General features: G+C 40.3%; 9 protein-coding genes across 9 annotated transcripts in view; 3 read left to right on the top strand and 6 right to left on the bottom strand.

The window, feature by feature from the left end:
* nhsl1b (NHS-like 1b) overlaps positions 1 to 31491 on the bottom strand; it is a 103361-nt gene extending 71870 nt beyond the window's left edge. Inside the window, exon 1 of the mRNA XM_053336829.1 lies at positions 31014 to 31491. Coding sequence (XP_053192804.1) covers positions 31014 to 31320 — 307 coding nt within the window. The 5' untranslated portion in view covers positions 31321 to 31491. The remainder of the gene's footprint in view (positions 1 to 31013) is intronic.
* Positions 31492 to 34623: 3132 nt separating this feature from the next.
* Positions 34624 to 42827, bottom strand: acbd3 (acyl-Coenzyme A binding domain containing 3). The gene is made up of 8 exons (XM_053336836.1): positions 42539 to 42827; positions 40852 to 40993; positions 40391 to 40531; positions 39930 to 40088; positions 39445 to 39619; positions 38786 to 39035; positions 37847 to 38134; positions 34624 to 37097 (listed from the first exon to the last, which is right to left on the bottom strand). Exons 1-8 carry the CDS (start codon positions 42813 to 42815, stop codon positions 36883 to 36885), a joined length of 1647 nt encoding a protein of 548 aa, XP_053192811.1. The 5' UTR covers positions 42816 to 42827; the 3' UTR covers positions 34624 to 36882.
* Positions 42828 to 46631: 3804 nt separating this feature from the next.
* On the top strand, positions 46632 to 48151 carry mixl1 (Mix paired-like homeobox). Its single transcript, XM_053336688.1, has 4 exons — positions 46632 to 46677; positions 46856 to 47076; positions 47214 to 47334; positions 47574 to 48151. The coding sequence occupies exons 1-4, from the start codon at positions 46632 to 46634 to the stop codon at positions 48149 to 48151; spliced, it is 966 nt and encodes a 321-aa protein (XP_053192663.1).
* A 165-nt stretch (positions 48152 to 48316) lies between these two features.
* Positions 48317 to 57371, bottom strand: lin9 (lin-9 DREAM MuvB core complex component). The gene is made up of 15 exons (XM_053336839.1): positions 57320 to 57371; positions 56403 to 56435; positions 55880 to 55971; positions 54879 to 54992; positions 53569 to 53699; positions 53100 to 53225; positions 52829 to 52986; positions 51496 to 51629; positions 51164 to 51292; positions 50589 to 50690; positions 50410 to 50490; positions 50188 to 50313; positions 49828 to 50010; positions 49516 to 49613; positions 48317 to 49341 (listed from the first exon to the last, which is right to left on the bottom strand). Exons 1-15 carry the CDS (start codon positions 57348 to 57350, stop codon positions 49236 to 49238), a joined length of 1644 nt encoding a protein of 547 aa, XP_053192814.1. The 5' UTR covers positions 57351 to 57371; the 3' UTR covers positions 48317 to 49235.
* Positions 57372 to 59001: 1630 nt separating this feature from the next.
* On the bottom strand, positions 59002 to 71432 carry parp1 (poly (ADP-ribose) polymerase 1). Its single transcript, XM_053336831.1, has 23 exons — positions 71232 to 71432; positions 69417 to 69579; positions 68933 to 69048; positions 68539 to 68753; positions 66504 to 66594; positions 66304 to 66420; positions 65817 to 65993; positions 64436 to 64598; positions 64000 to 64140; positions 63632 to 63871; positions 63476 to 63541; positions 63250 to 63382; positions 62928 to 63123; positions 62701 to 62829; positions 62294 to 62377; positions 62054 to 62176; positions 61807 to 61935; positions 61593 to 61691; positions 61340 to 61492; positions 61085 to 61212; positions 60925 to 60986; positions 60566 to 60680; positions 59002 to 59769 (listed from the first exon to the last, which is right to left on the bottom strand). The coding sequence occupies exons 1-23, from the start codon at positions 71352 to 71354 to the stop codon at positions 59688 to 59690; spliced, it is 3045 nt and encodes a 1014-aa protein (XP_053192806.1). The 5' UTR covers positions 71355 to 71432; the 3' UTR covers positions 59002 to 59687.
* LOC128377435 (adenosine receptor A1-like) lies at positions 67257 to 68384 on the top strand. Its single transcript, XM_053337386.1, has one exon. The coding sequence runs from the start codon at positions 67257 to 67259 to the stop codon at positions 68382 to 68384; it is 1128 nt and encodes a 375-aa protein (XP_053193361.1).
* A 3604-nt stretch (positions 71433 to 75036) lies between the features above and the next one.
* Positions 75037 to 87503, bottom strand: si:dkey-206f10.1 (adenylate cyclase type 8). The gene is made up of 21 exons (XM_053336687.1): positions 87495 to 87503; positions 86031 to 86195; positions 85010 to 85750; positions 84417 to 84566; positions 84040 to 84170; positions 83741 to 83852; positions 83530 to 83657; positions 82990 to 83148; positions 82402 to 82636; positions 82064 to 82234; positions 81825 to 81925; positions 81393 to 81594; positions 80777 to 80869; positions 80380 to 80540; positions 80150 to 80231; positions 79824 to 79982; positions 77636 to 77782; positions 77146 to 77238; positions 76920 to 77034; positions 76583 to 76785; positions 75037 to 75252 (listed from the first exon to the last, which is right to left on the bottom strand). The coding sequence occupies exons 1-21, from the start codon at positions 87501 to 87503 to the stop codon at positions 75037 to 75039; spliced, it is 3573 nt and encodes a 1190-aa protein (XP_053192662.1).
* Positions 87504 to 93467: 5964 nt separating this feature from the next.
* LOC128376968 (protein EFR3 homolog B) lies at positions 93468 to 126871 on the top strand. The gene is made up of 24 exons (XM_053336834.1): positions 93468 to 93599; positions 94067 to 94205; positions 105564 to 105640; positions 107285 to 107412; positions 108133 to 108283; positions 110617 to 110738; positions 111092 to 111241; positions 115562 to 115696; positions 119124 to 119202; positions 119587 to 119722; positions 119832 to 119993; positions 120263 to 120374; positions 120533 to 120584; positions 121142 to 121314; positions 121423 to 121498; positions 121814 to 121975; positions 122351 to 122482; positions 122591 to 122658; positions 122754 to 122881; positions 123379 to 123470; positions 123636 to 123684; positions 123882 to 123988; positions 124095 to 124144; positions 124308 to 126871. Exons 2-24 carry the CDS (start codon positions 94199 to 94201, stop codon positions 124411 to 124413), a joined length of 2454 nt encoding a protein of 817 aa, XP_053192809.1. The 5' UTR covers positions 93468 to 93599; positions 94067 to 94198; the 3' UTR covers positions 124414 to 126871.
* A 2697-nt stretch (positions 126872 to 129568) lies between these two features.
* Positions 129569 to 131086, bottom strand: LOC128376972 (pro-opiomelanocortin B-like). The gene is made up of 2 exons (XM_053336840.1): positions 130982 to 131086; positions 129569 to 130132 (listed from the first exon to the last, which is right to left on the bottom strand). Exons 1-2 carry the CDS (start codon positions 131084 to 131086, stop codon positions 129569 to 129571), a joined length of 669 nt encoding a protein of 222 aa, XP_053192815.1.
* Positions 131087 to 138473: the final 7387 nt, after the last annotated feature.

The following is a 138473-nucleotide window of genomic DNA, read 5'->3' as shown; positions in this document are numbered from 1 at the left end:
GTGCACACTTTTAGCCCAGTCAAGTGACCACCTCCTGCAGCAAACATGAGGGACTACAAGTCATAAGACACAGATTCCCAGTCTGTGAGCTCACCCTATGGTGCTCAAAGTTCACACCTTAAACCCATCATATAAGATGCACAAAGGTATTCAGTTGCTAGCAAAAGAAGAATATTGTATTTCCAACCAAAAAATGAAGTGTGAAACACAGTCCCAGCCTACTGCAGGCATTGTGTGTTTTTCATTGTATCTCAGGTTCCACTGGTCCTCTCCTCCTGCAGGGCCTCTAACTGTGATCAGATCGGCTTATGTTTCCAAGGTGATGGGAGGGGAAACCTCTATTAGAGCTGGACTGTGATTTCATTTTGTTCACGTGTAACTGTAATGTAATGTTCAATGCTTTTATTATAGTTCACTAAATTTCAGTGTGCAACAGATTTACAATTTAAAAACTGAAGATTTGTGTGCTGATCATTCAAGCTTTATTTATAGAAGGTGGATTCACTATTATAGTAAAATCTTTATTACAGGTGTAATATAAAAATACAGTTGTGCTACAAAACAGTTTGGAGCTGCAATGATTTGTCAATGAACTGATTAGGCAATGCAACAATTACCAGCTTCTCAAATGTGAAGATTTGCTGCTCTTCTCTTTTATATCATTGTAAGCTAAATGTCTTTGGGATTTGATGTGTTGGTCAAACAAAACTGACCAACACACCACTTTATCTTGAACTCTGGAAAACACTTCTGCATTTTCAGACACTTTATGGACTAAAGTATTAATAGATTGATAGAGAGGCTGATCAGCAAATTCACTGACTCAAAGCAGTCCTTGATTTGCAACATCTTCAAAGATGCCCAAAGATACCAAAGGAACACGTGCCACATTGTAAATGCTAATCCAAAGTGTCAGGCTGTAAAAATGTATGGCGTTTAATACACTACAATCCACTAGTCTAATCCCATGAAAAATCCACCACCCTGAGGTTACAGTCCAGGCTCTCTGAGAGCCAGGGAAAACCCTTCAGTATTAAATCCTGACTACATGTGACACACTGGCCCGCCAAAAACAGTTTGGCGTGCAAAATGAACCACGGGTCCAGCATAGGAAGCACAGAGAGATGAATGTGTCTACTGGCAGCACATGGTCATTACAGCATATAAACCCAAGCTCCTCAAAACCGTTGATAGAAAAGGTTAGGACAAGAAATAGCTGAGAAGAAAGCAGCGTTTAAATTCTTCAGGTAACTGTGGGGATATTGGGAGAGTATCTATTCCAACTACACTCCTTTATTAGTGGAGTGAGACAACTGATGTTTTTCAGCTCCTGTGTATTACAGCACCCAGTAGCCTCCACAGTCTCCAGACCCTTAATAAAAGTCCTGTCATAAACTCAGCACCAAATACTCTGAGTTTGACTCATACTGCTAAGTGAAGGGTACTGCCTCATTTTAGCCAATAGTGCAAACATAGTTATCTGTGGGTGACAGGCTCTCTGTCGCAGTGTTTCTAGGAGCGATCCCTACACCTCCCACTCGTCTAGACAACACAGTCACTCCTTCATTAAAGTATCAAGCCACAGTTGCAGATTTCCTCAGATGAAAGTCTGTTTCCTCACAACATGGATTAATTACTTTTTTTCAGCACCATACTTCACTGAACTTGTGATGAAACTGAGACCACAATGTGAAAACTACAGTTTACGTACATTTTATTCTGAAAATCTTTTTTATCCATCAACAACAATGAGCATACAGTGCATGTGTAAAAAATGTTGTGCCCAAGATAAAACAGTTTATTTCATGCAAGGTATTTCTGTATTTATGTTTTCCAACTATGCTATCCTCACTGCTTTGAAGTGGGCGGGGCTTCCAATGTGACATACTTTCCTGGACCAATGAGGATTTAGCACTATTGGAAATAAAATCTGATGACGGTAACAGGGTTCTTTACTCACTTTTCTCAGATACTCATTAAAATCTTAAGGTGACAACTTATTTAATCATAAACATTTAAATTACAGAAAAACATTTAAGATTTGAGACCAAGTTTTAGGGGTGTTAAGAATTATTGGCTTGGATTTTGCTGGAAGCTACATTTTCTGGAGTCCAGAGTGAAGCACTTAATACTCCTACAAGAGAACAGAGAGATCATTGACTCATATAATGAAGTGAAAATAGGAGAGTTAATAACCTGTAGAGACACAGATGAGTCTGAATGTAGCCTACAGCACTACAGTACACACACACACACACACACACACACACACACTTAACCTAATTTCAAAGGGAGCAAGCCCATGAGAGCCCGCATCGTCCAAATCTACACCTGAGTTAACACGTACACGTCAATACACACACACACACACACACACACACACACATAGAAATCTTTAACAGAATCTCAGCTTTCTCAACTGAGAAAAAAAAAAGAAATATTTGTCATCCAGGTTGCTTCATATCAGATAACAAATATTGTCATCCAGTTTAGCTGCTTCATTTTTTCATTGCTTCATTAAAATTGCTCATTGATTTCATTCACAGGCAGCTTCCCATTTCTCAACCAAGCCACAATGAGCTCAAATGTAGTGAGAAACTTCACATATCGATTTTGAAAATGATAACTGCAGGGCAACTAATATAGTTGTTGTACAAAATAAATAAAATAAAATATGCACTTTGTCTTTTATGACAACAAAGACGTATGAATAACATTCCTCTGAAATTTTGTACACTTCCAAAATCCTTAAAAGACCCAGGACAGGAGTGAGGGTTCTCCATCATTAGAAAAATATTGTTTTGCTCTTAAATCATGTAAATGGCTGTAAATCTTAAAGTCTAAGTGGCCGGTTGGACTGGTTGGATGAGTCAGCTGTAGCAACAAGCTGCTGGCAAGACAGAAAGAGGACCAGTGTGAGGAGAAGTGATATGGGTCATAGGGGTGTGAGAGCAGGTCAGCGCACTACAGTGAGAAAACACTTCATGGCTGAGCTGAAGGAACTGAACCTCTGTGGGTGGTTACGAAGACGCTCCGAGAGTGTGTGTGTGTGTGTGTGTGTGTGTGTGTGTAACTAGATTCGTTTGTGTGTGACTTATACAGGGACAGAGAGAGTAAAACAGAACGGCGCCTGTGGGCTCTGCATGGTATAGTATTGACACAACACTGAGGTTATTGATCTCTCTCACACACACACCCACACACACACACACACACACACACAGGGCACTATTTCACTTGCTGTTCCCACGTTATGAGGAGGACACCCCTGGAGTCATTTCCACTACCTGACAAACATACTCTGACACACACACACACACACACACACACACACACACACACACACACACACACACACACACACACACACACACTAACAGCTACTACAACTATGCAAACACATACAACAACACTGTTAAACACACTTTTGTCAGCTCCACAGGTATGACCATAAAACAAATCTAATAAATTACAGCTTCCATCAGTATATCATTCTGAAATGTGCCTAAAATGAGATTTACATCCTGGTCCAACAGCCACTATGACAGTATCTGGGGAGTGTAAATGGCAGCATAAATACTGAGACGAGGACAGAGGTGGAAAAATGAGCGAGAGCAGCTGAAGTGATTTGTATTCCGAAAACATCTGGACTCTTGAGTGATAACCGTGTTGTGTTGTAAATCAGTGAGAAATAGTCACACAGGGATAAAGAATTTCAATTATATAAACTTACCTGTTGAGATGTGCAAGGCAGGGTTGTACAGGGATTAGATAGGAGTCAGGTGGAGGTCACATCCCAGAAAAAAGGCAACATGTAGAGAGAAGAGGAGAGCAAGAGTTAAAGCAATGAAATGTCAACTCCAAATAGCTTCAGTTCAGTTTATTTCATTTTTACAAATTAGTCATATGCTGCACTACCATACCTCTAAAAGTGTTGCAATCAATTCATAGTAACTAACAGAACCAGTCTGGAAAGATTTGAGTTTCTTATGAATTTTGTAGTTTGATACCTCAAAGCTTGGATAAGGAACTAAACGGTTCAATCTTTTGTTTGAGAGACCAACCAAAATCATCAAATGCCAAACAAATACCACCAGCACAGCTCTGTTTGTGTGCTTTTCAATGCTAATGCAGCACACAATTGATTTGACAATTCTGAAGTCATGTTACAACACGTCGAACAACAGAAGCTTATCAAGAGCTGTCAACACACTGCTAAATAAAAAAAGTGACGCAACAGACAAGCACTTAAATAACCTGTGATTAATATCCTTGGAGAAAGAGGAAATGTTCACTTACTGCTGGTGAATGAATGAGATGTTAATGGTAGTGTGCCGGTCACATTCGATTCTGTGTATATGTGAGTGTGTGAGTAGCTGGGCTTGTGAGTGTTTTCATGAGGTCCTTGCAAATCTCTAGTTGTTTCTGGCACTATTCAAGAAGCAACATACAAATAAATTAAATACTAAAGCTCTGACTGAACTAATGGTTAAAAATAAGTATACAGAAGCTAATATGGAAATCTAGTCTCTTAGTTTGTTTGAATTTTTGCTCATTTGCGTCTTAGGGATACAAAAAAGTATTTAAACTCTAACTACAATTAGATTACACACTACATTTCAAACCATTGCCGTTAATTACAAACTGTTCCTGGCAAACGGCATTTTATATACATTGTTAAACACATCATGTTTTGAATCCAGCTGTTTTATGAGCTTGGCAAAATTAAAATGTCTGTAGTTCCAGCACAATCCCCGCTGACCATCTCTCCACAAGGGAGACAAAGAGAAACAACAGAGAGAAACAACAGAGCAAACTTAACATGAAATGAGATAATGGAGCTAAATAAAAAAGAGACTGCAGAGATTAATTTTAGGATATAGTGATATAAAACTGGCCCTCATCTATGAGATAAAAATAAAACCATACTAGAGAAGAAGAAGGTAATAAATGCATGACAGCTAATAATGTAGATTTTTAAATATGGGGAATGTGTGATGTGTGTGGGAAGATGAGAGGGAAATGTGTTGATACTATTACAGCACTGCTAAGAAGCAATGTCACAACTTGGATGTGTGGTTAGAGGGGTGTTGAAGTATTGTGTGTAAGTGTGTGTGTGTGTGTGTGTGTGTGTGAGTGTGTGTGTGTGTGTATATGAGTGTGAGTGGGTGTGTGCTTGTTTGTGTTTATATGAGTGTGTATGTGTGTGTGTGTGTGTGTGTGCATGAGTGTGTGTGTGTCTGTTTGTGTATGTGAGTGTGTGTGTGTGTGTATATACGAGTGTGTGTGTGTGTGTGTGTGTCTGTGTATATATGAGTGTGTGTGTATGTGTGTGTGTGTGCGTGTGTGTGTGTGTGTTAGTGTGTGTGTGTGTGTGCGTGTGTGTGTGTGTGCGTGTGTGTGTGTGTGTGTTAGTGTGTGTGTGTGCGTGTGCGTGTGTGTGTCTCATCATCATTTTTTCTACCTTATCATGTGTGCTACAGATAGTACTATAGTACTAAAGTTAGACTTGCTGGTAGTGTTGTAGTTAAAAAGCACAGTTCTAACTACAACACACACTAATCAAATCCAACACAGCTGACTTAACTGATGATTTAAAAATAACAATGATAAGATTCAAAAAGCAGTATATATTACTGACTGAGAAAACATTAGACATAGACTTTCTCTATGTGCTACAAACATTTAAATTCAGTACAGTGACTCATGCATAAAAATCATTTTCCATCCTTTAAAATTCTGTTTTACAAAATGTATCATGTTCTGCATAAGTGTTTCAGCTAAAGGCAGGTGTAGTATGTCATGTGTTTCCAAAGATGAAACCGGTGATACGGTAAATAAATAATTCAATAATACAGCTTGAATTATTCAAATGATGGAAGGTAAATTGTTACAGTGTGTTACTGTAATAATATTTTCTTTTGGCTAAACCTGCTGACCTACGAGAGACAGTAAGAAAAAAGAAAAAGCCACCTGGTTGCCATGCATGTCAATAATCAGCATCTTTCTGTATATTCATGCTCTAGACTATCATACCACTTATTAAACACTAGATACTCATCTGCAAATACATATTCATGAGAAAAGGCCAGCTAGACCAGTTTTCATAACGCAGTCAACAGCAATACAAGAAATACAAAAAACAACCAATTGACCATCGACACAAATGCCAAATATGACATAAATTAAAGAGCTATAAACAGTTCACCTGCAATGACAAGACTGTCTATCTCTCCATAAACTTCCATCCACTTGTCTGCCCATCAATCAACTCATATTCCAGTCTTCTGCTGCTCTTCACCTTCATGTCATCACTGCAAACCAGCAGCTTTGACAAAGAAAGCACCCTCATTGCCGAAACTGCACTATTTGCTCATTAGCACAAGCTTTGTATCTACCCCTCTATCTCTCCCTCCTCCTTTCTTTCTAATTCATACTGTTCACACATGGATCTTTCTATTTTAGCTGAGCTGATTTATTCTTCCAACACGTTCACACCATCTTCTTGCTTTCCTCGAAGATGTGTTATTTTTTAACCGGCAAACTCTGCCAGGAATGGTTTCTCTGTTGGAGCTGTGAAGTTGTGAACATGCATGTGTGTATGTATGGGGGTGTGCACAAATAATTAACACACATAATAAACACAGACACACAAGCACACACTTTCAGAAACACGCCTACCTGCATATGGGTTCCTCCTTTGCTTCCTAATCCAAATCCTTATCCCTTTAACAGGCATGATGTTATCTGATCACTGCACTACTGTTACAAACACCGTACACAGTTTGGCCCCAACATACCTCTTAGATCCATACACACACTGACACACACACCGACTCACAATCACACTTGGCAACCCCTGTACCGCCTCGCTGCACGCGTGCGGAGCCCACACACACGTTGGCCAATCAAAAACCTGTCACAAAGAAAGAGGGGTGTGTGTGTGTTGAAAAGGGAGTGGTGTGTTCAAGGGGGCCCCTAACTGGTGACCCCCCAACCCCAAGGTTGCTACGGTGATGCAGTTGCTATCTGCTAGAGGTTACCGTTGCCGGGGTGATGCGGCATGGCCTGTACACTCTTCTAATGGGTCCTCGAGCCCTTTTCAGTTATCAAGTTGGGGGTCATCAGCACCTACACAGGGAAGCACACACACTCTCACACACACTCTCACACACTTCTGAAATAGGTTCTTTGTAGTGCTGAGCTGCTGAGCAATCAAGCCTAAAGAAGGGTCAGGTTTAATTTAATGTGGGTGGACCTGGCTGACTGGAATTAAAAAAAGGTGCAAATGCAAGAAAAAAATGTTGTGTGTAAATCAAACACTGATCCAACTTTGATTCCTGAGTTTTATGTGCACCTTTTTTCACATCTTTAGACAGGTATGTTTAGGAGCATTTGCAGTATTAACAGGGCCTGTGCTGGGATTCTGATTCTGTCCCTAAACTCCATCTTAACAAAACTCAACATTAACTAACTGCAAACACACACCCAAAACACAAGAGAATCTTAATGTTATAGGGATAAAAATGTATCTAATTTAAGGGAGTCCACATGTGAGGAGAATAGTAGGTGAATGCTAAACATTGTTTTTCCCTTCAAGTGTTAAGTGATGTCTGCTCTGCCTTCTATAGAGGATACAATGATGGGTTTTATAACTGTCACCTGTAATAAATCTAAGAGAAGTGTGATACACAGCATTAAGGGGTTTGAGGGTATGGCCAATCTGCAATCTACTGCTAAAAGAGATACACTGCTTATTTCTAAAGAACAAACCTGATTGTCAGCTCCTCAACATGAGTTTTAAAAGATCATTTTTCATCTAACCAGACACACCAAAATGCGGTTGTTTCTTTCAACCACAAATATTTTGTGCATGTAATTTCAAGTTTGTCTCTTTAAAAGAAACCCTAATCTATGTTTAGAGCCAGTGAAAAAAAAAGGTAATTATGTGTGTGAATAAGTCTCAGCACCGGTGCTTACATTGTTTGCTTTAATCATAACTTGCAAAGCATCCGGAAACCTTTTGACGATCCCTTTCCGCAAAGAAATTCATCACTATAGTTCTACTTTTCCAAACCAGCAGGAAACAGTGGCGAGAGACGTGTCACGTCCTGTGGCTGGTGACGCTAAACTGGACGGGGGAACAATCAGAGGTAGGTGATTGGATGAGGAGGCGACATGAGCATTTTCCTCTGAGGTCTGAGGGTACGGTCAAGGGTCCAGGGTGCAGGGAGGATGGCGACCGGGACAGGAAATAGAACAGGATGTAGTTGACAGCGCCATCACCCACAGGATGCTGACAAATGCATCTCTGACAAAAACGATGTTTATGGTTACTATCTAAACTAAAGTGTGGACAGTGAGTGGAGTTTAACTTAAATATAAAAACAAGGTACCAGTAGGGTGAACTGGTTGAACTCGTTCCTTGCCAAGAGAAGATTAACATCGCTCTCATGCCTCAATATGTAACTGGAGCCAGGAGTCAGTTAGCTGAGATGATCAGGGGAGATGCAGCAGTAACTTCCTGAAGTCTCCTAAAGTTGTCTGTCAACAAAATAGTTGGGCACAACATCCTGCAAGAGCTGCTTTTTAACCGTTTGGTTTCTATAAAGATTGTTTTCATCTTCCCCCAATTCATACCTGGGCTGCTAATATCGATTATTTTAGTTAACAATTAATCTGTGTATGATGTTCCCAATTAATCCAGTGTTTCCCCTATAATTCTACAGACCTGATGGGTTGCCAACATCTGAAAATTGTGAAAAATGGTGATCGCTGTTTGCCAATCATGCAACCCAAAATGACCCAAAAAACCCAGAAAATATTCACACTGAGAATGTGGGTTTTTTAAATGAAAAATAGTTAGCTAATTAATTTTCTATAGATAAATTAATCAGTTAATCAACTTATCATTGCAGCTTTAATTCATAAACAAAGTGGTCATTAATGTCACTATCACATTTTTCCTTCTTTTGTCTCGCCTCATCCATCTTTGAATGCCTTCTACTCCTCCCTTCTCCCACATCATCACAATTGTTGTCTGTCTGCCGGAGTGTACATATCAACAAGACACAACTGTGTCACCAGCATTCACACACACACACACACACACACACACACACATGCACATACATACAGTACAGCTACACTAAGTTTCCACAGAATAAGGATTTCCTCCTTCTTTTCATTCTTCATGTACCCTAACCCTAACCCTCTCTTCCCTCCTCTACACACTTCCAATGTTCATGACTAAAACATTCTTGGCGGCACAGATAGACCAACATAAAAAGATGAAAATAAACACAAAAGAGACTAAAAAGACACAACAATTAAATAAAAAAAAATAGCCAAAGAGTACACAACACAAGAACCTCAAGAGCTCTAAAAATGCCAATTAGCCCAGGATGTGTTTTGAATATGAACAAGTACACGCTTACATGCCCATGCCCACACACACACATACACACACACACACACACACACAGAGTGAAGCTGTGCTGTCGCTGTGGTTGAATGGGTTTGGTCTGAACTGACACGCAGGAGTGAAAACACTGCCACATGGGCTGCCTTGCATTTTAACTGCGTGCGTGTGTATGTGTGTGTGTGTGTGTGTGTGTGTGTGTGTGTGTGTGTATGTGTGTCTTTGTGTGTGTGAGACCAGAGCTTTTCTCACACTCTTCTGCATTTGATGCCAAATTCACACTCATTAACAGCATGAGAAAAGTCGAAAAGGCCTTTGGTCAGACACACAAAAACACAATTTGGGATACAGGCGCACACATCAGCATACAGAGGGAAACACACGCACACACACACACACAGGCCTACAGAGGGAAACATGCACGCACATCTACAGACATGAATGGAAGAAAAGTCTTGCTGTCTGGCACCAGTGAGGCCACAGAATGAAGCAATCAAGATGTTTGATTGAGCTTAAAAACATTTGATCAGGCGTATCCCATATTTCCTGAGTCATATTCAAACAAACGGATAGCCGAAGGAATGAACAGACAAAAAAAGTTGCCTCACCCTGAGGCGGTATGTGCCTGTCAATTTGTGTTTATGTGTGTGCCTGGACAGCATCAGGAGGGCTGTGACAGGGGCAAGACAACAAGAGAGTTGCTATCAGTAAATGTCACCACCGCACAGTAGCAGGGCACACTGACCACACATTTAACTGAGTGTGTGTGTCCTCTCTCTCCCCCAGGGTTCAACTCTTGTGAAATACCAAATCTTGGAAAGAGAGAGCAGTAGTGGTGTTTGTCTTCATTTCTTCATTCCCTCTCTCCTCTCATGGTCTCCTTGTGTGTCTCTATGCATCCTCAGCGGGAGGGATTAAGACACAAGAGAGGAGAAACGTGCTTATTTTGCCTCTTGCTTTTCTTCACGATGACAGAAAACGACCTCGCAACTCCAATATTTCAATTTCAATCAGATTTTCCGAAAGCTAAAAAGTGTGTGTCCTGGTATTTAGTGCTGTTATTAAATCCAGACCCATCCTGCTGTCAGTGCTGTCAGCCCAAAGAGCCCATCAGCCAGCTTCACTCACATTCTATTCTGGAGCAGGAAACAAAGTCGCTCTACATTGCACTGTCCTCTGTTTCCACCATAGTTATGTGTTTGAATCATTTGGAGCCAAGTCACCCTCCATTACTCAGGATGGAGCAACACAATAACACAGCTTTGGGTTTCTCAACTGAAGCATCGAATCATCAATGACACAATACACATCATCACCAAAAGTAATGTAATGTAAACCTGCCTCTTCTCTCCTCATTGATCAGTACTTCTACAATCATACCAGCTCAGTAAAGTCACTAAATGAGCTAGACTGTTTATCAATGGTGGCTACAATATTGAGCTCCTCTATCAATATCATTTACATGTTGGCTGTGACTATGAAAAATAAGCCAGACTAATTACAGAAGGAGGCAGAAGCAAGTAAACAAACCCATAAACAGAAATGAAAAGAGGAGCTAGATTTGCCGGAAGCTGGCACAAGATACAAAGTGCTGCAAAAATACACACACACCTTTCCCTCAGGCGTGCAGGCACACCTGAGGGAAAGGTGTGTGTGTGTGTATTACGTATGATGAAATGATACGATGCTTGTGCAGAAAGCAGATAGGTGAGTGGTATCTAGGAAATCAAGTGTATGAGTATGTGGAATGTAAACTTTGGGAATCGCACACTACATCTGCTACAATCTACATTCACGGGTTTATGGAAATGTGACCTGATTCCATTTACAGTGCCCCAGTGACCCACAAGGAAAAACAAACCACAGAGGGCAAACTGGAATGTGTTTGTGTGAGCGGATATGGGTGTTCGTGTGACTTATGGTGTTACTACGTTTCAAGCTGTCTGGGCCATACTGTGAGTGGCTTTTTAGATGTGAGCTCATACAATGGGCTTCTGTGTGAAGAGGGTGATGGGGAGCAGAGATTAAACAAGAACACAGAAGGAGGCAGAACACGGTCTATCCAGACTTTGTAGTTCAGAATACAATAAGAGAGTCTGACAGTGGGAAAAATTCAAATCCATTCTTTGGAAAGTCAAGAAAGTCTATAAAGTCATTTCTTTATAGATGTATTTGTAGTGCATTTAGAAGAATTCCAGTCCGAGCTGAAGTCTATGTGATTGTATTACATCAGTGTTTTGTGAGGCTGCCAACTGCCGAGTCAATGAGTCAGATCATGAGTCAAACCTGTGGGAGAAACTTCAGTTGACTGGGGTTTTGGTTGTTGTTGTTTTTTTGTTTTGTTTTTTGGACAGTCAGTGTGAATTAATAACAGATCAAAACAGAAGCTGAAGCTGAATATTTATGATTTCAAAGTGGACAATGCTGTGAATTTATTAAAATGTTCAGGCCGACTGTTTCCATTTTTCAATAATAAGCTATAAGAGCTTCATTTAAACTGAAATACACGTGTGGTGCTTGTCTCAATTATTCCAACAAATCCATATCATAGCCTGACATTATTCAAGTAGGCCGAGAGTCAGATACAGCCCTGGTGACTTGAGTGAGTGGGCTAAAAGACATCTCAGAAAGTATTGGGGTGCAATCCTTTAATTGCTTAACCACACATGTGGCAAAACTTAGTCAACTACACCCAAAGCACTCCGCCCATACTTTGGCAGGGAACGTAGAGCTATTGGGGTTGCACCACCCAAACCACAAACCAAAGTGTTGCTTCAAATCTCTGGGGGGAAAAAAAGCACCCCAACTTATTTAAGCCTTGGAGGAGTTGCACAAGAAACAAAGGGATGAGACGAGGAGGAGTGGAAGAGGAGAACTGCTCAGAGGAACCTCGTGTGTCACCTCCCTGCTCCTGAAATTGCCTCCCCTCCCCTCCCCTCCCCTCCCCTCCCCTCCCATCTCGTCTCCAGCCCGCAACCACATGAAAGGCCTTCTGGGTTGGGTTCCCATATGGTGAAGGAGATGGAGAGGGTGTGTGCGTGTGTGTGTGTGTGTGTGTGTGTGTGTGAGTCTGTTTGGACGGCTTAGCTGGTTATGGGGGCTCTCTCTCCGACCTAGTGCCCCCCTGCCTTAAGAAGCCATGCAGACAGCTGTTTTCCTGGAAAGCCTCTCACTCACTCTCTCTCTCTTTCACACAATCCTCCCCGGCCAATTAAGACACCCAGTTATGTTGTTAGCGGCTGTTTACCATAAACTCCCCTCTGCTTTCCTCTCTTTCTGCTTTCACCCTGCCCCCCCCCCCCTCCTTCCCATCCTGACCTCTCCACTCCTCTCTCTTTTCCCCCCTTCTTCACCCTCTTCACCCACTGACTCATTTTCTATGTCACATCCCTGAACGCATCAAGATGATTTTATACCACAAAAAGCATAAAGCGGGACAGCGAGGTGTGTGTGTGGGGGGGGTGGGGGGGGGGTGCTGGGAGGCTGAAACACTGCAGTATTGGGACTTATTTACTTTCTAGAGCTGTGTAGGAACCCAGTCACATCTGGGGCAACTTTACTTTTTCCTTTCAACTCTACACATAAAGTGGAGATACAGGAGTGGAGTATGCATGGTTTGTTTCTCAATGTCTGACATCATTATTCATCCTCGTACAATGCTCTAAAACTGACCATGAATTCAATAAAAATGACAACAAACAACAATGAATAACAAACAATGACAAACATCAGCAATGCTAACAGGTAATGTCAATGATAATCAATCATAAAAGGTCTAAAGTTTTGGATCTTTTCCCCAGCAGTCTCCAACACTTCTATTCTTACTTTTTATCCTCCTCTCACCTTCTCAGCTCTTCCACCTTATCCTTTCATTTCCGTTCCCTCCCTCCCTACCTCCCTACCTCCCTCCCTCTCTTTTTTGGCTCCCGATCTTTCTATGGAGCCACTGAGATGTGACTGTTGCAGAATGGTCAGCTTACTGGGAGGGCTCAAGACTGGCCAAGAATCTGTGTATGTGTATGTGTATGTGTGTGTGTGTGTGTGTGTGTGTGTGTGTGTGTGTGTGTGTGTGTGTGTGTGTGTGTGTGTGTGTGTGTGTGTGTGTGTGTGTGTCTACTTGTGATTTTAAGCGTGTAACTGTGCTGGTTTTCTAGAGGGAATTAGCTTCTATTTTCCTCTCTCTGTTGTGTATAGTCTTGTCTGACCTGTCAGCCTCAACACCACACACACACACACACACACACACATACATACACACACACACACACACACACACACACACACACACACACACACACACTGGTCCTACAAACACTTTCAGGAAGGATTCATGAAGAGAGAAAAAGTGAGAGGAGGAGTGAAAAAAGGGAAAGTTGAAAAGAAGAGAAGGAGGGGGGGAGAGGGGATGCAATGAGCTAAATACAACAGCGGGTTTAAACTGAGGTTTGGAAGAGGAGTGAAAGAATAAACGTGAACAAAAGGCTCAGAGGAGGACATTATACTAGCTGCGCCTCTATGCACTGTAACTTATGGCCTAAACATGTTTGGGAAATATTTGAAATGAATTGACTAATACCATAATTTCTAAAAAATATGTGTAAAACCTGTGGTAATCAGTGGTTTCCAAATTTAACATTTTCATTGACCTGATCTTTAGATGCAACAATAAACTGTATACTTTTTCTGCTTTCAACTTTCTATATACATTCTTTTCCTGTTGAATTTAATACGTTATAACTAGTGCATGAGTCAGGTTTGTCTCCACAGCTGTGTGTAGGAGTCAAAATGATTCATGAGAGAGGAGGAAGGAGGTTCCAGACAGGTTTGTTCTGCTGCATTACTGTGGATTCACTGTGCTGTCTTTCTTTGTTTTTCATTTACTTATATGAGGAGAAACAGAACAAAAGGGGGGGAAAATAAACAGAAAAAAAGTAAGAGAGGAGATAAAAACAGAAGACAAAATGAAAAAAATGGGTGATAAGATAAGCAGGGCTGCAGTACAAAGACCAGACTTATTCATAAAAGATTGATAAAAGAGAAAGATTGATGGATTTCTCTTTTCCTGCCAGCCCTGGGGGATCTGACATTTCCATCTAGACCACTCATCACTGCCTCAGTCTTCCTACAACAAAGACCCTCAGTCTCATCGCGAGACCGCTAGGGTCTCAAGTACCCAGAGGATCTCTGCTCCCCCAAGGCCAATAGCCTTTACTGGAATTATTAACCTGCTTCACTCCCCCATCTTCATCAAGGACCTTTGGGCCTCTAGACCAAGTTTTTCCAAGTGTCCCAGGAGGTTGGGGGTAGGTTGGGGGTGAGGGCCTTGACAGTAGGATTCGGGGTGAATTCAGCATGATTCTAGCAGACAGTAGGGCACATTGTTGAGACTGAGGGTGCTTAATTGAAAGAAGGGGGGCTTTTTCTTTTTCTTTTATGTGGCGCTGCCCTGTTAGCTGCTGTGGGCCTCATTGAGATTAATGGATCAAACGAAGGAAGGAGACTGTGTGTGTGTGTGTGTGTGTGTGTGTGTGTGTGTGTGTGTGTGTGTGTGTGTGTGTGTGTGTGTGTGTGTGTGTGTGTGTATGCGCGAGTTAGAGACAGTTTAGGATGTTTTTCTGTATTTGGGAAGAGGAAGACAAGGGCAGAAACAGTGTATATAAAGGTTATAGGACTCAGAGGTGGTAACACAGTTTAGATGATCTGACAGATGTAACAAATATATGAGTTCATCTGCATATACACACAAACAATAACATTTCCCACTTTTCTGGAGGAAACAAAGCACTGCAATCTGCACTGGAGCCACAACTTGGATCAAGTAAAGCAAAACAGTGAGGATTTGAAGTGAGATCACACACTAAACAGCCTGACTCCACACAGCTACAGATGAAACAGTGCAACCTGAAACACACACAAATCCTGAATATAGACAAAATGCCTCTGAGGTAGAAACCAGATCCTTCACGTACATCAATGAATCCAGGCGAAGTGAAACTGCCCTGCAACTACTTTCACCCAGATTAATAGCCCACAATAGTCACCTGATATGTAAGTATCATTGCTTGATACTGAATCACATCCTACAGCTGGGATGAATGCATTCAGATCATTTCAGAATGATAATAATTGACCCTGACAACAACTGTAAAGCACATGTAAAGGGTTTTACTCTCTCTTGTGGAATAAAAATGATCCTCAAAGCCCAAATATGAAACAAACAGCATATCATATTAATAAGGAGTCTTTGTCATGAATGAATGGACCACTGACATCAATATATGTCTTTCACAGCTCAATGTTGCCGCTTCTGACTCATTCTTTTGCTTTCATGCAATTTCACTAATTAAATTAGTGTCAATGCTGACATTTTGTACAGACTCTCCATTAGCAGACTAGAAAGTTAATGGGAGGATTTGTGCTCTGGTTAAAGTCCAATCTACTGTTTACAGATCCGGGCAAGGATTGAGTGATCTTTTCCCAAAAGGATTTCCTATTATTATTGAGAAAATAAACACACATCTAGACGTGTTTTGCCCAAACTTTAAAAGCTTTGTTGAACCAACATTGGTGAGAACCTAAAACCTTTTGTTAAAAAATACCTGCGACCAGGGAACACATCTAATTGAACAGCTGTAATGCTAATGGTTTTGTTACACACACACACACACACACACACACACACACACACACACACACACACACACACACACACACACACACACACACACACACACACACACACACACACACACACACACACACACACACACACACACACACACACACCTTCGCCTCCCTCTCCCTCTCCCTCCACACATGAAGCGACAAAGAAAAGGTCAAAAACACAGCTGATTCAATATGCCAGGACACGAGCTGGCAGCAGCCTCCAAAGCAGACGTTCAGATTTGTGACGAGTCAAATCTCCATAAACAACAGTTGCTGGAACACCCTTTAGCAAGGCACCTTCTTTTGGAAAGTCTAATCTGTATTGGAAAAGAGTTTTAAGGCAGGAAAAAGGCATGTTTACGTTTAAAATCGGACCCCATCTGAATCTGCAGACCAGCACAAACCACGGTGTCTGGGACAGAGAGAGAAACACCGGCCAATAACAGCAGCAGCTAAATGGCGATGTGGCCGTAGTACATGAGCAGCACTCACTCACTGTACTTCACTGCAACGTGGATTAAAAGGGCTTTATATTATAAAACAGGTTCAAATGCCAACATTCAAACACAGTTCAAAGTAACCTGTAATTTCATATACCCATAATTACATGTCTCCACAGCCATCTTATTAAACTATATAAACCATCAGGTGAGACACATGCACATGCACACACACACACACACACACCAATCGTTGTCTGTTTGGGCTGCATGCTCTTTGCTGGGCAGTAATGGGAATGGGTGTGCAGACTCCAGCAGGGCTTAAGGAGATAAACCATTCTATAGCCGTATGAAATTATATTCCCCATAATCCCCATCACTGACTCTGAGAATCCCCTCTCACTGTGTGGCATGGGAGGGCCTCACTAAATGTGCTCTCTTGTTCTTTTGTGCATGCAGCCAAACGTACACACACATTTACATAAGCGCACACACTCGCACACGCACGCACATCCGGACAAAACAGCTGGATGTTCAGAAGATTACTGTAACATACAGACGTGTAGGATTACACAGTGAGCGTGTACATGTGCGTACATTTGACCCATGCAAATAAGGCTGGGACAATAGATTAATACCTTAGTACACTGTGATACAGTCTCTTGCATTATCTAATGATAGCAATACACCGATAATGATGTAAAGTATCCTTTAACTTCATCCAAATGTGCATGTTTAGTGCACATTACTTTAACACTTTAGTGCTTTATAATTAAGTAAGTAAATATACTGCAGTACACAGCTGATGTTTGTCACTGCAGTCACATTGATATTAAGCAGTGTGTGCAGACCAGGAAGGATACAGAATTGCTTCAATCATGGTATAAAATACTGAAACTGAAATTCCAGCTCAATGAATAACTCTTATCTGTCATTTGAAAATAATTCCTATAACTGTCTTTTATAAAACATCTAATTCATTTTCATATACAATAACCAACATTAGAAATTGAGTTCAGTGTCAGTGTGTTCATGTGTCCTGTGTGTTTAATGGCTGCCTGCTAATTACATTTCCTTCTGGTTTGTTGAATAGCTTCCATAAGACAAAATATTGTAATTATTTATGAAGAAACTAAAATCTGAATGTAGTTTAAAAGCCCATGAGACAGTCATCATTTTCACTGGGAAAAGAAAATACTGGTGTAGTCATAAAACTGTCATCACTAACCTCTAGTGTTGTTATCTTTTAATGAGTTATGATGCAGCTGGCTTCATCTACTAATGACATGAACTGAAAAGCATAATTATGCTTTCAAAGTTGTGCTATCGGGCTATTGACATGGGAGTGTGTGTGTGTGTGTGTTTATACATATTATTGTTCTCTGTATGTAGTGTGTGGATCTGTGTGTGTTCCCTTGAACCTCTTTTTTCCCCTTCAGGCAACTTTCATGTTTAATAGACCGCATCACAACCATAAAAGTACCTTCAAACACTGTATGTGGGTGTGTGTGTGTGTGTGTGTGTGTATGTGAGAAAGAGTTAATGTGTCTCCAACATGGTGTAGACACAGTTCTCATAGATTATGAGAGTTTTGAAATGTTCTGCTTTTCATTACTGTTTCTGAGATAATCTAAACTGCTGAAAGGAGAGGAGAAAAGTGACAGAGATAGTCTTAGACTTTACCTAAAGTATTAGCAACTGTTTTTTTTTGTGTGTGAGTGATTCATAAGTTTGTAGAATTTAAAAAATGACACTGTGCAGCACATGGAGATGAGAAAAAGATGCAAGATGGACAGAAAGTGAGAAAGAAAGCATAATATTAGATGACATGCTGGAGAGAAAGAGAAAAATGGAAGGAAAGGAAAGGGAGGAGGGCAGAGAAATATTATATGGTTGTTATGAGAGGGGACACACACACCTGTTTTTCACATATACAACCCCAGAGGTTTTAAGGGAAATTTCAGTATTTTTCAACCTGGACTATATTTTCCCGTATTTTTGTGTCTAAGTGACTAATGGAGACAACAATATTTGAACCTGGTCCAGTCTTGAGGGGGAGTTCTGCAGCCGGTAGACGAGAAACAGGTTGCAATATAATCCTTTGGGACAATTGCGTCAAATATTCAGCCATGACAGAGTTGGAGAGAGGAGCGCCCCGGGAGGAGTTTGTTGTGTTGTAGCTTAGTGTGGTCCAAAAGACTTTTAAAGTCATAGCTGAATATTTATCCAATTTCAACAATTCAACTGAGTCAGCTGAAAACACTGTAAAATGTATCCTCACCCTTAACATCCTCTGCACTCATATCTTAGGATGTTGTTGGAAAATAGCTAGTTTGCAATACAATGAAGTTTTGTTTTTGAGTGGCATCTAGAGCATGCTTCCTGGCTACCCAGAGGCGGAAACTAGAAATTCAAACTGAAATAGCTTGCAGTTCTTCCTCCCTCCCAACTATGTCACTGTATATTTCAAATGATGATGCTGGTGCCAGAAAAACTACTAATGTTACAGCTGTGGGCCCTTTCACACTATATTCCTAATGCAGATAGCTGGAGATAAGGTTGAAAATGGGCAAAATGGTCCTTTAAGTGCACACACATACAGCACATACACACACACACAAAACACACACAATAAGGTCTCTGTGGATGAGGCAGATTGGGAGAAACAGACAGTAAGAGCCGCTACATAAGAAGATTCAGTAGTCAATGGGGATTCCTGTGTGGAGTATGTCATATTTCACAGTGACAGTCATTTTCTCTCACTTTCTCACACACACACACACACAGTGTTATGGGGTGAGATGGATAATGAGCCAAGAGTCTGCTTCAGGCTAGAAAAGTAATGTAAGAAGCATCACATTAAGGCCAATTTGTTTTGAGTAATTAATAGACAAATTAGTGCACTAAATAAATTGATTCAAACTCTCAGCGTCTGTGTGTGTGTGTGTGTGTGTGTGTGTGTGTGTGTGTGTATATGTGTGTGTGTGTGTGTGTGTGTGTGTGTGTGTGTGTGTGTGTGTGTGTGTGTCATCCAGCTGCAGGCTGATATATCCAAACCAAACAAAGTCAGGATGAACGTTAGATTTAGCTCTTATATCTATGTGATGCCAAGTCTTCTCACGAAAATTAAGAAACTAAACTGAATTGAAGAAAAAAGGAAAAGGGGGGGAGGAAACACTCCACTACAACAACACAGCTGACAGAGAAAGGGAAAGAGGACAATCAGTCATTTATTTTTAGTCTCTCCACAACGATGTTAGAAACCTATCAGGAAGAAGCCAATGTCTTAAACTTTCAACCAGACAAAATTTCAGGATTTCCCCCTTTTTTTTTCTATGAGACATTAGAGGCCCTCATGTCCAACAGCATGCAGTTGCTATAAAATGCACAGACCAATTACAGTCACCAAAACATGGGAGAAGGGAGAGAAGCATTCACATCTGCATTCTACCATTTTATTTAATCATTTTTTACTTCTTCACTTTAGTTTGGAGGGCAAAGGCATCAAAAAAGATTATGCAACTGAATCAATACTAGCAACACAGCCTAAGAAGAAGATACCAGGAAGGACTAAAGGCCAATTCATGCTTTCCCATCCACACACAGACTGAACACGCCAACTGTACATGTGCTAGAAAAGCAAACAGGAACACCTGTCTCATCTATTGTATGTATGAACTGTGTGTCTGTTTTCTTTCTTTCTCTTTTTTTTGTTGTTCAGCTACATACAGGAACTCCTCTGCTGCATTTAGACTGAAAACAGTCTTGTTTAAAACAACACAAGGGGTTGTGTTGGTGTGTGGGCGTGTTGTTGGAAGTACTGGTGAGACATTGAAATATGATCCAGCAAGTCTGCTTAAAATAACAGATTATTTCAAGTAAAGACTGATCAGAAAAATCCTGCACAGCATTAAGCAGACTACCGATTGTAGCATGTATGGAACCGCATGCACTTCAACAGTCCACGTGCAAGTCCACAGCTGTCCGCAGACGCAGAACACATAAAGCATGAATTGGCATTAACAGAGGGGGGATTCCCTGAATAGGGGCCAACTCAAAGACTACAAGTCAGTTTCTGTCGGAGGTTCACATATTCTACTAATCATCTTTTCTTATAATGTACACTGTAAAGTTTAGCCAACTGTTTCTCATTTTGTGGAATTGTTAATCATGTTTAAATATAAATAATGAGGAGCATCATGACTCTGAACAACAGAAATAGATACTACAGAACTGTTGTGATTTTAACATTTACAATTACATGAAAAAAACTGAAAATGACCCAAGCCAACAACACAATGTGTGATGTGAGGATTGTGCTGTACTGTATGTGTACATGGGAGTTGTACAGTAGGGGGGTGGGGTATGTATACACTGTATATATAATAACCTAGGTCAACATGTTGACAATGGACGTTTTGACCGTTTACAGGAATTGAGGACACAGGACAGCAGATTGTGTCGCCATTCTCTGACACAAACATGTTACCCCACCCTTCTGCCCAACGAACACAACACAACGTGATTGAAATGTAACCAGCATTTCTGTGGCGCTGGTGCTAATTTTCCACCCAGTAGTGACCACTCTGTCTTTAGAATGCCCAGAGAGATAACAAACACTACTCACTCACTACTGTGTATATCCATAGTGTGAGGCATATTCAGCTAAACATTATGTCTGCTAGTCTAAGACAAAGCCTTAATCACACTCTTGTTATCCAGTGTGTTTACTCAGCTGAGAGAATTCAACTGGTCTAATGTCACCAGTGTTTACAAGACTAAAAATATTCCTGAAAAGAGCCAAAGGACAGCTGTTTCTAAGGAATTATCTGCCAATCCAAATATAGCAGAGACCCCACCCCAAATTCTCATCTTCCCGCAACAACTTTTAAAGTGCAAATCTTAAGCTTGATCCCAAATCCAACTTTTGCTTGTTTCGTTTAGCCTAAAGATTGAGAGCAAGCCCCTCTATACTCATATTCCCTTTGTGATTTAATGGCCGCTGGCATAAGACTTCTACTACGTTTCTGCTTCAGCTTCTAATGTGAATCATGAGGACGGCTGCAGGACGTACCACTCACTCAATTTATGTGCATGGGCGTGTGCACTTGTGTGTCTCCAAGCGTGTATTGGTTAAGTGGCACAAGTGACAGATGTGGCAGAAAATCCCTGTTTATTTTTCCTGAAGCGGTCATAGAGTGGGAGTGTGTGTGTTTTTCCAGGCCTTGAGTGCAATGAAGTGCACTGGGCAGGATAACAATAGCCTTTATGTCCCTTGTAAGATGAGCTCCCACCTGCTTCTATACGTCATGCACTGTATGGATGAGTGTTGTCATTCACATCCGTGTTGAACCATAATATTATGCCGGTTATGACATGCTGCTGCATCTAACACTCTACAAAACTGGTCATGCATCTTTGTAATCAAGAGGTGTGAAACAAGGCTAGAAGTCATCACAGCATCTACTAAAGTAGGGTTATAGTGAGTAGTATAGTATACAGTAGCTGACATTGTATTGAAGGTTCAATGAATAACCAATAAAAAATAAAAAATAGCCAATAAAATATTCAATAACCAGGACTAGAAAAAACACCCAAACTTGAAAATGCAGGTTTATTCATTTGTAAAAACAAATCTGACCTGGAAGATAACTGGGTTCATCAAATGGTGACTTAGCTGGAAAAAAAAAACAAAAAACTATATTGTAAAGACCAATGAACAAAGCTGTTATAAACAGCTGGGAAAATGAGCAGCTGCGTATCTCGATGATGGTGAGAGCTTAGTTACACAGCCCATGTGTACATCAGTCAGTGGTTTTAACCAGATCATCATTAGTTAGATCATAATCATTGGAAGGCCATTATAAAATCATAAGTTAAACAAATGTAACAATACAGATGTGATAATTCCACCCCTTGATATTGATTATGTTAATACCATTTTGCTCCAACAACTGTTTTTTGAGCCAATGAAAAAGTCAGCATGCTCATTGTTTAACATATTGCTGTAGAAATGTAATATGGCTGTCATCGCTACATCACCTGACAGCTGGGTGGAGTCATAATAGTAACCCTTGTTCTTGGTGCATGTAAAAGTACAGATACAGTACTGTGTATTAAGTTTTCTTGAAACTGACATATATAACCCATATGACAATACATTCTCATCAGAAACATATTATGTAGTTGTAGACTACAGACCTGCTGAGTCTGCCTGCTCCATAATTCAGACAATGGAATGAAAAACAATAGACACTAAAACAGTTTACTTTACTTTTTGTGTGGCTCCATTCAGAAATGTATGGCCTAGTATATATGCTTCCAGACATGAAGCAAATGGGACCAATGCCAATACCCATATATAGGAGTACAAAAAATATTCTAGCTGATATTCTTTATATAATCTTTATACATTTTTTGCAATGATTCCTTAAATATCATACACTTTTGACAAATATAAGTAATGGAGGCAGGACGTTTTACAGTTTAATAATGAACTTTATTGTCCAAAATGACATCAGTGGATTGAAACAGTAAACTTCACTGCAAGTTTAATAATTATAAATGACTAGAACTATATATTATATACATATATTAACTTGAGTTAAGGAAAAGGATCAGATATAAATAAAATGCTGCCTATATAACATAAAACAAAAATATACAGTACCAAAAGTCAAAAGTTTGGACACACTTTCCTATTCACATCAATGAGAAAGTGTATCCAAACTTTTGACTGGTACTGTATATCAATATGTAAAGATACATCTGGAATAGGACTAAATGATAATCATCAAAAACATAACACAAGAGAGATCATAAAAAAAGTATAAACAGAAGCAGAGTAAAAAGGTAGGATAATAAAAAGAAGATGTACAGACAAAACTGAAAGTTAAGAAGAGAAGCAGAGCGAGAGAAAAATGAAGCAGACGCTTTGTCTTTGTTGTGGTCAGCTCGACAGTATGGGCTGACATCAAAGTGCAGAGGATGGACAGAGATGAGAGAGGAAAGGTCTGGAAGCCATATGAAAAAACAGGAAGACAGAAAGGGCGAGAGATACAGGGCAGGGAGTAAGAGAGAGGGGAATGAGAGGAAGAGACTTTAAAACAGAGGAAGGAGAGAGGGACGGCTGAGGTAAAAAGGGAGAGTGACTGACTAACAATGGAATATGCTGAAACATCAAGTCACATCTGTGTGCAGAGCCGCACACTCAAACACACTTAACACAAGCTGTACAAATGTGTCAAATGTAGAGTATGTAACCTCTCTAAAAAGGTATATTTGCTAATCTTCAATTTCCCTGGTTAAAAGTGGGTTAACAAAGTCTTAACAACAGCTAGGACAGGCTCATCTGTTCTCAACAGGGTTCATCTGAGCTCTACTGTCCATTTATCGCTTGTTTGGTTCTCCAGAGGAAATACATTTGGAACAGAACATCTGGCTATTTTTCCGCCAAAACCATTGTTGTGTAAAATCTGGACCGTGACCTTTAACACTTGAACTACATTGAAATGCATCAATCTACAGTATGAACAGTAATGGAATAAATAGACTGTAATACATCTAAAATGACCCGATGTGTCTATTCCTGTATTCTATTAAATAAATGTTGTGTTATTTTGCCTTCCTGATGTTAAATTGAACAGTTTTAACGCAATAAAAGAAGTAATGCATACAGGAAGTTTTACAGGTGGAGTCAAATGGAAAGTAGCAGTCATGAAATCCCCAAAAATTGATTAGTGAATCCATTTTGTGTCAAAAAACAAGGCACAATTTAGCCCACATTTGCAATTGTGTAAACAGTGTGAAGACATGGGACAGTGAACTCATTTGCTAAACCAATAAATATAAAACATGTTGGAACAACAACACAAAACTAAACACCCAAACAAGAAAGATCAGGGAGTCAGAGGGACGTCCTGCTCCATCTCTGAATCTTTCTACAAGCAGTTGGTAATCACAGTGAGGATTAAATCAAACCAACTCCCCGTTGGCTGCTTAAACCCTGGATTACACCATCACCAATACAAGTTGTGTGTGTAAATCTTAGCAAACACTTTAAAAATGGCAAGCCATGTCTAAGCTATGCATCAGTTCAATCCAAACAGAAACTATTTCATTTTAAAAGACAAGAAGTAAAGGATATAGATTAGGAAGTTGAGATACAGATCAATCAAGGACATCTGTTCTCTGCTCATATCAGTCACAATCCCACTGCTGACGTAATATTCCATGCCATTTTCATCACTTTCTATATGACTTCTGTCATGTTCAGAAAATTACAGAGAGCTACAAAGTCTCACTAGACTTCAGTCCAAGCAGCAACTTCTGGGGCTGAAAAATGAAACCAATGCCAAAGTGTAAAAAACTGCAGTTCTTCAAATGGCCGGTTAAGGCTGGCTTACTAAAGAAAAGCATGTAGCTTGTTTACAGCCTGGTACAAAAACTGTTTTGCTCTCTATTGCTAATTTTCGAGCTCATGACAAAACTGTACAGGGGGTGAATTTTTTTTATCACTCATCCATTTAAATGTATTAAGGCTTAAAGTTATGGATAATTAAGGACGCAGCTGCTTTGAGTGACAGGTGGGTGCTGTCACAGGCTAATCGCTGCCATGGTGACAACGCTGGTTCAGACTCAGTGTAGCTTTAGCTGTCACTATTTCAGTGTGTTTTCAGATTGTTAATTGTGACAATTTGGTTGCTTAAAAAAAGTCAGCATTGCACTAAAAGACCCTCTAAGGAGTTTCATGTTGTTTTTTCCAGGCTCCAGTAAGTACCTTTTGTTTTAATGGTTCTAAGTTTGTTTTTCACTAGAGAAAATTAGCATTAGCACAGTTAAACATAGACTGTCCAAATATGGTCACTTCTGGCTCCAGAAATCCAAGATGGTGATGATCAATATACACACTTGTTGCTTTAAAACAAAAGTCCACAAATCAATGGGTGACATTATTTCTTACAGTGTATGGTTCCATCACATTGCTATGTGCAAAACAGCCATGAAATGCAGCCATGAACCTACCATGAAATGTGGAAAACCAGCTGAGGACCATCATCTAATTCTAGCATGAAATAAGTGACATAATACACTACTACATGTACACCACAGGGATGCACCGATCCAATAAGTCCCAATACCTATACTGAAACAACCTGGGCTGGGCTTTGGGTATGGACTGATACAGAGTACCAATCTGATACAGTGTTCAATGAATAAGCTGCACTGTGTGGAAGAAACTGGGATCATTCTTCTATGGGTAAAGCAAAATCAGGTTTGACTTAAACATAACTTTACTAACTTTGTAAATCAAAATGAAACACATAATAAATACATAGATAGAAATTTACTGAACTGTGCCTGATCCAGCTATTTGAGTTAGTATCATACCAATATCCAATATCAGTATCGGAGCATCTCTAGTATTCCATAGAGTGATCTGGTATGCACCGATTTCTTAGCAGTCTGCACAGGATTAACGTCATCCCTCAAACTAGAGCTCACATACACACACACACACACACACACACACACACACACACACACACACACACACAACTCTAAATTGAGCCTTTTTCTTATTAACTTTACTGTCTCATACCATCAAGAGCAAATCAGACTCAAACAGATTTAGTTTCATTAAGCAGAGGAACTGCAGAACAGAGCTGAGTACAAGCAGCTGGAGTCAGAACATTACATGTGATGATCAACACGTATCTAATGGAAACACTGACTGCTGAAGGAAATGCACATACTGTACACACACAAGAACACGAGAGGTTTATTATGTTGAGATTGGGCTGCTGATAACTGGTCATTTCCTCAAACACATATTGTGCCTGACGAACAACACTTGCATTCATCAGTCATCTCTCCTTTCTACCATGGATTTTTGCTCCCCTAAAACTGCTCTGTGTCCTGTCCAGGGCTGCGTCTACATCCTGTGAGGTCTGCACAGAGGCGTGAGAGAGGCCGACTGCATGTATGCACGCACACATTACATACACACAGTCCAAGTTAGATGCTGGTCAATAGCCATATTCCTTCCCTCTTTGAATGCTACAGGCCTTTCCCACTCTTTCCCCTATTTTTCTGACCCCCTTCTTTTCTTCCCTAGGGACCAGGTCAACCTCTCGAAGCAGGCCAGGCTCCGTTCGCTGGAACAAGCCATGTGGGAACTGACTTGTGGATTCTGGCTGCGTAATGACTGCACTCTTTCGATGAATGGAGGGCACCAATGCAGGACTGAGTGAATAGTAGACTGAGGGGGATTGAGGTGGGACAAACAGGGGTGTGTTATGTGTATGCGAGTGTGTGTTTGGGTGGCAAACAGCAAAAGAAGTTTGAATTTAAAAATCCATAAACATCTATTAGTTTATCCAGGCATGACTGTGCTTTATTTTTCTTAGTCATGTGACGTGCAGTTATCGACACCAGTGAGTAGCACTGTTTTTGTACAAACACTCATGCCTAGCGTAGTGCCCACCTGAGAAAAATGTCTTATCAATCCACAAGCCCGCCCATCCACACACACACACACACACACACACACACACACACACATACAGACAGGTCCTTGAGAAGCACTTCATACATAGCAACACACACCAAATGTGATAGCATGCTACAGATCATTGGGCAAAGACATACATCTATAAATAACTCAGGGATAGTGGGAAGAATGCACTGCCAGTTGTGTATATGTGTATGTGTGTGCATGTTAGGGCTGGGAATGAAAATCATGATACAATACTATAACGAAATCCTTCCCACATTAATGTTACGTCACAACAAAAGGCGATTAAGAGATACACAATGTAGAAAAAAACTATTTCAAAGAACAGAAAAAGTCAGATAGTGTACTATGTTTATTAACGGTACATTAGTTTCACAGAAAAGAAACGTTGCCAAGGGTAAATATCACAGCAGCCTCAGTTTGTACTTCACACAGAGCTGCTGGTAGAGTTAGCAAGTCTGATAAGAGAAAACAAAGAGGTCACATCGTATAACCTAAAGATTTGTTCCTTTTCTCTAAAAGTCAACACAATATACACGACCCACTGATAACTAACTGCTTTATTCAGAGCGTTACAAGATATTCAGTGCTGATGAGTGACGACAGTAGACTTAACATTACAATGGTAAAATACAAAGCTATGGCCACGTACTGACACTTCCCCACAGTCAGTTGGAAACTTGTCCACTCCAGACGGTCTTTTTTGCTTTGTGTGTGTGTGTGTGTGTGTGTGTGTGTGTGTGTGTGTGTGTGTGTGTGTGTGTGTGTATGTGTGTGTGTGTGTTTCTATTTTAAAGCCCCACAGTAGCAGGTAGCTAGTGGGCATCAAGACATCTGACAGGGAGTCCCTAAGTCTCTCCTAACTTCAATTAACCTTCACTACAGTTCGACCTACTTTCAATATTAAAATAGCAATACTCCCTATTCTACCCAGTGATACAGACAGACTCCAAAGTTGTGTCATATCAGTAAAGGTTCCTCATTTATTTAGACTCTGAGAGAATGATGTCACTGTTGCTTACCAGTTCTCCTGAAAACAAATGAATTTTCAGTTATTGAAAATGTCTTCTGGATGTTTTTATGCAGTGAGATTTGTTTTAACTATAAATTCGATCTCCCTCAGCTGCTAATGAGCCACTCCCACAATCCTCCTCCATATTAAGAAAAAATATGATGTTGTCACCATGGATGCACAGTCCCAAGACAGCACAGTGTGTTCTTGTTTTTATTTCCAGTCACTCACCGTATGAGTTAAATTATCCTTCCATAGTCCTAATTGTCATTAATGCAGCAGGATGTAGTAATAGCAATCTAATAGCCGGTCATAGCTAGGTGACCCACGTTGGCCTGCAGCAGAAACCTAAGATAACCAAACAAGACTTTATTTAAACTCTTGACTCTTGAGTGTCAGGTGTTCCCCTCGGAGGCTCATCACAATGAACTCTGCCCTCTGAACCCGTGACCAGTACTTCAGCACACACATTAACAGTGACAGGAGACGGTCAAAGTACAGAGGAAATCCCATTTGCCTATCATGCCCCTGTTCAAACCGTCCTCTGATGATTACTTTGACTGAATAGGCAGACAAACACACACACACACACCCTACATCCTTCTCTCAATGTCAGTCTCCCAGTATACAGGGGCCCCTCTTGTTGCCCCTTACCAGTAACCTGATCCATCTCCAAGCCTAACCCTAAGGTTAGAGTAGGAATCCTGACCCACAGTAGAGGATAACAACAAGGTGACCAGTAATAATTGTACTTTAACATGCAAACTATAAAGTGATAAAGTTATGTGGTATGTTCTGTTGCCTGACTACCCACACAAGGAAATATGTCATGAGACCTCATTAAGGACTTGAGGTTAAAATGACCTTTATACATACAAGAAAGAGGAGTGAAGTGTGTTGATACAATATATTATAACTAGGGCTGCCTACCATTTAAAAAATAATGATGCTAGTACCAATACCAGTAGAATAGAGCACACTTTTTTTTCTTCTTCATTCATTACCCATGCTTTAAGGCCGGGTTATACCTGCTGTGCCAATCATACGTCACATTAAATCAAACATTTGCAGTGATTGGCTTCAAATAGTCACTTTTTTATAGATCTGGGTACAAAAAGGATTTAATTTAGGTACTGCTTGACTGGAGAAGTTTCAATAGGTACCGACAATGAGGTCAATAGTTTAAAAAGGTATCAAGTACCAATACCCAGCCCTTACTATGGAAAAATAGCCCTGTCTATGGATGCTTTGTCTCTGAGAGCCAGGCGTATTACACACTAACTTTCATTCAAATACTCATTCAAAACATCACCAGCTGCTCTGTATTACAACGCATTCAAATCCAGTACTCTCTTCCTGGAGTAAGCTAGGAAGTGAACTTAAAAAGCCTGGTGTTTGTTTGCATAGAAAGAGTACAGAACAGATACAGTACAGAAAATATCTGTGTTGTAATGATAGAGCTTCTGTACACCCAGGGTTGGCTTTGGTTGGCTATATGGGAGCTGACAACTACAAATCACCACATAACACACTGCATTCCAGTCCGCTCTCTCACACCTTGTCTTCTTCAGCTAATGTTTTCCATTGAATGACTGAGTGCCTGACTTAAATGGTGCAGTGCAGACCTTTAAAAAAAAAAAAGGGTAACTCCCAACACCGCCCAGGACTGTATCGAACCCTCAACAGGTACAAATAATAGCAGCAGGTAAATCATACCATGTGCTGAACGCAGGGGTCTGGTAGCTGCCGTGTAGTTTGCTCATCATACATCATATTTGCTTGTGTCTGGGAACTGTCTGCTCTGCTTAACATTCGCCTGAAACTACATTGAAATCTGTGAATGCCTGAGTCACAGTCTGATCCAAGACCATGTGAACAGATAGGAAGGAGGGCAGCGAAAAACGGAACAAAAGGCAATGAGTCAGAACTTTAATCCTCCTCTTTCACCAATGTTAAAGCAAAATTTGGGCTGGTCTTCTTAATCCTACTTTGCAACATATTTCAGAGGCAAATAAGAAAGACACAGGCGCCATGCAGAGAATCAATGGGAACATCATCCATTAATCACAATGTTTAGAAGCATAACCACACAACAACCTGTTAAATAGTAGGAAAGTGGTATAAAGTCGCCCTGTTAGTCCAGTTGGGGCACGCAGGTTCTACTACAGGTTTGCATCAGAGCACACAAATACATGACAAGCTTATCTCTCAATTCTTTGGTAGCCACAGGCACAGTCACTAGTGCGAGTCAAAGTCTGAGCTAATATATAACTACTGTGTGTGTGTCAGACTACAGGTAGTTTTACAGGGGTAGCAAAACAAAATCAGTAAAAGGAAATTGATTATCCATTTATCATTGTGTTGACTGACTTTGTTTACATGCTTAAAACAGCAAGAAGTAATGGAGGAAAAAAGGCTTATGGGGCCCTCTGTGATCTCAGTGTCCCTCTTTGAAGCCCTCAACACAGATGGTCAGTACGTTGAGAGGAAATCCATCATTTGTGACAGGACTCAACGTTCAGATTAACACAAGTCTGAGTCAAAGACAAACAAACTCCTCCAAGGGTTTGTCATTTCTCTCACCTTGGACCTGACCAGCATATCTCCATCCAAAACAATGACTATGTTATTATGACACATTGGCAAAGATCCTTCAGTGAAACACAACTATCACATGGTTTTATTCTTTTTAATGAAAACTAATTTAACAGTCTGTGGAGAGAAATGGAGGTATATACGTACTGTGGTTACGTATATGTACATTTAGTAAGCATATCACGTGCAAGTTGGTCAAATATATGTGTATGGTGACTTTTGCTGTTCTTCTGTAATACCACTATAGCAAGGGGGTAAAGAAGGATTCATAAGAGATATAGGTTACCTAAACAGGCTGTAATGTTACTGACATTCCTGAATCACCCACACACAATCAACAAGTGAGTAGCAATGCAAACTTACGGATTTGGACTTTCTTGGGGTCTAACTTGTGGACTTCTCCCTGCAGAATGTGTAGCCGCCCCTGAATCCTGCAGGATCTTCTGAACACCATCCCTGCCTCCACCTCGATGCCCAGGAAGATGTCGCTGGCATGTCGAGAAAGGTCGGAAAGTTGGTATATAATGCTGGTGAGCGTGTGACAGCTGACCTCATCCAAAGACGAGAATAAAACGGGTCTCCGTAGTTTGCGTCTCCCGGTTTCGTCCCCATCCCTCGCCGATAACCTGCTAACACGCCGCGGTTCGATGCTCCTCTGTTGAAAGGGCATGTTTATTTCATACCAATAACTCCAGCGGGACCCGAAAAGTGTTCACGTATAAAACCTCACAGTTTTAAAACAAACCCGCAAAGACGCATAGCCTCCGTGTAGCCCGTGTCACTTGCGAGGCACCAGCACAATCCTTCAATCCCGCCATATTTTTTGTGTTTCAAAGCGTGGGGACTTCGTGCTGCTGTACACTGGAGACGTTGCATCCCAAAGTCTATTCAAATTCAACCAGACAGAGTGCAGGCTGGGGAGAGGAGAAAAAAACACAAGGAAAAGTAGGGGGGAAAGTACAAATAAAAACCCGGAGAATACTACAACCACCTGTGGAGACTGGAGCCGGAGCCAAACGCACAGAGAGTTTACCTGGCTCTCTGCAGACAGTGGAGGGGGAGGAAGGGAAACCAGGACCAGAGTATTCCCAGTCTGGAACAGGACTGAAGACAACCAGCTAAATGAGACTAAAAACATTCACTATTTTGTTCATTTTATGTTTATTCAAGATAAGTCTTAAAAAGATTGGTACAAATCCAACGAAAAATGATGTCATCTATTGGGATGAGTTTTCTTAATTAAGTTTTAAATGGATAAACAACAACAACAACAACAATAATAGCTTAATACTACTACTAATAATAATAAACTTAATTTATGGAGCCCAGATATACAAAGTGCTTCACAAGGCAGAAAAATACACAAATCATAAAATAATTACATTTTAAAAGAGATAAAATGAAAACAGTTTGATGAGATGATAAGAGAGAAATTGTAAGAAATAAAAGCAAAGAATAGACAAACCATATTTAAAAGGTGATTAAAGCAATTATAAAAGAATTCTTGAGAACCTTGTCAAAATTGTGTAAAAAATTAAGATAATAGATTAGGGCTCATTTAATTGGTATTTTAAAAGGTATTGCCACGTCAAATACAATGATAAATCACATTAGCGATAAACCATAAAAAGAACCACCTTCTTCAATTCTTTTCACCTTGCCAGCTAGTTGGTTGAAGTGTTATAAGCCTGTTTATTATATTTGGTGTCTCGTTAATTTCTTGGGAAATTTCAGTTTTTTTCTCTGAGTCACAAAAGATGTTAGCATATCATTTTAGACATCAAAATGTATCAAACAAAGAGGGTAGTAACCGTAGTAACCCATAGCCACCAACTACAATGAGAAAACACCACTGGTATTTTAGTTATTGCCTACTATACCTTTTAAAATAACCCTCTCTGAACACGTGTGTGATTTATTTCTCCTCTTTGTGTGTACAAGGCATGTTTGTCCAGGGGCTGTGTCCAGTCCACCGCCTGGCATTCCCACCATTGCTCTTTAAATTCCACAGGGCAAACTCTCATCATCAATTACATACCATTTGCCCAGCTTAGTTTTCAAAATATTCAAGACACAACTGTAGTGGAGTCTTTCAAATATCTGCATGACAACGTCCAGTTGGCACATGTGTCTCTTTAGATTTTTATGTGCCCCCTGGTGTCTTTAAGGCAGCACAGCAGCTTAAAAAGCTGCCTGTAAAATATTAAATTCAGGGAAGTGTTTCAACTGTCATGTTTTTCATTACTCAGCTAACTGGAAATCTTCAAATTCCTCTCCTGATACGTTCTCTGTGGTAACAATTTAACAAGTTACTCAATACTGGGGCGTAAAAGCATGTCCAACGGTTCCTTCCTCTGAACAATGTAACATCTCAAGTGCTTTATGGAAAACATAGCTGGCAAGGTGGATTATCCTGTTACACTTGAGTAACATCCGCAGGTTTCCTTCCCTCAGCACAAAATGTGTTTGACAGGAAGGCAACATGAGGATGACACACTCACCACTGTTGGAAAAAAGGAACAAGTCCACACTGTTCAGTTGTTCCAAGGTCATTTTTTTGGTGTCCTTACAATCCAGATATTGCCTCTTTTCTAAATGTAATCTTCTGAAGTTTCTGTTGCTGTGTAAAGACCAGACAAATAGCCTGATGTTTAACAATGTCACTGCAGACAAAAACACAGGTGTAATCGAAAAATAAAGAATGGATTAAAACAATTTAAAACAAGTCATGTGATCAAATGAACACTTGTATCCAGCTTGTCTTGCCATTATCATTCATCCTGTTTATACTAACCATCAGGAGATCTCTCCATTATGCATTTGCCATGTAAGTGATTGGTTTTATTTATGGGTTATCAGACACATAGGCAAAATAATCCTAATCCTAATAAAGGTATAACATGTAAAAGTGAAAATAGTTATTTCCAACATGGTCAAGATGTTATAAAATGTTACTAGTTTCAGCTGTCCAGATGAGTCAAGTAGATATCTTTCATTACTGTTTGTAATGTCTCTTTTTGTCGCTATGCTTTCACCGCAGCTCAACGGGGAAACACCAAGGGGGAATGTTATGTTAAAAAGATGGTAAATATTGGCAGATATCCACTTGATGGGACTAATTCAGACTATTGAGACCTTACATACGCTTCAGATAAACGTTTTTAATTTGCACTTGAAAGGTGTCTTTTACTGGCCAGTATGAACAAAGAGGGAAACCTTTATGTTACCTTAAGGTATACTTGAAATACTGTGAACCTATCCTTTAAAGTCCGTGTAAAGTAAGAATAAATGTGTTCTGAGTTTGACATACCACAGAAAAGTGTGTTGTTAACCACTCTGCCAAATTTGAATGATTAAAAAAATCGCCAAATATATGAAATTAGGCTGGGAGTTCCCGCCGGGTTCGCTGAAACCCCGCCCCCTACCAAGTGTCACCTGTCAATCAAAGTCACCACCTCTACCAGAAACATGGACGCTACATTTGAGAGCTTTCTGCTGCTAACTCAGCTGCCAGCCCAGCGGCTAGCTGAGCTGCTAGCTCGGCGGCTAACTCAGCTAACTGGCTAACTGTATATCGTAGTAGTAGTAGTAGAGTGCGCTTAATGTATTTATATCTCTACAGCAGTAGAGGCGGGTTTATGCCAATCACCGCCGCGTTAACGCAGCGGTGATTTTCAGGCCCGCCCACTAAATCCTGACAGTTTGTGAAACCTAGCTCCACAATTCAAATCTAATGGTTGAAATGCTTTTTACACCTTTTTTAGAAATAGCTACATTTATGACCTATTTAATGTGTTTAGAAGAAAATGTCTGAATTCACTTTACACAGTCTAAGACTTTTTTTGGACACTTGTTAGTTTCATTAGATCCACCTGTGCTTTTTCTGCTATGACATTTCAAAATATCTGTCATGAAAAGTTCTTAACACAAACATTAAAATATACATGAGAAATTTAAATAATCAAACAAAGCAAACTGTACAGTCCTCGAGATGAACATAAGTTTAATCAAGATTAAATATATGCCCAAAAAGATCATCTTCTGACTCATAAGAGATCCAAACAAGTGAAAACAATACAAAAAGATGAGCATTTCTGTTTCTGTCAGACTCTTACAGTTTCATATCTCCTACAAGTTTTTGGACTTTCATTCAGGGTAAAATGTATACATATATCTCATTCACCATACTTTACAGTGCATTGATTCTCAAAACCATAGCCATCTTCCACATCTAAAAACCCATACATAAACTCATTTATAGAATTATTTACATAAAAGGCTTGAACAAGTCAACTCAAACTGTTTGGTGAGTAACAACAAACTCAAGAAAAAGAAAACATCACACGTCAAAAGATACGGGAACTTCCATGTACTTGTACAGCTTGGTTAAGCCATAGGTAGTGAGATTTTGTTACACGAATCACTGACTGGAGGCAGGAGCGACCTCTTTATTAAATAATTTGACAAATCAACACAGAGAAAGGACTTTGCTCAACTTGCAAGTTACTCATCTCTGTCTTTCAGGTTTGGTTACACACATAAAAACGTACAAGTGAAACCAAAAATATCTGACACCCACCAAACACATTCCCCATTCAGCAACCACCATTAGACGGAACACAGTTCATACAGCACTGCTGATAATGCACATGAGTGGTAGGTACTCAAATGATGGAAATGCATCATGAAGCTGAGCAAACTTTATTGTGGTGATGAAATTTGTTTTAAAAATTTAGATGACAGAACTGAGTTAGTAAGCAAGCACATCATCCAAGACACAATATTAAGTCTATATCATCTCAGTTTATTCACAATACCATATTTGAGATGACAATTTGAATTAATTCATACCAGGAACAAATCAACTGCATAGCAACACTGTGTTTTCAGGGTTATGGATTTTTGATTTGTGAGCGCTGAAGAGATGTAACCGCGTGTCATGACTGCCAAAACATTGGTGGTTCTGAACTTTGATTTTCTTGTGTGTCAGAGCTGGGTACAGCATCTCCAAACACACAGAACAACTCAAAAAAAACCCTCCCAAGTTGTATCAACATAACATCCCATCCCTGTAATACTAGCTCAGTTTCTTTGATAAAGAAGTGGTGAGCAAACAATCTGGAAAGCTAACGATGTAACGTAATCCGTCATGTGGAGTAACCATACAAACTGTAAAGAAGTGAGACAAAAATTAAATAACATCCCATAGATACAAAATGAATTTCTAGGAGAAAGGAAAAGCAAATATTTATTAACTCATTTATTTTTAAACTTCTTATTCTGTATCACACACTGAGATGTTTGACAACCATACTTTTCTATGTGCATGTTATTTTGTACCCACTCTCTTAACACCCAAACTTCATTTGGAGCTGACTAAACAACGGAATGACTTCTTCCTTCATAAATTCTGCCAGTAAACCCCATTTAAAAGACTGAGACATACTTCTGGTGCACAATCAGACAGTATTCTTCTATGCCTGTTGGCAAGAGTAGAGGATAACGGACTAATTTTACAACAAAAAGGATGATTAGATTGTGTACACTGGTGTTTTTAATGTGTGTGAGACTTGGCAAAGACCAGACGCTCTCTGTTGAACAAAGGCATAGTGTTATGGAGTACATTAGCAATGTAATTTGATTTTCAACATTGTCTGTGTTCTCGTGGGATTAACAACCACCAGTACCACCGAACAGGAAATGCTGGCTCAGAGCTCTGGACTCGCCGGGTTTCCGTTCATGGTTAAGAAAGCGTCATTCAGGGCAGAAGCAGCCACAAGGCCACGCTGGACAGTGTTGGGCTGGGGCGATGACAGGAGAGGAGCCCAGGGTGAAAAGTGGTAAAATACAATATGAGAGCAAAGTCCTACAGCATGGTCTATGTGAGCGCAGCAAGGACAGGTGGTGAATATACAACATGGATACACACTCCTCTTCCAAGGGCTCGATGACAGGACTTAGCATGGGTGCATCTTGGGACACGCATACACATACAGTACATACATATTAGTCCAATCTCCAAACCAGGGCTCAAGATGTGTCTCTTTGTCGCCCTCTGGTGGCTCTGTCCAGAATAAATCTGGTATCACTTTCTCTTTCACACAGGCACACAAACAGGCCGTCATCGCACCAATCTCCAACACACACACACACACACACACACACACACACATATATATATATATACGAACACACACACACTCCTTGGCTCCCCCTGTGTCTGTATTCAGGCTTATCTGGTGTAGTAGACTCTGTAGTAAACACTCTTGGAGCGCCAAAGTGAATAGGAGTTGTCAAACTTGAGCAGGTACACTCCACGACCGGGGTATTGGTGGCTGCCAGCATACACCTCCTCGTGACAGTCCCGCCGGTACACCGGCACAATCTCATCCACCTGGGGCTTCCCTGCCTCCTTCTTTGCTTTCTCCTCCTCACTAGGAGGATCGCCTGTGGTCACAAAAACATAAGGTTATGAAGGAAAGCAGGACAGATTTATATTTGTCAGTTGCACAAAGAAGGCTCCTTTTGACACGGTTGCTATCATTATCCTTACTATATCTAACAATGGATGTGGCTCACAACATCCTAAACCCCATCAGATATCCAGATCTCATACTTGTAGAATGTGCTGCACCAGCATACATTCTGAGTAAAGTTAAGAAGGGCTGGTATATCTGATCAAGGCTAATGTGGACAATTAAATAAACCAACAAATCCATGCCGACCCCACTGCACAATATGGACATTATTGACAAGGATTCACACCATTGCTCTGGTTTCCAATTAAACACAAGCAGGACCTCTTCTGCTTCAGGAAGAGCCTGTGGATGTTTAACTATGGCCGGCGTAAGCAAGTTCTGAACATTATATAAGAATAAAGCATTCTTGTTCAAAGCAACACTCTTCTTCTGTGGAAACTGTGGAAGTGGAAATAACCACCGTGACTTGAAAATGTCATTAATTGCAGAATATGTGGTGGTTATAATAAGTAGCATTCATAGCAAATGACTCTGAACTCTGAGCCTACAATCTTATAGAAGAACAGGCCAACACCCACACGCAAAATTAAGTCAAGTTGACTCATCAATTGACTCTTCACTCCCCCCCCCCCCACACATTTATATCTGGCATTTTCTGCCACAACTGAACCTATATCAGGCAGAATCACTCCAGACCTGCTCACACATACACCTCACCTTCATCCTCCTCGTCCTCGTCACTGGACTCTGACACATGCACGCTGACCGAAGCGGAGGCTGCATCCGTCCATTCGAAGAAAACCCCAAAGCCGATGTCATAATAGTCCGTGGCAAACTCCCAGAACAGGTAGGAGCCTTCTTCGTGGGTGGGTACGCGCACCGTCACCACCTCGCCACGCCCCACCGTGATCACGCTGTCAGCATCCTGCCGGATTTTCTCCTTGAAGTCCTTGATCTGTGGCCGCGTCCACATAGAAGGAGCAGCTATGACCGGTGGAGAGTCCGCTGTTGTCAGTGGACAAGAGACTTATTATTAGGATAGAGACATTTAATATTTATTTCCTAATAATTGATTTCCTCCCAGCATACTCACACTGAATGCCAGAATAGCTCAACGAGTAACCCATATATGTGACTGTTTATGCTGTGTGTCTGTGTGTGTGTTTGTGTGTGTGACAGAAACACAGAGAGACTATGCACATGCATTGCGACCCATGGCTAAGAGTTGGTTTTCTTGCATATGCAGCTGTCAATCTTTCCTCTAAACATTATTTTGAGAGTGAGCAGCCAGCCACAGTGTGTTATTTCAGCTAAAGTTGTATGTTTTGTCACTTCTGGTGCCACTGCTGAAACTTCTGTGAGCAAAAGGTGTGGTTGGATGATACCTAAACCAGAAGGCTATCAGGTGTCACTTGCTCCAGCACTCTTCCTCCCTACCACACAGGTCACATCAACAAGGACGCAGCAGATACGAATCAGGTTTCAGGTTTGGTATAAAGCTTTGTTAGTATGAGAGCTTTCCTTCTATGCCCTGCAGCCATTAGCTGTACAACAAGGTCTTGTGTATATTATTTCTGGTGAGGTCAACAGTCACTCCATTAACAGCGTGTTTACAATTTGTTTTTCTATATGAAACAAACATTAAAAAACACAAACCTAATAGAGGCCCGTTCTCTGAGACCTCCTCTGCCGGCTCCGGCTCAGGCTCCCGGTCCATGCTCTCCGAGTACGAGTCTGACTGACCTCCATTGACTGTAGGGACTTCCTCGCCAGCAGGTGGTGGAGCAGCACATAATGGTCCCGCTGCAGAGGCAGGGACAGGTTCACCACTGTTTAAGTTATTGGATTCCAAAGTGGCCTGCATCATCGAGTCAGTCTGCTGCTGCTGCTGCTTCTGTAGGGCCGCCTGGGACAAGAGAAAGATGATACTGAGTCACAACATCATGACCCAAACTAAATACATAAGCCACAAATGTTCTGTTTGTACTGTGTGGTTATACAGAGAATAGACTCCTACTATCATAGATATCTGTAAAGTTGCATCATCATGGCATAAAACTACAGTCGTGATAAGTCTGCACAATACTGAAATCTTGACAATTCACCTCAATTATCTAACAAAAAACTTTTCATCTTTTGTACACATGAAGAACAGAGCTTGTAATAACCATTTTGCTGACAACCTTTTTTGGCACGCTAAAGGCTTTTTTACTACTTAAAACTTTATTTGGGAATTATTTGCAAGTACAACAGAAATACACACACACACACAACATGCATGAAAGTCTATCCATCAATCACTGAATACTTCCTACCTGTTGTTGGGCTAGCTGGACCTGGTAGAGCTGCTGCATGTACTGCTGGTAGTGTTGCTCCTGCAGCTGACGGATGAGGCCCAGCTGTTGCTCAGGGCTGTTCGGATATTGCTGGGCAGCATACTGTTGGAACTGCACCGCTGTCTGGGCATTCAAAGCTGCCATTATCTGTTGTCTGGGAAATAGAACAGCAAGGAAGAGTTAGTGAAGATGGAAATAGAGATGAGAGAGAGGAAAAAATGTTTGACAGTGGAAAGAGAAGAGATACAGTGAGTAGGAAGATTGTCCAAGGTGGACCAGGTGTCAGCCAGGGACTGACTCTGCTTGACAAAGACACTGTCGCAGCTACAGAGCTGAAAAGACAACATCTCTGTAGATGTCAAAGTCAGGGGAATGTGATGAATATGTACGAGTCAAATTGATGTATTGCAAGCCCAAGCACATTATGCAAACAAACACACACACACACACACAGACACACATACTTCTGTTGTTCAATCCGTAGCCTCTCCTCCTCTGCCTGTCTCCTTTCCTCTTCCTCCCTCCTCAGCCTTTCCTCTTCCTCAAGCCTCCGTCTCTCCTCCTCCTGCCTTTGTCGCTCCCGCTCCTCTTCCTCCAGCCGCTGACGCTCCTCTTCTTCTTTCCTGGGTTAGTGCAAAGCGACAAGGGAAGAATATAAATGACGGAAACTAGAAGTACTCATGCACCATCTGTCAATAAAATATGAACTGTGATATGTTTTTTGTGAGAAAATTATGACAGATAATTCTGCAGCTTGAAAGAACAGACAAGGGACTCTCACAAGGTCAGATATAACCGGTCTGCCCAAACTAAGTGCAGCTTCACAGCTTTGCTGGCTACATATTTGGACAAACACAGGCCAAGTCTGTATTTACACACTGTAGCTGAGGGATCTCCCTAAGGGGACCAGAAGTGAGGGTCTTACCTTTTCCTCTCTTGTTCTTCCCGCTCAATCTTGTGTGAGGTGACGTAGGGAGCAAAGAGGTTACAGCACTTATTAAGCATCTTGACAAACTCCACCATGGCCTCCTCCTTCTCCATGTTACCCAGGGAGGCCCACTCTTTCCTGTGCACAGAAATGTGAGAATGGAGGACTTCTTTTAACATAGTATAACATAGTATTGCTTTACAATCACAAAACAGATATTTACATCAGCAGCATTTGTAGCAAACACTTTTTCTCTGAAAAAAGCAGAAACTCACTTTTACAGTCAGAAACATTTTTTCTGATTTAATTGTAAATATGAATAAATCTGTTACTTAGACTGTATCAACATTTCATTTAAAATTCCCTGAAAGAAAAATTGCACGCATGTCTCCCAGAGTTCAAAGGTCACATGAACAGGCCCACACACACACACACACACAGATGTTTGCTGAGGTTACCTGCGGTCGTTGCCTAGGACATCAAAGAAGCCAACCTCCGGTGAAGCATCTGGATTATAGGGGCCAAGTAACACCTGTTTGTGTAGGGCCACCAGCCGAAGTTTCTCCTCATAGGTCGGGTGGAAGGCCTTACCATCTTTATCTGAGAACAGCATAGTTTGCATTTATTTGTTTTTATATCCTGCAATGAAAGGCTATTACTACACTAAACCTGTGTTTTATATGTACATTGTGGTAGCTAAAATAGTAGTAGCATGTAGTGTATCACTTGTTCAAAGACTTTAAGAGAGGTCCATAACAACTGTGGCCTTTGTCCTTTCCAAACACAACAGACACTATATAATCCTGTAACAACCTCATGGAGTGATCACTTCGGCCACACTGAAACTTTAAAAGTAAGGTGGGTCAAGAAGCAATTCATGTACAAGCAAACAATTAGGCGTAACCCTAACTGACTATAAATGCAAAGCACAGATTATTATCAGAAAGTGTGGCAACCAGGCCCAAACCTGTTTGCACAGTCTTCACAATTGCTCTGCTCCAATACAAACAGTACAAACTCCCAGTGTTTAAAATGGCTTACATGTATTCAGGAAGTGACGGATGACACAACCATTGACATTTTAATAGATTTATAGTAAGGTTCATGACTGCTATCATTTAGCCTGCTGGTTCCTGACAGCTAAATCGTCTCCAACATCACAGATTGGTTCAGCTATTCAGTGAATGAATGACTGACATGAAAAGAAATAGCAAGTCAGGCGGATTATTCAGCTACTCAAGTAAAGCTTTACACATAAATCAGGACATGTAATAGCTAGGGGTTTCTCCATTTTTATTGCATTCTACTGTCCCTTTACAAAACTAAGTTTTTCAAGCTGTAAGGCAATTAACTGTAAATGAGGATAAGGCCTCCCAGGTTATATGCATATAACGCATACTGATCAACGCTCTTCTATCATAGACTCCATGTATTTTGTAGTAGTGGTGGTAGTAGTAACAGCAGCAGCATGTGGGTGGTACAGATTAGAGGCAACTGAGGTGTAAACAGGCAATAATCAAAGAGACTAAAGCCAGGTGAGCGCTAAAACGTGGCTTTTAGAAACAGTGTTTTAAAGTAATGGAGCTGAGATTGTGAACCGCTTTTCAATCTCTGAGGCAACTTGAACTACCCCCCGCACAGCAGGAACCCTGTCAGCAGCTAATGAGTTAGTTTGGAGGAAAAAAATCTGAAATACCAACCGACATGCAGCCTCCCTTAAGCCGCTGCAGATGCTGGGCAGGGGCAGGGCGTGTTTTCCATCCAAACAAATCATTATGAGCATTATCGGGGTGGGTAGCGGCTTTTACATGAGTGGAGTGGAGCAGGCGCATGACTTCCACACTCATGACATGTCAAGTTACTCTTCTCACACCCAAAGCAGGGTGCACACAACACAAATGAGGCAAGTCAGGCGGAAATGTGCTCTCACCAGTGGCTCACACACTTGTTTTACCCTTTAAAAGCGTGTTAGCGTTGTGTTGGCTACTCGTGAGCTAGCCGTGTAGCTAATATGATGTTGCGGCTGACAGCTAGCAGCTAACGTTAGCAAGAGGCTAACCTCAACCAAAAACGTCTCAATGTTCAAGGGTTGGTTTGCTATCCTGCGTTAAAAAATATATAAGATTACAACAAACGTAAAAATACCTTTGAAAAATTTAAGGGCCATTCCGTACAGCTCCTGTAGGGAAAAGCCCCATTTCCTCTCTATGGCAGATTTGGCAGACTCTCCATCTTCGCCTTCGCCTTCGTTGGCACCCGGCGAATCGGTCCCGGGTTCCTCGGGCTCGGGGTCCGGCTCTTCGGCCTGGCTCTGCTCACCCTCCGGGTCCGGACTAAGGGTGAGGCCGTCGATGGAAACTTCGAGCCGGCTGGAAGAAGTAGCACTGTCGAGGTCGCCGCTCTGAACCTCTGTCGCCATCATGTAGACTGTCAGCTGAAGCAGCCACGTACCTACTTCCGTTTAGACCTAGCGGAAGTTCCGGGAGGGGTTTTTTTTCTCGATGTAAATAATGACGAAACATAAACCGATGAATAGATATGTTCACAAAATTATAATCTCTCTCTCACACTCTCTCTCTCTCGCTCTCTCTCTCTCTCACACACACAAACACAAGCGTCTCACGATTTGTGGATATCGACAGAAAATGTGATTTTTGTACATACATAAATAAATAAATAAAGAAGACTATTAATTTATTCACATTCATTCATTCATTTTCACTGTCCCATACAAGTGGGTTTGGTACATGTACCTGTCTGGAGTAATTTATTTTGCTCTTGATGGTATGAGAGAGTAAAGTTAATAAGAAAAAGGCTCAATTTAGAATTTAGTGTGTGTGCGTGTGTGTGTGTGTGTGTGTGTGTGTGTGTGTGTGTGTGTGTGTGTGCGCGCGCGTGTGTGCGTGTGCGTGTCGATTTGCATTTTTTTCGTGGGCTTGATTTGTGGGTTTTTCTTTTGATCCATTAAGATACACAGTACTTATATTATTGTATTATTAGTGTTATTATTATTGGTAATAGTAGTAGTAGAAGTAGTAGTGGTAGCAGTAGTTTTTGTTGTTGTTGTAGTAGTAGTAGTAGCCTAGTAGTAGTAGCAGCAGCATATCTGTGATTTTCATTAGTTTCATAACTGTTCTTGTGTGCTATATTTCTAAATAACGATATCAAACTAAAAGGAAGAAGGCTCAACTAAATATAGACAGAATCATCTTCAGATGAGCTGGTGAAGATTTTTGAGAGTCTCCACAACATATTTACTTCAAAAACACACTGAAACTAGGTTTACTGTAGCTATAATAATCAAACATACATGTAAACTGAGGCTGATCCATGGATAGCAGACATTAACTTCAAATCTGAAACTCTGTTTTATAAATCCAAATCAACTCCTCCATGTGTCAAGCTCATCTTCAAAGTATATTTTCAAAATCCTCCAAAGTTCCCACCATTAGTTTTTTCACCTCTAGTCAGTCATTTTCAATTAATTGTATTATTCTGCTGTTTTTTCTAAATTAATGGTGTTTCGCACCTCTCAGCAGTCAGCATTTTCACAAAGCAGTAGTATCAGCACATATCTTTATCATCAAATTAAAATAACTATAATTTATCTTTGCTACCATTATGCTGTTTATTTATTCTCATAAGTATGACTATTTTTTGTTTGGTAACATTCACAGCTGTATTTATAAGCTGTGTACATAATAATAGCAACCATCTCCTTCATTACACTCTACCAATAGTTTTGATAATATTTCCGCAGCTTTACACACTGAGCATATTTTTTTAGGAAGCTATTAATGCAGCTCTATGAAACAAGTCAAATCAAATACACAAAGACTGAACTCAAAGGCCCACAAGACAGCTGAGATTTTAACATATCGATGCAAAGTTGTGAGGATGAATTACCTGTCTGTTAAATGTATAGTGGCCAGGTTAAACTTTAGGTTAAATAGTGGTCAGCCTTTGAAAGGTGTCAATATTCTTATGTTTGTGTCTACAGAGGCAGCTGCCTGCTGGAGATGGCCAGTACAAATCCACAAGTGTTTTTACTGTTTGATGTTTGACAGTACAGCCTGCAAACTGCAATATATGCATTAATCAATTTAGAAAATATCTATTATGAGCTGCCAAGAGCAAAAAGTCAATACAAACACAAAATGCAAAGGTGCCAAATAATGTTCTGCACTTGCAAAGCTGAATTCCTAGTTTTTGTAGGCTATGACTGAAAAGCTTTGTGAAAATGTAGAGCTGGGCAATATGGATGAAATCAAATATCACGACCAAATATCTCAATATTGCGTCAATATTTTGTTGATGATTTGATGACTTTTGGCGTGGATATAATGACTTATCGAGTAAAGGAAAATAATAGCAGCATAAGAGCAATAACAGCTAGAACAGTCTGGTAAGTTCAGACAATTACATAATTTTACCATAATGCAGCCTTTAAAAGCAGGAAAAGTCAGCACTTATGCCATATCACAATATTATGATATCCAAAATCTAAGAGAGCGAAGATATCCAGTCCCAAATCATGATATTGATAATACTGATATATCAGCCAGCCAAAAAGGAATGTATATGAAGATTATGTCCATTTCATGATCATTGAATATCTCTCAGAAGACCTGCCCCATTACAAAGGATCAGGAACTTCAACAGCCTGATTTTAGCATAGCAATCTGGTCTGTGCACACAGGCAATACCCAATTAGGGCCACCAGACAAAGCAACCTGTGAACTGTGAATGACTCCACCAACAAGCACATCCTACCTGAACAATGCTGCATGTGTCAAGGTACAGAGATCAATAAGCGCTGTCGTTGATGTGAAATGACACCATGGCTACCCTGTAAATTTCCCACAAAGATGAACAAGAAATTTACTAAAACTAAGGTCTCTTTAAGGAGCATAACTGGCTTTTAAACATATTTACCCACAAATCCAACCTACTTCACAATGATTTAAACTCAGTTACAGCTGGAATCCATAAATCTTATGAATGGGAATGTGGTTAAAAGTCTGTTTTCAGTTTCTAACTATGTAACTATGTGAACCCACACCCAAAATGTAATTTATTTATTTCGGGATGTAAACACCACTGACAATATAATTATTCCATATCAATTTGGATTGTTATTAAGATATGGCCATCACATGTAATTCCCTGCTTATCCAAATAAATGGGAACAAATTAGTCTGTCTGTAGTGCTGCTTGACCTCTTGACTTAATCTCCCCTGAATCAAATGACCAATTCAATAACAAGTGACCAAGCCGGAGTGTGTTTGAACTGAGGTTTGTGTATTGAGATATAATGGTTATCACTGAAAAGGGGACAGGAAGCATTTCCTACACACATCAGATCTGAGGGGCAGAGCTCAGAAGATTTGAACATTTTTCTTTGACATTTAATCCTGAGTGAGAGATACAGTATCAAAAAAGCAAACATTTACAACAATGTAAAATCATATAAAGCCACACAGAGAAAAGGTAATCTGGTTAGACTAATACATTGTGAATAAGTCTTTTTTTATTTTATTTAAAATCTATTTAATGATAGACTATACTTATTTTGAAAACATATAAGAAACAAATACGCATGATCAAATATACAGTATTACATATGCACAAAGCATATCCCTGTACATAGAAGTGTCCATGCTGTATAAGCATATGCAGTATAGTAGGTTGTTTTTTCTCTGTCAATTTTGTAATAACCTTTTTTAACTATCACTAACCAAATAGATCATTAGGAACAGAGGAATTTTGTATTTATTTCTGTTATTATCAGACAACAAACTGCAGCCCCTCTGAGCCTCTGACCCGTTGAGGAAATAGCAGTTTCCGACGGTCTCTCTTTGAAGGTTACAGGTACATTATTGGTTCATGCATTCCAAAGCGGATAAATGTTTTCTCTGTCAATGTGTATTGAGCATGCAGATTCCATTAAAATCCCTTTAAAAGAGACCTACGGCCGCTCCACCGTTCAAGGTGTGACAGCTTCACACCTCTGCTGGCCTGCAGACGTCTGAAGTTGCTGCACGGCTGCTGCAGTGCCAGCCGGCACTGATGGCTGCCCCATTCACACATCCACACAGCATCGCCTTTGATCACAGGGGGATTTAAGTCCAGCATTGCGCACAGGTCTCAAACTCAGTCTGTTGCTGGAAATAGGACGTTGAGGATCATGTCTGCTGTTCATGGGAATCTGCGTGTCGGAGATCTGAATCCCTTCCAGATGTATCACGAAGGGGCTCTGCAAAAGAACAGCATGGTGAACTCAGGTTGGTGGCTGATAATACTGGGATCCCTACTTAATCTCTGCAACTTTCACTGGCTGAACTTGCGTTGATAAACTTGCAATAACCTGGTCACAGAAAAAACAAACCTCTGTGCGTAATTTACGCACAAATCCAGTTTCATTTCTGGGTTGTCAACTAAATAATCTGTGTTTGTTTCCAGATTACGGAGCATCGGATGTTACAAACTACTTCAACACTGCAAACTCTGTACCGAGGGCGGATAAATGTGTGGCAATACTGACCCACAGGAGAAAGAGGACCAACTTCACTCAGCAGCAAATCGAGGTGCTGGAGAAAGTTTACTCAGACACTAAATATCCTGACATCTATCTGCGAGAGAGACTGGAGGCTCTGACTGGGCTGCCAGAGTCCAGAATTCAGGTAATGTCCACTTTTAAATGCCACATTAGTTAATCCATAACTGTGCTATGATTATTTGAATAAGCCATTTGATAACCTCAACCTCGCTTTTGTAACATTGCTATTTACGCTTTTCTTTTATTGCCCCCAAATTTCAGGTGTGGTTCCAAAACAGAAGAGCAAAGTCTCGTCGTCAAGTTGGTTCATCAGTGTCCATGAAGGTCCCCAACCCGCCCTCAGGCTTCAGCCAGCTCCAGAGCAGAATGGGCCCCGAGAAAGGTGATTATTACAGCCATGTTTTCACTGGCATAAAGCGGAGCTGCTTAGTTGTAGTTTTTACGCACATCAAGTGTAGTCTTTCCATTTAAGTCACATTTGATAATGAATATGGCAGTTTATTATTGAAAAATCTTCCCTACACCTGATTTAAAGTCATTGCTTGAAAAACGTATATATTATATGAAACACAGCTACGGGTATTAATGTTAAATTAATTCTGTTCTTGCTTTTTCTTTCAGTTTATGACAACCAGCATGGTGGTGAGGCACACAGGTTAGGAGGATTTGGGCTAGAGGACAGTGTCAGACCAACAATGCACCAAAACACAGAAGACACACACAGGACCAGTCTACCAACCAAACCCAGCAGCTACGAACACACACCTGTCTCCTGCATCTATGACAAAGAGGGAACCAGAGTGAAGCCCGAGCAGATGCAGTGCCACGAACTGAGCGTTAACGTCCCTTGCTGTAACGTCCATCTGTATCCAAAGGAGAACGAGCATCAGCCCCATGTCCAAGCCTCCATCACTGGCAACCAGGGTTCAAAGGTCCTGGTGGAATATGACAATTTCCCACCTAACAAGACCATTGGACCAGAGATGAAAGTGGTGATCCCTCCCATTCCAAGCCAGAATAACTTCAGCCGGTCATCACCAAAGGATACTGGGTGCCAAATCCAGTACCCACAAATGAGGGCCACAGGGGACAGGTTCAGTCACTTCTCTCCGATCCACACCACTGAGGGACAGGACTTTACTGATTCAGACTCTGACTGGGAAACTGAGGCCATGGCTGGCTTTGGTGGTTTTATGTGATGTATGATAAGAAGTGATATTAAGAAAGCTACATGTATTAGAAGAGCTGGTATACAGATCTTTGTGTGGATAAAATATTATTTATTGTAAAATGATAAATTGTTGGTTTAATTTGAACCTTATTTGTAAATAAAGACTAAAAAGTAGAAGACCAAATACTGCTTTGCAATATTATGTTTAATATAAAAAGACAAGAACATTTATATACAATTGCCCAGAGGCACTCTCATATACAACTTTACAAAACTGAAAAAGGAGATTCTCTTGGAAAAAACTGTTGACTTGGACTTTTAGGTTTACATCAGTGATGCAGGCTTATTGTGGAGGGGTGGGGAAAAGGGGGATTTGAGGGTTGCAGCAACAGCCATGCCAAATGTGGAAATGCTAAGATCATCTTAGGGAGTAAAAGGCATCAAAACCCCAGAGTTCTCCTTTTATAAAAATACCAAAATCTCTTTTCAGTGCACACAAAATTACAAAAGCCATTTCTGAATACACAGCAGAAATGTCGACGACAGTCCTAATAATCAGAGATATTGTACAATTATCTACAATAAACAACTTTATAAAACATTCTTTAGCCTCCCCTGTGCTTACCATCAGTGGAGCAACAGAACACAACACTTACAGGGGGAAACTTTAGAGATAGCAAAATATTGTTTCAAAACCATACACACCTACTCAAAAAATAAATAAATATGGACTATAAAAACTGTAAGAATCGATGTTTGGCACATGAAACCCATAAATAATCATTGAGAGGTTGGAGATGTGGATTTGTGGCAATAGTGAAAGACTCTTTCAGGTTTGTGTTCAATTGGGTGCACAAACATTTTCATACAATAAAATTGGTGGGTAAAACACTTATGACATCCTCTCTTCCATCAGCACTGAGCTTCAGGAAGCTGGGCAGAACTGAGCCTTTTCACCGGGACATCCAAATGCAGACTGCATGGTGGTGGTGGTGGTCCTCGACATCCACGTGGGCTTTTGATTTCAGTCTTTTGACAGTTCAGGTGAAAGCACCATCTCAAGAGACGATTTTACTGTGTGCGTGCACCTGCGCCAGGTGAGGATAACGTGCTCAGACTGCATTGGTGTTGTTGGCAGCAAATGCGTGCAGATTGCCCAGCTGACTAAGGCCGCTCTGGATGTGTGCCACATGGATCTCAACATTGTTCTGGAAGCAACTATATAAATATGGAGAAGAAAAAGTGATGATTAATAATGTAGCTGACTAGGACAATAACAGGAAAAATCTGGATTGCTATTAAAACAAACACTAAACTATGAATAAGTCACAAAGTTCTGGTTTGAATCGTACCAACAGAAGTGTGGATAAAAACACTTGCAGGGTCATTTACCTGAGGTTGGAGGGATCAATCGATGCTTTGATGTCATTAAGGGAGTCTGTTAGAGATTTGAACTCAAATGAGTTCAGGTCTCCCCCATCTGCCAAACACTGAAACAGCAGCAAAGTATTACAAAATTATTGAATTTTTTTGTACTTTTTAAAGAAAGTTTACATCACACTTATTAAGAAATTGGTGTAATGATTTGTGCCATAAATATGTTGCAAAATGGACAGAAAACTAGAGAGAAACCAGACATATGTAGGGATATTTTTTTGGCAGGACTGAAAGCTGACAGCAGCTCAGTGTTTGTACGTCATTTACCTTGATCTGTAGCAGCAGAGCAGTGAGGCGGGAGATGAGGTGTGTGAGGCTGGGGTTCGTCACACTCTGCTGTCCATCCTTCAGGGAGTTAGTCTGCTGCACCATCTGCTGGGCCTCATCTTCACACCGCCGCCGCAGCTCTGTAGGATGGTCGGCTGGAACCATGCCCTGATCTGGAGCGAGCTGAACAGATGCATAGCAGTTTCATATCATATATGATTCATATCTTAAACAAGGCTTCATTGCATCATTTTTTCAAGGTGGACAACAAAGTGAGATGCCAAAAGGGTTCATAAAACACTGCAGGTGAGCATACTTGACTGTATTTAGCTTTAGGGGCAATAGTCCATGGTGTCTTACCTCACAGCAGAACTGCTGAACCTCATGGAGCACCTTGTTGAGATCTTTATTGAGCTGTTCGAGCTCAAGCACAGTTGTAGCATAACGCTTCTGGAAGTCTAGGTCAATAGGCATGGAGTAGGACTTCTGCACACAAAAACACACATGTAGTTTGAGTTAAGCTTGATGTATGCATCTTATGTGTTCACATGCATTATTTTTAAAGAGGTGTGTTGATTGTACCAGTTTCTCTGCCTCAGTGTTCATTTCTTTTAAGTGCTTGATGTGCTCTTTCTTGATCATGAGGATCTTGGACAGCCTTGTCTAGGTAACAAAAAAAAAAAGAAAAGTTTTGTTAGAACCCACAGATAAAACTTTTTGGATGTCAGCTTTTGCTATTCAGTTTGACAGGAAATATTTACCACTTGAACCAGGAACTTGACAGGAAATCCTCCCAGAGTATCTCCGTCAGCACCGGTCAGTTTACTCCTCCATGGTGACTGGTTGATAAGAGGGTCATTGTCCTGTCATTTAAAATGGACAATGGAGTCATTTAACTAAGAGATGTGCAAGTTTTCTAGTTGCAGTGGGAAGCTCACTACATAAACACTGATGTCCTGTCATTTCCTCAATATCTTCTTATGCATTTCCTGAGGAACTGAGGCTCACACTGAATCAGTTGTTGACATTGGGACAGAAAGTGTCCAGGTGTAGTAGAAAACACAAGAATCAAGGTTACAAAAGATTTTCTAATAAAAAATATCCAAGCCTACCAATCCAAGCTTTTTGTATGACGATAGTAAATCCCACCATTGATTTGCATATCTAAATATTCTTTTGCATGCCTATGTTTATGGTCTAAATGTATGAGATATTTAGAACTAAACTCTTCTCAAAATGACTGGCTGCTCCACAAGAAGCTAGATAAACCTACTCACAACCAGGTTGTGACAACACAGCACATGTACATTTGTCACTAAATGTAGGGTCACAGTACCATGAGGACAGGAGTGGTAGCGGACGGGTAGGGCCCTCTTGGCGGAGTCATTAGGTTCTGCATGTAGCGTGTTGTCCGGTGTTTCTGGGCAAAGGCTGAAATGGGCATGGTCTCATTGGGCTCATTGCTCTGTAAAACAATCACCACATGCTTAAAAAAGTGTCATGTGAATTCTTACAGATATTGTACATCTTTGTATTTTAGTAACTTCTGTTTCATCATTTATAGTTGTACTGCATTATAATTTGTATATGGTACAAATGTTAAAAAAAACAAACTTAAGATGTTACAACCCAAAATTATAAGATATGAATGACATGGCAATGTCTTACTAGGACTTCATAGTCAGGCACAGTGTGTGTTCCCAGGCCACTGCGGTCAAAAGTGACACGATAGGTGGCAGCACTGGTGTCAACTGCATCGATCTGCCCTGTGAACAACCCATCATGGACGCCTCGGAGTCGAGCTGTTAAGAAGCACAGACACACCATTTAGAGTCCATTAAATAACAGGAAAACCATGCTAGGAGCACTGTGAGTAGGGTTGGGTACTGAGGTCGGTACTACTGAGTATTGATTGACGTCAAATCAAACTGTGCCAAATTTCGGTACATTCAGACTCATCATTCTGGAGCGGAACGAAGGAGTTGGGCACATGCCAGAACGGGATGTTGTGTCCCTGTTTGTCAGTTTTTTTTATTCCATGCTCATAGGTGCAATACCGTCCGTGACCAGTGATGGCATTTGGCTATAATAGCGCACAGATGCATTGCAGGAAATCAGTGCTAACAACAGAAAGACATGAATAAATATGTTTAGAAGAAATATGATAAACATTTTCTCTCTAATAATTGCACTCTTTATATTATATTTATATCTTTATTCTTTAGTTTAATTTTGTGTGCGTGTTAAATTTATCTTTATCTTTGCTGGACAGGTACCACTAACATTTCAATACACATTGTACTGTGTATACTTGTGTTTGATAATTATAGTCTATTTTTATGTGTTCATACTTCCATACGTTTATATTGTGTTCAAAAATATTCAAAATAAATAGGCAAAAACATTTAAAGTAAGAACTTTGGGACTTTTTGGGTTGATACTTCAGGTGTTGCAGATTTAAAGTTTAGTGCCGAAATGAAGTAACGTTTAGTACCGATATCGAACAGCGGTTTCCAGTTCCAGGACTGGTATCGGTTCAAATACCCAACCCTAACTGTGGGACAGAACTTCAGCACAGCAGTGGCTTTGAGCTATAAGCAGTGTCTAAGCATGTTAAAATCAATTAATTAGAACTAAACACAAAGTACAACTGAGGCAGATGGGAATGCAATTTATACAGATATTTGGTCTTAAACCAAATTATTGGACAAAGTGTAAGTTAAATGTGACAATGGTGTTATAGGAAAATGTATATGAATATACGCATATATGAAAATTCCATCTGAATCCATCTAATAGTCATCAAGATATTTTGTCAGGATTAACTGACCAGGTGACTGACACTACAACCCCTCCAGCTATGTTCTAGCACAGCTGAAAATGATCCTAAAGTTTCCCTTGCTAAGAAGACATCAGTCAAATACTAAAAACAGGGATCATTGGAGTACAATAATAATTCCCAACTGCTGACAGTATTGTATGTTCATATCAGTCATCTTACCAGTGACTTTGGTTCCTATGATGAGTGGGAGGGGGATTTCATCAGGAAGGTCTTTGCAAGTCGACACGTCAGACAGTTTTCTTTGCTGCAGCAGGCGCATCTTCTGCCTCTTCTGTCTCAGTGCTGTCCGCTCTTCAGCAAAGAACGCTGATGAACATCTGGATGGGGCAAAAATAGAACATAGCTTCACACACTAAGAAAGATCAGAGAAAAATAAAGATAAACATGATGAATGAAAGTGTTGAGTAAAAGCATAAAGATCGCAGCATACCGTCTGGGTTTCCCCATCAGTCTTCTGATTGTTCCCCACTCAACTCTTGTCAGCTTTCTTGTCTTCAGGTTGGGGAAAGACTCCTTGAGACACAGGCAGAATTCATTGTCACCCTCAAACAGAGGTCTGGAAGAGAAAATAAAGGTCTTTATAAAGGGGGTAAATAGATGACAAAACATTGTGTGACAAAAGATTGCAATTACAGATGATCAAAAAGCTTGAACAAAAAAGTGTCAGTTTCATAGTAAGGGCTTTTTTCTGGATTAATTTAACAGTTCTTGTATAAAAGAGGATAAGATTACATGATGATGTGTAATGTACTAGCTCTAATTATCTCCTGGCTTTGAGTGTGCATTCAGCCAAGTGGTGAGCTGAGCTCAGATCAAGTGTGTGTAGGCAGCCTAATTTCCTCCATCTTGCATTTTGTGCAATGAATTATTGTCCTCTGAAGCTGAAAGTGAGACTTTACCTGTCAATGTTGGAGTAGAACCATTCATAGATGCACCATTTGTGAGCTTTGGGTAGCTTTAGAAGGTTTCTTAATCTCAGCCCTATTTTCTGGGATGCCTTCTTATCAGGCGTCACCACATTAGAAAACTTCTGCAAAGAAATAAAAACAAGTCAGTCCCCCCTCCTTTCTGAAAAATAATAGAACAAATGCCTCTGGTCAAGTAACATTTATCCCTTAGTTGTATAAGAAATTCTCATTTACTCTCCCACTATGACATGATATGTTGTTTCCTGCTACTAAGGCCAATCAGTTACTTATTGGGTCCACATCAAAGCTGTAAAATCACCACCAAGTGACTTGACTGAGTGACTTGACATGTGTGCTTGAGCAGATTTCTAGCCACAAAGCACCACTATTAAAAAGGCTTACAAATGTTCATCTAACAAATTGGCAGCCTCATTATTTTCTGATACACTCGGCTTTGCTGTGACATTAAAGCTGTTATTGCTGTATTAAGCTACTGCTGCTGATCCCAACAGAACACTCAATGCTGTTGCTAGTTGACATTAAAAGCTTTCCACTAGCAAACCATCAGTAGAAAAACACACAGAATGCTACCAGCTAGAGGTAGCTGTTGCCTCCAATTCATTTTCTGTATAAAAGTGTCAAATCTATTACAGTGACTGGCAGCTGCATCACATTTGATGTGTTTTTAACCTTATAATAAATCCCCTATGGTAAATGCTGACACAGACACTATGGCTAGTGACTGACAGGTAAATACAATTTATCCTGCAGGGGAGGAGTGAAGATGCAGTCAGTTTGGTGGACAGAATAAATATACACAATAAAAGGCAATCAAGCTGTTGCACAACAAAGATAATTCACATGGAGATAACAGTAGCATAATCTGCTGTATTGTGATGAATGACTAACAAGAATGTAATTAAATGCTAAATATCAGATCTGGTCCCAATCAGGAGCTCTATTCTGTCTAGAGTAGGTTACATAAACTAATTATTACCATTTTATACCTGTGTCAACCAAAGGATAGATAAGCAGTGACAAATCTGCCACACAGGTAAACTCTGTTAAATTCACTTCCACGTTTGAATACTTCCAGTAAAGCACCCACAACCTCGTACAGCTCACACAATAACAAGGTGACTTCTGGGACCAGAACAAACTCTATGAAATAATGTTGTAGGGTCTGTCAAATATCATCTCCCCACACTTTTCACACCTCCCTCCAAGAGGGAGAGTGGGAGGAGACAAATTATTCAATATTTTCACTATGTAATACTTTGATGGTGAACAGTTTTTTTTACCTGTGGTGTGGTGGTGACTCTCTGGCTCCTCCGAGGGGATCTGGAGGGGAGACGCTGCTGTGGCTGCTCATCTTCCTCCCGAAACAAACGACTCCTCTTTGAGCTCCGTGTGGGCTGGAAGGACAAATGTGGACTAGAATTTATGAATAATGACAAAAAAGCTTTAACAAATCTATCTTTGCAGCATTAATGTGTTACTTTAAACTGGTTTAAATGCATATAAAGAAGATTTAGACACCACTAGAGAAAATATTAGAACAACATTTAGATGAGCACAGTGGGCTACGATTATATGTGAAAATTATACATATTTTTCAAAACATCTGCACATCTGAAAAGGAAAATCTTAACGGTGGCCATATAATCTACAGTGACTCAATCTGAAGAGTAGCACTTCCATATCCAACAACTGTTTAATTACAGAGTAACAGACAGTTTCATTTAAAACTTAAGATTTGAGAAAGCCCATCATGTTTCTACAGTGATTTGAAGATTAAACACTGCAAATACACCAATTCATTTACATGAAAACATCGGCTTCTTTCATTCAGTGCTTCAAATTAGTGATGGCCTCAAAAGAGTCAACATGTATAACCAAGACTAATATAAACTAGATGTGGCTGAAAGGTGTTTTTTCTCCCCAAAACTGACCACATAGTCTCATTTTCATCTTAGTGATGTAGCACAGGGTGAACACAATCACTATAACGATGAAATGAAATACAATACCTGTACATCAAATCCTACCTTGACCATTATTATTAATTGAATTTTTGTTTAGACTGTTTATGAGTTGAATTGATTCCACTGTATCATCTTTTTTATGAAGGCAAGGTTTGTGTTGTTGTTGCAGTACTGGACTGTAATGCGTTAGTGGGGTCTTTAATTACTGTCTCAACAAAAGCTCCCCATTCATAATGTTATGTGTCACTGAAGCTCCTGTATTGCTTTTACCTTTTCAAGTTTTAATCCTGGCACTGAACTGTCAGCATGTCTCTTACCGTGTCCATTGTGAGGGAGGAATGTCGTCCCCTGGTGTTGTGAGCTCTTGGGAAGCTGTTCTTTTCATTCAGAGTGTTGGACAAACTGCCTTCTGTAGGAAAACCAATGCATATATTCAAGATGGTGTGAGGACAGCAACAAATATAAGACCCCTGTGAAAAATACCGCAAACATCAGAATTAAAACTATGTGCAGATCAAAGAAGATCCAGGATATTATTTCTACAGTGTCCTGGATGTTGTTAGTCACAAATGTAATAAAGTGTGGGTTGTTAGTGTGTGTTTGTCATTATAGAGGGTCATAGAGGGGGTGTAATCCAATGAAGGACTTAACATTTGTGACTACTTTAAATGGTCAACAAAATGCATATACTAAACAACATTTAAACAGAAATCAGCACCATGTTCTTTGGTAAACTATGTTTAGACATACATATTTGACAGTTTCCAGTAGCTCTCAGTGTACTTAAACAGCACCAAGATCAATAGTAGAGGAACATAGATAACAAAACCGCCCACATACCTTTTAGACTGACAAGTGCCTCTGCTGAAGAGCCTAAAGGAGAGGAGATGACACATTGGGTTACATTAGTGGCATTAGGTAAACACACATATACGGCCATATGAAAGCTGACCTGTTAAGTTTAAACTCAATGTAATGCATTTATTTGAGCAACCCGACTAAAACGTCTATGAGAGTGTCCTTTAAACATTAGCCAGCCAGGTAACTTGAGTAAGATATACAGTAGCTAGCGCAGTGAGTTAGGCCTATACCTCCAGTTTGAGCTGTCATGCATCAGCTGGACAGATCATATGGAAGAAATGCGCTAAACATGCTAACCTTACACTACATTTGGTTGCATTACTTACGTTCACATCGAGTGGGACATCTTATTCAAGCTGTTAACGTTACCGGCCGGTTAACTCAGTCGGTTTCTCTTTAGCACCATGTCAAATTGATAGACATCGCGTTACCGTGTAACGTTAACCAGCGCTAACTAACGATAAATATAATTATGTGGCGGGTTACACGAAAGACTGAAATAAACTATGAGAAGCCAAACTGGCAGCTAGCAGCTATCGTGTGTGTTTTAGACAGTAGAGGCATTGTGGCAGCCCTTTTGTTGTTACTGAAATGACCTAAGGTTAGCAGACGTTAGCTCGTTGCTAAGCTAACGTTATTTGTTTACCCAGTTGAGCTGAAGTAACTTGCTCAACTCCAACATTAGCCGCCGTTAGCCGCTAACAAGCGTTAGCTGACTTGGACAGACCGGTCACATCTTTTTGCGTCTAAAAATAACTTTATGAACTCTGCCCAAAAACTTGCAATATTCATTACACAAACAACAGTGGTAATTTATAACCAAATATGTATTTCACCACCACCAGACGGTTTCGTGTTTGCAATGCAAAACTCCTTGAATTTGTGTTGTTACTCACTCTCGTCTAACAGCTGGTCCATCTCCGCCATCTTGAACTAGCCGCGCCGCTTTTTCAAAGACCTTGTCAAACTGCATTCTGGGTCGGGACGTTAACTGGAGGGCGATTTGAGAAATAAAGATTCTTTAATTTGCCTAAACGGAGTGTAGGGAGTCACTAAGTGTTATTTATTCGCATTAACCATTACATTTACTTAACTAATATCCAACTTTTTCGTTCTGAACGTTGAGGGGAATGCTTGTAAAACTGAATCACTATATCCTCCCATTGTTTCATATAGCACTTCAATTACTGTGCTGCAGGTTTCATTTCTCTCACATTCTGGTGGAAGGGGGTGTCAGAGCTTTAAGTTTCCCTCCGGATATGTATTAATACTCTGCTTGGGACAATAATATGAATCTGATATGGTTTTTCAACACCACATTTTAACCTTTCAAATTAAATCTGGTCATTCTCCCTCATTAAAAACGCAGAATCTATGAATATGCAGATATATTCAATTTCAGAAATGTAACTACTGAACACAAGATGTCTCCCACTTCCCTGTTAAATCCTTTCTCAGTGTTTGTGCACTGGAGGCCTCAAGTTTCCATATCACACTATTTGTAATGTCACAAATCAAACTAATAGGCTGACCTCTTATAGTCAGATTTCCAGCAAGCACAGAGAAACTTTCCACTTTCAACAGATAAAGGTTAAAACAATCTTCAAACTCTGCACATAAATCATTCTGCACGGTAAAGTTCAAATATCCAACTGAAGGAACAAGAAGAAAAACTTAATTTTGCATTCAGGAGGAATCATAGAAAACCACATTACCACTAATCCAGTCCACTAAATTTGTAGACTTGATGAAAAAAAAATATTTACGGTAATAACAGTTCCCAAACAGTAGATGGGAACATGTCTTGTTTTTTTTTCTTATCCAAATGAAGAAATTGGATGTCGTGTGCTTATTTAACAAACCCTTTGAAGCACATTTTGGATTTCTGATTTTGGCCTACATACATAAAACTGACTTAAGTAATGAACCACCCAGACATACAGTCCCAAGTCTCTTTACAATTAAAAAAAATCATTACAAAAGCAATTGATGAGATATGTTAATCAGATTTGTTCTATGTACTCAGTGGTTATCAAAGTCTTTAATCACATTGCATTTGTGTATCAAACAAAGATACGGGACATCAATGACCTGAAGCAACAGATCAGTGATGAAACTGCCACCATTGATGAGGCTATGCTACAGTGAACATGGCAAGAAATAGAGTACCGTCTTGATGTGCTTCGTGTAACTAATGGTGCCCATATAGAAGTGTATTAAATGATTACATTTCCAGATTTGTCTATTCATTTGCTTTTGTGATACATTTGTTAAATTGTAAAGAGACTTCATGGACACCATCTTGCCCAGGTCCTTCAGTATGCCCACCAACTCCTGGAGTATTCATCAGTGGTGGACCCTGACCTATGACCTCTGGATAGGAGAAAAGCAATTATCTACAGAGAAACTACCTGATAACAAGTACCTGATAACCTTTATGGCAACATTTCATGCAGATGACCAAGTTTCTGAACAGAAATCAGATCCCAAAATATTCATACAGTACAGCAACACAGAACTATTAACAGAACATTAGGCAAGACATTTTTCAGAACCTTGAATGTTTTATTTTGAGGTAAGCAAAAAAAGAAACTATGAAAAATGTACCATCTTACATGGCAGTGGCTTCTTTTACAGTTTACTTGGCATAGACACTAAACACATTGTTTTTCCATACTTTTTCTCCATTTTCAGCAAGGAAGACAGCTTGAGAGACAAACAACAACAAATATATACATGTAAAACCCTTTTACAGTATCTTTGAACCCAGAAGTCTACAAAACGTCCATTTGGTTACTATTCTGGTAAACCCTAGCAAAATATAAACAATGGTGTGTAGATGTCGGCAGAAATCTTGCGATACTCTATACTTGCAGTACTAAGCCTTATTTACTACAGGTTTATTAAAGAATGAAGAAATAATACTCCTGTCGAATTCGGAATGACCACATGAGACAGAAAACTACCATTTTCTGAGGTTCATTTCTAAACCAAAACCTTTCTACGTAGAAAGTTTGTATGCTTCAAACACTATTGAGCTGTGATTTAGGTACGCGAGTACCTAATGCAGTAAAAAGGAAGGCTATCAGCTAGCAAACCTGATGAAAAAGGAATAAAGTGACTAGAGATTTCCAATGACCATTGTAAAGCATGGTGTAGCGTCACTCCTTTGCCAAACATCTTCTGTTGCAGAGAATGAAGCCCAGGCATTTGGAGGCGACAAGTGGTCTTTGTTTTCACTGAAGAGGGTTCGGATGCATCCTCTCACCACAGGGATGTCTGGTAGTTAAACTTGACCTTCAGGAGATACTTCATGTTGATCTGTGCTACATCATACACAATGTATCTGGAGGAGCAGTGGTTAAGGACAACAGAGAGGATACAGATAATATGACCAACAGTGAAAATATCAGCACATCATTTCACACGTCATGAGAGCCGAATAAAAATAGATGATTCAAGTTAGAGATGATGAATTTGATAACACTGATGACCATGTAGTATTAATCTTAAATCTTGTGAAGGAGTCTAAGTCTTAGAACAACAAAGCAACACCAAATAGATTAACTTAACTTGAATTTAATTCATTTCATGATTACTTTTCTCATTTGTTGCTCTGTGGTATTTTCATTATATTGATTGTCTGATCCTATTTTGCACACCTGCCACTGCTGATTACTACACACATTGAAATCTCAGTATTTCAGGCTTTATCCTATTGCATGTTTATGAGCCTGATGAAACGCTGAGCGAAACACCACACTATCCTTGATTATACTTTTATCAGCTAAGTATGCCATCTCTAAACACTTTTTCTTTTTTTTTTTTTTACAGGTTTTAATCACTGCTTCCATCTTTGCCCCATCTTAAACTCAACCCTCAGTGGTTGTCCCCAGTCTAGATCAGTGGTTTACATGCACATCTGGTGCCCATGAGTGATCTACAACAACCCAAAGATTTAATCTAATTTTGAAATCAGAAGAGCAACACAGATATTAACATTATTATTAACTTTTAGACTCTGCATATCTCTATGACTATTAAAGAGTAAATTAAATAGCATAGCAGAAAAATTGTGGTTATTTGGCAAAATTATTATGAATTTCATGGACCAGAAGGTGAATGTTAAAGTTGAAGGATACTCGTTGTACAGTAGACTTGTGTCATCAATGTTAGTGTTGACTCCTTTTCCCAGAGGCACTTGCACCCCGTCTAAATTGACTGAGGCACCTGGATCAGGAGCAGTTCGACCCAAACCTGCAAAGAAAACAGAAGATGAATGAGTTTGGGAACCAATACTTCATATTATCAAGAAGCACTCAAGTTGCCACGTGTGCTGCCATAATAATGACAGTGATCTTCTCATAACACTTGTTTTTTTTATCATTGTTGTTGAATAACTATTGTTAACAAGACATGATCAAACCCTTTTAAACCAAAACTATTTCACTTTCATAAGATATTTACAACAAAATCTGCTGTGAGTCATAATGTTTCTCACCTTTAACACTGTGCTTGCCCTTAGGTAGTTTTGTGATGTGGGAGGCCTTCTTCAATTCATGCCTGCATTTAAAAAAAAAAGTAAGACAAATTCACTTACACCATCACCATAACAAGGTAGATACTAAAGCAATGTTTGAATAACTGCGACTGTCACTTACATGTTGCCGAGGGCAACTTCAGCCAGCAGCAGGAGACCTACAGGGTCTGACTGGGAGGTGTGACAGTAGTTTGCACTCTTGGACACCATGTCAGCAAAGTACACACCTTTACCAAACATGTAACCAGTCTAGAGAAAAGGAAGATTAACAGCAATTTAATACAGAACTGAACAGGGGCAAATGTAAATTATTTAAATATGGGTCATTATTAACAAAAAGTCTGGGTGAAGCTTCTGGTTGCCGCCAAAAACTCACCACTGGGGCCTCTGGTGGAGCAATGCGAAGACCCTGAGACAAGATACCAGCGTAGTTGGTGGTGCGTGAGCCGTGCCACAGTAGCTGGCGATTGTGTAGTTCTTCGAAGGGACGGTACCGTTGGTGCTCTCCCTCTCGAACAATTTTGAAGACCTACAACACGCAAAAAAGTCAGGAAATAACTGATACTGCACTGATAACTAAGAACTGATATGACATTTGTGAGCAATTATTTTCTCCAATAATAACTTACTTCTTGCACTTCCAGTGTGTAAGTGTTGTGTGTAGCAGCATGGGTGTTTTTAACATATTGCGTAAGGATCTCAGCCTCATCTGTGGCCTTGTCAACAACCTGTGGAATAAAACATATCACATCATTTTCCATGCATAGATATTACCATCCGAGCATTATTCTGGAGAAAAACATACACAATCTTGCACATTATCCATGTGTCTACGCTCCTGACCTCAATCTTAGTTTTGAGTTTATCATAGTTGATGTCGATGGGATCGTTCTCGTTGTCCTGGGCGCCTCCTCTCAGCAGACTGTATGCCACTTCAATATCCAACAGGTTGTCCAACATCTGAACTTTAGCCTGGACAGCGATGTATGCAGATATTATGAATACATTTATATGTGCAGTTTCTTTACTGGATTCTGTATGACAAAGATGACAAAACAAGAGAAAAACTGTACAGTGTGTGTGATCTTACTTGAATGTAGTCCAGGGTGTTGAGCAGTGGAGGTTTCTTCATCCCAAAGTCGTGAGGTATCAGAGTGTAAAAGCGATTGGAGAGATCCAGTATCTGGGCCTCAGGCACATTATTTGACACAGCCTAAAATGGGAAATGATATGTTCAAAGTTAGATGCATCAGAAAAGGAGAGAAATGTGTTGAAGTAGGTGGAACAAGAAACACAACAGAGAGGTGAACACTTCAGTTTGTTTACTGACCTGCTGTACGTCAGTGAGGAGAGCGTATGCACTTTGAATCTGCCTCTTACTCAGCTTTCCAAGTGGCATCTTTTGGAGGTCGATCTGTAGACAGGAAAGGACAGGTTCAACTAAATTAACACTTTTTCTCATTTGTTGAAAAATCATCACCTTCAAGTCATTCTCCTTAAATGAAAAAGTGGGATTTATGTTGGGCTTTTGTTTAATGTTGACGTTCTACAAAGATAATAATGACAAGTTTACAGTGTAGAAGCATTAATAATGATAATGGAGGCAAAGAAAAAGCAGAATACTGTGGTGCAAGTTGAAACTTAAACATGCTGAAACTTGACCTGTCTAATATTTTTTTCTCTTGACAGGTAAGATGCTCACATTAAATCTGCAAGCAATCATTAAAAAAGTCTTACCTCAAACTCCACCATGGCCTTCTTCATGCTCTCCACATCAAAGATCATCTTGATCAGTTCTTGAACCGGTCTGGCAAGTTTAGACTTGGTGCCAGCACTGGCAGTCAGCCTCTTCACAGCTTCCTCATCCTGCTCGGTGATGTGAACAAAACAAACAAAATCCAGTCAGGTATAGAAAACACAAGCTGTGGGATATCTTTCCTAGTTCTGTGTGTGTTTGTGTGTACCTGTCCGTAGTCGATCTCCAGTGGGTAGAACTTATTGGGATATTTGGTGAAGTTGGAGGCGCCCCAGTTGTTCCCCGTCTTCTCCTTGTACACAACCAGGAAGTTGTCTAGCGCTGAGTTCTTGTCGTGGAATTTGTCCAGCTTGTTTCCTCCAATGGTTGTACCTACTCTGCCCCATGACCTGAACACCCAGTACCTAAACACAGATGATAGATGGGCTGTAAATACTGCTACTGTAAATCAACTTAGTGTCTAAAGTCTCCCTAACCGAGCTGTGCATTTTAATCACCTCCACACAACAACAAAAGAGAAGTGAAATTACCTTTTCTGTACGTCATCCTCCAGTAACTGCAGTTTATAATAGGAGTTAGTTCCTCTGACGATGTCCACGAGGCCCAGTGTAGCGCTGTACATTTTACCACCCTGCTCCAAGACGTGAGCGCTGTTCTCCAGACCTGAGAAATCCAAATCATCAATCAAGTTCAGAGAAAAAAAAGAAAAGGACATACAGTAAAGATGATTTTCCAATGTAAGGAACTCATGACTACCTGAATCTGGATCCACAGCAGCTCCTCCTTTAACTGTGAGTTTCATCTTCTTGGATTTGCTACTACCTGTAATAGAGCAGGTATCATTATTTGAAGTATTTTCATCAACATCCATAAAACACATGTAATAACATTAGTTCATTTTTTGTATCTTACCTTCCTCCTCCTTCACCTTGCCTGTGCTCTTGGTAGCCAGCGTTCCAGACTTGGAGGCTGCAGATGGAGCCTGAGCCTCGACTTTGACCTCTGCCCCCCAGGGTGAGATAGCGTGCAGGGAGACCAGTTCCTGGAGCGCTTTACCCGACGACTTAATGTCTGTGAGGAAATCTTCAGAGACCACACGCACGCCAGCGTCCCTCGCTTCCTCCATCTTCTTACTCATCTTTTCCACCTCCTCTGTGAAGTGGAAATATTAAATTACACATTGTTATATTCCCAAATTTAATTCAAAAAGCTTTTAAATAGCAACTAAGGGCACCTACTGACCCTTATATTAATGATCAATTGGTTGACTGGGTACTCACTCTTGGTGCTGAGGCAGAGAGAGGCTTTACTGGCAGTACCAGTAATCTTTCCACCAAGCTCCTCCACAGCAACCTTTAGATCGTCCTTATTCTTGACGAGTTTGCCCACAGTTAACAGTCTCATACCAGTAAGAGGCTTGTCTGTCGGACACCAACACATACATATTTAAGCCCTTTTTCAATGTCAATAACATTACAACATACATGTGGATGTATTTCAACTATTTAGAAAATAGCAGTTTTGATTTGTTTGCATTAAGTTATTTTTTTCAAGGTTTTCTTATGAATTAAATATATATTTCAGTATAATTCACCATAAAGGTTAAAAATAAGATGTTTTGAATCACACTTACAGATAGGATATAAAATACTGATGCATTACATTATTTCCGTATTTGTGGAATAGTAACATACTCCTTTAGGTTTCTTCGCTTACCTGAAGGTGCTCCCTCTGGTAGTGGCTTAGTTGGGGCACTGGATGCACTCGCCAGAGGTTCGGCTTTGGCTGTGGTCAGGGTTTGAGTGGGAGCCTCCTTGGGGTACAACCTGTCCTGTCGCTTGAATTTGAATTTTTTCAGGAAGGGAACCATGTGAAATTCCTGGAATGACAAACAGATTTCACTGAAAGTTGCTAAATGGAATACTTGGCAAATTGGATTAACCAAAATTTCCTTCAATTAAATCAGGACAAAACTGAGGTCATTGTTTCTGGCAATAAAGAGAAGAGGATTGCTGTCAGTTAACATCTCGAGTCACTCTCTCTAAAAACTAGGGACCAAGTCCGAAACCTTGGCGTGCTGATAGACTCAGATCTGACTTTCAGCAGTCATATCAAATCAATCACCAAAACAGCCTTGTATCAGCTTAAGAACATATCCAGAGTGAAGGGTTTTATGTCTCAAACAGACCAGGAGAAGTTGATTCATGCTTTCATCTCAAGTAGACTCGACTACTGTAACGGTCTTCTGACTGGACTCCCACAAAAAAGCATTAAACAGCTGCAGCTCATTCAGAACGCTGCAGCTCGAGTTTTAACCAGAACAAAGAGATCAGAGCACATTACTCCAGTTCTAAAGTCTTTACACTGGCTCCCAGTCAGCTATAGAATAGATTTTAAAGTTCTGCTACTGGTCTACAAATCACTGAATGGTTTAGGTCCAGAATACATGAATGACATGTTAGTAGAATATAAACCCAGTAGAGCTCTGAGATCTACTGACTCAGGTCAGATAGTTGAGCCCAGAGTTCAAACTAAACATGGTGAAGCAGCTTTTACACAACTGGAACAAACTACCAGCAGAACTGAAATCATTTTTAAATCCAGGTTAAAAACATTTCTCTTCTCCTGTGCTTATGATTGAGCTCTTTTAAAGCACTTTACATTTTAATCTTTCATTTGCACTCTATGTCCTTTTAATGATTTTAAAGCAAATCATTATTTTATGCTGCAATCTTATATTTAATGCTCTATTCTAGTATTTTATTTCTCTTTCTATTTTTCTGTACTGTTATTATTATTATTAGTGTGGGGGGTAGGGGGGTGGGGTGATTGTATGTTTTAATGTTTCTCAAATTGCATGTTTTTCTGTTTTATGTAAAGCACATTGAGTTGCCATTGTGTATGAAATGCGCTACATAAATAAAACTGCCTTGCCTTTTCTTAAAATGTTAGGAGAATTAGTTGGTAACTGGTTAAACAGTTTAAAGACACTCTTCACATGAAAGACTTAACATGAGCCTTGCTTGCTGACTATAGCTGCTCATTTAGGCAGGAAATTCACTCTCAACCAAAGAAGTCCTGAAATGAGGTGACCTACCTTGGGGGTGACCCAGTCTTTGCGTAAGGGTGTTGCAGTTTTGAACACACACTTTGTCCAAGCTGAGATGTCCCCTTTACAGTAATAAGCATCACCCTTGAACACCAGCTGGCCCGTGCACTCCTTGCAGGCCTCAAGAGCACCAAAGGCCATGCCGTCGGCCAAGCAGTCGAGCACCTGTCAGGGTTAAACACTTGGCATTAAACAGATGTAACAGGAGCTCCAAATTTAAAAGTAATTGCATTTGATCATATATTTGAGTCACTGCACACGTATTTAAACAATTAGAGCTACAGTTAAGTGACTTAAAGCATAACATGCACTTTCAGTTCCAACTTACAGTGATGCAATTCAGCTAAATGAAACCATACCAACTTTTACAGAAAGATTTAAATCATTTTAATATGTCTGTCTGCATTTTGTGTAATGCCAAGATATCATCAGCAGAAGAAATAACATCTGCCAAGTAAAAATGAGGCGTGCTCACATTGGACTCTCCAGAGGGAACCTCCTGGCCATTTGCAATGAGCAGCTCCTTCATATCGTTGGTTGAACAGTATTTCTTCAGTTTGTCTTTGAGTCCCCAAATCAGCTGGCTTTGATTCTGTAGATGCATGATTTGTTGACATAATGTGATGTTCAATCAAAAATATGAAATTATAAAAAAAAGAAAAGAAAAGAAAGTACCTTCAACTGCTCTTCCAGCTTTGTCTTCTCTTCGGCTTCCTCTTTCTTCTGTTTCTTTGAAGCTCCATCCACCACATCGGCTTTACGTTTCCTGTAAGAGCAAACAGATGTTGAAAAGAGCTTCCTCTCAAACTTGTCATGCTTTTCAACAGTGCTCTGAAAAAATAAAACATCTAAACTAACTTCCTAATGAGGCCAAAGGGGCACTGGATCATAACCAAGTATCAGGACAAACAAGCCTGAATCTGACACCTTTATTCATTAGGCAAATTCATTAGGGTCCCATAAGTTAATGAGGACAGACACACACACATACGCACACAAGCTTCTACATGTCTCCACAATCCCAAGTGTCACTGCTGATATCATCCACCCTGCCCTGACAAGAAAAATTCACCAGTCCCCCCAGACACACACATTTTATTAATGACCGTCCAGTTGCAGTCAGTGTATGTCTGAGGACAAACATCCCTAATAAGACACCAAGGGGGATGATGGGAATTCTATTAAAGCGTCCTCCAGTCTTGCCCAAACAGAGGTGATCTTTAACGTGAAGTACAGCGTGTGAGGATGGCTGCAGTCACAATATCACGAATGGGGTCCTTAACTAATTGAGAGGCAACGTTTTCATTAAACACATTCATACTTGTGTAGACAGGTGAGTTATTTTACTGATATCATGAATCTTTATATAAGAGTGTTCACAGTTTGAGATGTCAAACTTTAATCTTATATCTCTTTTTTAGGACAACTATGGAGAACACCAGTGCTCTGTGGACTTTCTACTCATCCCATCCTTCTTCCTCTTTCCTAAGACCTTTCTGGAACTCATCGATGAACTCCTCCTCTACGCCTACGCCTTCGCCTCCGCCTGCTGACTCTGTCATTTTCCCGAATGTGGCGTACACGGCTGCTGAGCTAGTCATCGCCTTTCTCTCCACAATCGGCAATTTACTGGTGTGCGCAGCTGTGGGTCTCAACCGCAAGTTGCGCACTGTCACCAACTACTTCCTGGTCTCGCTAGCGGTTGCGGACATCTGTGTGGGCACCATCGCCATTCCTTGCGCCATCCTGACTGATATTGGTCTACCGCGTCAAAATCTCTACCTGTGTCTGCTCATGTTAAGTGTTTTAATAATGTTCACACAGAGCTCCATCTTTAGCCTGCTGGCTGTGGCTGTGGAGCGCTACGTAGCCATTTTCATGCCCCTCCGCTACCAGGTCCTGATGACGCCTCGTAGCGCTGTGCTGGTGATTCTTGCCACTTGGCTACTGGCCTTTCTCATCGGGCTCGTGCCTCTGATGGGCTGGCACAAGACACCGCCTGATTCAGGCTACTGCTTCTTTGTCTTGGTGGTGGACATGACCTACATGGTGTACTTCAACTTCTTCGCCTGTGTCCTGACACCCCTGCTCATAATGTTTCTCATCTATGCCCAAATTTTTCTCACCGTCAAGCGACAGGTGCGACGCATCGCCTCTGAGCAAAGCGGCAGAGCGGAGGGACAAGCGAAGGTGGCTGCAAGGATGCGACGCGAGATGAAGACAGCGACCTCACTCTTTCTGGTTCTCTTTCTGTTCACCGTGTGCTGGATCCCGCTCCACATTATCAACTGCTTCCTGCTGCTCTGCCCTGCCTGCCCCGTGCCCCTCGAGCTGCTGCTAGCTGCCATCATCCTGTCGCATGCAAACTCTGCTGTCAACCCCTTTCTGTACGCATACACAATGACAGCTTTCAGGGACACCTTTAAAGCCATCTTCTTGTGCTGCAGGACGATAGGAGACACAGAGGGTTCAAATGTGGCCGGTGTTGGTGATAAGAGGGGGTCCGACTGTCCGAAACACACACCAGACCTGAGACAGCTTCAATCCAAACACTGAGTAGTGTTAATACTAAAAGTTAAAATCATGAAGTTCTACCCAATGTTACAGAGAAATGTAGTATTCAGCACCACAATTCAAAATGGCATAAAAGATTCTCACTCAACATTTATAACAAATTAAGTTTCCCATAATCCCATCTTCCTCGTCTCACCCTTCAGATTTGACAGCAGGGAGTCTCTTCTTCATCTCCTCTTTGTCTTCTGCTCGTAGCGCGTTGAAACCCTTCAGCTGAGCTGCACTATATTCAGGCTTGAAGGCCAGCTCCTCCCTGCGGCTCACGAAACACGCTGTGTGGTACCAGCGGTCGATCAGGCCCAACTGGGGCTTCTCTGGGTCCACAGTTTTCTTAGATACGCGAATCTGATCCTGAAGGAGAAACCAGAAGATTAGAGAGACTTCCATAACACACTGGAACACACATAATCTCTATTTTATATCATTTACTTGCAGATTTCAGAGAGAAAGCTATTCATTGTACAAAAAAAAGAGGACAGTAGAAGCATCTGAGCATCAACTTTGCACGTGTAAATTAAAGTGACACTAACTTTTTCTATTTTCTGCTCACAGCCTTTGCACGTGCTGCGGTTCGACTTGGCGTATTCCACAGCAAAGTCATTCAGTGTCTTCTCTCCTTTAGTTCCACTCTTCTGGTCACCTTTCCCTGGAGGAGGCAAGTTTTCATTTTCATATCAACTCTTAGTCATCCAGGAATAAAACAAATGTGAGTGCAAACATTCTGATCATTCATCAGATCATTAATATGCATCAGAGCAAATAAATCAACAAAAATGCAAAGGGCACATTTATTTATATTCCACTCATGAATCTAAAAATGTTACACTGTACGCTCTGTTTTCTTATAACAATTAAGGAGCCAGCAGGCTGAGGTGACATTAAGCTAATTAACTTTCCTGACCAGCTCCATGAAAACATGTCAGGACGGCACAGAGTCCAGACATGTTTTTAGCATCATGACATTTTATCAACCTCCTAATTATTTAAATCAAAAGCTAAACGCAGAGTACTGACCTCCAGCAACTCCACCACTTTCTATGGCCTTTTTGACCTTTTCTTGGTCCTCCCAGCGGAGGTCAGAATAGCCGGCGATGTCACCAGTAGACTGAGCTGCCGCTCTCAGCCAGAAGCAGGAAAAATGGTGCCAGTGGGGGACTTTCCCATCAAACATGGGTGACTGCAACACAAAGAGCAAAGTTTAGTGTCCACATTATTTTTTTTTTTTTTTGTGGATACTGCTGGACTAAATTCATTATCAGTTATAAATTAAATATTTATTTTTCAAAACAGTCAAGAGTAATAGTCAAGAGACATTCAGCACAAATTGTTCCACATTTTTAAAAGGAATGATGGTCCTAAATTACAACCATTTTATCTCATTACTATAACTATAGCATACAACCTTCTCTGTGTGTACAATTACAAACAGGAAGGTTAATTGTCTCCCTGCAGAGGAAAGGCTTTGTTTGTTATTTGATTGAAATTGGTACGGTTTAAAAAGGTAAAGAAAAAGGTTTTGCAGCAGTTTTTTACGCTCTTCATTTTGGGAAAGACTGTTTTATTGTTATGTTCTTTTCTGACAGATGTTTCACTATTGCAATGACATTTCTGGTACCCATGTAAAGACCACAGGCACTTGTATGTACATGGAACTATAATTAACACCTACTATTGCTATGATGTAATCAGTCTAATTTGTCTATACCACAATCACTGGCAGGCTATACATTTGATTAAATGACTTACTGAAGTGTGGCCATTCATTGAAATGTTGTGAACAATAAACAATCCTTGTATTGAACCTGCTACCTGAGCACATGCTGACTGACTCTAATATGCTGATTCATTTTGGTAAGTTTGGATCAGCTTGAAGGGTTAAGTGATGAAAATCTGGAGCTGCTGCACAGGCCATGAATCAGGAGGCTGATTTTGTGCAGCCTCATAAGAAGCTTTAGCTTCTAAGTAAATTACTTCCTGTGTGGGGCAGAAGCAGATTTCACTGTTTGGGAAGGATGTTTCTGACTGTAGACATTAACTCAGACACACAGTTGGAATTTCTAGACTTTTGGTTGCATCAAAAGAAAATACCCTCACATTAATCAATAAATCCTAAACCTTAAATGATACCTCCTCATTAAAATTAACATGCTTGAATAGACATAGCTTCTTAAGTGGCATCACTGCTGCAAAAGATGCTGGCTTTAAAAATACATATAGTGGCTTGTCATGCACATAGTTACAAACACTCAATGGATGAATGAATACACATTGATATAAATTAATATGGAGCTATCAGAGGGCAAACATGTGGAGCTGGTGCTATTTCAACAGGGCAAGCGAGGACAGATACATTGCTGTGATCATTAGTCTACTTATTACTACATTTTGGATTCTTGTGTCATGCATATATTACATGGAGATCAGTGGGGGTGGGATGGGATGGGATGGGATGAGGTGGGGGTCGCCTCTAGGTTTTGTTTTAAGTTGTATTATAATTGTTGTTTTTATTGTGCATTAGTTTGTATGCATCTGGAGCAGAAGAACAATTTTAAAAAGTTGATCAAACAAACACAAAAAAAGAGAAGGCTCAAGGGCTCTTTGTGAGCATGAGTGAACAGACAATGTCAGCCATTTAAATGCTAACGTGGGCCTAACCAAACACAGCTGAAACCACACTATAAATTACACGTACGCATGTTTTAAAGAGTTAATTGGTACGCATAACAACGCAGAAAAGCCACCTAGTTTCTAACGGGTATTTGTGTGGTGGTGAGCCAGCTAACGGAGCAGGTTTCTTCAGACGCAGTGATTCAGACGGCGTTCAGTTACCTGCACCATGATGGCCATCCTCAGCGAGTCTTTAGCGATGTTTTCTTTGCACTTCTTGCACGATGCACGGCCGCTTTTGGCGTATTCAGCTTTGTACAGCTTGTCCTCCTGAGAGTCTGCCATAGTTGTTCAGTATTGGAGGAAAAGAAAATGTGATAAAGTGACTGTGAGGTTAACTTTCTCCGGATGAAGAAGAGCCACAACACAATCAATGCGCAGCGCACGCAGCTAGGAGAGAAGCCCGCGTCCCTGCACGCTGCCGAAGACGGGAAATGCCAGTGAAGACCTCTCACTTTGTCGTTGTTTCCACACACCGAAACACAAAGTAGCAGCAAATTAAAAAATCTCCACTAAACTTTATCTCTGATTTACTCGAGCTGAGCAAAAATATTCAAGACCAGGTAAAATACTGACACAACAATGAAGGATTGAAACAGCAACAGGAATTACTTGAATATTTATTTAATTATATATTAAATTAGAAGCATTAAATGATTCGTCTCAATGATGTAAAACAAACAAAACCCCTCAATGAAACTTTTTTTTGATCAGCTGTCAGAGACCCGAAAGATTTGTGATTTAACTTGGATTTGACCTCAAGGACTGAGGCTTAATTTAAGATTTGATTTGGGACGTGAGGCTCGAGTATTTCTTAAAAACACAACATGATCAGTTCATAAACAAAATGCAGCTGTTGAGCCATCGTGGTGTTTTTAAAAGTTCATACTGGTATTTTTTCTGTGAATATAGGCTAATGAATTGAATGGACAAAAAACTATTAATTGTTTTTTTTTACTTGGCGAGTCAATTTTTTCTTGGAGAATGTAGTAGACTTAAATTCATGACCTCAGGTAGGTCCTTTTGGTGATGGATAAAATATTGCCTCAAGTCTATGTTTACATATTTTTTTTATTTTTATTATAGTTTACTGAAGTGGACTCGTTGTGTCAGTGCCTTTAGCAGCCAGATCGGTTAATTTGGGTAGTGGAAATGTTAGTTCTTCTGTTTCAATAAAAATCAAAGACAAGACAAAAGGAGTGAAACCTTAAAACAGGCCCATTTCTCCACCACCGAGTGATTCATCTTAGGTATATTAGCGATCAGCAGAATACCCGCGCTAGCCCCAGCCAGGACTAATCCAGTCCAGAGAAGTCGTTCAGACTGTGAGAGAAAGCAAAGTCAGAAGCAGAGAACATTCTAGCCCACTATTCAATTATTTTTGGTTTTTAGAGGACTGTATCATACTTTGTCATCCTAGATGGCTAAGACAGAGAGAGAAAGAAAAAAAAAACATAAAATGATCCCAAAATGTTCAGTCTACTGTAGGTTTTGTATCTTTATAATAACTCATATTTTTTCCATTCATCCTTTTTTTGTGCAGCACTTTTCATATGTACTATGTACTGTGATAGTGCAGTAGTTATTAGCTCTTCATTCAGCCAAACAACAACAACTGGTATCCATGCTTGGTTGGTGCCAGGGTTGCTTCAGAGTCACGAGGGGTCATGCTGGCTGTGTATGACACATAGACTGTGGTATGACATAGCTGATCTGATTTGGGTGTTGTTGTTAAAATGATAGGCCTACTTGTGCTTTGATGGCGCAGGTAAATAACCATAAAGGACGGGTTCACAACTGTTCATGTCTTTAAACAGTCAAGTGCCCATATTAACATTGAAAGAGGTGTTTCTTGCTGTGATCATTCCTCCTGTTCATATTGGCCATGGGAAATTCCCCTCCAAATGCATTTATAATGTAGGTGAGGGGGGATCAAGTGGATATCTTCCACAGTAAAAAAAAACAACAAACCCTCTTTGTGTCTTGGACAGTATTTTCCTGTTAAGCTGCAGTGGAAGGATTACAACAACAAAAATACAAACAAACAAAAAATACTGATTTAACTCATTTGGATGACATACATACATTTTTGTACAGAATGAGGACTATGGATCTTGACCCAAATAACTTACACTGAAACTGCATTATGAAGAGATTTCTTAAAGGTCAGTATGAACAGAACCTGCAAGAAAAACATGTGTCAGTGTTAATTTGGGCAAAAGCTAGTTACTTGTATCATCATTATTCACGATGCAAGTTTTCTTCTTTCCCCATAACAAAGGGTAAAGTGGAGTTGAGCTTCATAAATAGTCTCACATCACATCAGCAGGAATGGAAATGAACACTGTGGCTTTATCTGACACATTCACATCACACTGGTATAATGTTATATGTTAATAACAGTGATAAATAAACAAAGTAAAGTCAAATGTAATACCATCACTCAGTTGCATTGCCATTGCTGATTTTATTAGCAGAAAATGTACACTATCAAAGGTTTTAGTAAAAATTATGAAAAAATAAGCACAATATTCACAGGGAATATGAATAACACAGTATTAGCATTTTGCTGTTACACATTTCATTTCCATAAAACCAACCTTTTAGAAAACACAGTCTTTATTGAAGACCCAGCCAATTCATTCTCATGATCATATTAATCTGAAGTATTTTACATACTTAGATGATGACTCTTAATTACTTTTCTTAACACTTTAATCATGGATTTACAATTCTTTTTACATTTTTAGTTAAACTTAAAAGTTAAAACAAAGAAAAACTATTTGAATTCACAAGGTTTTCAATATACATTATACCTAAAATATAAAGTATCATTACATAATGGGGAAAAAAAAAACCAATTCTGTACTTTCACAGTAGCATATCATAACAGGAATCATATGTAAGGTGAGATCAGAGCCACAGAATAAAACTGTGCTTTTGGCAAAGTGGGTTTAACAGTTAACCTCCTTAAAAGAAGACAGGTTCACTGCTGACAGCTGGAAACATAACTGTGTCGTGTAACTATAGAGATGGTAAACGGATTTGTCACATGCAGTTCTTTGAAAAAAAAAAAACAGAGCAAAACTGACACTGTAACATGACAATAAACACAACTTTAATTGCTGCTGTAGCAAAAAATAAGAGCAAAACCTGGAAATCTGACATGAATCAATCCATGTGACTTTTGTTTTATGAATTATGTTGATGGAGTGAAATACAGTGACCAAAGTTCCCTTTTTGAATATCTCTTCTAATCTTAAATACCTTAAATGATGTATTAATCTCATAATAGGCCTACAAATGTACTGAAAAATGATAAACTGATAAAAACAGATAACAGTAAAAAATAATGACTCTGTATAGGTTATTATAGTATTGTATAGGCCATTGGAAATCTATGAGAGGTTGAGCTGGTTGTTTTGAGGTATTTCTTGTTTTTGGCTTGCGAAAGGAAACATGTTGGCTTTTGTTAGTTTTGTACAAAATTAACTGAAGACAGTGTTTACAATGTGGATGTATGGCAGTAAAAAGAAAGCAGTGCTCTCAAGATGCTTATATATAACTAAAAAAAAAAAAAAGTCAGCAGGGCAGTTGGCTCCATTCTAAGCATCATGGTGCATGGTGGTGTGTTCATCATGTTCAGAACACACCACTCTATTGTGCTTTCAAAGAATACAGCTCAGCTTCAGAACTCAAAAAATAGGGAGTTCTCCTTATATTAAAGCACAACACAATCCAAAAACCTTATTATTTCTTTTTGTTTAGATGACAGGGAAACTGAGGAGGATGCAATCATGGAGAAAAACATGTACAAAGCGGTACAAAGGCTCTATTGGGATTGGATGACCAGCAGCAACACCTTTTTGTGCAGCTAATTTTTGTTATGGCAAAAACAGTAAACCTGTAAAAAAAAGCAATATGGCTGGACTGTGTCCTCCTCTAACCGCAGTTTTTTTGGATCCCGTCAGCACTCGAGGGTGCAGGGTTTCAACACAAACCCCCCGTTGGTCTCTCTCAGCTTCTCCTTGTGTCTGGCTTGGACAAGACCAAACACCACTCCTGCCAGCGTCATGCGCCCTCCTGTCCTCCCCACCATGCGGCCATCTGTTGCATTGTTGGCCCTCTTACTGCGCATGGTGCTGATGAAATAGGTGCGGACTTTCCCCTGGCTCTCACTCACCTACAACAACAACAGCAGCCAGTCAGACAATCCTTTCCAGATGACCATTAAGCATTTACAGATGTATGGTTACAATATACACTAACATTTCGTGCAGTAACATCCCTGTACTCTTTCTCAATGCAATCTAAGGAGCCTACAGAGACTACACGGATCTCTGTATAATGTAATGTTATTTTTTCACCAGTAGATGTCTCCCTTGGTCATCCTTTCCTCAGTTTATTTCTACACTTGTGTTTAGCAACGGTGTCTAAGCCTATATAGACCTGGCCACTGTTGAACCCTGATGCAGGTGTCCATATATTTATTCTGACTGATGATAGCTCTTCTCTAATAGTGGATATACAATAAATTTGTTCAGGTCCCAAGGCTTTGTCAAGAAAAAGCACAAATATAATTACTGACACTAATAACACATTTTGATGCCGGTAGGACAATTTCAGGGTCCTGTGGTGGCCAAAGGAGAGACTTCAAATTGAACAGAGCTTGTTGTTTTTGTTCAAACAAAACTGAAACAAATTGACTGGAAAATATGTTGTATTGGGTCTGTGTAAGATCACTGCTTGTCTACTAGTGTATAAATGGAAACTGGAAAACATGACATCTGTAAATTGAAAAATGTCCAGCACACACACCCTCTCTCTTCTCCTTCTCTCTCTCCCTATTTTCTCCTCCTTGTCTGTGCATGCCCAAGCATTTTTGAGAAGAGGTTTAATTAGCCAAAATAACAGGAGACGTGTGGTTGCACATGGCCTTTACAATTGCTTTTGAACAAAACATGTAAGTAAGTTTAAGGTCATGCAAGAAACTAAATTTAACACTGTTGTAGCCAACTGACAAAAAAAGCCTTTGCAGTAAGACTTGACTCAAAATGAAAAGTATTATACTTGCCAACCTTTTTTTAAAACATCATAAAATGTGAATGCTAAGATACTAGAAAATGTTACAAAGTTGTAAATAACACATCACTGGGACATTGTGCTCTTTCCTTAAACGTGACACCACCTTTAATTGGCTTGTTTCTTAGTTTCTTAGTATTTGTCTCAGCGGATTGTCTCTAAGGGCCTCTTTAGAGCTTTGTCAATTTTCTAAACCTTGTTCCTGAGAGCAAGACAATTAGTTGTATTATCTCTGACTACATTTATTGTTCATCATCTTGCATCCTTGTACTAGGGTCAATACATCTTGCATTAACTGAATCTTAACAAACTTGACTGAACATTGAACCTTTCCAGAGTGGTTCTATAACCATCACAGTGTTAAAAAAAAGTGCAGAAACACACAGTGTTGGTGATGAACCATAATCACCCTCTATCTATCAGCCTCTCACCCCTTTGACAAAGATTTCTCCACGCAGCTCCAAGACAAAGCCCCACTCTGCCAGGATCTTCCGTGTGGCCTCAGGGACCTGGATGCGTCCGCTTACTCCTGTGCTGTCCATGCGGCTGGCCAAGTTCACTGTTGATCCCCAGATGTCATACTGTGGCTTGGTGGCACCGATGACGCCTGCAACCACTGGTCCATGGGCAATGCCTGTTTGAGTCCAACACAGACAAATTACTTATTTTACTTTACGAGTATATGACACAAGAAATCCTTGGAGAAAGTAGTTTATAGCCACAACCCATTGTTTACATGAGTGTGTGTGTAGGAGGTCAGTCTCTTACCCACACGCAGCTCAAAGTTTTTGGCTGAATGCCTGTTAATCTCTTTCAAGGTCTCTTGCATTGCCAGTGCAAACAAAACCAGCTCGCTCAGGTGATTCCATTCATCCATAGATTCCTGAGAGACGGACACATATAGATGGGTAGTTTGATAACGAAAGAGAGGATGATGAAGAAACTAAAGAAGTTAGCAAACATGGAGTACAAATGCAGAAGAAGATTTCCTCACCTGCCGGTCTGGAGCTAAACCAGAGGCTGCCATATAGCAGCTCCCAATGGTCTTGATCTTCTCCAAGTAGTGGAAGTAAGACTCCTCCAGCAACTTGTTAGCAGAGACATTCAGAGATGAAAAGATAACATAATACATTAATCTCATGTACAGCAGCCAAGTCCTGTGTTCAACCCACACTGAATTCAACACAGACTAAATAATTTTAACTAGCTTGGTGAAAACAGAATGTATGTGGTTTCTAGAGATACCACATAAATATACCATATATCTGTATACACAGTACATAGACACAATATGAATAAAATGTTTTCATTGCTCTTATTTACAGTACTGATAAACAGTATATCTATCTACAGTACAGTATACTACTATTCTGAACAAATTACCCATTATCCTTCAAAAGCAATACCTGATATATGTCTATGCTGACACAATGCATTTGTTAAGAAAAGCAATCTGAATTTACTGTCCAGATTCTCATATTCACCTCATCAAAGCCAGCAATGATCTCATTCAATAGTCGAAGGCAGTCCACTCCTTCATGTTTGATCTCTTTCTGCTCAAAGTATTCGTTGAACCCAGCGATGGAGGCAAACATAACACCCACGTCATCATAGGACTGGGAGTAAAGCTCCTGAAATGAAAGTTGTGTCATAAACATTAATCTTGTATTCTTAAAAGCCTATTTGTTTGATGATTTATAGGCTTATGAATTCAGTATGACATTTAGTATATTTAGGTGAATAACAGAAAACTGGTTTAACAGTGCCTGCACTCCTACACAGACTACCTTATACAATACAAAGATGTTGTCAACACAGCCTGGTCCACCTACTACTCATGCCTCATACACTCCACCAACCAGACCATCCTCTTCTCCACAATTAACAAACTTCTTACTGACAACGTCTCCATATCCTTCACAGTTAAAAAGTGCAACGCTTTCATTATTCCAAACAAAAATTGACACCATCCACAGCAACCTGACCACCTCCCCTGTCCTCTCCAACCCCCACTTTACCATAGTCCTTGTCTCAGTTGCCCCCTGTGTCCCCAATAGAGCTGCCTGCTCTTCTCTCTGCATTTACTGCCACTGGGCTCCATCCTGAGAAAGCATGGCATCTCTTTCCACTTTTATGCTGATGACAGTCAGATATATGTGCTGCTGAAAAAGAAAAATGCTTTCTCCCTCACACCACTTCCGGCATGTCTGAAAGACATCAAAGCCTGGATAGCCTTGAACTTTCTTAACTTCAACAAAAAAACACAGAAGTGATAGTGTTTGGCCTTTGTGAACCCCCTCCTGTTGACTTGGGTCCTTTGGCAGATTATTTTAAGCCAACAGTCTCAAACTTGGGTTTTAACATGGACAGTGATTTTAAACTGGATCTGCAAATTAGTGCTGTGGTGAAGTCCAGCTTTTTTTACATTAGACAGCTGGCAAAGGTGAAGCCTTTCCTTGCACAACAACACTTTGAAACAGTAATCCATGCCTTCATCACATCCCGGCTGGATTACTGCAATGCACTTTATTTTGGAGTCAGTCAGTCCTCCATCGCACGTCTCCAGTTGGTGCAAAATGCAGCCGCTCGCCTCTTAACAGGGGTACGTAAGAGGGAGCACATAACGCCCATGCTGGCCACCCTCCACTGGCTACCTGTGCACTTTAGAGTCCATTTTAAGATTCTTTTATTTGTTTTTAAATCTTTAAATGGTCTGGCCCGGCTCTACCTCTCTGAGCTCCTTCACCCCCACGCTCCTGCTCGGTACCTCAGGTCAGCTGATCTGCTGCTCCTGGAGGTACCGAGGTCAAAGCGGAAGCTCAGAGGGGATAGAGCATTTTCTGTTGCTGCTCCTAAATTATGGAACGAGCTTCCTTTAAATATTCGACAAGCCTCCTCACTGTCCATTTTTAAAACTCGTCTTAAAACCCATTTTTATTCCTTGGCTTTCAACCGTGCATGAGACTCTGCTCCTGTTTTAGTGTTTTATGGTTTGTTTTTCAGTTATTGTTTTATTTTTTTCAATTATTTTAGTATTTATTTCCTGTTAATTGTTTTATGTTCCTGTGTTGTTTTATCTATTTATGTACAGCACTTTGTTTCAGCTGTGGTTGTTTTAAAGTGCTATATAAATAAAGTTGAGTTGAGTTGAGTTGAGTTGGCACATCATCCAAAGTCCTAAATAAAGTCTAGTACATTCACAACTTTGCTGCTCGCCTGGTCACACACTCTTGCTCCAGTGACCTAATCACCTCTGACCTGCAGCACCTCCATCGGCTCTCTGTTCCACAACCGATCCAATTCAAAGACCTCCTCACTCACAAAGCCTTTCATAACCAGCCCTACCTCACTGACCTGCTCCACCATCACACTCCTCGCAGCCTCCACTCCCCTGATGCTAACCTCTTGTCTCCACCATTCAGGATGAAGCACCAGACTTGGGACGACAGAGTCTTCTCCATAGCTGCCCCCTCTCACTGGAACTCGCTCCCTAAACACATCTGAGACTGCACTGTTCTGTCCATGTTCAAATCACTAATCAAAATTAACCATTTAAGAGCTGCTTTTAATGTGTGATTGAAGTTGTGCATCATATGTTTTTGGTGTGTTGTTTTCTACGATCATTTTAACTTCACACACTGACAGATGTCAATTGTGTCAGGGTGTCCGCACCTCATCATTCATGCTCCGGTCCAAGAAGTGTCGTGCCACGTGCACAGGCAGGATGTTGTGCAATAGACACTCATTGTGTTCCCGCAATTCCCTCATGTCCTCCACTTCCTGCTGGGCCTGCAGACGCCACAGGAAGTCCAGCCTCGCAGTGGCCTCCCACTGGAGAGCCAAGGGCAGATACAACACCATCTTAAACCTGTGTAATTCAGTCTCCTCTACTCATACTCTGACACAACTAATATCACAACTACGATTAAAATTCCAAGACAAATACAAACTAAATTTCAGCTTAAAAAACAGAAAAACTGCACTGTGACTAACAGTACCTGACGTCCATTGTAGAAGACAGCAACAATAAACATGGCCATGAGAAGAATGCATATTCCTTTTCTCCTGACATAATGAGTCCTTTGCAGCAGTAAATGAAGATGTGGATTATAGAGATTTTGGAGAAGAGATATTGAAAATACTCTTAAACTGAGTGGAAAACATCATTAAGAAAATATAAGCTATAGTGTTGATCTACAGCTTGTATTAAGAAGTACTGTGCACTGACCTGTGCAGCATATCGTGGCGTGTGAGACTGAGGAAGGCCACATGGATGAGGTAGGAGTAGACAGCCACCGCCAGCAGCAACACTGCCAGCTTCAGCAGCGAGTTTAGACGCAGAAACACAGCACAAGTCACCATGGCAATCACACCACTCAGCACAAAGATCTGGAGGATTGAAGAAGTGAAGGAGGGAGAATGAGGATGAATGTGTTTTGATGACATCATATCGTTATTTTGTTTTTTTCTCATTTGTTTGAAGAAATAAGTAATATTTAATACTGGACTGAATGTTTTTGATCACATTCTGTTTGAATACATGATTGTGAGATAAATGACCCATGACATACCATATCAAATTTCTCTGTGTAAAACTAATAAATTCAAACTGCTTACGTCATTACCTCAGGGTAAGTACAGACAGTGAGTGTATGTGCAGCTGTGCTGGTCCTGTCCATTACATCAGCCTCATCTGTGTCCATGAGAATACACCATAGCTACATCCAGACACACAGCACAAAACACAAAAAGCACATAAAAAATATGTAAAGGCAGAGCGAGGCATGACAAAACAGATTTAGATTTAGACAACAATAGATTCAATATGTCTTTGTATATTTAGATTATATTTGAATTGAAGTGCCTATCAATGAGCTAGGTTTGGTCTGGCTTATGTTGCTTTATTATGTCATGATTAGAAAATAAGTATAGTCCAAAAAAACAACAACATAAAAAAAATTCATGTAATGAATCTTCAAGTCAGGTGCAGTTTGCTCATCAGTGGTGAGATGCATCCTTGCCTTTATGCATACGCATTTCAGGAAGTATTGTGCCAATATCAGGAGGATATGTGATAAGTGTAACTGACTGTGCTTTCCACTTGATTTATTCATTTCAAAGCAACAGTTTTATGTGCATAAAGCCCAGCAGTACAAAAAGGAAAGCTGTAACAGGGACAGGAAAAGACATTTTAAGTAGTATTTTCATGTAAGTCTGGCCAAGTGTTGTTTATGCTCTCACCATGTCAGTAGAGACAAGGCCAAAGTTGATGACAATGGCAGTAAGGGTGAGGATGTTGCGGGCACTGTTGTTTTCATGGATCCAGCAGCAGAATTGTTGCAGTAGCGAAGGAGTCCACTTGAACTCTTCTGCTAGGGCCAACAGCAGCAGCAGCATGTAGGCCAGCAGAAAAGCTGAAATATGGAGGATGGCGGGAAACAAACTGCAGACGAAGAACAAGGAGGTAATGACATGAAAATGTTAACCACAAGTGTAAGATTTTGTGAGAATATTATTTTGAAGAAGTGTTGATTTAAGGGGATGTAGTATGGATAATAAACTTGAAATTATGACAATATTTTGAGCCAGAAATTGGAATAGAGTGAATTGATATCCATTTATTTTCATGAACTTTTTCATTAGAAATGTTAGACAGTGTCGGTTGCTTCCTACCTGGGGGCAGGGATGAGGGCTTGGGCAGCCATGAGAAAAAGGAGCATGATGAAGGAGCAGACCAGGTTGGAGTTGAACATTTCATCTCTCATCTGGGAAAACTGTATCATTAAGAAGACATTATCACATGAAGTCTTTGGCTCTGTGGCATTTCAGGTATTTTCAGTTACACAGCTCTATCAGTAATGTATTGTCCTTCTACCAAAACACACTCTGAACCTGCCTCTATACCTCCGTACCTTGTCCTCGATGTCTGTGTCCTTGAACACCAGGGTCAGTGGAGTGATGTGCTCCATGTGCATGCGCTCGCTGCTTCGAACCTCAATGGCATGTTTGATGCGTTTGTTAATCTCCTTGGAGGTGGAATGCCATATGTTGGGCAGTGAGCCGTTTGTAAAGGACGCCAAGATCTATCAAGAGAGAAGATGAATGGGGCGAGATCGATAAGGGACTTCTCTTTCAGTCTTTTATGGTTCAATAATCTCAGATATATCTTGTGTGATTTATATTGGGATCAAAACCTTTTACTACATCACACAAAACACACAATACTATAAACACAGAGCCCTGTACCTACACTATTCATGTCAATGGCGTTCCCAAAAGGTATCTCTGGCTCCCATGTTCGGTGTGTTTTCTGGACTTTGGGGGGCTCAGCGTGGTCAACTTCAAATTTTCCCTCCTCAGGGCAGATGAGGAAGGTGTCGATGTTGTGTTTCCGTAAAAACTCGCTCCTGTCACGGCCATGACCATCCTCTGTTTTGTAGGTGCCTTTTAGAGAGTCCAGAGTCGCTCTTGAGATGTGGATGCGCCTGGTTGAAAGACAAAATTACTGGTGATCTACAAAGGAATACTCTCCAATTATCCAATCTTAATCAAGAGAAATAAATAATTAGGACAGTTTGATTTAGAATGGGAGGGACAAACTTATCTGATAGCAAGGCACAAACTTTGACAAAAAAATATGTTAAATGAAAAGTTTTTGTCTTATTGAGGGTCTGGAAAAGTATTGATTTTGTCAAAACACCACTACATTGACATAGCAAAAAATGAATAATGGGCTTTAGTTTGTACATTAAAAATATGTGATAACCCAAACAGCAATCAAATGTGCTACATCAAATCGCTAATCTGTTTGTGGCTAGTACCAGCAGTGACTTCTCACCCTGGTATGCCCCCCGCTTCCAGCATGTTGGCAATGCCCACATCCCAGGACCACACGTCAAACTGCCATTTCTGCAGTCCCAGCACGCCACACAGGACAGAGCCTGAGTGGATCCCAATCCTCATGTCCATGTCAAAGTTAAGCTGCTTTCGTACACACCTGGTGTTGGTGAGAGGTAAAGCAACCATGTTAAAAAAAAATTCTTCTGTTGCACATTGTATGATCATCCCTTATATGTTGTGGACAGCTTTGACAGTTCTAGATAGTATTTAATAGAGGTCTTTGATTTTGCACCCAAAAAATGTGTTCAAAAATGTCTTTTTCTTCTTGTTGCTTCAGTTGGTTGGACAAGTAGTTTGAAGGCTAATCTTGGTCCAACAGGCAACTTCCCCAAGTGTGTTTCAATACATTCATAAATAATTCTCTTGCTGTTCTTTCTTTAAATGAAAAGATAGTGAAATTAAACTGATGCTTGTTTGGCAGCAGGACAGTATTATAAACCCTCACTGACTTCAGCCAGTTAAGTTTTGTTAGACTCACCGTATATTGTTGATCATAGCTAGACCCATCTCGACGCAATGACGGGCATGGGCACGCTGTGGCTCAGGGACCCCTGACACACAGTAGTAACAGTCTCCTAGTATCTTTATTCGTAGGCAGTGGTGCTCCTAAGATAGAAAATGAGTGGTTATTAGAATGGGCTTGTCAAAATATATGTTATTGGCAAAAAAAGAAAAGAAAAGTGTTTTACCTCTGCCAAACGATCAAAGCGTCCAAAGAGCTCGTTGAGAGTTCGAACCAGAACCTGGGCAGACAGGTTCATGGACAAAAGAGTGAAGCCCTTGATGTCTGCGAAAAGGATGCTTTAGGGAGAAGCGACAGAAAAAGGGCAACACATTTAAATTTTGTCTGAGATTTCTGTTGGACTGTTGTCTTCCAGTGAACACTAGGCTGGGCTGGTTAGAAATCTGTTTTGCCATTTGAAAAAGATGACAGTCAATAATAAAAAATAAACCAAGAAATCTTCACACTGTATGTGTGTGTCTGTACCTGACATTTTTGTACTGGTGAATTGAGATTTTGTGAAACTCCTGAGGATTGAGTTCATTCTCCAAAGAGCTCATGTCAGCGATCATCTCCAAGGCAACAAAGCGGGGCAGGATCGACAGCACCAAACGTTCCTGTTTGGTGAGATAATACTGTCAGCTTTGGAGTATGTGTCAAGGAAGCCGTTTGTGGTATTAACAGCATGATGCTTGTGTACACATAAGATAAAAAACAATTTGGGATGCTCTGACGAAATTTACAAGGTGATTAAGGTTTCAAATTCTACCCTTTAAATAATAAAACTAATGAGGGTTATTTAAAAGAGGATGATCACTGATGTGCTCACATAATGGCAGTGCCGAGTCAAACCTTCACTTTACCTGTCTCTGGTTCTCTTGTTCTAGTTTGAGGCGACCTTCAATGCAGCGTCGCGTCTCCAGGAACACTTGTCTCTGTGCGTGATCTGTCAGGTAGTGAATGAACAAGCCAGCTGTGTTCATACCCAGGTACAGCAGGCCTTTGGCAAACACCTGCATCCAAGAGAGATTATGCATTTACCCACTTTATTTAACCAAGAAAACCCAATGCAAGTGGGCTGGAAAAAAAAATCAAATGTCAATATAGGCAATAGGCAAAATAAATTAATGAATTTGATAGGTGTAAAAAGAAATGCACAGATAGAGAAGTATGGTAGACAAAAACAGTGATCAGTGTTGTACATCTGATTTTTGATATAAATATATATGAGAACACACAGAAAGCCTTAGCTCAGATGTTTTTTAATGCGTAATGAATTTGGTCAAAATGTAGTATCATATAGTTTTATAGTAAAGCGATAGCTTCAAGAAATGTTACCAAATGAAGGAACATTTTTGTTCTTATATATATGTATACAATTACAAGTATAGAATTTCTTAGAAATCAGATTTGCTCTAACACTGGACAACATTTTTCACAACTTAAGTTTCCTCACCTTTCTCAAAAGCAAAGCGTCATTGTAGTAGCGCACTATCTCCACCAGGAGGTGTAGTACTGAGGTGAGTGAGCCGGCGCACATGGCCCATAGTAGAGGTAACGGCAACAGCGTGTATGTGGCGAACAATGTGAACAAAACATACCAGGACGGGTCTTTTTCCAGTCCATACACCAGTCCTCCCAGAACCTGCGTGGTTTGTGACAGCCAGCTTGCTAGGCCGGCATACTGAAGCCACCTTGGGGACATGGAGTCTTTACAGGTTAACACGACAATGCACAGTGCTATAGCTAACACCATGAAAATGCCTGTCAGGCAGCCACGTAGAGTGTCCGTGATGGCCTCGGGAGCCAAAGCCAGGTACAAAACCAGTACATGTAGCTTAGCCACCGCATCGATTATATTAGTGATGGCTAAAGAGTTTCGTCTTTGGTGACAAGAGTGTTGCTGGTAGAGTTTCTCCAGGTCACGGGACTTGAAGGTGTGCCTCAGGGTGGGTATGTAGACACCATGAACAGTGTGGCCCCAGTGTATGAAGAAGTCGGCATCGCTAGCATAAACGTTAAAAGAACCCCTGATACTTTGGTGTGCGCTGGAATTACGCACATGGGGAGGGTGAACTCTGAATGTGGAGGAGCGTCGTTTCGTGACCCCACGTAAGGCCTTGTTGCGGATCTGGCTGTTGATCTCCTGCATGTAGGTATCTGTCACAAAGATTTTGCGTGCTGGTTCCACGCCAACCTGTCAAAATGACAAAACTGATGTTCACTGTAACATCAGGCACTGTTCACATTCCATATAGTGCCCCTAATATGTGACCAGCAGGCTGTAACATTAAAGCAATGGCTTTATGGCGGAAACCAAACTATTTAAAAGTTCTAAATGTGGTCTATGTGATATGCACTACTTTATAATCATCGCTAAACTTTGCTTTAAGACACTGATCTATGAGCAGTGCTTGCAAAGACTACTTTAAAGAGTTGGATTTGACAAATCTACTGAACATAAGATGATCAATCACCTGCTCACTGAGCTCCTGCTGGTTAATGATGTGTTTTACAGCATTCTGCCACAGTGTCTTTTTTCGCCGCAGTCCAGGAGACAGCATTGCGGTCAGGCAGGGTGGCTCACGCAGCTCCATAGGGGAGACCTGTGCTGTTTCAGAGAAGGTCACCATGGTGATGTCCTACGCTGACCTCAGCTGTTGGTCTCAGTTTAGGAGGAGGTGGCAGCCTGGAACGGGAGAAATTATATTGCAGGAAATAAGAGAAAAAGGAGAAAAGGGTAGCTTCAGTGAAAATCAGTATGCCACAAAATGCTTTTTCCAATAATATCAACATTCTTAAAAGGGTACTCCACCAATATATACATGGCCTCGGCCATGAAAATAACCATATAATGACTTGGGAGGAGCTTTTGTCAAGACAATAACTCTGATGAGGTCATTGTGATGTCATTAGGTTTAGCTCAGGTTGGAGAGTACAAATTTTAAGCAGCGTGTCTAATCTCTCTCTAATCTTGTTTAAGAAAATGCTCATACGCAACTCAGTACAACACAGAATAAAGAAATCATCTGGAAAGCTTGTGCTGCTCAACATAATTGAAAAAGCAATATAGCTCTGTTGGGCTATTGGTTATGTGCTAAATGGGTCCATGAACAACGCATCTCATTCCTGACTCTTTTGCCCACCCCACTATCTTCATGCAGAGGGTCTATTCTTGCTTGACTGGCTTGCGCACAACAGAAAAAAAATGTATTACTGCGACAACATCTGGTAGTCAGGGTGCTGGACTTTAGAGTTTCGGTGAGGGAACTGCAGCAAGACAGATGTTGTTGGCCAGCAGCACTGTGATAAAATTAGCCTTCCCCATTCTCACCAACCATCAAGCAGTCTGTGTTAAAAACTGGAGGTGTAGAATTTGAAGGATTTGAGTATTTACTAAGTATACTTTTGAGTCGCATTATGGGAAATTTAAAAATACCTTTTTTTTTTAGCTTGACCCATAGGGACCACAAGACCAGATATTTTGACCTCTGCTGCTTTGACTTCGATCATTCTTTGTATACACATGCCCCGAATTCATGTTCCTTTAAGTATGTAATTCTTGGTTTTTACTGATTTTGTATGCAAGCCAAGTCACAAGAAAATGAGCAAAATGTCAGACTTTCCTCTTACCAAAACATGGCTCATTTACACACAATAAAATTCAGTTCACTTTCACACATTTCAGATGTATAATTTCATTGTGAGAGCTATGAAAGAATTTGGTTCATATTGATGGTTTCTCCCCTTTTTAACAATTGATTATTTGAGTCTTATTTGCCACTATGTCATGTCGTTAGTATGAATATGTTGCCTATAATTGACTTTATGCTCAATGTGGAACCTGATACCATTATCACATGTCCAAATGTATCTGTATCTCTTACATTTCAACCTTATGAATTCTGATTTGTTTGGACAGAGCTGGGTATGCTGCGTACATTCAGCATGTTGCAATGAGCCACCTGCTAGGCTCCACGTGTTGACACAGTGTGTGCCAGAAGAAAGACTTTCCAGCAAATTATCTGGCGGCCAGATTTAGACCTGAGCTGGTTAATACCCAGAGTTTAACTCCTCCAGGTTCTTTTGGCGCTAGATGCTCCTGTCCCACCCACTCACAGTCTGATTCTCATCAAGACCATGAATCCACACTGCACAGCCTGAATATGATAAACCACTTCGTATTAAAGGAAGGATATGGTTGTGCACATCATTATGACAGCTGAAAAATATGAAACCTGTGAGTGAATGCTATTATATGGCAGCATCTTTACTGACTTGATCCCACAGCAACCATTATAGTTTCTCTGGTGTGGAAGGATCTGCTGTGCCAGGCACACAGCCAATTATGGGGTACATTTAAGGGTAAACAACATTAAAATGAAATGCAGGCTTATTTCCTAAATTTTAATATACGTATTTTTGAATTTAGGCTGCCTGTGTACCCTACACTACACCTATTATAGACAAATAGGAGGTTTGTACAGTTACAATACTGACCTGTATTGTTTTGCATATTATGCATCGACTCATGTTCTGCTTTTGCCATATAGTCCACCAGTCCGTCATGATCCACAGTTGCTTATTCCATTGTACGGGATCTGTAGACGGTTCTGAAAGTTAAGGCATAATCCATAGAAGCAAAAAAATGAAAGCTGAAGTAGTCCTTTCTCTGTTATGCCATATCCAACATTTCTGAAGACAGCACCAAGGTGTGGAGAGTCGTTCTTGCAGGATTGTAGGTCACCACCTGGACTGTTTTGAAATGAAGTCAGTAACTGCCACAAAGCAGAGCTGCAGCAGTGCACAGCGTAAAGAGGATTAATTAGTCGGCAGCCACTCTTGTTGGCTTGTTGTCAGTGGCGCCAAGACAACTCCAAGATAAATTCAGTGTTCACTCTTTGGCCAAGTCAACCAAGTCTTTTAAAAGCAGGGCTGAGACTTTATAATCAAATGGCATTACGACAAGTGTCTTTTAATTTGTCTACTCCAGACATGCTGGTACTGATAGACCCTGGTGGTGCTCAAGCAAGTGCACTTTTGGCCTCTGACTAGATAAGTGCCCTCTTTCAAAGACATTTTTTTCTATTTTGATTTCCTATTTTGTTTTATTGAGGCTTGTAAATTCAGCCCATCAATTCTCACTTAAAAGCAAGCTGTAAGGACAATTGCATTGCTAATTCTCTGAGACAGCATAGGATCCTGCCCCACCCTCTCATCTTCCCTTACCACAGCCACCACAGTTAAACCTGCAGTGCGTAACTTTTACATAATAATTAATGTCCGTTACATACAAGGCCTTGCCAAACCAGTTCACAATATGCTGATCAAGCCCATCAAAGCCAGATAAATCTCTCTATTTCTCAGTTAGTTATTAATCTGGTGGCTGGTTGAACATTCCCATGCTAGCCGGATGAATGCACGAGATGGCTAACTTCTGGTTAGCTCATTGCTAACTTGAGGGGACACAAAATAATTGAATGGTGTGGCTTTTCTAGACTTTCCAAATGCTATTGGACCAAATAGATCACATTCTGATTGTGAAACAGATCATTTTGCAGGGGTGACACTCAAAACAATGTATCCACTGTTTTATAGCCGCAACAGGAAAGATGGAATAGGCTAATGGTGGTAATTACTCTCACTGGCAGAAGGGAGACAAAAGTCCCACAATTCAGTTTTAACACTTTAATGGAGCGCCCAGTGGAGCAGCTCGATCCACGTCTCTCTGACCTGCCTTCATTGGTGACGGCCAGGTAACAAGAGTGTTTGTCCTAAGCATCTGCATTGTTTGCCACTGTTGTGAAATCAAACTGCTAGTTAAACATCTCAATACAGCCAGCCTAGCTTACAGTAGGCTACAGCCCACCATTAAGCTTAACAACAAGCAAGCTAGTCTGGAGTTCAATAGTGTGAATTCCAGATGGCTAGTTAGTTCTTATGTCAACCAACTTAAACAACTAAATATGTGTTATGTGAATGATAGTCTATGCAGTCATGTTTTGAGAGTTCTCCTCCTTACTCCTTATCTCTTGTTTCCTCCTCTCCTCTCGTCCTGTGTTAACACCTTTAAATCACACTCTTCCAGTCATCTGTAACGTGCTATGACTCCCAGTTTCCTCTCTGGTCCAGCTGAGGCAGGACAATGAGACTGATAGTTTTCATTTTTATTCTCTGAGGGCTTCCGGCTCTGAGAAAGAGTCTGAATTTATTGATTAACAGGATGAGCATGGCCTTGCTCCACTCCTACTCTGACATTGTCATAAAAAGAAAGTAGTGGTACTACCTCTTCATTGCCTCAATACTCTGGGTTATATCAGTTTATGTGTAATTAGAGACACAAGGGTGAGTAGTTCATTTCAGGCTGTGTACAGATAAGCATATTACATCTAAGGCCAACAAAACCATGCTGACCGTGAAAAGAAGCTGAATCATCTCCCTTCTGGTAACAGTATCCTAGGGTGATTCAACATGGAGCAAGCTAATGGAGCAACACTAATTAAACTGCCTTTGTTGGCAGTTAAAATCAGGTGTTTGTGTGTGGGCATAATAAGCATCTATCTGACTCACCTTTTTTAGGACACAACAGTTGGAATGATTTTACAGAATGAGCTTTGGGATATGTAAAAAAAAACACACACACATTGTATTGTGCATCTGTTGAAGACAATGGCTGTTCATTTGGACCTGAAGGAAATCATCATTTTTCAATGTGTCTTGCAAATGTTGTTTCCCATCAATTATAATTATGCATTACACAATCTCATCAATAGCTCCTCTGTGGCTGCTTCTTAAAGGAGTTGAACACAGCCAAATGGGACCATCATATTAAGTTTTGAAAATAGAAAGTGTAGCCAAAATCTCTATGTCAGATATGTTGATATGTTCTATTAACAAAAACAAACTGTGCTTTCTGTCATGTTTTATTGATGTTATTTATTTTTTAGCTCTTATCCAAAGACATATTTTCCACACAAAATTAGTCAAAGCTGGACGCTAGAGATGACAGATTGATTGACTGCTTTATTGGTTGATTGAATCGGTCAGTAATACTGCCATTAAGCCTTCTATTCTGGTTGTATTTGTTGTGTCAGGCTGGTAGATGTTATGCAAAGGAAGAACTGTAACCATTGCACAACTGTCCTCTTAATTTAGTATAGGGCCGTAACTAACAACTATTTTCATTATTGGTTTGGTCTATAAAATATCACAAAATGGCGGAAAATGTTGATCACTGTTTTCCAAAGCCTAGAGGATTTTTTTTTTGTATTTTTTCTTTAAAAAAATTACTCAAAATGATTAATTGATTATCAGAATAGGTGGTGATTAATTATTTGTTGATTGACCAATTGAATAATCAAATAATTGTTGCAGGTGAAATTCTATGGTATTTTTATGATGACATAATCACCACATAAAGATATAAAGATCATCAACATAGATTAGATCAAACACAGATCAAGAGAAGAAAATATCAGCACAAACAACAGGTGTGGTGAAGCAGACGTTGGTATTGATGATGATAACTTCTTACTGGGCTGATAGCATCAGCAGGGCTGTGATCCCTATGGTTGTAAGCTGGTTAAAGTTTTTGAGACTTGCTTTGCTAATTGTGTCCAGGCAACGTACAAAGCCCCTAAGACTGATCTAATGAGTTCCCATCTGTCCCAACGTGACTATGTAGCTTAGACCTTTACTGCTGATTATTGTACGTCTAAAAATAGTTCCTAGGTCTAAGGCAGTTAGCTCTACAATAACCACTACATCAGCATAGGTTACTTGGCAAGCATGCACAAAAGCAATATGTTTAACGAGATGTCACTATAACTAAAAACAATGAGGTAGAATAAGTATGAGTATGTGTACACCATTTTGGAATAACACAGCCTTAGTGTTTGTTATAAGCACTTCAAGTGGATGTCTGTGAGTGTCTGTAACTGTCTCAATCTGTAGCTTTATTTAGGGACTAATTGAAGTGCTTGTGAACTCGTGTCACTTAAGGGAGGAGTTAGGATGAACAACAAAACCCCAGAAGCTAATTAGTATTAAGTCTGTCCACTAATCAGCTGATTCCTATATGCACACATGCCAAACCAGTAACAGATTTGACCCTACGGCCTCTGTGCTGGCCAAGAATTTCACTTATGCCACCAAGCCCTATTTGTGTCTCTTAGTGCATTTCAAGTGTGTAAGTATGTGTGTTTGTGGGGTGTGAGAATAGAGTTGGATGCCGTTGGCACGCTTACTTTAGTTTGGCAGTTGTGCGTAGCTCTTGAAAGTGACGTGTATGGGTCAGTTAGAGACAAAATTAAACAAAGGTAGAGTCTGGGCTGAAGCACTTTCATTTTGGACAAAATCTTCAATATGTTGCATCAAAAAGACCTTCCAATGAATGGATTATGAGATGATGGGCACCTATGCACAGATGCTAAAAGGTCCTTCCTCCTACCAAGCAGCCCCTATCCTCAAAGACGGAGATCTCGCATTCATAATTAATGCAAACTGTTGCAAGTGATTTTTTCCTGTGAATTTCCATGCTTGCATTACCAGCAGTTACTTAGTGTAACTACAAAACACCCCTTGTTTTGTACTTTAGCTTGTGCACCATTAGCGCAAATGCAACTCCTAAGTGGTGTCATCCCATTCAAAGTGGTCGATCACCAACTGCTTTCTAATGCGGCTGAACAGATAAAGTGATGCCAATTGCTCGAGGCACAGGGGGACAAAAATACTGCCATGTGAAAGATATGATGGTTTAGTGGCCTTTAAAAAAAGACACAGGGAGTAAATACATTGGCATGTAAAGTGGTCCGCTGAGATGCACCAAGTTAAAACTTTAAAAAAAAAACAGTAGCAGATATCAACACATATCAATTAGGATGTACTGTCCTGCAGAATGGTCAGATCTGAGTTATGTTAACTGTACACTGAAACAGTTTTTTAGGGAAGATCATCTCAGAAATGAGCAGATTAAAGAAAATGTCCAGTTGTATCCTCTTGACTCACTGCTGTCACCAACTGGTAGAAAAGAGGACTTGTTGCAAAAGCAGGATGTCCCATTCAAATCTGTACAGTATAGAAAACACAGATATTAAGAAACATGTATTAAACTCTATTATAGCCATTTATTTATTGTTCATTTTATTTCATTCTTTAATTGCTGAATAAAATCTCCAGATGATTTAATGTTTTTCTATTTAATTTATCTGTGTATCTTGTATGTAATTCACTTATTGTAAATACTTATAGAGGGCACATCCAGTCATCTGACCAGCATCATTGCTTTTTCAGTCATTGCTCCTTGAATGTTGTTATCGTTTAGTTATTTAAGATTTAATTTTCTCTTTACATTGCTTCGTTACATGTTGTCTATTATGTCTTGGTTGTATGGTTCTATTGTGATACATGAATCTATCAATCAATCAATCGATCAATCTATCTATCTATATATCTGTCTATCTATCTATCTATCTATCTATCTATCTATGCATGCATAAATTAGGATATAAGATTCTGAATTATATTAGTAAAAAGGTGTACAGCAACATACATTAATAAATAAAAACCTCTACACATGCAGATGATGATGATGATTATAATTATAAATATTGCTTTACCTCCTGTAATACCTTAAGCATTTATTTGCTTATTTACATCTGACCTACCAATTGTATTTGTATGATATTTTGTTTATATTTGTGTGTGAGAGTGAGGTATGTTTAATGTAGGTTGGGTGTTTGCATCATATTTTTGTTTATATTTCTGATGTTCTATGTTCTCCTGTTAATGTCTATATTATTATATTCTGTTTTTCCAAATTGCATGTATGGACGGATCCTGCATGTGTTCAAACATGACTAAAGCTGCTGTCCAGTGGTGGGCTGAACATATTTACTACAGATAACCAGTAACAGCTGGGAGCCGGTGGAAACAGCGATGCTGGTTTAACTTTGATGTCCTTGTGGAGCCGAACTTTAGTCAATGTGGATAACAATCACTGTCTGTACGCAACACGTTTAAAGGATTTAAATTGTGTTCACTTCATGGTGAGTAATGGGTGTGATGAGTAAAGCCGGGGGCTTCTCGGAAAGCGAGTCAAGCCCATGATAGCTTCTCTAGCTAACTAGTAGCATAGTCGAGTGGTAGCTAAACACTGAACTGTGTCAGTTTAACTTATTACTGTGCCAATATTTGATTAACACGAGTTCGCCATTTCAGATTTAGTAATGTAAATTTACATGAACATCATATCGTAATACGGAAAAGTCATGAAAACACTTAGTATAAGACAGGAAGCTGTCATATCGGCTAGCATCGTTAGCCTTGCTGCTAAATTAATTTACTGGAAACAGTCATAATTCTGAATTTCTGCCCGGATCTGTAAAAATATTAACATCACATTTCAGTATTTGCTTGTCACAGGTCAGTTCACGCTAAACGCGAACGACCAATTCCTCGTTCATATTTATGTCCACACCTGTCTAATGTCAGTATTGTATTACTAACTCCACAGGCCAAACACAATCCAGCGGGTTTCCTGATTTTCGAAGCGCCGGTGGACACTCATTTCGGGGCGGAGGTGCCTCCCCTTTCCCTGCCTCTGTGAACCTGGAAGAGTAACGCCGCCCTGTGATAAGAATCCAACATGACAGGTGGGCAACACCAAACTACTATACACCTGCTCCATCCTTGTTTGTAGCGATAATTCAATTCATTCAGGTCAATGTAGTGCAGTGACTGCAGAAGTAGTGCACTGCTGAGGAAGTTGAAACTATATGAGTTGCATACTCAAAATCCCCAATTAATCACTGTTGGTTAAGGACGTTTTTCTGTCAGTGTTTCAGGTGTGTGTATGTGTGTGCTGCTTATGTTACTGTTGTGATAACTTGATGAGAAACACACACACACACACACCAGACATTTTGCCTTTGTTGGCATCTGCTGATTGCCACATTCTTTCAACCTCGAGCCCACTGACTGAATTGCTGTCCCATGGTTCCCCTCTCTCCTCATTTCTTCCCACCCTTTTCTGTCTGTTTGTGTCTATCTCTCTTGCCGAGAGAGAGACTTTGGGGTGGATAGTGAGGTCCATTGTGTCAGTGAGATGTTTATTAATGAGAGAGAGACACACACAGAGAGCAGAGCTGCTATTGAAGGACTAATCGCTAATCTCTTCGTTAATACGGTCAACCTGCCAGCGTACTAACATAAATTACTGAGAGCCTCAAGACAGGACATTGGAGTTGGTGCTCTGCAGGGATCTGTGGTGAATTTGTGAGTTTGCTCTGGTCCAAAACTTAGCACGGGAAGTTGGGAAGTTGGAGCTGCAGTTGGAGTTTTTTGGGTGTTTTTGGTCAGGCATGACTGAGTGCAAGTGTATGCGTGCATGTGCGTAGTGGTTTAATGCAGCCAAACTAGGCCGCTGTGGATGCATGTGAGTGAGTACAATTTTAAACTCATCTGTCAGGGAATTTGTGAGATTGAAGTGGGCAGTTAAGGCTTATTTTGAGTGGAAGTTTCATGAGTGTAAGGCTTGCTGAGGTGATTTGTGAGACATGAATTACATATTTTTAGTCCGCTGCTTTTAGTATTATAACTGTGATTGGATGTGTGTGTGGCTTTGCTAAAGAAGTTATTTGTGTCTGTGAAAGGAGTAGTGTCAAACTGAGTGCTTGCGAGCTGTTGTGTGTTTGTTGGCCAGCCATGCCCTTGCCTGCGCCTGATGCCCCGGCCTCTCAGAGGCTGGCACTGGACTGCCGTACCCTTCTGGACCATCGCGTTGGCAAGGGTAAGTGACAACAATACCTCCTCTGTTCTCTCTGCGGCTTCTTCTCTTTTTCTAAGTTGCTCTGACAGAACAGTAATTCACTGAGAAGTTACTTTCTTCCATATGGTTCCATGATTCCTCACAAAAAGTATGTCATGCCCCAAATGGAAACTGCTGTTTGGGGTTTGACCTGCACTGAGATGCTCTGATTCAGCTTATTTTAGAGCTCATTGAGTATACATGATTACTTTGGTACCTAGCACAGGTTGCTGTTCAACTGTGTCAAATCTTTAAAGAGAAATATCATTTATTGGGCCTTATTTTATTGCTTTTTGCTTCAATGTTGATTGATTATTAAAAGTGTTGTCATTTACTTATTTTTCATACATAAAATAACTGATACTCAAATATTTATCTGAATAACTGGCATAAAAAATACTAAGCTTAATTATGAAATTATCCTCATTATTCAAGCACAGTGATAGCACACAAGTGACCCTTTCTATCCAACCATAGTGAAAACAATAAATCATAATTGTAAGCATACATTTAAGTTAACACAGTGTGTATGATAAATATGCTCTAAGTTGCATTAAGAGAAGGAAAAAAAGTGTTTTATTGATCCCCGTGGGGAAATTCTGCATTTGACCCATTCTACACAGACACACACACACACACACACACACACACACACACTAGGAGCAATGAGCAGCAATGAGCAGCTGCAGTGCAGCGCCCTGGGACCAACTCCAACTCCTTTGCCAGTGCCTTGGGCAGGGGTGCTGACAAGAGTTTTAACCCTTTGATGGTGGGAGGAAACAAGCCCACCCAAGGTGCTTCCATTAAGGCAGCAGTGCTAACCGCTGAGCCAGCTTGCTGCCTGGCTGAGGACGACAGTGTCACTCTTTACAAGGCTGCAGCCTGGGGCCCAACTGTAACTATAACTGTAACTCCACCTGAGTAGTCCACAATCTTTAATTCATTAAACCGGGCCTGATGTAGCCCAGTTTCTAGTCCCCTGCTTTAGCAATGACAGCTTAGCACTTAGCTTAGCTTCCTCACATCGTATGTAAGCTACAGTAGTTGTATAATTGATGTTTCCAAAAAAGCGGACTATTGTTTGTCTTTGTTAACTTCTGATAGTCAGCATTCAGAATTGATGCAAGTTTACTAATGTTGGAATGATAAATATTAGGGTGCATAAATGATATTAATCGCTTGTGGTTCACAAGGACACTGCAGCATTGTGAGGTTTCTGGTTTTACTGCACATTTATTGGAGGCCGTTATGTGAGCATTGTACCTGGCTTCATGTTGATCATAGTTATGACTGTGTGATAATTGAGCTAAAAGCATGACTCGATTTAAAATTTCTGTTTGTTCTGGGCATTCGTGTGCAGAAGAGAAGCTCTGCCATCCGACTCTCGCATGCCAGCTGCTGTACTGAACTGCATTTATTCTCTGTAGTTTAAGATAATTGGACTTGGAAGAGAATGAATAGATACTGCCATCTAGACAAGGATAATATTTTTGCATGTTTTTGCTGTTTCTAAAACTGCAAATACTGTTAAACATTGTAATATACACACATTTTCTACAGTTAATTTGCATTCAGAAAGCTATACCATTGTTGCAGCTGATGATGAAGTTTATTTCCAACCATGGTACAACGGGACAACAGAAAAGACAGACATTTTGATGGTAGTTTATAAAATGGAAGGAAATTTGGTAAAAAGTTGCATAAGCACGGAAGTAAAAACTGAAATTAAGTAAAGCAGGAAGCTTGGGAAGATTAATGATAGAGAGGAGGGCTGGCAGGGGGTGGAGTGTGGGAGAATATTGCGTGGGTGGGAGGTCTTCTCCCTTTCTATCCCTGTGGTGCACATTTCTCTCTTATTCTGTCGCGCCCCCCCCCCCCCCCCCCTCCTCTCTGTGTCTTTCCCTGCAACTGAGAGAGATGAGAGTAGAAGTGTGTATGGGTGTGCATGTAAGCGGCTGCATGTGAAAACTGCACTAACCCCTTGAGAAGGAGCGTTGTTGCGGAAGACAAACTGGAAAATCCAAGGTCATCACGGCACGCTTGTCTCTAACGTTGCCTCTCAGCCCCCTTTTGTGCGTGTGCGTGTGTGTGTGTGTCTGCACAGCAAAGAGAGAGAGAGAGAGAGTGTGTGTGTGTGTGTGTGTGTGTGTAAATCATTGCATCGAGCCAGGCTCTGCACCAATCACGGTGCGCATTCATATTCCTTTTAGCTCCAAGCACACGTGCAGGCATTTATCCCAGAGTGAGCGGCGTCGGTGTTTGTGTGCATTGTCAGTGCCTCTTGGCACAGCAGCGTGTTTGTATGAGTGGCTGAAGCTGCATTAAGGAAACATCAGCATCTGTCGTGAGAGACTCCAACATCACGACCGATGTATGGTAAGAATAACAATCAGTTTTCCATTGTGTACTTGTGTACTTGTGTGTGTGTGTGTGTGTGTATGTGCTCTCGGCTGTGTAAGCATGTGAGTTATGTCAAGAATCCAGGGTTAAGCCAGTTTTCCTACATTCTACAAACACCTTTCTTCTTGGCTTCCTTGTCATAGACTGCAGCTCTCAGTATAGAGTAACGTCTCTTTGAGAGCACATTATGGGACCTTGGACTCTTAGCTTATGAGGAGACACCACTTTGAAGATGTTTTTTTGGGGTAAAAGATACATGTTTTTTGTCCAACGCTTTTTACTCAAACAGTTTCCTTCTGATGTGTAGCATATTCAGCAAATTCCTTGTCGCTTGACATGAAGGCAAGCATACTGTAGAGATGTTTAATTTTCTGTTATCCTTAAATCTTTCATGATTCTTTAATATTTTAAGTCGTACATCTGTCTTATGTTCTGTCCAAGCTTCCTTGAAAATGGGTAAAAATAAGTGTATGTGCTGTTAAAAGTTTTTTGTACTCGGTACCTCTTCAGATAGTGAACAGATGTCATGTATATTGTATCAGTATTGCTAAAAAAAATGTTATCACTTACTGTAGCTCTGGTGTCACCGGGACATGTTGATATATGGCTCATTGATTAGCGCTAATTAAAAATGTAGCCGACTTTGCTTTGAGTTTGCAGACTATTGATTGGAAAAGGTTCTGGGTAGTTGGCTAATGAATTATCAACGCAGGCACAGATCAAGCACGCTGTGGCTTTACTGTGTGGCGTACTGGAGAGCTGCTGGATGTGAAATGTGACTGTGAGCTTGAGTCCCTCATAGCCCAGTTTCAGCGGCTGTTTGACTGTGATTCATAGTGTGTCGGATTGGCCTTGTGTCACAAGGATTTGTTGGCAGCTGGGGTCTGTACATCAGTGTGTTGGTCGCATTATAACAGCCGTGTTCTCTGCCACCCACACTAGATTGAGTGTGTGCTTTGAATGTGACTTTTTAGTATGAATTAATGGCTGATATATATATGTACTATTAATATATGTGCCTCTGCAAAGTGTGTCTGTGTTATGTGTGTCTGTAGCCTCAAGATGTGTCCTGAATAGGGAGAGAGGGGGTGGATAGATTGACACTGGATGTATATATTAACTGGTTTTGAAAGAGTGTTACTCTCTGCATGCAAGTGACAAGAATTCCACATTTCTTCCTCCTGTAGTTTGAGTGTCAGGCTTTCCCTAACGCCTTTTGTCTAAAATACCTCATCTCATCTTCTCAGCTGCTGTACAGCTTTCCCAAACTCATCCAGCGACAGCTTATGTGCATATCAGTAGTCTGTTGAATCAGCCGTTCACATTATCCATTATTTACTTATACCCCCCCCCCTTGTCTCTTGTCTTGTTCTATGTGTGTGTATGTGTGTGCTTGCATTTTCAGTGTGTGAATTTCCTGTTTTAAAAGATGTTTTGTCCCTCTTTGTTGTTTGTTGATGTAAAAATAGCAGCAGGACTTGCTTGGTCTCTCCCCTCCCCTCCATCTTATGTAATAACACCCCTGAAGGTAAACTTGCTTAGTAACCGTCTTGAGAAGTGTCATTTATTCAGCACAGGTAAACCTGCAGAAAATACAACATGTAGGTGGCTACAGTGTGTGTGTACATGTGTGCTGTTTGCTTCTACCTGTTTGTTTATGTGCACATACTGAGCGAGGCTTAGATAAACCAGAGCTTTGCATGCCTCCAGGTGAAGGTGGGTCAGAATATGTAATGATGGATATCTCGCATGCTCCCTTATACACACACACACACACACACACACACACAAACACATACCCCCTATGTGTTTAATATTCTCCTTGCAGGCCGTTAGGACTATATTTACTCTCCCTTGTCGGCCACGTGACTTTGGGTACAACAGAGCAGCTTTGGGATAGCAGGTGCAGATATCACACTGCAAGATGTGCTGGGCTACTTGTCACACTCCTACCTTGTTTGTGTATGTGTGTATGTTTTTGTGTGTGTGTGTGTGTTGTGTAAAATTTTTTGACTATTTTCTTCCTGTAAGATGAATTATTATTGATCCACCCTCTTCTCCTGGTGAGGCAGAACTTATTATGTTTTTGTCCGATGCTAATGTGTGCCGTCCCACAGGGCAGTAGCCTTATTAACGCCATGTTTTTGAACACATCACATACAAACATATCTTTCAGACCTATGTATTTTTTTTTTGTTCGCCCCTATTTTTCTCACTTCAACATTACGTTTTCCCCCCTTTCTCTATCTCTCTGTCTCTTACGCTAATGTGGAAACGTTAAGCTGACATCCTGGGGGAAATGGAGAGTGTAATCTGTTAATGTACCAGCCCAGTGTTACAAGGATAAAAATAGCATTGTGATTGGCTGGCTCCTTCCTGTGGTGATTTGAGGGGTGGAGACCCCCCGCACATGTGCACACATAGGAGCACACACACATTCATTCTGCATGGGTGTGTAGCTTAGCATCCAATCAGTGAAAACACAGAAATCTCAAAGGTCAGAGTTCTCCACATCTGGTGCAGCAAGCTTCAGAGATGTCCCCCCTCCTCTTTATTCTCCTGCTGCACTTACTAACAACCGTTCATTTATTGTTCCTCATGTGTCATGCTCCTCTATGTGTGTGTGTGTGTGTGTGAGCATGTTTGTTGTGTGTGGGTTTACATGCGAGTGTTTATGAAAGCGTGAAGGAGCCCTATATCCAGCCCCTAAATGTGTTGTCAGCTTGCCATGCAGAGTGGGCGGATGTCGTGAGACCCCCTGTTATGTTTGCTTTTTACCGCTGTCGTCCAAATTCCTGTCCACCCACCTGGTTTCTCTCTCTCGCTCTCTCTCTCTCTCGCTCTCTCTCTCTCTCTCTTAGCTCTTCCCTCACTAACCCTCCATTACCAGCACCAGAAACACAAAACTACCTCCCCATGTTTTGTTTTTTTTACACCAACTTATTGAAACTCTGAAACAGCACAGAATTGACTAGAAAGTGTCACTATGGCAGCTAAATTCATGAACTGCGCATAATAAGTCATAATAAGCTCTTTAAAATCAGAATGTGTTAATGTTTTAAATTGTGCAGTTGTATTCATTGTTATATAACATCAGGTAGGTGTGATGTGCCACCTCACCTTAACAACAATATCTTTTCACAAACTATTGCTTTTTATATTTCTTTTAAACGTTTGGATTGCAGTGTCTCTATACTGTTTTTTCATGGTATCTTCTGTTATGTCACTTGTTTTATATTTTTCATGTTATTTTTGCTGATTTTGTGAACTAAAGGTAATTTTCCACTTTGGTAGACAATAACATTCTCATCTATTATGTTCTACTGAAGGTCCTTTTGAAATGCTGAATCTGCCTTTTTTTTTAACTACCTTTCACTTTGTTGCTTTGATGTGAATTTAACTTCAGGATAAAATGTTCCTGACTGACCATCTTTGATTTGCTTCATACTTTATGTAAATGTAATTTTACCCAAAAACTAGTGTGCGAAATCTCAAGCTCATACCGTCTTTGGTTTCTGAGATGTGGAGGCTTTTAAAAAAAAGTGAGTCGTGACCTGCAAAAAAAAAAATGTTGCTGAAAAATCATAAAGCCTCCCCTCTTTACTTTTGGATTATTCATGCTAGATGCCTGAAATTTCCAGGGGTTGTTCTACACTATTAGTGTTAGTGACCCTTTAAAAAATAGGATTTGGAAAACAGGATACAATCTATCAACATTTAGCTATAGTTACTGTATGTGCTGTGGTTTTATGAGGGCGTTGTGGGCACTGTCGCCTTATGGCATTTTTGTGATGATGTACCTTTTTATTTGTTATTTTTGGAACATAAACTTGCATATACTGCGATAAAGGATTTGTATCCATTGTATTCACCCCTATTTAAAGTTAATGACTGCAGACAAATAGGATATTTTAGGAAGTGACAAAAACAGAACAGGCACCCGCAGCACACTTTGAAATGAAAAATGTTACTTTTACTATAAATTCAACTTAACCCATTGTAATAGGTTCTTTGCTACATCCACTGAGCTGGAGATTGAAGATTTTGGGAACAAAAAGCACTACTGAAGTTCCTCTCCACGTTATCTCTCCTCCCAAAAAATCTGTTTCCTCTGCTGCTAACAGAGAGGACAGGACAGATTTATTCTGGACAGAGAAGATGCAATAAGTAGCACTAATCTATGACTCATTCAGTACACCACAATCCACCTCCCCCGTCACACACTCCCATTTCTATCAGTCTTTTTGTCTTTCCCTGTCTGTGTCTCTGCCAGTCTGTGTTTGTCCTCCACCCTTTTTCCCCTCTACACTTGGGACCTGCTGGATTTTCATTAATTCATTGGCGACTCCTACACTCAGGCCCCGAGCAAGTACAGCAGAGGATGAGAGAAAGAGGTAGAGAGAGGTTTGGTGGGTGCAGGGAGGGGGTAGGGGGGTGGAGGGAGGAGTGCAGAGGCTTCATTAGTGTTTGAAGTGATGTAGGAAACAGGAGCGGCTATGAATAGACACACAGCTCTCAGAGATAAGCTTGAGTGCTAGCAGAGCTCCTGTTGCAGAGTTCAGCAGAACTTTTAGGGACGGACCACAGGCTTGAAATCCAGCAGCTTTTAAGTGGTTGAGATGGTAAAGATGCCGTTTATTCTTTTAAAAGGCTTTTCTCAAGACATCCTGCCTGTGCGGACCCCTCTCCAGCTGGAGGTCACTGATAACATACCAGAACCTCAGTGAATGTTGGGAAGTAGCCCGGAAGTAGGGAGTGTTATTGACTTTGGAGCCTCATTGATTTGGTCTAGAAAATGGTCTCCACTCACACACGACAACAATAGACCACAGATCATTTTCTTCTCTTCTCTTCTCTTCTCGTATTGTATTTCACAATAAGTAAAGTGTACAATTCCACATTTAAATCTTTGGTAAACTTCAGTTCACTCAGTAGACCAGAGGCCTGTACTATGAAGCTGGATTAACATACCTGGGATATCTCTACGTTACCTGGGTTGATTTAACCAGACATTCACAATCTGGATAAACGGTACTACGAGGCTGGTTATGATCTCTAATTGAACCCAGGGTTTTCCAATCTGGATCTCTGCGCGCTCACATAAAGTGGAGGTGTTTGCAGTGTCTGACCAATCACAAACATGGAGAAACCCTGCAGAGCTACTTTACCATGGAGGAGCAGACAATTATTCTTCAACATTATGAAGAATTCAATCACATCATCCAGGCCAAAAGCAACACTGTTGCCGCAGCAAAAGCCAGGAAGGAATGCTGGCAGGAAATTGCCGACTCTATTAATGTGTAAATTCATGAGATTATACAATATTAATTTATCGGACAATATAAATGGACAGGACTCTGATCACTCAATTTCACTTTATTACAGCACAGACGTTTCGGGCAGAGCGCTTCCTCAGTGCCCTTCCTTTCGTAGCCACATTAATTTTAATATTCAACATTCATTTGACATTCAAAATACCTATTATGCACCTTAACCATTTGAGTGAATGATGTCAGAAAATCCAGTGTCGTAGTACAGGCCTCTGGAGTCATATTCACATAAACTGTTTGTATGTGTGTATGTATGTATGGACCTTCAGGCAGCATGTACTTTGTGTGGGTTCTTTGAACTGCAAGTGTTTGGAAATAGTGTGTGTGTGTGTGTCTGTGGTTGTTCCTCATGCCTCCTTGATTAATCTGCTGATTATTTTGTCAATCAATTAATCATTTTATCTATTAAGTGTTAGAAAATGGTGAAAAATTCATTTCTTTCCCAAAGTGATGTCTTCAGATGTCATGTTTTGTCCGATCAACACTCCAAAATCCAAAGATATTCAGTTTGCTATTAAGTATGACACAGAAAAGCTTAAAATCCTCACCTTTTGATTTGCTGCAACCAGTAAAAGTTTGACATTTCTCCTTTTTTAAAAAGAAGTAGCGATTATTTGATTATCAAAATAGTTGCTGGGAAAATAAACAATATTTGACCGAAAATCAGCCCCATGTGCATCAGTGAGTCAGACAGTTGATATATTTTTACATTGAGAATATAAATGTTCTGATTCTTTGGACATTAGCATTAACACCAGTTGAGGCCGCCTGTCTAATAATGTGATAAGTGTGTTAATGATAGGAAACGTGGCTTGTGGCTGGTTGTGTTGGTTGATCAAAGAGTTCTTGTGTGTTCCTGTCGGTCTATTTGAAAAGAAGTAATGTGTTGTCTTGGTGTTAAGGAGGCATGAGAGACTTTCTATAGGTTATTTAGACTGGATAACACTGGGGAGGTAAGGGGGTGGCAATCGAGGCAGCTGGTAATCTTGTTAATGTATGGTCAGTATGTTCTCAAAATGGCTGTTTCAGTGCTGCCTCAGCGGTTTCAAGCTAAAAATAATGAATAATGTAACATTTTTTCTTTGGGAGAATAGAAGGAAGGAAGAGATTGTTTCTATGGGGGAAGGAAGGAAGAAAGAAAATGTGTTTTTTTGCAGATAGTTTTGCTTTTGTCTAATCTCTGTTTAAAGTGTCAGGCTATCATAGCACACATGGAACATTGCTGCATTGTCGGCGATGTGATGACCTACTTTCTTTCATTTGCTTTTCGTGACTCCTAAACTTGTATGTTTCTCTATGACGTGAGCAGCCTGAGGATAATAACTGTTATTCACAGCTCTATGAAGGTGATTGATCATCAGGGGGGTTTTGGAGGTTATCCCTTTTTTTTTTTTCCTTCCGTGCCTTCGTTCTCTCTGGGTTCCCTGATGACTCACCACTGCTGAATGCCTTCGACCAATCAGAATCGCAGCCTTCGCTGTCCGCCAAGCTTGTCAGAAAAATCACTGCTCAGTGTGTCGCTCTGCTCTCTTCAAGGCTGTACTGATTGTGTTGAGAGAAAGAGAGACTGTGTGTGTGTGTGTGTGTGTGTGTCAGCGTTGTTGTGACCGTACTTGTCTTGTGACCACATTCTTTCCATATCTTCCTCCCTCTAATGTCTTTGCACATAATTACCTTCACTTAGCCTGGGTTTTGTGTTGGGAAAGAAAAGCTGTTATTGTACAACAGTGCAGAGACAGACTGTGAAGAGATGCCCGGACAAGTTTGAATAAAGAAATCACGACTTTACTGAGATTGGTGGTCGTGATTCATGTAGATGTCTTTGGTCGTAATCTGATGACTGTGAATGGAGTCTGTCTGTCTTGTGTTAAGTAACTTCATAAAAAGGTCTTTGCTCACCGCCACAGTTAATGATGTGTAAGTTTGTATTTAAGTGTGACGCTTGTGTTGGTGTGAATAATGACTAGACAGTTATCTATCATTGCTCAGGAGCTTACACATCATTATTTGAGCTTAGCTTTTTTAGCAGCAGCCGTGCCTTCTTTGCTGCCACATCTATAAATATACATACGCAGTTGTTACAGCTGCACATTTATAAATATTTAGTATACTTTAGTCTTTATTTATCGATTTACAAGTCTGTGGAGATACAATAGATCATAATGTGGTATCATTATTACCAGTTGCTGCCTTTTTGATTTATATCAGAAGTCATTGGCTCATCACTCTGCTAGTACTCATTGAGCCAGTAATCTGTGTCCAAATACAATTTTAACTCTACCTACTATATGATGTCTATAACTAAGTTTTTAGACATACACTGTGACTTTGGCAATGTGAGAGAAGAAGACATGTCTCATCTGCTATTTGTCTTCCTGTTGCATTTCTGTCAGTCATACTGTACAAGTCTAATTAACTATCTCTCTCTGTCTCTGTCTCTTTTTTTCTCCCTCCCCATCTCTTGTCCTCCTCAGGGGTTTGCGGTTGTTGCGGGGCACTCAGGCCTCGGTACAAGAGACTGGTAGACAACATCTTCCCAGAAGACCCAGAGGTGAGAAGCTGAAGTGACACTTGTTTCCATAGAAATGCCATTTTCTAAACCAGACAGCAGCTCTGAATTGAATAACTATTCCCTTGTTGTCTGCAATTCTATGAAAACGAAATAGTTATTTAAGCATGGTAGAGTGTCTACATAAAGATTGGTTTAGTTTAATAACTTTTATGATAGGAACAGCACCTAACATTCTTAAATATATGAGGAAAAAACAATGAGCAGTAATATCCTGTATGAGATTGAGCTGATAGCTTTCCATTTGTAGTCGCTAGGGAGATAAATATAAACAGCTTTATTATGATGGCGTAGATTCAGGAAGAGCAATGAAGAGGTAAGAAATATTTTTTGAACCACCTCGATGTGTCTGCTTCAAAGCTGCTAGTTTCAAGCCACAGCCTTTATCTTTGCTGTGAATAACTGAGATCTGATTCAGTTGACTCATAAAGAGAATTAATTTGAGCAGAGAACACAGAGCTGATTTGTTGCAGATCAAACTTATCATTAGTGCCTCTGTACTGCTGCAGTACCCCACTTTACCTGTCACATCATGGGCTAAAACTGCAGTATGTGCTAGTATGGACATTGCTTCTCTGTTTTGTGTGTGCGTGTGCATGGTCTCCTGTACAGTGCGCTCCCAAAAATGAAGTCTAAGTTTAAACCCAAGCTGTCACAGAGAGTGTAACTAATGCTATTCCCGCAGCTTGGGAATAATTAAGGCGTCTGAGGACATTTACTCAAAATTGTGTCACACAGTGTGAACTTGTGGATGTATGTATATGTACATGACGCCCTAAAATCATCTGATGAGAGAAATTGACAGCAATATTTTGAGTTGTCATAGCAAGAAAAGCAACTAAAGGTGCACCTATAATGACATTAAAAAGGGCTTCTTTCATTTAGGTGTGCCATAAAGCAAGCAAACTAATATCATGGACAAAATGCTTGAGTGGTGCTTCAAACTCTGCTGCATCTACATGGACAGTTATTGCTCACATATTCCTACAACATTTTGTTAAAGGAAATGATTTGAGGCTTTTTTTCCCTCTGACATAAAATGTTGCTGTTTTATGTAAATGATGAAAGAATCCTTGCCAGTGTTACACCACCATTATCCTATAAAAAGAAGGTTACCAGTGTGTGTAGTGTCTATGTGTCCTGCAGCAGCTTCCCTGACTGTTAGTTTTAGTCTTTTTTTTTTGCTTTCATTGACTGCATGCCACAGGCCCTGTCTGAATGTAAATGGGATCACAGTGGACTATAGATGTTTTTAGCTCTCTCCTCCCCCTGACCACACTGAAGAGCAGTGAAGTAGGTCAAGGGGAAAAAGGAGGAGGTGAAACTTGGCAATCTAGTTATACTCTTACAATTTGGATGTTGAAGGGAGGTACACTGCAGTAACACACACTACTGCATTATCCCTGAGTTGTTTAAGGAGCAGTAAATGTATTTGCTTTTTTTGTTAATCTTAACCAGCTTTGTTTTGTGGACAGTGTCACATTCATCTCCGCCGATAGCGAGAACGACTGAATTTTCATTTAGTTTGAACTAATCCTTTAGAATTGAGAACCATACATGTGAGCGAGACTCTAAAGCAGACTCTCTGTTTTTTTATTTTTCTCTCTCCCTCCATCACTCTCTTAGGATGGGCTGGTGAAGGCCAACATGGAGAAGCTGACATTCTACGCCCTGTCAGCTCCAGAGAAGCTGGACCGTATCGGAGCGTACCTGTCTGAGAGGTTGTCAAGAGATGTGGCTCGACACAGATACGGGTGAGCATCACCAGTCAGTTGCCGCCCCAAAATGGTCTGAAAGAAATCATTTCAGCAGAAAACTAATTCTCTGCCACACATTTAAGTTCAGTACTTTTTTAAGCTAATGCAATGAAATTCAAGACAAGAAATTTGTGGTTGTCTTGATATAAAGTTGATTTAATCTGATAGTCAAAGAGCTGAAGATGAAGCTTTATAGAAAACCTTACAGTATAATTCATGCCACAATGTTTCTCACATGCTATCTGAATACTGAACTGTAAAAAATAAACCATTGCATTTAAACAAACACGATTTATTTATATGTATTTATTGACACATTTTTTCTGATTTATAACTAATAATGATGTATTGTGCTTTTTGTGCAAAGTAGCTGAGTAAATGGGAAGTGGAATTTGTCTCTTTTCAACAAAAACAACATGGTTAGTGTAGGATCACTGATGGTAACATTTCTGTACAGTCTGTACTTTCTTTTATATTGTACAGAAGTTGCAGTCTTTTATGACTCATGACTAGGAGACACTATGATATTCTCCAGTTTGCAGAGTCCGATGGAAATCTGTTCAGTATGTGAGTCTCCAGAGTTTGTCTGGTGGAGTTTATTATGTTTTTGATTTGTGTTGCTGGGTGCATTTACTCATTTTGTATTTACTGGCCAGGTACACTTTATTTGTCTATAGAGTTATGGGTGTCATCCACATGTGCCTGTGTCTCTCTCAGGTATGTGTGTATAGCGATGGAGGCCCTGGACCAGCTGCTGATGGCCTGCCACTGCCAGAGCATCAACCTGTTTGTGGAGAGTTTCCTGAAGATGGTGCGGAAGCTGCTGGAGTCCGACAAACCCAGCCTGCAGATCCTGGGAACCAACTCGGTGAGTCTCCAGGATCATCACATCATTTATTTTTATGGCTTTGCAGCAATAAAACAACCAAACCAAGGTGCTAACAAGAAATCGTTACCACTACTGTCAAAAGATTATTTTGTTTTGTATTTAACATTTAATTATTTTCAGTTGGAAATATGATGTTACTGAGTTTTGTGAAACTGCAGAAAAAAATAAGAATCTGCAATAAAATAACACCTCTGTGATCACTAATAACTGTATAACAAAATGTGGCAACATTGAAATAATTATATCCAGTGATGGATTTAACTTTTAACTTATTACGTCTTGGAAGATTTCAGGGAGAGAGCACATGCACTATTCAACCTGGTTTCATTTGATGTATTTTTGGCTTGATTCCTAAGGATTTGCAGTTAGTGCAGAAGCCAAAAACACTTTGTAGCTTTGTACATTCTTAGCCATCATTTTTGGTTTTCAAAAATCATAAAAAGCTAAGATAGCTTATTTTGGTGATATACCTTTAGATAAGTACCCACACACTCAAGCTGTTTGTCACTAATGTGTCTAATGTACCTTCATTTCTAAGCTTTTCTGCTACATCAAACTCAGTGGATTTAGGGTTAGGGGTTAGAGAGGTATTATTTAATCAGAAGTTGACAGGGTGCATTTACTTTCATAAAATAGGAGATGTTAACCTTGAGAGGAAAACTGCTTTAGTATTTGAGAAAGATCAGAGCTCAGCAAGAGAGTAGGAGTGATGAGTATCTTCTGATGTGGGAAGCAGCTATCAGCGCTGTCGGCCAGGTCAGCAGAGGACATATAAAGGAAATCAGATTAGCTGCAGACCACGTTGGTAAAGCTCTGCAGTTATCTGTATATAGATTGACGAGACACGCCAATGTCTCGCACATAATCTTCCTGCTATTAATCTCTCTTGCACACACTCACAGTTGTGTATTTAGGACAAATGTAAGGCAGTATGCTGATGCATTCATAAACATACATGCACACACACATTATGCACCATAGTGCTGTTTACCACAATTAGAGATAGAGGACATTTTTTCATTTTAAGCTTTACATTCAATGGCAGATTTGATTGATCGAAAGTAATTTAGCTGTAATTGTTCAGTCTTGATATACACTCAGGACAGACAAAAGGTCAGGCATCCTCACCCACACAGCTGTACATAGTCTGGATTCTTCTGTACAAACAAATGCGTGGCAAATAGTTTAGAGCAGTTTGTCTTCATTTTTCCATCTTCGTGTGAGCTGTATGTCTCATCTGAAGCAGAGCGGTGTCAGAGAGAAGTGAAAAGAGAGGATTAAAGAGTTTATCAATGCAGGACTCAAACCCAGCCAGGTTTTTCTCATACACACTTTCTGTGACCCAAAACCTTGTACCGCAGAGCTCTGTCAAATACCAACCAGCTCTTCAGTACATCAGTACACGACTTAATGTTTGTGTCAGCTCACTGTTACTGTAATGGATGGGTCTGTGATATAAAAGACTTAAGGCAGCACTCAGTTTCTTCTGGTGTAGACTTTTTAGTTGCAACAAAACCCTTTATAATCTCAACCCTCCATCGCCTGTGGTTTCAGACCTTTACTTTAAGCTTTCAATCAGCTAGAGAGGCCATTTCAGCAGACACAGAGGTGATACATTAATACCTGGAAGCTGCCCAGTATTTCTACCAAGTAACATTGGACAGCTTTCAGGTATCAGCCGCCGCATTCATTTTTTTGCAGCAGCGGAGTAGTTTCAGAGGAGCACTTCTGGGTTCACTACATTTAATTTGCTGAAGGGTACTTCATTTTAATTCAAAACCACTCCAAAAACTCATTTTGTACACAGGAAATAGATTCACCCAGAGTACTCTTCAGATGTTCAGTTTCTACATAAACCGACCTGTTTTCAGCTTTAATGCACCAATCCCACCTGTATTTTTGAATGGGGGAATATACAGTATGTGCTTTGATTATCATCTGCTTTACTGAATATTTATCATATGATATTTGCTTTATCCTCTCAGTTCTCATCTCAGTTCTAAAGTAATCCAATCATTTATTAATTGGAGAGCGGTGTGAAGCTAAATGTCAGTATGTTTAATTGGTGGCATTTTATGGCCCAGTGGGAGAAGCCCCCCTCTGCCCTGTGCTTCTCACTCTTAATGAGATGTTTTGGCGCTACTGTTTGATGTTAATTCAGGAGATAGTCACCATGGGGATTAAGGGTTATTTCATTAAAGAGTACTTAATCAAATCAAAATAAACTCTTAATAAACTTTGGCTTTTTAGTAACAGACTTACGACTGCACATCTCTGGAGTTTAATTTTCTTTTCTTTTTACCCTTTATCAGTTCGTGAAGTTTGCCAACATAGAGGAGGATACGCCATCGTACCATCGCAGTTATGACTTCTTTGTGTCACGCTTCAGTGAGATGTGCCACTCCAGCTACGAGGACCCTGACATCCGTACAAAGTGAGTGGACAGATGCTTGATTGAGCAGGAAGCAGAATTTATTAAATAACTGTTGTTTTTAGATGACTTCAGGAAGTCTTATTTTTAGACTCCCTCTGCTCCTGGACATTTATTTCCCTTCTTCTTAAACAAAGTGAAATCACTTAAAAGAAATCTTTTTGTCATTTGCTGAAAATAGACAAAGTGACGTCTTTGAACAGTTAAACACAGCCTCGCAGAAATAACTCTGAGGGATACAGACTTAAAAAGATGATTGAAAAAAAAAAAGATTTCCTAAATATAATCATCCATTTATAGATTCAGTTAGCAATCACATGATCCCTGCTGTCTCTGTCTGTGATTGTTGCCTCCAGGATCAGGATGGCAGGCATCAAGGGTCTGCAGGGTGTGGTGAGGAAGACTGTGAACGATGAGCTTCAGGCAAATATCTGGGACCCTCAGCACATGGACAAGATTGTCCCCTCTCTGCTTTTCAACCTGCAGAGTGGAGAGCGTACAGAGAGGTAAGTGCTGGTTGAATTGTTTCATGTGTTAAGATACGAGACAAATACTGCATTTCTTCAAATAAAAGACAGTAGTCAGTTAAAAGCTATGTCTCCGATCATGGCGGTCGACATGGACAAATAAAAGCTGGCCCTCAGAAACAGGCACTGGGAAAAACAAGGGCGAATAAACTCCTGGTGCCTGTTTAGATAATGTGCATGCCATTTAAGCATAAATAGTAGTTACCTGGATGTAGCTTCAGTTCAGTAAGTACATGCGTAGCCCTGTACTGCCATCCTCACAGAGAGGGGAGGGGGATGGAGGAGACGTGATATTGCCTGTTATTACCTGGATTACCTAAGTCAAAACCTAGTATATGCCTGGGCCATGTATGAAACACTAGAGGACTTTGATTTGGATGTCGCCTGGTTACCATCAGACATGGACATCACAGGCATTTCTAAGATGTTTGTTTTTTATATAGCACTTTCCATACATTAGTGACTGTAGTGCTGTACTCATAAGAAAAACATAAAAAATACTTAAAGGACTAGTGTGTAAGACTTAGTGGTATCTAGTATTGAGATTGCAGATTGCAACCAAATGAATATGAATCCCCTTCCACAAAACTTGCAAAAATGCCCTCTCTAGAGCCATTGTTTGTTTTGTCCATTGTGAGCCACCGTACAGTTAAACATAATTTTTTTACAGTGTGCAGAGAAAAAACTACAGTCCCCATTAAAGAACTACAAGTGCAGCTGCGCAAGAACTTAATTTCACTGTCAACTTGGTTTTATCCATACCCATAAAACTTTTCTCATCATTTTTAAACTCTCTAGGTGTAACCTCTGCTGTGTCACAACTTGTGCAGCATTCCCTCCTTTCTGTTTTTACAGTCATGTCTGAACTCGCTGCCACCTCTCCACTCGCTCATAGACTCATCTCCTCTGTTGAGACAATCATTTAGCAAAACATCTAGGACTTATGGGAAACAATGTGATTCCTTAAAGGCTGCTAAAAACATAAATATCATATAAACAACAATATTAAGTTAGTATTAGCAAGTTTTTCAGAAAACTGCTGCCCTTATCTAAACGTATGAAGCAAGCCACATAACACACTGTTGAGAAGGTTCTGTCCCAAGGCTGCAAGTTTAATGTCAATGGGATTTTTAATGAGGTTTTCCTTCTTCTGTATCATTATTCTGAAGTTTCAGTTTGACTCCAGCTCTCTGTTATATTTTATGATTAGGTTACGTTTTTATAATGACATTTATATACTGTATACACATTTTATTGTGTATATTCAAGATTTGTGGTTTATAAAGTACAAACTCTGACTTCAGTTGATGTCAAGTACATTTGTCCCTGTTAAAATATCATCCTCGAGTAGGTCAGGCTACATTTAACATGTGGTGAGAAAGTTGATGACCTGAAATGGGTGAGTGCTGACCCGCCATGCCTCTCTCACACAGTCCAGAGCTACTGTGCTGTAGCCTACTGATGCTGTTTGTCTTATGTTAGGCCATATTTGTCCCGGCAGTCTAGCCAGCCATCACCCACGTCATTTATCATCATTGTCATCACCCAGTTAATCTACTGACAGCTCTGCTCCCCTTATGGGAGTTTGTTTTCCCACCTGCAGCATCCAAGGACAAAAACACCAGGAGGTAGAGAGAAAAATGAAGGAGAAAGAGAGGGAGAGAATCAAAAAGGGAGAAAGCATTAACAGACATAGTGCAAGAGGAGCAGCGTCTGGAGCCTCCCAATCTTGGCAGTATTCCACATGATGAAATTCACTTTGACGTCAATGCCTACATCTGAAGGTTAGGAGAGCAAAAGGGGAGGGCAGCACGAGGAACATTGGAAGATTGGGTGGAAGGCGGATAATAGAAAATAGAATGGTGAAAATGGGGAGGTTATTGAAAGGGAGACAGATGGACAGAGAGTGACAGAGACTGACACAATCCAACCGAGAAACACATTTCCCTCTCAGCTTCCCTCTGCTCCGTGTGTATTATGAGACTGCCCCTGCTGTGCATCCTCCGGTCCTCCTCAGACTGAGTTTAGACAGTCATCACGAGCTATAAAATCCACAGCAGTCAGCGCAGAGTCTAATTAAACTCACAGATGGTGCGTTTTCTCTACATTAATCCCCGTGCACATGTACAAGTTCATTTAAAGATCAACTTCACTTCTTATCCTAAGCCTTTTGGCAGTTGAGATTTTGTTTTTGAGCAGTTATTTCTAGGTTTTTTTTTAAAGAAGCTTTATCTGAGCTCTTTTACTGAGCTGATTGATTGTTGTTGATATCTTGTGATGTTGCCTGAAAAGATGTTACGTTCCCAAAGCAATTTTCCTCCAGACATCCCCTCAGCAAAAACTTTAAACCTTACCTTAAACATGCATTTCACACACTTTATATTATTTCTTTTGTTTTTCACAATAGTTGACAGTAAGAGTTTAAAATTTGGATCAGAAAGCAGAATTTGCAACAACAACACGTGTGATTTATTTGATGAGAGCAGATTGCGGTAGCCAAATAAGCTTTCAGATGCTAAAAATGCTGAGGCGGTTGTCCGCTGAATGAAATTTGCAAGCTCCCGAAAAAAATGTTTTTATTGATGCAACATTTCAGACTGCGAGGGGTTTGTCAGGCTATGTCAACAAAAAAAAACATCAATATATGGACAGAAAATATGCTCTTACTACAAGTTGGAGATCATGGTGTACAATACCTGTTATCCACAAACAGTTCACTTCATTTCAGATCTCTTTTCATGCCAGACACTTCTTAGTGAGTTTCCAAATCATTAGTCAAAGCTGTACACAGAGAGGATACACAGTGTGACCTCAGAATGATGTACTTGTTAAAGACGCACATTTCACTGGTCAACGAGAGTGACTTTGCAAGCATTATTTGTTTCTGCAGAACAAACATGCTAAACCTTTAACCCTTAGAGACAAACATCTACAAACGCATATCGTTTTTTAAGGGGGTGGGTGGGGTGGCAGGGGATCTTTAGGGGAGAAGGCAGGTCATCAGAATATGAATATAATATAATTAGAGATGCCCAGTTATGTCTCATAAATTGTTACAGCTATTTTTGGGTTGATACTATTTGTTAGACAGATTGGGTGCAAAATATAACCTTTTTTTGACCACTCATGAATTGATGAAAATGTCAAAAATGTCAAAAATCCCTCCAAAATGCCACATTAAGACAACAAGGCCTTGAGGAACACCATAGAAAAAAATTAATGCTGTGGTGCCAAAAACTTTTGGTACTTGGAGATTTCTGTAGAATTAATTAAATAAATATTAATTTAATTAATTAAATAAATGTATTATTTTCACCCATTTTTCAGTGATTGCAGAAAAATGGGTGAAAATAATACATTTATACTGCATGGAAAAAATTGCATGAGAATAGCATAAAGTGGGCATGTCTGTAAGGGAGAGAGTCATGTCTACCGTTCAAACCCATTTTCATTCAGATTTCTTGAGAGGTCAAGGGACCCCTTTGTTGATACCAGTATCTTAACTCTAGATTTAAAACTAAGCCTCTGAAAGACGAAAGACAGCAATGTTGGTCGAGGATGCATCTGAGGGTTAAAGAACCTGAGTTGGCTGGAGTTTTCCATCTTTTCTGACACTGAGGAGAAAAATGTCATGAGAATATATCATGGACAGTATAGCAGTTTCTGTGCTTGGCTTGTTCACGCTGTTTTCAGGGTCTACTTTGCATTAGAGTTTAGTTAGAAGATCGACTGAGAGGCAGGAAATCATACTCCTTCCATAGCAACAGCAGGCAAGATGAAAGAGTTAGCCTGTTAATAAATAATATGATCATTGGTGGACCACCAAAGGCTAGTCCTGACCAAGATAGAGTTATGACGGATACTTTAAATATGCATGAGAACAAAGAAAGTCTGGACACAGAATGAGTGCACACATACTCACTCACGCTCACACCACAACCTCTTACAAATATATACACTTAGACTTGGACTTGCCCCCCATGGTGGTAACAAATGTGCAGTAGACATAGACAAACACACAGGACAGACAGCACAGTCGGTACATTTTTACTGCAGACAAACTGCAGAAGGGGAAGTGACCTGAGGAGTGAAGGCTGCAGTGACGCAGCAATCCACAGTGTTTCTGTTTAAGAAATAAAGCCTTTGTGGAAACGTTAATGTCATTCAATCAAATTGATTTTAAACTCTCTCCTCTTGGCTTCTATACCCTGCCTCCCTCCTCCCCCCTCCCTCCTCTCTCCCTGCTCTTTCCTCCCTCTCTACGTCTTCCACTGTCTCACCTGCATCGCTCCCTTCCAGCCGCTCCCCCTCTCCGCTGCAGGCGTCGGAAAAGGAGAAGGAGAGCCCGGTGGAGCTGACGGAGCGCTGCTTCAGGGAGCTGCTGGGACGAGCCGCCTATGGCAACATCAAGAATGCCGTCACACCCGTGCTAATGTGAGTCAGCCCTACAGTCTCTCTCATTGAAGATCTCTCCTCTCTTTGTGATTTGCTCCTTGATGCGTTTGTTGTATTGACTAAAGCCGAGGGGAAGGATGCATCTCAGGGCTGTGTTGCAGCATTTTTAGCTTCACGCTGATTTGCCCCAGGAGGGCACGACAAGGTTAATGCAAGGTTACTTATCTGTTCCTGACAAGATGTGAGTGCATGATTTGCTAATATGACATTTTAATGCATTGTTACTGTATTTAAAGCAAAGTCTGCCTCGTCAGGTTGTACTTTCCTGTCATGTTATTGCAGATCCCATCCTCTTTCAACAACTTTATCAGGTTATCATGTCATCTTTTATATTTTAATTTAACTTTGAATGTCTCAGAGCTCGGTCCTCTGCGTGTTTTTAATGTTAGTCGTCTGTCCCTCCATCCATTTCTGTCTTTCTCTTTCTCTCTTATTTGATTTACCTCAGTTCCACTGTTTTTCTTGACATGTAGTGCTGATCTATCGCTGCATGTTTCTCATCTACAGTACATGTATCTGTTGGCATCATTGACATCAATGGTTTCTTTCTTGAGTTCTCTGAGTGCTCAGTTTAGGTTTTTAGCCAAATATCCATTTTCTCCCTTGGCTTCATTCTCAGCTAGTATTTATAATCATTACTCCTGTAGACTGTATTAATTAGCAAGGTTGGAATAGCTGGATGTCTATAATCTTAATTGAAGTTAAAGTTAAGTTGTTGCAACATGAGTTCAGAGATATGTATGTATGGAGAACAGTAGATTAAATGTGAAGCATGTGTTTGCAGGAAACAGACAACTGTTAGATCTGCTAACTGGTAGAAAATATATTGATTTTTATAGTTAAACAATTTCCGATCAAATTTTAAGGTTTTCAAGAACATGTTTAAAATGCACAAGGGAGTTGGAAATATACAATATTTACAATTTCAGGGACTTTTAAAATTCGTAATCCTCAAGATTTAAGTGCTGTTTGATTTGCTGGTATCTATGGTTACTGGTGTGAATGGAAACTGCACGATAATGCTACAGAAAATACCCCTCATGTAGCTATGTTGTTTGAAATACAACAGAGGAGCAACCTGTGTGTCTGTTAACAGAGCAACCAAAACATTCTCAAGTTGAGTCTGAGCCGAACTCCACCGACTGTATAATTCTGAAAATGCTGAAAAGTAGGCAGGGATGGGGGGGTAGCTGTGTGAGGCAGCATCATGATAACGATAATGACAATAATAATAATAATAATAATAATGATAATAATAGTGAGAGGGAGACAAACATATAATGAGATTTAAACAAGCCAGAAGTCAGAGTTGACCTTTCACTAAAACAACAAAAAAATCCTCACCCTGCAGCTCTTTAACTCTATCTGTCTGTTCCTTCAGTTATCAGCTGGTCAAATCTTGTATTAAAGCATTAAATCCTTGTAACCGGTGTAATCGGAGCTGTGACTGCACGTGCCTGACGGCAGAGCTGCCAGTGGGGCTTCGGTTACACCACAAGAAGGATTTTCGGCTGTTTTTGTTGCTGCCAGCGTCTCCTCCTCGCAGATGGAGAGAACCCCTCCAGGAGGACAGCATCGCTATAGCTGCCGATAGCTTCTGAAGCTAAAACTGTCTCTATTGATTTTTATAAACCTGTTCTCATTGTCAATATCAACACCAGCACTGAAGGGTTTAATCACAGTATACAGTAGTCATTTTAGTGTGCAGTGCAACTTTCATACAGTTGTCAGTAATTAACAATAGTTTTCCACAAATCAACAAGACATTGTAATGTTAGTTGCTGAAATGTTGGAGGTATACAGCATGTTGTTCGCAGCTCTTCATCTCACTGTAGTAGCTGTTCCTTCTTATTCCATCACTTTCTGCTAGATTTAAAACTTAACCTGCTGCACATTTTGAATCGAAGGATTGTGGCCAGCGCTATCCCTGTTGACCTTGAGTTTCCTGGGACTGCTTGGATTATTTTATGCCTTTAAACTACCAGTAGGAAAATGATGGAAATGAGGGAGAAAGATATGCAACAAACCAGAGATGCTGAAGCTCCTAGTCGACATCTTAACCCCTTAACTATGGGGATGCACCCAGCTGAATGCTTTTAACATGATGCTGGAGCAGTAGAAAATGTTATAATAGGACTGTGTCAGTGAGTCCGATATCACTGACACGCAATTACAAACCAGTAATGTTATTGAACTACAGAATCTCTAGTTACCATTTTCTTGCTCCGTATTAAATTTCAGTTTCTTTTGAGCACTCTTCCCATTTTCAGTTTTCTCTCAATTTTCGATTCAATTTGTCTCAGTTGTCATGTGTGAAGTGAGTCCAGCTCTCGTCCATCCATCACTGTCCCTGTTCCTGTCTGGTTCACGCTCTAGTAATCTGTCTCACTCTATCACCGCCTCACTGTCTCTATGTGTATAGCGAATGCACGTTTTCCCTGCTTTCGTGGTAATGACCTTGATCACGTTTGATGGATTTTGATACCCTGCTCATTAGCATAAACACTCTGACTACATTCAATGACAATAGACAAGAGTTAAGTGCATTTAAGAAATCAATACATTTCTGAATCAGTCAAATATTTAAAGTTCATGGCTCTATGGTTCAATACATCCCCTGTATCACTTCAATGAATAGACATACATCATTGATTGAGTTTTATGGATTTTATTCACTACACACTACTAATACACATTTATCTGTGATGGCTGTAATAGCTGTTACAATGGAGGTTGCTTTAGGTAATTGATACTGATATAAGTAATTGGTATTGTTTAAACCATACTACTTACTAAGATGTTCTTGTTTAAGTTTTTAACACTCATTTTCTCACTTCCATGCTCTGTGTGGTTTCAGGAGACACAGAGAAGGGGGGTGGGGATTTGCAGTGTCTTTTAATTTATGACGGTCAATCTGATGGTAGAAAGGGGGAGTGAAGTCTCTCCGATAAGTGATGATGTCCAAAGGAGACACCAAAATATGTCTTTTGTTACTTTTATGTCGTTCTTGTCACTTTGGATTGCTCCATGGAATGTTAATGGATCTTTGTTTGTCCAAGACAGAGATCATGTCAGTCTCTATATTAAACCTGGTCCAATTTACTCATCTCAGGGTCAAAGGTGACTCTGACCAGATGATGTTCCGAGCTGTACTGATGCTGTGTCCGCTACACAACATTACTATTCATCATTATTGTGTCTCTATTCATTTTTTATCACAATGTCAACTCTCCTTTTCTGTTACAGTTTATATTCTTCTTAAATGTCAGAAAAATACACATGGAGTCACATTTGGGACACAGTAGATTTGCAGTCTGTCCTTTTCTGCTCTCCATCACCGCTGGTGCTGTGTAATTACATCTTCTGTGTCCTCACTGTCCCTCTCCTTCTGTCTGTGTTCCCAAAGGCACTTAGATAACCATTCTCTATGGGAGGGGAAGACCTTTGCAGTGCGTTGCTTCAAAATTATCATGTACTCCATCCAGGTGAGTGATATAGTGCTAACACATCCTCCTATAGATCCTATAGACCTCTTCCTCACACTCCCCCTCCCTCTTTCACTCCGTTGACCTTATATTCAGGTTCAAATGGAATGAAATCTTGAAACATTTTGTGGGATTTACACATTATCATGTTTTATTAATTTTAAAGTGGTTTTGAGATGCCTTCAGACTGCACAGTAGAAACATGCTCCAATATTCATGGAGTTCCCACTTGCCAAAAATAGTTGAGGAAATGACTCATTTAACTGATTTTATTTGGGCATCAACTTTTTTTCTCACAGCTGTAACTCAACTTGCTTTTTGTTTGCTGCGTCTCGTTTAATAACTTACTGTTATGTACCATTCTTCTATCTCTACCTCTTGTAGTCCCAGCACTCTCATTTAGTGATCCAGCAGCTTCTCGGCCATTTGGATGCTAACAGCAAGAATTCAGCCACAGTGCGAGCTGGGATAGTGGAAGTTTTACTGGAGGCAGCAGCCATCGCAGCCAGCGGCTCAGTAGGTGAGAGGACTTGAACACCACATGCTCTACTGGCTGGAACATTAAATGGGATCAGATACATCAGAAGGTAATTTTTGGTTGACTTATGTGTGTGTGTTTGTGCTTGCAGGCCCAACAGTGTTGGAGGTATTCAACACCCTGCTGCGGCAGCTCCGCTTGAGTGTGGACTACGAGTTGACCGGCTCCTACGACGGCAGCACCAACATCGGCACCAAGATTATCAAAGCTCACGAGGAGAGGCAGCTGCAGGAGGCAGTCATCAGAACTATCGGTGGGTCTGTGGGTGGTGTGTCTGAGACAGAGTGTGTGTGCATGTGTGTGTAGGAGGATTTTCTGACAGGCTTCTGGACTAAAACAGTTTGTCTGTGCTGTTTGTGTGTCTGTGTTTATACCTGTGTGTGTGTGTGTGTGTGTGTGTGTGTGCGTGTGCGTGTGCGTGTGTGTGTACGTACTAGTATTCAGTTGATTTTCTTTAATCCAAATCCGCCTCCTTACCCATCTGATTCTCATCCATTTCCCTTTCCTTAATCTCTCTTTCAGGTTCATTTGCCAACACTTTACCAACCTACCAGAGGTCAGAGGTCATGCTCTTCATCATGGGCAAGATCCCTGTCCCTGGAATTCACCCTGCGCTGCCCTCCACAGGCTCCGGGTAGGTTACCCACAAATTGTCCCCAGCGCACATTTTCTACTTGTATGTACCCACAACACACATTAGCTTATATACCTTCCTTCAACCAACAGTGTCTGGTAAATAAATGTGTATAGACCTAAATGTTGCTGAATCTTAATTTGCTCTTTCATCTTCAGGCCTGAGGGTACCAGGATGATTCAGGTTATGTTACTCAAGTCCTTGGTTCAGGTAAGTCTGCATACTATTTCCAAATATTTAATAAAAATGTGGGTCTTTTATAAAAAAAATATAGAGCTGGAAATACAAACACAGATGCTGATGATCACCTTTTGAAATAGGGATGGATGACAAAAATAGCAGGGAGGAGCACTGGAAGTGACAGTGAGGAAGAGTGTGATAGAATCATCAGTACTTCACTGTATTACTAGTGCATTTTTATCATTTTAAGATGATAAAATGAACAGTGCTACTAGTTGTGTTTATCACAGTGCTGTCACTGTAGAAAGGAGATCAGTCAGACTGACACTTTACGTCTCAATCTGTTTAGTACTTAATCTTCATCACAGCAAACAACTCTTGAGGAAATCATTTTCTGCAAACAAACCATGTATGATTTGCACGCATTTGAAAGTATCTATCTAGGTGCTTAGATTTAAAAGTAAGCAGCCAGAGGTGACTAAGCTGTTATTTAGCAGACAGCTGATGAACACATGCTATATAAAGGCTGAAAGTACAAACCGAATGGAATTTCCTAAAGATTGTCCCCATGCTTCTTAATGTCTCAGGTGACAGCGGGTTTCCAGACGACCAACATGCTGACAGCACTGCCCAGCTCTTTCCTGGAGCCGCTGCTGTCTTTCTCTCTAACCGAAGACCCAGAGGTTCGGCTGCTGGTGCTCCAAATCCTTCTCAGTCTCATTGACAGACACGACAACAGGCCCAAGTTCTCCACCATAAGGTATGTGGCTGTGTCTGTGTGCATCTGCAGGAACATATTTGTCGTTATTTGTTTGTTGGAGCTTGAGTTTGTTAGACTAACCAACCTGTGCTTCACATTTCTCCGCAGCATTATTACGGACATCTCAGTGCTGAAGCTCAAAGTTGACAAGTGCTCCAGACAGGACAACTTATTCATGAAAAAGGTAAATGTTACATCCTGCGTCTACCACTGGAGCTCAATACAAAGTCCAGATGAATTTAATGTCCCAGCAGTCAATTTGAAAGTCATGGCGCCATAGTTCTCTCTCTAATATAGGTAAAAATAGAAAACATCACAAATAAAAGATTCATTCAAACATCAAAATAGGTTTCTTAACTTGACTTTTTATTGAATATAGAAGTATTTATAGTTGTGAAGTACACTCCATACAAACCAGTGCACTTAAGCTCTGGAGTACACTCTATGATTCGTCGCCCCTCTTGACTCATCTGTCTCCTTGTGCATCCTCCACTCACAGCACGGTCAGCAGCTGTATCGACACATCTACATGGGCTGTAAGGAGCCTAGCAGCGGTCAGCAGCACTTTGAGACCCTCTTCGCCTTGTTGGGTCTACTCAGCGTGGAGTTGGCCAATGAAGAAGTGGTGGTGGACCTCATTCGCCTGGCACTCGCCTTGCAGGTATTTCAGCAGTAATTTTCTTCATGTAATATTTTATTATAGCTACTTGGAAATATATATTTTGGAAAAATGTTTCCAACAGCAACTGTTATTAGTGAAGCTCTCTCTTGGCTCCCCTGGTCACTTTAATCTGATACCACTTCTGTACATCAGTGATAAGTGATAATAAAAAACAACCAAGATAAGTATTTTACCAAACAACAGTAAAGAATTATACATTTTTAAAGCTGATAGGGTAAGAATAACAATAAAACAGGTCAAGATGAAGAACTGAATACTGCATAAAATAGTCCACAGCCTGAGTGCATCTTCAGAAGACATATCTGACATGATGGTGTATTTGTGTGGCTGATGTCTCTTTGTTTTCCTGTGTAGGACCTGGCTCTGTCCACTGACGAGGGTCTGCCTGTTTTTAACCGTTGTGCTGTTCACGCCCTGGCCGCCGCCTACCTCAACCTCATCTGCCAGCTCACCACCGTTCCAGCCTTCTGCCAGCACATACATGAGGTATATATATATATGTATATGTGTGTGGGTGTGTAGGGGTGTGTGTGTGTGTATGTATGAATAGTAATAGCATTTGTTAATACGCTGCCTCTCTTCTCTGCCCTTCAGGTAATCGAGGTGAGACAGAAAGAAAGTCCCTACCTATTGCCTGAGGCTGTCTTCGTTGAACATCCGAAGTATGTACAAGGCATACCAAAATTACATTTTATATTTAAAAAATCCTGTCCTTATTTAAAAAATAAATAAATCACCACTCCCTCTTCCTTTCTAGACTCCCATCTTCGCTTGAGAAGGTAGAAGGTGATGTGTTGTTCCTCCAGTCAAAGATCACCGAGGTCCTTGGAGGTAGTGGTTACAACACAGACAGACTGGCTACGCCTTACGTTCCTCAGTTTACTGGTAAGGAGCCCCAACAATATTCCCTCATTTTTTATGTAACATTGTGTTCAAAAGTCAAAGGAAATAATTCACAGTGATGTGCTCCTTTCTTAATAAAAGCTAACAAATCTTTGTAATGTTTATTGACTCGGCAGCTTGTTAGAACTTTGTCAGAGTGTTTTATTGATCCTTATATTAAAGTGCAGAGCTGAAATGCTCCCCTGAAACCAGCCAGGATTTAGTGCTCCAGCTCTTGGGCTGGAACCAGGATCATGTAATTGAAGAACAGTCATTCTCTCCAACTCAGATACCACTTTGAGGTTCTAATTAACTTCTATTTTAATTTGTCAGACCATATCAAAGTCTTGGTTTCTCTATTTTTCATGCCACAGTTGATGTGATGTGTCATCCTGATTTATGTTACTAACCCTAACCTTGAGTTTAAGCTATTCTATGTATTCAAAAATGCAACAGTTTGACAAATGATTTACATCTAAGCAATTTTGCTCTGTTTCCAGATGAAGACCGTCTGTCCAAGAGAAAGAGCATCGGCGAAACCATCTCACTGCAGGTTGAGGTGGAGTCCCGAAACAGTCCAGAGAAAGAGGAGGTGAAGGCAAAAAAACATTTACATCTCTTTCATGGTCTTTAAGTGTGCAAGATACTTAGATGAAAATTGAATGTATTTCAGTATAGAGCTTGGCAACCCTCAGTCATTATGAGCCCATTGCTGCTTCAAACTACTTTTTAATGTTGCTCTCTATCTGTTCTGCAGAGGACACCAGCAGAGGAGATCACATTTGAGACTCTGAAGAATGCCATCGGTACGTCCACTCACTCATTGACATTTGGGGTTTTTAAATGTGTTATGAGTATTACTAGTGTAGTTGAAACAATAGAAAATAACATTTGTCATGAGCTGCAACAAACTTCAAGGAAAAAGAGCTTCAAGTAATGATTGTCACTCGAGCCAAATTTCTGTTACGCTGTATAATAAATAGTGTATTCTGTCTCCCTCTAGTGGACAGTGTGGGTATGGAGGAGCAGGAGAGGGAGCGGAGGAGGCTAGTGGTGGAGAAGTTCCAGAAAGCCCCGTTTGAGGAGATAGCTGCACACTGTGGAGCCAGGGTACGATAAAAACATTTTCCCTCTGTCTTTATTGTTTTTCTGATTTTTTGTTTATGTTTCATCTTTTTGTTATTGTCTTATATGATTTCTTTTTAATCCTGTCCAGGCCACAATGCTGCAGAGCAAACTGAATCAGATCTTTGAGATTACAATCAGGTAAGAGATGGTGCTTTGAGATATTGAAATTAAACACTATTTCAGCAGTAATTTCCTTAATGAGACATAATGACATCGATGGCGGTGATACTGACAAAGTGGATGATAAAGTGGATGAGTCATTATAATAACAACTGCCGTTTGTTTCCTTTCCTTTTTCCAGACCTCCGCCTAGCCCATCTGGAACCATCTCTTCAGGCTATGGCCAAAGCCAGAGTCGATCTGTACCCATCTACGAGATGAAGTTTCCTGACCTCTGTGTGTACTAGACAACAAGGATAAAGAACTGATTGAACAGTTGAGGTCATGGGGAGGAGTTCAGAGATGCAAATTGATCCTCACTGTAAAAGGCAACTTGACCGTGGAATCAAACAACCCCAGAGGATGGAAGAGAGGAGAGACCACAGTTGTTTGAAGCCAAACTAAAGAACAAGCCACTTTTTGATTAACGTTTTGCCCTGCAGCCAAAACAAGCTTGCTAATGTCACTAAATGCAGCCGTAACATAAACTTTAATTTGCTTTGGTTATCTTAGATGTCTGTAGGAACTCCACTGGTTGGATTTTTAAGTTAAACTGAAAATTATTTTATTTGCTTTAAAATGATTTCTTATCTGAATTAACCTGCTGCATGCCCTCTATCTGGAAAATTCAAAAGCACTGAAATTCTTGACAATGGCATTTCTTTTACCGGGTGCCATGCTACCCATGATCACAAAAACAGATTTTACAACATTTTGTTTCATTTGTTTAAATTTTTTTTTTTAATTTTAAAGTCAAGAAAGAAAACGTATGTGAATTATATTTTTGGGCGACTATGTACTAGTATGGCATGTCTGAGTGAAATATGGATAGTTACATACAAATGGGAAGCTATTCCTTCTTCTCCAGTAACACTCAGCTCCTTAACTTCTGTCTCCAGTGTTTAAGGCTTTACTGTTTTGTTTTGCCTTTTATAGATTTAGCCAAAAGTGCTTTTTTTTTCTTTCATGATGGGCAATTATTTCCTGAATCTAATTTAACATATATTTATTTAGTTTTTTAGCTGTGGTTTAAAAGAAGGATAACTGTTGATCTGCGTGCTATCTTCCCCAATGTGAGTGTGCCTTATAGGTGACTCAAGTTAAAACAGACAGTGTCACTCAGTCTGAAACACATACTGCGCCACAGCTTCTGAAGATCTGAAGTGTTTACCGCAATGTCTACCAGATCAAACGCTAGAAAAACAGTAAAGGATTCTTTATTTTTCTCCTTCCCATATAAATGTGTATATACAGAGAAATATATAAATCTTTAAACCGATGTACAGAGTAGGGAGGTTTTTGTGCGTGTGTGTATATATACTGTATATTAATTCAAATTTTAGACTGCCACTTAACTGATTGTGTCCATAGACAAGAGAGAAAGCTACTTAGTTAGTATTCAAATGCTATTCTAATAAATAACCAGCAGCACATGAAATCAAAATGTGTATTGACAACAGCCCTGAGTAGAAATCTGCATTATCTCGAGGCCAGTGGAACATACTAGTGACGTCTGAAAGTGTCATGCTAAAATATTAATGAGCCCTTTTGATGAAGTTATTTTTTACTTCATTTCTAGCCACAATTTTTGACATAAAACCTGTGTTGTTGCCATTACATCCCGAGTCGTGCTGGAATGAGTTTGCACTCTTGTCTTTTACGCCAGGCAGCGGCCTCCAAGCAGCACGTCTGTCTCCTTTCAGTAAGATTTGAATACTTCTAAAAGCCATTTTGTGTGTGTGTGCGCACAAACACACACTCCCACACTCACAGGTATCAAAACAAAGTATAATGGCAATAATTTGGCACTAGCCTGCCCAAACACGGCTCAACTGTAGGTAGCAGATCCTTTTGTGTGTGTCTTTGAATTGTACCCTCTGTCATGGTGCCGTGATGGTTCAGTTTTGTGACGTTGTGAGAGACCGCCTCTCCCGCTCCTGCGCTTCTGTGAATTAACTGCATCGGACGTGGCATGTGTCGCAGCCATTGATGGTGTCTGGTTTGTCCCTGAGTGTCATGTGTTACAGTCCAGTTTGCTCCATTTGTTTTAATTTTTTTACGATGTATTGTCCTCTGTATGTAGATTTATGTCCACACGTCAGTGTATCAGATTGTCTGTCTGTGTGCATGTATGCACTGTTTACCCTTTTCGTTGATGCAGGTTTGCGTGCCTATGAGTGAATGTGCATTTTTGTTCATGTGTCAGTATGAACATTTATGCAGATGTGTGTCTTTATTGTCATTACCCAAGACCAAACTCATCACATGCAGTTTACAGCTTTGTCCAGTGACACCTTCTTCCACGTTAATGAAGAACAAGCTATCTAAAAGAGCAATGTGCAGATGTCTAAACCTTCCAGTGACACCTACAGTATGTAATGCCACAGTTGTAAAATTGTCTTTTAGCATCTCGCAACTTTCGCAGTGAAAAAAAACAACAACCTGTAAATCTATCAGTCTGCTTGTCGTCATTGCATAGTGTAATGTTAATATTAACTGACAGTAATCCAATATTACTTTTGTCATTACATGTCTGGTTAATAGATCTGTTTACAAATGTAGTGCTGTAGGTCAAATCTATTCATTCTGTGAACTTTGCACTTTAAAAACTGGATTACCTAGTGACAAAGGCAGCTTTTACTTGGAGAAATGCCTTATTAGTGTCATACCTGACTTTGCATGCTAGTGATGTTGCTGTGTTGTATAATAAATTTGTCTGTAACCATAAAAGTTCTGATTTCTTTGTGTTTTCTAACCAATACTGGTTGAGATGCAGAAGGGAGAGGAGTGTCATTGTGTATTGTTCTGAAAAGAGGCATTGACTCGATTTGACTGAACACAGATGAGAGTATTTAAATTTAAAGGTTCAGTCAACACTGTTTAACACAGTGCTTTTCTTAGCAGTGCTCATAGTTTACTTCCTAGTCTAGTTGCCAGCAATGTCAACCTGGAAATATTGAGTACCCTAAAGTTTTATGTTAGAAATGTACAGTATGGGTCCCCAGCATTTAGAAACTGACAGATGCTAACTTGCATATGTTGGGCAATTTGTGTGGTTCGCATTAGTTAGTTATTAGGGTTATTAAGGATGCTGAATCTATTTCTGACCTTATCAAAATTCAAAATGGCCATTTAAACCAGAAGTAGCTTCTGCTGGGGGTGAATCTATTGGATTGGAGAAATAGCTTACGTATTTGAAATAACTTCTGTTACAAATTGTAGGATATTGATTAATCAAATCAATGCAGAATATCCGTACCGTCTTCTTCCGCTTTATCCGGGGTCGGTCGCGGGGGCAGCAGCCTAAGCAGGGAAGCCCAGACTTCCCTCTCCCCAGCCACTTCGTCTAGCTCTCCCGGGGGATCCCGAGGCGTTCCCAGGCCAGCTGAGAGACATAGTCTCTCCAGCGTGTCCTTGGTCTTCCCCGGGGTCTCCTACCGGTGGGATGTGCCCTGAACACCTCACCAGGGAGGCGTCCGGGAGGCATCCTGTCTAGATGCCCGAGCCACCTCATCTGGCTCCTCTCAACGTGGAGGAGCAGCGGGTCTACTCCGAGTTCCCTTCGGATAACTGAGCTTCTCACCCTATCTCTAAGGGAGAGCCCAGCCACCCTTCGGAGGAAGCTCATTTCGTCCACTTGCACCCGCGATTTTGTTCTTTTGGTCACTACCCAAAGCTCATGACCAGAGGTGAGGATAGGAACGAAGATCGACTGGTAAATCGAGAGCTTTGCCTTTCGGCTCAGCTCTCTCTTCACCACGACGGATCTATGTAGAGTCTGCATTATTGCAGACGCCGCATCGATCCGCCTGTCGATCTCTCGCTCCATCCTTCCCTCACTCGTGAACAAGATCCGGAGGTACTTGAACTCCTCCACTGGATCTCATCCCCGACCCGGAGAGTGCATTCCACCCTTTTCCGGTTGAGAACCATGGACTCGGATTTGGAGGTGCTGATTCTCATCCCGGCCGCTTCACACTCGGCAGCGAACCAATCCAGTGAGAGTTGGAGGTCACGGTCTGATGAGGCCAACAGGACCACATCATCTGCAAAAAGCAGTGACCCAATCCTGAGGTCACCAAACCGGACCCCCTCAACGCCTTGACTGTTCATAATTTTTAGCGGTGACAAAGGGCAGCCCCGGCGGAGTCCAACCCTCACTGGAAACAAGTCCGACTTATTGGCGGCAATGCGGACCAAGCTCTGGCACCGGTCATACAGGGAACGGACGGCCCATATCAGGGGGTCTGATACCCCATAATCCGGGAGAACCCCCCACAGGATTCCCAGTGGGACACGGTCGAATGCCTTCTCCAAGTCCACAAAACACATGTGGACTGGTTGGGCAAACTCCCATGCACCCTCAAAGATCCCGTAGAGGGTGTAGAGCTGATCCCTCTATAGTTGGAACACACCCTCCGGTCTCCCTTCTTAAAAAGAGGGACCACCACCCCAGTCTGACAATACAGAGGCACTGCCCCCGATGTCCACGCGATGCTGCAGAGTCGTGTCAACCATGACAGCCCCACAACATCCAGGGCCTTGAGGAATTCGGGGAGGTTCTCATCCACCCCTGGGGCCCTGCCACCGAAGAGCTTTTTAACCACCTCGGCGACCTCCACCCCAGAGATAGGGGAGCCCACACCCAAGTCCCCAGGCCCTGCTTCCTTACTGGAAGGCGTATCGGTGGGATTGAGGAGGTCTTCGAAGTATTCCTTCCACCGATCCACAACGTCCCGAGTCGAGGTCAGCAGCGCACTGTCCCCACCATATACAGTGTTGACGATGCACTGCTTCCCCCTCCTGAGACGCTGGATGGTGGTCCAGAATCTCTTCGAAGCCGTCTGCAAGTCGTTTTCCATGGCCTCACCAAACTCCTCCCATGTACGGGTTTTTGCCTCAGTCACCGCCGCAGCTGCACTCCGCTTGGCAGCATATTTTATGTTCTGTCATTTTCAGTCAGTTCTTAACATAATGTCCACAAATTTTCCAGATCTTTCAGCTGTATCTCATGATCTCCATCAGATGTCATTGATGATTCTCTTATCATGAAATCAGTCACACAATTATAGTTGTATGCCACAAACAGAATGATCTTTAATACTATAATAATTTACAAAAAGTTAGCACTCTGTGGACAAACTTTGCTTTTTAAAATACATTCCTATGAAAGCTTTCAAGTCAAGGCCATGACGGTTAGGTCAGTCGATGGGTGCATCAGCTTGTTTCTTTTTTGCTTAAGTTTGTCATAAGAGAAACTTTTATCCCAGTAAACATATTCAACAACATAATAATGATAGAGATAAGTTTTTGTTATTTAAAATTAAGAACTGTGGGTACTAACATGCAATTGATATTAGGCTTTTTCAGCCAACCACCCCTCTATCCTTCTACATCTTTCATTCATCCCATTCTCCTCTGCATACTCTTGAATATAATGTTCCTGAGGGCCTTGACCAGCTGCCCCTTTTCCTCCCAATATTTCATAAAGCTGTCATTACGTTTAGAGGTGGGTGGGCTCCCCCATCTGAAGTGGCTCATCCGATAGGTCCCATCCTTTCTTTCCTGTGGGCTCAACTGGGCATGTGACTTGGCGCTGATCTTTGCCCTGGGCGATCCCTGGATTTGAGTTGTGTCATCCTTTGCTTCATCATTCTTACTGTTCAGCTGCCTTCGAGCTTTGGAGGGGAAACTGCCCTGAGAAGAGCCCCCGCTCTCCAGAGGGGAGGCAAATATTTTGACAGGTCGGCGTTTGCGACCAGAGGGTTTCCCCCAGCGGAAATGCTCCATTGAATACGAGCGTCTTTTGTCACTGTGGGCCCCCAGGTTTTGGTCTGATATCTTGTCTTCAGAGGCCAGGGTGGCCAAAAGGATGCTGAGCAAGAGATCATCATCATCATTCACCTTCAATGAGCTGAGCTCTGGCAACTCAGTCTGAATCACAGACATGCAGAGCTGAATGCAATCCTATGAGAAAGGAATCACAGAAAACAGCAATATTTTAAAACTGAATTAAAAGTGTGCAAGTCCTTTGCAGTAAATAGAGTTTATGGTGATACATCAATGAGCAAGTTGACTGTATTGAACAGAGTAATGCACCAGGAAGATCAATGATTGGATGTGTCAAAATGCCCTATAGTAAAAACAGGATAAATATAAATTCAGTTCAACCAAAGTGCCTTAAAAGAGTCAGGTATTTAGGAATCCTACATTTCAATAGCCACACCACACAACAAGCAGGTCAACCTACTACCACCTTAAAAACACCCTGCACATCTTGTAGAATATATTCATTTGTCAATCACTTAATGGTTTGCTTTAACTCCTTTGAAGCACAGATAGAGAACAAACTTCCTTTTTGACTTGTTTCACCTGTTATCACTTTAATATCAAAGCTAAAACTACTCTGTCATTGATTTTAGTTCAACTCAAAGCTATTTTTAAATCTGTACAAAAAATATTTGACATGAAGACATTTACTAACTGCTCTTGGGCTTTCAATCGCCTCACATCATCTTTCTATGCAGGTTGTCCTTTTGTCATAGAAGCAATACATTTCCATTTTTCTTTAGCACTTTCAGGACATTAAGCTGAGATTGTGATACCATCGAAAGCTCCAAAACAGTTATTAAATGCACCGAGAGGTGAGGGTGTTTTGTTACTAAGATGAACTTTGAAGCTCAAACTTTGACGTGCCACTTTTTGTGATATATATTTATGTAAATCTCCATGTCTTATCTAAAGCACTATGAATTACCCTGTTAAAGTTAAAGCCTTGCACTCACAGAGAGGAAATCAAAAGAAAGTTAGACCTACCTTTATCCTTCCCTTGTTGCAGATAGAGCTTTCCAGACATGCAGACTCGAACCCCGGGACGCACACATACGCCATCACCACTAACAACCAACATAGACACACCATCGTCAGCCTGGTGCAGAGGAAACAAAGTATATGAGTATTAGTATATCAGGTGAAAAGAAAGCATGCCCAAACATTAATTTAACCATTCGTAAACTGGAAGATATTGCTATCATGTGAAGACGTACACTGGTACGGTGTCTCTTAATCATTGCAGTATTGCGTAATGCTTTCCTCCCTTTGTTATATAACTTGACATGTTTGAACACTATGTTTGTGATAAGTGGTGGATTCATAGCTGTGTGTGTCATGGCTGAATAACAACTGTGAGCACAAACACCAGTAATCAACATTCCTCTTTGAGCCAAAAGCAGGCATATTGTAGCAGATGGTCTTTTTTTATCAGTGTGACACTCGTCTTATTTAGAAGTAGTTGATAATGAAAGTGCAATATATTACAGTTGATGTGGAGCAGAGTTCCTAAATAAAGCTCGATTAGGTTTAAACACAAAAGTTATTTTGGATTGTGTGTGTGTGTGTTTCTGTAAAAAATGTTGCACCATAACCATAATAAGTCCTTTTGGTCTGCACCATAAAGCTGCATTTTGCTATGTGCAGAGGACAGTCTTCAGCAATCAAATGTCTCTGTATTGGGGCTTTATTTTACATGTAGCTAATAGAACCATAATGTCAGTTTTGAGTAACCTGGATTTCTGTAAGAAGGTTGTAACTCTCAACCACCACGTCATTATACAAATCATACTTCCTTTTGTTGGGAGGTACAGTGTCAACCTCAGACCCTGCTAACACCACCTCTTTACCACGACTATTTATCCACTTAGGGGAATTGATACCACCAAAATTCCACCTTCCACACTTACATGGAAGCTGAACTGACTCCCCTAAGGCCACTCTAGTTTTCATAATGTTTTGGTCTAACCCTTCTTGAAACTCGCCCTGAACTCCTTTGTGTAACTGAATCTCTAGATTGTCCTGAAGCGGCATCACAGCCCTATGTAATCTTCTTTCTCCTTCAGCTTCAACCTTTCAAGTTGCTTTGACCACTTATCATTACCTTTCTTATAAACACGTACTTTAGCTTTCTTAATATTATCTTCCAACCTTTTTCCCATCTTATCTCTCAAAGTTTGGAGTGAGGCATGATGAATTCTCTCACTTTGAGGAAAAGTTTTAAGCCACTTAGTGAAAAATTGTATGGCTGTGCCGCCATATTTACCATAGATAACTTTTACTGGGCACTGAACTTTATTCTGATGACTATTATTAGCACCCATGGCAAACCTCTCGCAATCAACTGTATTAATTTCCCAACAATAATAATCCTGCAATGTCACCTAAGTGATTGTTCTTGCAACGAAACAGTTTTTTTTTTCCAAAGTAAAATTAAAACTTAACAATCAGGATTAGACACACTATTACTAGTGATAAGATTAAACCAGAAATCTTGAAAATGTTTTTCACTCAGAATGATTTTAACAGTTCCTAAACTCAAATAAGGTGGACCCTGATGAAAGAGGCAAAAAGTATTAAATTAAAGTTAACCAAAACGTGTAAGGTGAACTCTATATTTTCTACACACATACAACAACCAGAAATAAAAAACCCAGGACGTTTCAACTCTTCCCACCAAAGGACACTCACTGATCAGACACAGTGGAGTTAATACTTCTTAGGACAGCAAAAAGAGCACTTTTTTTCAACATAGTTTGTCTCAAGAACAAAAAGCAACAAAACAACCAAATGTGGTCTAACTCTTTTCAATACAGAACTTACACTTAAAACACCTAACAATCAGTATGACCAGCACACACACACACACACACACACACACACACACACACACACACATATAAGAAAAGAGGGGGGCACTAGCACTCAGCTGGAACAAACATAAGTGTGCATTGAATTATCTTACACACACTTCCAGCAAAGCAGCACACAACAACAACATAGCAAGACACAAGAAACAAAACAAGTGAGATCTACGCTCACTAAGCACTTTTTATCGGTCTACACCGAACGGACCTGGAATTAAACTTCTCTCCCTTTCTAAACTTAGAACAACACAAACAGACAAACAAAAACTTCAGTGTGTGCTTTAAACTACATCTGTTCACTTTTAAAATGTGGAAAAGTAACAAAATACAATTTCCACAAAATGTACATACCAATTAAATCTCTATGATCCACCATGAGTGACTATGTCCTGTTTCAGTGGAAGGAAGATCACAGGCATCCCTTAAAAAACACCCCCAATAGGATGGGATTGGGGTTGCCCAGTTACCTAATGAAACTTCCCTGGCCACTGGATGATCATCCTTCCTTGAAACAGACAACAGGTCGTGCCATCTTGGTGTAAACCTTCAAATAAAAACTTGGAAATTGTCTGAAAACACTGAATATAAAGATGGCATGATACACAACACTGTTTTAGTTGAAGATTAAACAAATATTGCTGTACAACAAGGAGACAGCATACACAAAGTTCACAATCACTCTGATCTTACCATATGCATGTATGGTTGGATCTTATCAAGCACACACTGCCTTTGAGTAACTCACTTCAGCCAGGTGGGTTGTATGGCAAATTGAGTTACCACAAAAGCTTCTTCTTTTATGGTATTGTTGTAAACTTCACTCACATTTTATGTCAGTAGGACATTCTCCTCTGAGGGTCATACAACACATGATACTATAAAAAGAATATTCTAACTTGGGTCATTGAAATCAGCGAGAGATCTCTTTACCCTCTCTCAAATTTCACACACAAGATGTTATCAATAATATAACAATAATTATATAACGTGTGTGTATAGTATACTTAGTGTGCACATTTAATATATAACTACAGCTACTCTTTAGACCTACATTTAAACTAGTCTGTCAATACCACACAGGAAATGACATGACCAGGGATCCCACCAACCAATACCACACAGGATTTATATACACTGGCTACCCAGGTATCAAACACTTCTTTAGGCCTATCAAACACTTATTATATAGCAAAAAATCAGAACCCCGTACTCACTTATCAAAGTAGATGGAGTGCCATGGTCTGACATATTTGTATTCTGCCAAGGTTTGTACTCCAGATTCTGTCCTCGGATGACCACTGGACACATCTTTTCAGACTTATTCCCTTTCTTTGAACGCAATGCATATCTCATGTCCAACTCTTTCTTCCTTCTTCTGGGGCTCATCAAATTTATTTAGATTGTAGTCCCCTAAACAGGGGCTCATAGAATTTTACCAAAAAGTCCCCACGGAAGGCTCATATATTTGATCAAAACGTCCTTTAAAGGCTCATAAATATTAGCACTTATAAAGTAACAAGAAATATGTGCTTAATACATTAATTTTCAGTTGAAAAGGGTGATTTTGGGGCTTAGTAATTTTTTAAAGACACAATATCTTTTCTTATATATCATTTATTCATATATATATACGTATATATATATGTATCCTATTAACTCCCATGCCTTATTCAATATTAAATCTATCATATCAGTTTCAATTTTGAGTGATCACATACCTCTCTTCTAAATAACTGCAGCTTCTTTCTTTCTAACTTTTTACCACTATTTCTATTTCTCTGTTATCCTTATTCTTATTTCTCTTCTATTCTAAATTCTCAAATACCTCCTGGGCCCACGTTGCAATTCTTACTTTTTCCTTTAATTAAATTATTATTATTTAAAGCCAATTTTCACACAGCAGCTAAAATACACGTCTTACTGTTAAAGCAGTTGAGGGCCCCTCCACCTAAAGTCGCACAATGTCATTTTTAGCTGAACTTATGTTACTAATTTAGGCTTTTATACAACTCTTTTCCTATTTCAACTTATGTTACTAACAACTATTTTCTTATTTCTTTATTTCTCTATTTCTCTGTTTCTCTGATTCTCTATTTCTCTATTTCCCCCTTTTAACCCCATATTTAAAATGATAGATAACTCCTAACATCAGCACATCAAAGCATTACTCATATAAAGATTCTTTAACAGTGAATGCACAGCAGCTCCAATGGACAAACCAGAGCAAATTATTATTATTATCACAGAACAAAGGACAAAGGCAGAAAAGATACCAAAAGGTAAAGAGAAAATCTATAATGTAATGTAAGTTTAGTACAAACCAAGCTGAATTTAAATACAACCTTAGAAAACACATTTGAGTACCGTTATATTTTTTCCCAATTACCTTGTTTTTTACAAACAAATGAAGCACTGAAAATTTCTAATGCAAGACACGAGAGACAAAGGCTTACACACTTGGTCTTGTGTTGTGTTCAGTTTAGGCAACAAAAGCACAAACAAATTTAGCGTATAATTGTGGTTTCGGTTAAATGTTAACAAACTTTTTGATTCTGTTAAGCCAAGACCATGATTTTTCCTTAATCTAAACCAGATGTTGCCAGTGCCTGAACAAAACCATAAAAATGGGATATTTTGGTGGAATAATAATAAAAAAAAGTGACATCTGTGATTAATCATCATCATTTTCTCATTATGTTCACCAAAAATGTAGTCAGTGTATTTGCTGTTATAATTTAGTGGTATATAAACAGAATTTCTAGGGAACAGGGTTGCCCAGCTCTTCTACTAATTCTTATTGAATGACATTTGCAATAATTTAGTAGGTTTTGAATCAAAAAGAGAGAACAACTGGAATGCATGACAAATACAATACATCATATGTTTTACATAATTTTGGCAATTACTAATTCCATTTTTTAATCTGAGTTATGTAAAATTAATGTTTTATTAGCAGGTTAGGCCTGAAATTGTGCCACGGTTTGGATTTTTTTTTCCTAATTTAAAGGGATAGTGCAAGGTAAACAATAGTGACCCTGGGGAAGTCAAAGTTTCAGCCTAATTTCCAATCCAAATCATTTTGTTACAGTCCGTAAACTATGTTAATATCAAAGTGGCCAAAAATGAAACCCTGCTGGAAAAAGTGAACCAGAAACAAATAAACAAAAAATGATGACATCCTTTCTTCCTTTCTTCCTTCATTCATAGCTTTGAAAGGGGAAACAACAATAATGATGGTAGTAATTTAGCAGTTTGTTACATTAGTGAATACAGGTATTGAATTTCCTTCAGCTATATGCTGCCTGTTAATAGAGAGTTCCACAGCCAAGAACTGAAAGGTCAGAGAGTTCAAATGACCATTAAAGGCTTAGTGAGACAAGTGGGTTAGCTCCTGTGCTACTTCAAGAAAAGCAATCAGTGCATATACGTGGATGCATGTATATATGTATTGTTGGAAGGTGCATTCATGACAGGCCCACGCATTTCTGAAACACAAAGTGATACAATACGAGAAAGATCTACTAATTCTTTCAGTAGATGATGACAGCATTTAATGACTTCCCTTCAGATGCCCCCCCGCCCTCCCGCCCTTCCCCCATCTCTTTGTTTCCAGTGTTTATTATTGCTTCTTCTTTCTGCACATCCACATATTAAACCACTTAATCAGAGACCAAATCTATTTAATTTAGCTCAACTCAACTTTATCACAGACCAGTTGATTGTCACTGGTTTGCGGTTCAATCTGACATCCTGCTGGTCATCTGTTTCCAATAAGTTCACAGATGTTAACATTTCAAAGCTCTTTGTGAAAAAAAATAAAAAACTGTCTTTGTTATATGCGGAGAATGAGTTCATTTTCTTTCCTTTGTTGTGCTCCCTCACTTCTCTATTATTCTGAGGAGTGACTCCTTGGTGGGCCATCGTCTTTGTAACTCTGGCAGAGACTAGTCTCCACTCTTCCTACAGTATGACTCACTCAGCTGAGCTCTGCTCTCCACAGACATCATACTCTGATAAAGAAGCCTATGAGCTGCAATTAAAACAGATGGAAACCTAATGTGTTGATGATGTAGGAGGTATTTATAGAATATAGCAGTTAGATTAGTATAAATATTGTTATAATATTAATGGAAGGCAATTCAAATCACTATCACCTAAAACAACTATACTCCTCAAAAAGCTATGGTGGTTAATATAAGATAAATCCACTTAAATGATAATTTGCAAAGCTGGATGTCTGAGAAAACGCTCATGAATCCAAAATCAGTTAGTCAGTGACTGTTAATCCATCCATGCTTATTTGTTCAGAAAAACAAGATGCAACCAACAATCAGGCACAATTTTGATCCATGCCAAAACAACAGAAATCCACAAACAAGTTCAGGATAATTTCTTTTTACCTTTTCCAATTCCTTTGTTATCCTCTTTTCTTTTTGTTCTTCCCTCCGTTTGTCCACAGATCTTTCCACAGTGGCGACTCTTAACGGTGATCCCTCTCTTTCTCTCCTCCTTCCTCTCTGGTCTGTGATGAAATGCTGAGTAGTCTGCTGTTGCTTCCTTGAGGAGGAAAGCTCTTTTTATAGACGCATGAAGTACGGAGCTCGGATTCTCAAGGCCTCAGGGTGTGATTTAGGTAAGGGGTCTTCTGCTCCATGTGGGCTGGGAGGAGTTTTATTTGTGTATTTGTGTGTATGGTAGTTAAAGGCCACCCACTCATGTTGTAATCAATGGATCAGCTCACGTCATCAGACAACAGGTGAAGCATTAGAGAACTGTTGTTAACTTGCTGCCCTCCCCCTTCCTCCTCCTCTTCCTCCTCCTCCTGCCTCATCTGGTTGTGGTGCAGTCTTAAAAGCCTTCAAATATCCTGAATGGGTAATAATTAGGACATTTCAGTACCCTCAGTTTAATTTCTTGGCAGCATGTTGACATCATACATTGTTAAAAACCAACCACTGTTGATTAGTGGACTTAAGTAAAGGTCAGCTCCTAATCGCTGACATCTTTATGCTAATAGTAACATCTTTTCACAAAGGGTGGAGAGCCAGGGTGAAGTGTGCAAATCAATTTTTCTGATTGGATCGTTTTTCTGCAGTCCAGGTTTACAAGGTGTGCATGCATCCCTGTGTGGAAACTTCATTAGGAAGACCTGACTCAGTGGTTAGACGTCAGGACTACACTTGGAGTGAGGATTAAGAATGCACACAGTGCTTTATAAAGATTATCACCTTCCTTTCACCTATTCAGTATACACAGTTTTCTGTTTGCTACAGGTGCATAGATTTTTTTTCACAAGGAATAATATACAAGGACGAACCACACCGAGCATGAGCCTGCTGTAAGACACCGATTCATCTGTTTCCTTTGATGATAAATTGTGCATTATGTTAATTTTTATCTTATTTTTACATAGAATTTTTTCTTTAATCAATAATTAAATAACAAATAAGAATAAACACCGAAAAAGTAAATGCAATAACATTTTTGAAAAGGTAACACCTCCCTGTTTGCTTACCTGTTAGCTGAATGAAAATGAAAAGAGAAGTTGTTCCACAACATTGGCCCAGCTACAGAAAAAGTGCAGTCATCTTTATGTTTCAACTGACCATCTG

Source organism: Scomber japonicus, chromosome 17 (assembly GCF_027409825.1).
Source record: "Scomber japonicus isolate fScoJap1 chromosome 17, fScoJap1.pri, whole genome shotgun sequence".
NCBI lineage: Eukaryota > Metazoa > Chordata > Actinopteri > Scombriformes > Scombridae > Scomber > Scomber japonicus.
Note: the sequence above shows the minus strand (reverse complement) of the source record. Positions and strands in the feature narration are given on the sequence as shown.

Excerpts from the sequence above, each read along its gene's own strand:
- si:dkey-206f10.1 (XM_053336687.1), bottom strand. Across the intron at positions 83,853-84,039 it reads CACCAGTACAAAAATGTCAG|CATCCTTTTCGCAGACATCA; the intron begins GTACAGACACAC and ends TTCTCCCTAAAG. Across the intron at positions 77,035-77,145 it reads GTTTAGCTCCAGACCGGCAG|GAATCTATGGATGAATGGAA; the intron begins GTGAGGAAATCT and ends TCCGTCTCTCAG.
- LOC128376972 (XM_053336840.1), bottom strand. The coding sequence starts at position 131,086 with ATGGTGTGTCTATGTTGGTTGTTAGTGGTGATGGCGTATGTGTGCGTC. Across the intron at positions 130,133-130,981 it reads GCAACAAGGGAAGGATAAAG|GATTGCATTCAGCTCTGCAT; the intron begins GTAGGTCTAACT and ends CCTTTCTCATAG.
- LOC128376968 (XM_053336834.1), top strand. Across the intron at positions 121,499-121,813 it reads ACAACTTATTCATGAAAAAG|CACGGTCAGCAGCTGTATCG; the intron begins GTAAATGTTACA and ends CTCCACTCACAG. Across the intron at positions 122,659-122,753 it reads GTCTTCGTTGAACATCCGAA|ACTCCCATCTTCGCTTGAGA; the intron begins GTATGTACAAGG and ends CTTCCTTTCTAG.
- lin9 (XM_053336839.1), bottom strand. The coding sequence starts at position 57,350 with ATGGCGGAGATGGACCAGCTGTTAGACGAGA. Across the intron at positions 50,314-50,409 it reads ACACTGAGGCAGAGAAACTG|AAGTCCTACTCCATGCCTAT; the intron begins GTACAATCAACA and ends TTTTGTGTGCAG. Across the intron at positions 50,011-50,187 it reads TTCAGCAGTTCTGCTGTGAG|CTCGCTCCAGATCAGGGCAT; the intron begins GTAAGACACCAT and ends GCATCTGTTCAG.
- acbd3 (XM_053336836.1), bottom strand. The coding sequence starts at position 42,815 with ATGATGGCGACAGAGGTTCAGAGCGGCGACCTCGACAGTGCTACTTCT. Across the intron at positions 38,135-38,785 it reads AGAGAACGGGCCTCTATTAG|CGGACTCTCCACCGGTCATA; the intron begins GTTTGTGTTTTT and ends CACTGACAACAG. Across the intron at positions 37,098-37,846 it reads CGAGGACGAGGAGGATGAAG|GCGATCCTCCTAGTGAGGAG; the intron begins GTGAGGTGTATG and ends TTGTGACCACAG.
- LOC128377435 (XM_053337386.1), top strand. The coding sequence starts at position 67,257 with ATGGAGAACACCAGTGCTCTGTGGACTTTCTACTCATCCCATCCTTCT.
- mixl1 (XM_053336688.1), top strand. The coding sequence starts at position 46,632 with ATGTATCACGAAGGGGCTCTGCAAAAGAACAGCATGGTGAACTCAG. Across the intron at positions 46,678-46,855 it reads GAACAGCATGGTGAACTCAG|ATTACGGAGCATCGGATGTT; the intron begins GTTGGTGGCTGA and ends GTTTGTTTCCAG. Across the intron at positions 47,077-47,213 it reads TGCCAGAGTCCAGAATTCAG|GTGTGGTTCCAAAACAGAAG; the intron begins GTAATGTCCACT and ends CCCAAATTTCAG.
- parp1 (XM_053336831.1), bottom strand. The coding sequence starts at position 71,354 with ATGGCAGACTCTCAGGAGGACAAGCTGTACAAAGCTGAATACGCCAAA. Across the intron at positions 66,595-68,538 it reads CCTGCTGTCAAATCTGAAGG|GAAACGTAAAGCCGATGTGG; the intron begins GTGAGACGAGGA and ends TTGCTCTTACAG. Across the intron at positions 61,936-62,053 it reads ACACCCTGGACTACATTCAA|GCTAAAGTTCAGATGTTGGA; the intron begins GTAAGATCACAC and ends ATCGCTGTCCAG.